General features: G+C 40.5%; 2 protein-coding genes across 4 annotated transcripts; both read right to left on the minus strand.

The window, feature by feature from the left end:
- Positions 1-29,503: 29,503 nt before the first annotated feature.
- Positions 29,504-66,158, minus strand: nucks1a (nuclear casein kinase and cyclin-dependent kinase substrate 1a). 2 transcript variants are annotated; one of them, XM_048553164.2, is made up of 8 exons: positions 65,714-66,158; positions 63,750-63,793; positions 56,091-56,196; positions 55,514-55,596; positions 54,214-54,357; positions 42,804-42,956; positions 33,879-34,034; positions 29,504-31,408 (listed from the first exon to the last, which is right to left on the minus strand). In XM_048553164.2, exons 1-8 carry the CDS (start codon positions 65,728-65,730, stop codon positions 31,179-31,181), a joined length of 933 nt encoding a protein of 310 aa, XP_048409121.1. In that variant the 5' UTR covers positions 65,731-66,158; the 3' UTR covers positions 29,504-31,178. The 2 variants fall into 2 exon arrangements, with proteins under 2 accessions (XP_048409121.1, XP_048409120.1); XM_048553163.2 differs by having other exon boundaries at positions 42,804-42,959; positions 65,714-66,156.
- A 19,398-nt stretch (positions 66,159-85,556) lies between these two features.
- On the minus strand, positions 85,557-101,239 carry LOC125462990 (ras-related protein Rab-7L1-like). 2 transcript variants are annotated; one of them, XM_048553570.2, is made up of 5 exons: positions 100,854-101,239; positions 93,801-93,872; positions 92,428-92,609; positions 88,326-88,447; positions 85,557-87,891 (listed from the first exon to the last, which is right to left on the minus strand). In XM_048553570.2, exons 1-5 carry the CDS (start codon positions 100,972-100,974, stop codon positions 87,768-87,770), a joined length of 621 nt encoding a protein of 206 aa, XP_048409527.1. In that variant the 5' UTR covers positions 100,975-101,239; the 3' UTR covers positions 85,557-87,767. The 2 variants fall into 2 exon arrangements, with proteins under 2 accessions (XP_048409527.1, XP_059509335.1); XM_059653352.1 differs by lacking the exon at positions 93,801-93,872.
- Positions 101,240-102,743: the final 1,504 nt, after the last annotated feature.

Consider the following 102,743-nt stretch of genomic DNA (forward strand, 5'->3'; position numbering starts at 1 on the left):
CTCCAGCATCTGCAGTTCCCATCATCTCTGGTTATCATATAATAAATTTTTATACAAACTTAAGATCATGCAGTGGAAAGGATCGCTTCCTTTCTCTGCATTTTCTTTTTGACATTTCTAGGCCCCTGTAGGGCTGAGCGCTCAAGAAACTCCAAGAATAACATGAACGCCTGTCCCTCTGTGCACTCGCCAGTATCCAGATTGTAAGAGCTCGAAGTCCTAGGCATCTCCAACACCATCATATCCAATATCTTGGGCACCAGTCATGCCAGTTCCATTCCAGTGTGGAAAACTTATATTGTTTTCCGTTCAGAGGGTGTAGGTTTCACTGGTTGCACCAGCATTTATTGACAATTCTTCATTGCCCATCCCTAATTGCCATTGAGAAGATGGTAGTGAGCTGTCTTCTTGAACCATTGCAGTCGATTTTATGTAGTGCATAGAATCCATAGAATCCCTACAGTGTGGAAGCAAGACATCGGGCCCATCAAGTCCATACAAACCCTTCAAGGAGCATCCTACACAGACCCACCTTATTCCTGTAACACTGGATTTCCCATGGCCGATCCACCAATCCAGTTGCACATCTTTGGACTGTGGGAGCAAACCAGACCACCCGGAGGAAACCAGGAGAATGTGCAAACCCCACACAGACAAGGCAGGGATCAAACCTAGGTCCCGAGTGCTGTGAGGCAGCAGTGGGGCACACAGAGCCACCGTGCTGCCCCCAAAACCCACAGAACGGAAAACAACTGCAACCACCTTCCTTTGTGCTTGGGAATGACTCACAAAGGAAGATGTTGTGGTCAGTTATTTGTGTCAAACATCTGGTGATGGGCCTGGTCTGTGATGCTCACACGCCACGAACAAATAATAAAAAATATTAGTTTAGATGGTTGTGTCTTGCCCAAGAAACTCATGTTAATGGAAAGTTGCTGAATAAATACTTAACATGCATGACTAAGGAAGAGCAATACTGGCCTCAGAGTGGCCATAATGTTTAAATGGAGATTAAAGACTGAGCCTGAAGTGATATCATGAGTATAGGTGTTATGCAATGGGTATAGTATATGAATAGGAAAGGTTTGAAAGGGTATGGACCAAGAGTAGGCAGGTGGGACTAGTTTAGTTTGGGATTATGGGCTAGTTGGACCGGAGGGTCTGTTTCCATGCTGTAGGACTCTGACTCTATGAGGGTACGACTTACTTTATTTTCTTTATCTACATTTGATTGTATGATCCCCTTCCAACCTACCCAGACTTATAAATACTTAGTTTCTGCAAGTTGAGGCCAAATATCATTTAAATGCTCAGAGAGCTCTGCAATGTTGTAAACTGTACAGTCAGAAACAGAATAAATTTACATGGAAATAACTTCTGAAGTTGTCCTTCCACGAGCTGTTTTCAGCACATAAAAGATCTTTGAATATTGTTGTGGGAGTGCAACAATGAGCAATAATGGATCAACAGTCGGACATACAACTCTGCTCAAAAAACTAAAATCTTTGCGTCCACATATGTACATAAACGCACATACATGGTCATACATTCATGTGCATGTACACACACACACTCACGCACACCCATGTGCGTGGATGTATACACACACACACACACACACACACATGCATAAATCTACTCATACACACACACATACAGATGCAGATATGAGCACATACATAGATGCACATGCATGCATTCCAAATCACTTTATAGCCAATGAAGTACTTTTAAAACATGGCCAAGATTCTGATTTGGAAAACATGGCAATTAATTCCAATACGGCAAGATCCCACAATGAGATTGTGATGGACACACCTGTTTTGATGACCTTGATTGTGAAATAAATTTTTGGGCAGGGAGATTTCCCCAGCTCTTCTTTATAATAAAGGCATAAGATCTTTTGCAACCACTGGAGGGGAACTTGGTGCCTGCGTTTATTGACTTAGCAGCCACTCGCTCAGATCTGCCTACTCAAGGTCAATTGAACTAACAGCTTTGTGATTTTGAGATGATAGAGCGCATTCTGTGAGCCAACCCTAATGCCATTTGTTCCCTCACAGTACACAAAACTCATCTTTTCAAACAAGCATATATTTTCTGTGTATGACTGTCCACGGCATCCAATTCTAGTCCCAATATTTAATCTCCATAGTTACAAATAAATTGAAAACAGAATTAACTCCTGCTCAAGAGCTCCACACTGTGGTATTAATCTGTAGCACAGGGCTTACAGTACAGTACGGGGTTAACATGTTGGTGATTAGCCAACTATTTATTAGAATGTTGATGCTCCATTCAAAATACACAACTTTATATCAAGCTAAGGAGCATTACCGAATATTGCTGAAAAGAGAAACTCCTTTTTATTTGAGATGTAGGCATCACTACTTCGGCCAATGTATATTACACATCTGGTTTAGGAGCTAAAACACAGAGAATGCTGGAGAATCTCAGCAGGTCTGGAGACAGAAACAGAGTTAATGTTTCAAGTCTAATATCACACTTCTTCAGAACAGATACAGAAGTGGAAGTCTGTCTGATGTACTAGACCTGCTTCTCCAGCATTTTCTGTGTTTGCTTTAGACTTTCAGCATCTGCAGTATTTTGCTTTTATTATGATTTACAAATAGGCACTACAGTGAACTCCAGCTGCTTTAACTGGTTTCGGTCAAGTGGTTTTCCATAATGTACTGAATCCTTGATTCCACTTTATCTGGACTCAGTCGACAACAATGCTGTCTTAGAGTCAGAGAGAACTACAGCACAGAAAAAGGCCCTTCATCCTTTCATGTCCATGCCAGTCATAAAACAACTACCTGGCTGTTCTAATCCCATTTCCCAGAAACTTTAACCTTTTAAGCCTAGGCATCTTAAGCACATCTAAATATTTCTTCAATGTTCTGAGAGTTTCTGCTTCTACTGCCGGTACAGTCAGTGAGTTCCTGTTCCCAGCACACTCTGGGGGAAAAATATTTTCCTCGTCTCCTCTAAATCTTCTGCCCTGTTCCTTAAATCTCTGACCCCTGGCCATTGATCCCTCTATCAAGGAGAAAGTTTTCTTTCTGACTGCCCTATCTATGCCCCTCATAATTTTATACATCTTAATCATGTACCCCCTCAGTCTCCTCTGCTCTAAGGAAAACAACCCAAGTCTACTCAGTCTCTCTTCATTACTGAAACTCTCCAGCCCAAGCAACATCCTGGGAAATCTTCTCTGCAGCATCTCCGGTGCTATCACATCCCTCCGATAATGTATATTCCAGAACTTCACACAACACTCTATCTGTGGCCTAACATACAGTTCCCCAGCAGAACCTCCTTGCTCTTAAACTCTATGCCTCAACTAATAAGGGTAAGTATCCCATAACCCCTTTACCTAACTGCCTTGATAACTTACGGGGCTGATATCCTTGCACAGCAATGTCCCTCTGATCCTCAGTGTTTCCCAGGGTCCTGCTTATCATCATGTATTGTCTGACCTTGTTTCTTCTGCGCAAGTGCTCCACCTCAAATTTATCCAGATTGAATTGTATTTACCATCAGTCAGCCCACTTGACCAGCCCTGCTATATCCTTTTGGAATCTAAAGCTATTCTCATCACTGTTTTTGTATTGCCTGCGAACTTACTAATCAATCCTCCTGCATTCAAATCTTAATTATTTATATAAACCATAAGCAGCAAAACTGACCCCTATGGGACCCAATCAGATACAGACATCCAGCTGGAAAAGTACCTTCAACCATCAACATCTCTGCCTGCCAATCAGCCAATTGTGGATCCAATTTGCCAAATTTCCTTTGGGTTTTAGATTTTTGGGGTTTTATTAGTACTGACTGCCCTACTTCCATATCATGCCTAGTTAATGTAGTATGTCCAGGTATATCTCTTCAGATTACCTCATACTTCCTCAGTAATCTGACAAGATTATCCCATTATCCTTTCTCATGATATGACAATACAGTGTCTCGTTGTCCCAATATTTCTGTGCTGATTAGCCAAATAGGAGGTTCGCTTTGAGAACTTTCTATCTCTCCTACTTCATTCCTCCACTGTTTTTACCATTTGTCAAACCAGCTTCTATTTAACCCTGTCCTTGCAAAGATACTGTTCAACATATTTAGGTGATATAACTGATCCTTCTTCTTACAACCAGGAGTATCCATCACTTTACTAACCCTCCTATGTATGGTCACTGAAACTTGCTTCTAGAGGTTCACCTTGCAGAGAAAACTATCAACGCTTCATTTCTAGCTTGAAGCATTCCTGCTGTTGAAAGTTGTCTGCCTATTCCTTCATTTTCACATGTTAAAGCTTTAAATGATTTTGTGCTATCTTACATGCTCCTGTGAGTCTTTGTAGAACCATGGACCTGTAACCTAGCATTGAGGACTTGTCTTTTTGTCACAAGAACCTTTCACTAATTAAATTTAATGGATCTCTAAACTCATGGCTGCAATTCAATTCAAATAGCTGAAATACTATAGGTGCATTTGGATAATTTCTGGTAGTGAACAGTAGGAAATCTTTTTTTTGTTTTAATCCTTTGGGTATTTGTGACAATTTGTCTTAATTATGGTTTTGAGCAGCTAATGATATGGTTGCAAAGTTCCATCAAATCCCCTAAGAATCTTGTGTTTTGATAGTTTTTGTATTTTTGGACTCATTCACATGAATTTCATGAACAATAATCCCCATAAACTTCCAGCATTCCAGGTGAATATGTCTCACTTTGTTACAATAAAAAAAAGCTTCTGATTTTCAGCTCTACTCTCAGTCCTAACCTTTCTGATTTGGAAAGGAGATCTTGGGGCATTCTCAGCTGTCCATTTTTTATCCTGCACACCTAGCTTCCTCTCACTCTGCAACCTTTGATCCTTTTAGAATTTATGAATGTGATGGGACAAAAGGTTTCATTTTCAGTCATGATTGTCGCCTCTCTACCATTGTAACACTTTGGTCCTCAACATGAGTTCTTATTATGCAAGGTATTGAGCTTTTAAAATTTCTCCAAGGACTCCATACATGTTTTCAACACATAGTGTTCTCATTCAATTGTCAAAATTACCTCATCATTTCAAACTCATTGGAGGTTTGCCCAGGCTATATCCTTAGATTCCAAAAACTTTCCCTTTTCGCTTCTGGCATTAACTTATATGCAGCCAAGGTATCTCTTCTTACAGGAAGAGGAAGGGTCACTGGACCCGAAACGTTAACTCTTTTTTTCTCCTCTGCAGATGCTGCCAGACCTGCTGAGATTTTCCAGCAACTTTGTTTTTGTTCCTGATTTACTGCGTCCACAGTTCTTTTGGTTCTTACCTCTTCTTACAGTATCATAAACCCCAGGAATTTGCATAGACAGTGAAGTGTAAATTTCCTGTGTTCTTCCTGCCAACTTTATTCCACATGAGCAGTGTCAATTTGGTCTTTGACCAATCACTTGTCTTGTTATTTTCTCAAAGACATATAGAATGTCTTCCACATCTCCTTCCTCAAGCTGGGCAAAAAGAAAACTGAATTCTACAGGTGAGATGAGGATTACTGCCCTTGACATCAAAACTACATTTGACAGGGTGTGGCATCAAGATGCCTTAACAAAATTAGAGCATTTGCTAATCAATGACAACTCTCTTGGAGTCATGCCTGGCACAAAGGAAGACAGTTGAGGTTGTTGGAGCTACAGGACATCTCTGCAGGACTTCCTCAGGGTCGTGTAGCTGTTCTGCATGCTTGAGATTTATCTTTGACTTAAATAATAAAACAATAATGTAATTATTTTGATTTCCCAAACACTGAATAGTCAGTCTCAGTGTTGTGGCTTCATTTTCAGTTTTGAGTCAAAGGTCGTAGGTTTGAGCCCTATTGCAGAAACCTAAGATTAAATGTTAGACTGACCAATGGAGAATAGGGAGTCCTACACTGTAACTTTTGATAAGACATTGAACCAAGCCCTCATCTGCCCTCCTAGGGGAGTGTGAAAGAATCGAGGGCATAATTTTGATGAGGAGCAGGGAAAGTCTCTGATTATCCTGGAGTCATTGATAAAATAAAAGTTAGCTTTTTATCTCAATGTTATTTGTGGGGCCTTGCTGTGGAAAGCTCATTGCTGCATTTACATTGGTGAGAAAATTAACACAACAGCGACAATGTGTGAAATGAAATTGTAAAATTGTGAATTGGTCTGTCAGCCCACGTTTCACCACTTTCGTTTGTAATCTCCTCCTTGTTAACAAATAACCAACATTTCATGAACTCTTCACCATTCAAATTTAATTCACATGGCAATATTAACGAGTGGGTCTTAAAGTTCGCTAACTGCAGCTTGAGAGAGGACTGGCAGTTCAACTTGTTTGTTGTTGTGAAGCAGGCATCGTTCATCACATGGGAATCCATCAAATAATTATATCTTTAAAAAAGTCTTAACTATGAGGTTGTGGACACACTCGCTGAGCCGGTGGGTTTGTTTGCAAACATTTTGCCACCCTCCTCGGTAACATCATCAGTGCGCCTCCAGTGAAATGTTAGTGTTCTGTCCTGCTAGTTATTTACACGTCTCAGTTTGTTGGGGTGGTTGGTATTACTTCTGGCTCTGTTTCTCAGTGGTTTGTACACAGGGTCTAATTAAGTGTGGAGTTCCAGTTGGAATACCAGGCCTCCAGGCGTTCCCTGGCGTGTCTCTGTTTGGCTTGTGCTATTATGGATGTGTTGTCCCAGTTGAATTTGTGTCCCTGTTGTCCATGTGCAGTGAGACATGTGGGAATTGGTCATGTCTCTTGGTGTCTAGTTGGTGTTTCTGTATCAATTTACTTTCGGTTTGGCCCATGTAGTATTTCTCACAATCTTTGCATAGTATTTTGCATATTACCCCAGTTTTGTATGGTGGGAAACGCTGTCCTTTCTAATCTTTGCATTACTGTTTCTGCAGTCAGCCCTGATATGGGGATCCCATTGGTGGTCCGTTGATTTGTTTGTAAATGCTGTCGTTGAAGATGAAGGGGGTTGTGAGGCATGGATCGTGTAGTTTCATGGTGCTGCCCTTATTGATGTTGTTGCTGTCCTGGGTTGCCTGCTTACTTGATTTGTCCATCAGTGTGGCAATTGCTCCTTTGGCTAGGTCAATGTTTATGGATGCAAATAGTGCTGTTACATCAAAGGATATCATCACCTCATCCTGTTCTATCCTGGTGTCGTTGATGATGTTGAGGAATTCTTGGGATGAATGGATGGAGTTGTCCACAAAGTATTTCAATTTTTATTGCAGTTCTTTGGCAATTTTATATGCTGGTGTGCCTGCTAGAGAGGAGGACCCCCGGTTTGTGTACCTTGGGGAGTCAGTACAATTGAGGTTTATTGGATGCCTCTGGCCTCATTTTATTGGTAGTCTGGCTTGCTGATGTCTCCTGACTTGGGTAATTTCTTCAAGGTCATTGTAATCCGGTTCCCTAACTATGATTGTATCAGTGATAATGGGAACTGCAGATGCTGGAGAATCTGAGATAACAAAGTGTGGAGCTGGATGAACACAGCAGGCCAAGCAGCATGCGATGTTGGGTCTATCACCATCTGTTGGTAAGCGTTGGTATCTGCTAGCTGTGCCTTAGCTTTCTTGACAGATTGGGACCTATTGAAGATTACAGCCCATGCCTTCATCTGCTGGCAATATTACAATGTTCCTATCTTTCTTGAGTCTTTCCAGGGCTTTCTTCTGTGTTGAATGTGTTGCGCTTACCTTTTTTGCTCAGTGCTGGGGCTATCGTCTGTCTGCTGGTCTGTTGTATTTCTTCCATGAGCCCGTTGTTCTTTAGTATTAATTCCAGTGCAGCCAGGAAGCCAGTCTTTATGGTATCTCTGTAGTTATGAGTCAGTTCGCGTACTAGGGTGGTCTTCTCAGTGTCTGTAAGAGGTCGGTCTGAGATGTTTTTAATCCATGAATCTGTGTTCTCCATGTCATTGATGTGGGTGATTTTGGACAGTTTTTCTTGTAAGGATGTTCTGTTAGTTGTTCTGGTCTTTTGTTGTTGTAGGCTTGTTCCAGTGTGGATGTCCATTCCTGGACGCTTGTGCTGGAGTACAGAGTTTTTTGGCACCCAATTTCCCAGTTGTATTTGTGGAGGCGATTTGGCCATTGTGGATCATAATCCTTATCATTCTGTGTTCATTCTGTTCAGCTGTCCCCCGTGCCTGTGGATTGTTGATAGATGGTTTATATTTTAAGCCGTGTGGTAGTACCTGTTTTCTGAGGCTTTTTGTGCAGGAAATGTAGTTGCACGCGGGTCGCGCTCAGCTGGATGACATTTGGTTCCCATCTGCGGGCAAGTTTGAGGGTGTTACACTGTAGGTGTTTAAAGTTTTCAAGAATATTTGTAGCTCGCATTGTTGATGAGGTTGTAGACTTGCTCGCTGAGTCAGTCTGTTTGGTTGCAAACGTTTCACCATCCTGCTAGGTAACACTGTCGGTGTGCCTCTGGTGAAGCGCCGGTGTTCTGTCCTGTTTGTTATTTATATGCCTCGGTTTTCTGGCTCACTACACACAGACACTGAGGGACACGAATTCAACTGGGACAACACATCCATAATCGCTCGAGCCAATCAGAGACATGCCAGGGAATTCCTGGAGGCCCGGTATTCCAACCAGAACTGAATCAACCAACACATTGAATTAGACCCTATGTACAAGCCACTGAGAAACAGAACTGTTAGCAATACCAAACACCCCAACAAACTGAGGCATATAAATAACAAGCAGGATAGAACACTAGTGCTTCACTGAAGGCGCACTGACAATGTTACCTAGCGGGGCGACAAAATATATTCCCAACCAAACCCACCGGCTCAGCGAGCATGTCTACACCCTCATCCACAACCTGAGCTACACATCTTCTCGGAAACTTTTAAGGTTTTAACTTGTAATGGAATGTAACTGCCACTTTACAGAAAGAAAAGTTACATTTTTAAAGAGACAAGAAGCTCCCATGGGATCATTTGAGCTTTGGATTATAGCGTAAACCATGCGATGTTGAAATAATTGATGCTTTGTACCATGGCTGTGTGTCCTATCTAATAGTGTAAATGTAAAGGCAAAAGGGACAGGACTAAAAGACAACAACTCAACATTGCACATTTAATGCTCGCAGGCAATGTTCAAGTGTCCTTCACATCCCGCCTCCTTGAGTTTAGTGCTTCAATTCAGCCAGCTTTGAAAACATTGCTGGATTATAAAACTGAAAACAAGAAATGCTGGCCATCACAGCAGGTCAGGCAGTTTCTGTGGAGAGGCAGCCAGCTAACATTTCGAGTCCACATGACTCTTCAACAGAGCTGACGTGAAGTGTGGTGGGGGCAGTATTTATGTGATCCTGTGGGAAGTGGTGGAGTACTGGGGGATGTTGATAATACACCAAAGCCTTGACTGTGGAGATTAAATTTAGAACGTGAAATTAAGTTGAACTGCTAGCTCACAGAATTATTACAGTGCAGATGGAAGTCATTCAGACTATTCTGCCTACACCAGCTCCAGTAACAAGTGGACTTAACACATTCTCCCTACCCTACACATCCTTTCTCTTCTGATAATAGTCCTTCCTTTCCAAGTGATTCAACCATACTTTCTTTTCCCTGCTTCAGCAATTATTTTAAGTGACTGAGAATGAGAGGCCAAAGATTTAACGAGTGGGAACAGTTTTTCCTACCTACTGTATCTAGGCCCCTCATGATTTTAAATGTCTCTATTAAATCTCCCCCTAGTCTCCTTTCCTCCAATGAAAACAGCCCTAATTTCTCCAATTTATCTTCTAAATTTAAATTTCCCATCCCTGCTACCTGAATCTTTTCCTCAATATTGATATTCAAGGAATGTTGACTATTTATAATCCATAAGCTGTTTTCCTGTATACAGTTCGGGTGACCAAGTACTGTAATTTAAAATCATACCTTGAACGAGCTATTAATTAGTTGAAACAGGTTGCTATTAACCAGGTATGCCTGAACAGATAATAAGCTTTTTTGTTAGGCAATAACGACATTTGATTTAAAGCACAGGATGCAGGATCTTGTGCTCTTGCTACAAGCTACCACCATTGTTCTATCTGCAAAGTTCATGATGACACTACTTCGAGGTTCATAAAGATTTTTCAGATAGTTAGCCCGATGCTATTACTGTTGTAACTCAATGAGAAATATTTTGGAACTCTGGAAATGCATACAATGCTTCACGTTTCTCGAATGTTTGCATACAGGCAGGTTTGCTCATATTGCAACTTTTCATAAATCCTGTAACACAGCTAGTCCTGCATATTAAGACTGTCACTGGAGTTATCTGACAGCAAAGCATTAAAAAAATGCACATAGATGCAAGGTTCATTTTAATAATTTCTCAAACTAAGCATTTTTCCTAATAAAGTAGCTCATCTCCTGTGTCACAGTTCAAATGTAGTGCGGGGTTGAGATATTTAAAATCTGTGAAAGATGTGTTGAAAGTTCTTTAACAGCAACAAGCTGCACTTTGGTAGTTTTTCTGACTCAAAAAGGTCACCAAGGTACTTGACATGAGTGTTGTTAGACGCATCCTGAACTATATGAGACAAGGGATCTGAAACCAAATCAATGACATAGGCTTTAAAGGTCTTAAATTAATTGAGTGATAGAGAGGCTTAGGAAGGGAATTCAGAACTTGTGGTCTAGGGGGCAGTGGTGATTAAGGCCGCTGCTTACAGGGAGCTTGAGTTTATTACTGGAAGAAATTTCAGACAGTTGGCAGTCAATTATACAGCTTTGGTTTCAGACTTTGCAGAGAGCCAAGGTTATCAAAATCAGAAAAAAACATACAGAAAATAGCTCAGATAACAAGGCGTAGAGCTGGACAAATGCAGCTAGCCAGTCCGCATCAGAGGAGCAGGAAAGCTGACGTTTCAGGTCTGGAAAACAGCTCAGTTTCTCTCGAGGGGATGGGGGAATGGGGAGCGGGTGTTGGTGAGGCAAGAAATCTTTGAGCTGTGACATCTGAAGTGTTTGGATATCACATGCATAAAGTGTATCTACACCCTATAGGGTCATAGGCATGTCAAGGTGTCACATGTTGCTTTGCTCTGGTAACAGGTTAACCTCTAACTCCGCATTCGGGTTGCAATTGAAAATGGTTGTAGACTGCAAAACGGGGCAAGAAATTAAAAACAGAGCCAAGATGCCCCCCCTCCCCACAATCCCAGGGGAGGAAAAATACAATCACACTCTATGTGTGTGAGCACATTGCTTTCCCTGGCACTGGGGTGATTTGAACTATGCTGATCTTTATTCTCTGCAACAGCCTCTCACTGCAGTCTAATACCTGTAAAACATAATTGCCTACATCTGCCTTAGGGTGGCAATTAGGAGCGCAGGCATCACATTATTCTGGTAGAACCAACCTGGAGGCTTAACTAACCAGCATATTCTTTGCTTAATTATAGCTGCAAGGTTTGTCATTTAATTGTTCCTCTGGATAAACTCATAGGATTATAACAACTTATTATAATGAATTTGAATTTTTTTTAATAATTGAGATCAACAGTTCCTCTGCTGCTGTAACAATACGCACTGTATTCAATTAATTAAGGCAAGTGGAAGAGAATTGTTGGAACTTTTCAAAAATGTGTTGAATCAGATTTTATCCCTTCCCCTCCTTCCCCATTTCTAAAGGGCAACTTTTTATTATCCTTCCATAATAGAAATTCATCAATTCTTTCAACCACAGCACTGCACATGTTAAATGTCTTCACTCATTAGGTCCACACGGCAACACTAATTGTTAGGTTAGCCTCATCAAATCTGTTGACAGACAGCAGAAAAGTGTCAAAATCCCACACTTCTGAGTGTAATTGACTGTCAGTTCAACTGTCATATCCTCAGTGATATTCACGCAAATTGGTCTTCACAATGCTTTGGGCCACTTTGGATCCTGATGTGAGTTAGTATTATGAAACAAATGTTAATTGACCATAATTACTTAAGATGCAATACTTTTGTACTCAAGTACCCAACAAACATAAGTCTCATGGGCAGGAATTGAAATGAAAAAGAAACTAGGATCTTAATTCAGTATCAACAGAGGGGAGAATAATTGTCCCCACTTCTAACTTTATGGCCAACCCTCAACTGGGTGGTCAGAAGTGGAGATGTTCATTGACGATGTACAATGTTCAACATGATTCACAATTCCTGAGATACTGAATCAGTCTATGTCCAAATGCAGCAAGACCTGGGCAATATCTGGGTTTGTGCTGACAAGTAGAGAGCAACGTTTGTTTCACACATGCACCAGGCAGTGAATATATTCCACAAGAGAGAATGTAATCATCACCAGTAAGTATTCAATGGCATGAACATCACTAAAATTCTCACTGTTTACACCCTGGGAGTACCATGGGCTAGAAACTGAATGGGATTAGCCATAAAAATACTGTGGCTACCAGAGCAGGTCAAGAGACTAAGAATCCTGCAGCGAGTAATTCATCTTCTGATTCCCCAAAGCCTGTTCATCTTCTACAAGGCATAAATCAGGAATGTATCGAAATACTCTCCATTTGTCTGCATGAGTGCAGCTCAACAACACTCAGGAAGTTTGACATCAACCAGGACAAAGCAGCCCACTTGACTGGCACTGCATCAATAACAAATATTCACTCCCTCCACCACCAAGACACACACTAACAGCAGTGTATACTATCAATACAATGCTCAGCAGAAATTCACCAAGGCTCCTGAGACAACACTTCCAAACTCATGACCATTGCCATCTAGAAGGTCAAAGGCAGCAAATACATGGGAACACCATGTTCCCTCTAAGCCACTCACCAGCTGGACTTCAAACTACATTGGCATTCCTTCAGTGTCGTTGGTCAAAATCCCAAAATTCCCTCCCTAACAGCATTGTGGGGGTACCTATACCAAATGGAGTGCCTAGGTTTAAGAAGGCAGCTTGTCATCACTTCTTGAGGGCAATAAAAGGTGATAGCCACATCCCATGAATAAATGAAAGACAAGCTGAACCAAGTGACGTGGAAAACATAAATATGCCGGGGAATGCAGAGCCAGCAATGAAGTCAGCACTAATCAGAAGGATTCCTGCGCTTGCAACCTATCTGTACTCACAGGTGACCTTTGAATATTGGTATTATTAGTTTTTACAAGATAAAATACACAAATTTTGCATGACTTGACCCTATATTGTAAATGTTTTCTCTGTAGAAAAAAAAAGTAGTGCAAAACAGAGATTAACTCAGTCTTTAGGTTTGAACATAGAAGCTGCCTACAACCAGGCTCCTGTCCCTTGGATGTTTACCTTAAGTGAGAGGTGATCTTCTTCCAACATTTATTTACTGGGCTAGTTTAAGGGATATTAATAGTCTTCAAAAATCAGTTGTAATATTACTGAATGGACAGACATTGTTATATCCCTTGTGACAATTGTAGAAAAAAAATTGCAACAATTAGCCACTTATATCATGTTAAAAGAACGAGGTTCTGGAATACACACAAAGAATAGTGAATTAGAACCTAAAATGAATTACCTTGAAACAACATTGGCCATTTCTAAACTGCTGGTTGTAACTTCTGACACTTTTCTCCAAAGCAGAAATTTCATAAGGTCACCACCTAGAAATCCAAGCAGCGAGGTCAATTACAAACCTCAAAATAGCAATTTACATGTTAAAGGTGCTGCATAAATGATGCAAGTTCTCAAAGTGCTTCACTCAGGAGTATTATAGAACAAAGTATGATATCAAATCACGTTAGGAGTCCACCAAAGACTTGGGCAGAGTGGTAGGTTTTGAAGGAGAACCTTCAGGAAGAAGACCGGTGTCTCTCGGCCTGGTGTGGGGGTCTCTCTCAGCCTGGTGTGGGGGTCTCTCAGTCCGGAGTGGGGGGGTCTCTTGGCCCGGTGTGGAGGTCTCTCAGCCCGGTGTGGAGGTCTCTTGGCCTGGATTGGGTGTCTCTTGGCCGGGTGTGGTGGCCCCTCGGCTTGGTGTGGTGGTCCCTTGGTCCGATGTGATGCTCTCTATGCCCGGTGTAGCGATCTCTGGGCCCGGTGTGGTGATCTCTAGGCCTGGTGTGGCTGTCTCGAGATCTGATGTGGCAGTCTCTTGGCCTGGTGTGAGGGTCTCTCGGCCCAGTGTGGCGGTCTCTTGGCATGACGTGCTGGTTACTTGGCCTGGTGTGGGGGTCTCTCGGCCCGGTGCGGGGATTTCTTGGTCTGGCATAGAGGTCTCTCGGCCCAGTGTGTCAGAGTCTTAGCGTGGCATGGCATTCTCTTCGCTCAGTGTGGTGGTCTCTTAGCCCAGTATGGTGGTCTCTTAGCCCAGTGTGGTGGTATCTTAGCCCGACATGGTGGTCTCTTAACCCGAAATGGTGGTCTCTTAGCCCAGTGTGGTGTCTCTTCGCCCGGTATGGTGGTCTCTTAGCCCAGTGTGGTGGTCTTGTAGCCCGACATGGTGGTCACGTGGCCCAGTGTGGTAGTCCCTTAGCCCAATGTGGTGGCCTCTTAGCCCAATATGTGGTCTCTTAGCCTGACATGGTGGTCTCTTAGCCCAGTGTGGTGGCCACTTAGCCCAATGTGGTGGTCTCTTAGCCTGACATGGCGGTCACTTGGCCCAGTGTGGTGGTCACTTAGCCCAATGTGGTGGTCTCCTAGCCTGGTTTGGTGGCCTCTTAGCTGTACATTGTAGTCTCTTGGCCTGGTGTGGTGGTCACTTAGCCTGGCAAGGTTCTCTCTTAGTCTGGCGTGGTGGTCTCTTGGCCTCATGTGGCCTCAGTGTGGACTTGAAGCCTCCAGATGAAGCTCAGCACCGTCTGGAGGCTTGGTGCTGGTGTAGATTGGCTTGGAATGACTGTTATTCTGAAATTCTATTTCTTTATTTTTCTAATTTATTCCTATGATTGGTAATGCTGGACTTTTTATTTATTTTTCTAATTTTTTTCTCCTCAGAATTAGTGCTTAAGAATCTGTACCTGGGCATCTTTGTACATAAAATGGAGGGATAAGTGGCGACTTGTAATCTTTTCACTGTGCTAATCAGTGCATGTGACAATAAATCAAATTCTATTCTATCCTAAACAAGGCAGAGGTTCAGTGACCTTAAAGTAGATATTTTAAGAAATGATTCACATCCTTTAATGTAGACATCAGTTTACTGTTAAACAAATGTATAAAGCTTTACCAAATTTAATTTCTCAATTCATAATCACTTTGAATTCCGGGAAGGCAGAATAAAGCCACTTAAAATGAATTATGTAGATTAACTCCTCAAAAATATGTTAGGGGAATGTCTGGACTTGAACGTTTTCAGGGCTCAAATCCTGGTGAGCACACACGATGCCAAATCAAAACATATGCATTCCATTGGAAACTGTCAGCCCATGGATATGGCTTCAGCATCATCTCAACACTCAGTCGGTATCCAGGCCAAGCAGCTACACAATGTTATTGTTTGTAAGTGCATTATTTACTGTTACTAAGAAGGTCACAACATTAAACTTGCTCATCTCATCTGTTACTGAAATTTCCTGCCTATTCCCAGAGGCACTTTTGTTCCGGTTGCTGTGGATTTATTATAAGAGCATGGGAAATAATCTAGAATAGGTAGAAAATATTGCTAGTTCTTTCTTTAATTGCATTGCTTCTTTTGCTATACTTTTCCTCATAAATTTCATCGCTATTAAATTTGTTGCACTTCAACCATCCTCAATTGTTTGTGTTCTTTTACTCACGTTGTTCATTCAATGTTTCTATTTCTGCATGGCATTAATATAACCAGAGTCATTCTGATCATTACTATTTCAGTAAAACTGGTGTCAAATTATTATTGGAAGGGCCTAGGCCTGAAACGCCAGCTTTTGTGCTCCTAAGATGCTGCTTGGCCTGTTGTGTTCATCCAGCTCCACACTTTGTTATCGCAGATTCTCCAGCATCTGTGTTCCCATTATCTCTGATACAATTTTAACCTCACTGCGAATCCTCTTCCAGGGATGCCTAACCTGAAGGAAATGGTCTAAGCCCGAAACGTCAGCTTTTGTGCTCCTAAGATGCTGCTTGGCCTCCTGTGTTCATCCAGCTCCACACTTTGTTGTCTCAGATTCTCCAGCATCTGCAGTTCCCATTATCTCTGTCAAACTATTGTGCAGCTTTGGCAAAACAAATAAACAATCAAAACTGCTTTCTAAGCAGTTAATATGCCCAACGGTCCTGCACAAAACATTATTGAACAAAATTTGACACCAAGGCATGGCATTCGAACAAGCTCGGTTGAAAGGTTGTGACAGGAGGATTACCTAAATTTGGACTGGTAGTGAGCTAAAGAAAATAAAGCTGAAGTCGCGAGGGAATATGGAAACAAGGCAAAATATTCTGGGCTATAGTCTACCTGTTACATAATGCAGATCATAGAATCCCTACATTGTAGAAACAGACTATTTGGCCCATTGAATCCACACCAACCCTCAGAAGCGCATCCGCCACCAACCCACCCCCCTTCCCTATCCCTATAACCCTTCAATTCCCATGGCAAATCCACACAGCCTGCATATAAGTGGACACTGGGGTGATTTTCAGCATGGCCAATCCACCCTAACCTGCACATCTTTGAACTGTGGGAGGAAACCGGAACACTGAGAGGAAATCCGCACAGATATGGGGAGAACATGCAAACTCCACGCAGACAGTCTCCTGAGGCTGGGATCAAACCCAGGTCCCTGGCACTGTGAGGTAGCATCGCTAACCACTGAGCCACCATGTCACCACTGCAAATATATTCTTCCCTTTACTGTAGCCTATTCCTTAAATGATTTCTTAGAGCAATGGATTCTAACTTCACTTATTCCCAAATTAAAGCAAACTTCTGCTTTTTGCTAAAATTTAATTAAGAGTGCAAGCAAGTGACAAGTGCAATAATTAACTTCAGAAACTTTAACTCTACCTGAAACACTTCACTTTTCCCTGTACCAAGCATTAACATTAAAGTGTGCTACTAAATTTGGATGACAAATTAGAATTTTAAACACATGGGCAGAAAAATATTTTTATAAAACAGATTTATAACAAGGTGAGTGGGGTGATTCTACAAAATGAATTCCATTATCATAATGTTCTCGTCTTCAAGGACATGTTCAATATGTCAGGTATGTGGAGATTATAACGTGCAAAATAAAAACAATGATCAACAAAGAAAATAGCACAAAAGTGTGTGAACATGCAACATCAGTTTTAGTGCAAGTACAAGGACCTGGGTCTCAGAACCCCAAGGACATATTCCTGTTCCTAAGAAACGTACCCATCTTTCTAAATTCCTTAGCAATGTATTTCATCTAGGCATATAAAAATGAACATATTTCTTTAAGATAATATTCCCCCCTACCCAACTCACATTATCAACCCTATGATTGCAGGAACTGCAGATCCTGGAGGATCTGAGATAACAAGGTGTGGATCTGGATGAACACAGCAGGCCAAGCAGCATCATAGGAGCACAAAAGCTGACGTTTCGGGCCTAGACCCTTCATCAGAAATGGGAGGGGAGAAGGGGGTTTTGAATTAAATAGGGAGAGATGAGGAGGTGAATAGAAGAGAAGATAGGTGGAGAGGAGACAGACTGGTCAAAGAGGTGGGGATGGAGCCACTAAAGGTGACTGTAGGTGGGGAGGTAGGGAGGAGATAGGTCAGCCCAGGGAGGATGGACAGGTCAAGGGGGCGGGATGAGGTTAGTAGTTAGGAAATGGGGTTGGGGCTTGAGGTGACAGGAGGGGATAGGTAGGTGGAAGTACAGATTAGACAGACAGGGAAGAGCTGGGCTGGTTTTGGTATGCGGTGGGGGGAGGGGAGATTTTGAAGCTTGTGAAGTCCACATTGATACCACTGCACTATAAGGTTCCCAAGCGGAATATGAGTTGCTGTTCCTGCGACCTGCAGGTAGCATCACTGTGGCACTGCAGGAGGCCCAGGAAGGACATGTCATCTATGAATGGGAGGGGGAGTTGAAGTGTTTCGCAACTGAGAGGTGCAGTTGTTTAGTGCGAACCGAACGTAGGTGTTCTGCAAAACGGTCCTCAAGCTTTTGCTTGGTTTCCCAGATGTAGAGGAGGCCACAATGGGAACAGCGGATGCAGTATACCACATTGGCAGATGTGCAGGTTGATGTCGAAAGTCTTCATGGGGCCTGGGATGGGGTTGAGGAGGGAGGTGTAGGGGCAGGTGTAGCACTTCCTGCGGTTGCAGGGAAAACGCCGGGTGTGGTGGGGCTGGAGGGGAGTGTGGAGTGGACAAGGGAGTACCGGAGAGAGTAGTCTCTCCGGAAGGCAGATAAGGGTGGGGAGGGAAAAATGTCTTTGGTGGTGGGGTCGCATTGCAGATGGCGGAAGCGTCGGAGGATGATGCGTTGGATTCGGTGATTGGTGGGGTGGTACGTGAGGACGATGGGGATTCTGTTTTGGTTGCTGTTGCGGGGAGGGGATGTGGGGGATGAGTTGTGGGAAATGTGGGAGTCATGGTCGAGGGCTTTCTCGGGGGGAATAGCTGCAGTCCTTGAAAAATGAGGACATCTGAGATGTACGAGAATTATCAACTTGATGAATGTCTTTTAAAAGAATGTGGGTGTTGCTGGCTCAGCCAACAATTACTTCTTGACTTAAATTGATCAACAGCAATTAAGGCTCAACCAAACTGCAGTGGCTTGGAAATTCACCTGTAAGTTGGACCAGTTAAGGATATCAGGTATCCTTTCTGAAAGGATATTTATGAACGAGGTAGGGTTTTTATGGTAAGAGACAATGGTTATATCGTCACCACAAGACCAGCTCTTTAAATTCAGATTTTTTAAAATTCAAATTTCACCATCTTCTGTGGTGGGATTCCACCCCGTGTCCCAAGCACATTTGCCTGGAGGTGAGGGGTTTCTGGATTACTAATCCAGGAACATTCTCATAAAACCACCACCTCCGACAAACAGATTTAGCATTTCATCTCAAATCAGAATGAAATTGAGGTGTTGCATTTTGGTAAGGCAAACCAGGGCAGGACTTTATACAATCTATGGCAGGGCCTTTGGGAGTGTTGCCCAACAAACAGACCTCGGAGTACAGGTGCATAGTCCCTTGAAAGTGGAATCACAGGTAGACAGATTGGTGAAGAAGGCGTTTGGTACACTTGCCTTCATTGGTCAGAACATTGAGTTAGCCATGATCAGAGGTATATGTAGAGTAGACAGCCAGAGACCTTTTCCAAAGGTGGAAGTACCTTTTACAAGGAGACATAGTTTTAAAGTGAAAGGAGGTAGATACTGGGGAGACGTCAGTGGTAGGTTCTTTACTCAGAGTGGTAGGGGCGAGGGTAGTGGAGTCGGCCTAATTAGGGGCATTTAAGTGGCCATTAGATAAGCATATGGATGATAGCATAAGGTAGGGTTGGAGGTTATATAGACCTCAGGTTTCGGGTAAAAGTTCAGCACAACATCATGGGCCGAAGGGCCTGTGCTGTGCTGTACTGTTCTATGTTCTACGTTCTGTAGGAGTTGGGACATCATGTTGCAGCTGTACAGTACATTCGTGAGGCCACTTTTAGAATACTGTATACAAGTCTGGTTGCCTTTCTATAGGAAGGATGTTGTTAAATGTGTGAGGGTGCAGAAAACATTTACAAGGATGTCGCCTGGACTGGAGGATTTGAGTGTTAGGGAGAGGCTGAATAGGCTGGGACCGTTTCCCTGGAGCGTCGGAGGTGTTGGGTAACCTTTCAGAGGTTTATAAAACCATGAGCTATAGGAATAGGATGAGTAGAAAAGGTCATTTTCCTAGGGTGGGTGTGTTCAAAATGAGCTGCTAGAGGAAGTGGTGGAGGCGAGTACAATTACAACATTATAAAAGGCATCTGGATGGGTATATGGATAGGAAGGGTTCAGAGGAATACAGACCAAATGCTGGAACATGGGATTAGGACTGATTGGGATGTCTGGTTATGTGGACGAGTTGGACTGAAGGGTCTCTTTCCATGCTGTATGACTCTAAGGCAAGTACACAATGCTTTCTGCACTAGAGCAACATTCAAATATCCACTGACATAAATTGTTAGTGAATGCATGGCATCCACATTGTAAACTGTATGTGTAAAAACTGTCCCTAGGTACATAATCCGTCCAAATACACCGTTGCTTACATAAATCATTGGTCTTTTACAGATTACATTAAACAAATAGCCTTGAATGCAAATGCATCACCGTGTTAACAAAAATGAAGGCTATTTGACACATCTCATGAAAATAAAAGTGTAAACTAAGAGTGTATTCAAATTTAGCTCAACATCACCATTAACAAAGCCACCTGGTATATCCACATCTCCCAACAAGTGTTCTCATGGACCTTGTGCCAATTAATTAGCATTAGCTACATCCCAGTCAGCAATTACAACTTATATCCAGGGATGAATCCTACAATTTATCCAATTTTCAATTTGTTCTGATCTATTCTCTTTCAGGCATTCAACACAATGTTTCTCCTTTACTGCTTTAGCAGGTCAAGTACCCCTTGTGAAAAACAGTGATTCCTTGGGATACAGGCATGTTAGCAGCTAATCAGTTTTTCTGCTGTACCAGTCATTCATAAACAGTTTGTAACTTTCACAATTAAAAGTCCAACCCTGTGAAAGTTGTTTCTTTTTTAAGCTGTAGCATCCAAATGGCAAGCCCACAGGATTTTCTTTGTAGGAACATTCCCACTCCAAGAAACACCAGTAATATTGTTGCAGAACTGTGTGAAGCAAATTTTTGGATTTAATTCAGATCTCTCAAGTCTGAAATTACTAAGCATATTTTCACACAGTGGCTAAAATCTGTGCTGCCCAGTTTCAGCCAAGTTGTATACAAGTGCTATATGTTTTTTTTGGAGTTTCTTTAAATTCATCCATTTATTTAAAACATAATTATCCCTCATTGGAAGGGATTACAGTTGTTACTTAGCTAGATATAACGTCTGATTTTATTGTTGGTTGTGACTACATATCCAGTCATAACACATTGAGTGCAGTGCTTCTTCCATCACCGCTCAAAAATAAAATATTTTGGCATTCTACTAAAGCCACATGTTTCAATTCCAGTACACACTGGGTGCATTACTGTCATATAATACTCGGTGAAATTAGGCCTATTAGTATATATTAGATGAAAGCATGCAGAAATAAACAGAATCCATTTTACACAACGTTCACAGTACATAATGAAAATGCAATTAAACCATTCTATATTTTCTGTATGTAACAGAGTAGTTGTTGGGAATTACCCAACAGCTTAATAACAGGTTTCCAACAGTTTGGATTACCTGAATCGTTCAGTATAGAATACGTACAGTGTAGAAATGGGCCATTAGCCCATCAAGCCTGTAACAACCCTCCAAAGAGCAGCCCACACAGACCCTCTCCCATCCCTGTAAGCCTGCCTATATAACCCACCTAACCAGCACATTCCTGGACACTATGGACAATTTAGCATGGCCAGACCTGCTGAGCTTCTCCAGTAATTCCCTAACCTGCACATCTCTGGGCTGTGGGAGGAAACGGGAGCACCCAGAAGAAACCCACACAGACATGGGTGGAATGTACAAACTCCACAGTGGCAGTTGCTTGACAGTGAAATTGAACCCAGGTGCCTGGTACTGTGAGACAGCAGTGCTAACCACCAAACCATGGTGCAAGCTAGTACGTTGATGCATTGAAACCAATGTGCTATTTTATATAATCTGGGTGGTACTAAAAGATCAATGTAAATATTCCTGCTAATCCAGGATTTCCCAAACTGTGGGCCATAAAATGAGATTTTGGGTCACAGCCTCAGAGAAAAGCTGTTGAGCTCAAAATGAATGCAACGTGCAATTTTTTCTTTCGCTATGGATGGGTGTGGTTTGACACATCTGTTGAGGAGGTGACTGTTACAAAAATGTGTAAAGGCATTCTTTTTAAAAGAAAAGGCCTGCAATTTAAATAATTATCTTCATGCTGAACTCGACTCCGCTCTGCCAAGGAGCAAAACTTATCCTTTAGTCCCAGGCTCACACCATGCTCGAGGTATCAAAATATTTGAAACATAGAAAGTTTGTGGAACAGGAAAGGGCAACTTGGCCCAACGTATCCGCATAATGAAATTGCATTGAGAAAAGGTTCAAAGGGAATAATGCAGGTCATTGACAGATACAAAAATGACAGAGAGCACAAGGTAAAATTTCTTTGAAAGAAAATTGGACAGCTAATTACTCCAGTATCTTTCTCCGATTGGCAACATGGAAACAATCTAGCCTTTGCAAATTAGATGGACTTGGGCTTTTCCTTCTTGTCTAGCAATTCCTGTTCAAAAGGGCTAAGTCAGTAACACTAAGGTTAAAGCTGGTTGAAATTTCATATACTGCCCATTTACTCCCCCCCCAGAAGTACAGCCAATTCTCATTATATTCTTTTTAAAAAAACTATTGCATCATAGTGAACCACACGCATAACTTGAGTTTTTTTTTGTCCCTGCTTTTCTGGAAATACAAAGATGAGAATCACCGAAATACCTGCTGTTTCAACACTTTCAGCTTGCGTTGTATTTCAACTTTAATTGAATTTTGAGATTTACTTCCATTGGCAAGTTGAATCATAATTAATGATCCATTAACTGTTAATGATGCTTCAGAGTGATATGATTTGAAAAGGAAGCGAGAAGCCCTTAGGGGATGGAGTAAGATGACCACAGACAAACACTTGATACTGAACAAGAAATATGTAGGATAACTAAAATAAAACAAAGAACTACGGATGCTGATGATCTGAAAAATATACAAAATTTGCTGGCTTCACTCAGCAGGCCTGGCAGCATCTGTGGAGAGAAAGCAGAGTTAACGTTTTGAACCCAGTGACACTTCTTCAGAAGGGTCACTGTACTCAAAAATTTAACTCTGCTTTCTCTTTGCAGAATCCCTACAGTGTGGAAACAGGCCCTTCGGCCCAACGAGTCCACACCAAACCTCAGAGCATCCAACCCAGACCTGTCCCCTTGTGAGCCACCTAATCTACACATCCCTAAACACTACAGGCAATTTAGCATGGCCAATCCACCTAACCTGCACATCTTTGAATTGTGGGAGGAAACCAGAGCACCCAGAGGAAATCCATGCAGACACAGGGAGAATGTGCAAATTCCACACAAATAGTCACCTGAGGCTGGAATCAAACCGAGGTCCCCGGTACTGTGAGTCAGCAGTGCTAACCACTGAGCCACAATGCTGCTAGATCTGCCCAACCTGCTGAGTTTCTCCAGTAATTTCTGTTTTTGTAGAATAACTAAATATATGGCTTTTGCATTTTCCATAGTTACAATGAAGTGCAACTGAATTCAACTACAGGCAACAGCTGTTTTTGATACTATCAGGATCATTACATGCAATTAAGTGGATAGTATAATTTAAACCTTGACACAGTAATGATTATCAGGAAATGAAATGTGAATTATACCATGTGGTGGAACCTATCTGAAGTTCAATTGTGTAGAAGTTCCTTGGTGAGTACTATATAGCTAATCAAATGACTTCACTTATAACAGAGGATTGCTAAACATATATTTCACAATAGCTTTATTTAGGTCAGTATTACAAGGTTTTATGTATAATACATAAGGCTACAAATGGTTCAAATGTCAGCTCTAGGTGGTGCAAAAAGCATATATACACCACATGGAAGCTAATTTCATTTAGAAGTGACAGGAATGATTTAGATACTTTTATTCAACCTGTTTGGAGACGTTCCTACATATCTCTGGTGCAGGTAGGACTTGAACCCAGTTCAATTGCACCACAACTGCCCCTCACAGAAATGTGTTTCTTTCAATTTAACCTATTTTTCTAATCAACCTGTTTAGAAATGTTATTATACCCTTCTGAAGCAGTTGGACTTAAACCCAGACCTCCTGTCTCAGAGGTAAAGACATTACCACTGCACCACAGGAGCATATCAGGTAAAATGTTTTTGAAGGCTGTAATAAGCAAATGCTTAAACGACTTTCAACTGATCGGGGGTGATTGATCCTCAATTAGAATAGAAGAAAATAAAAGTTTGCAAGTGAAAGGCAAAAAGCTGAGAAATAAAAAGCTGCAACTTAAACATCCACAGGCAGCTTCACCTGGCAAGTTCATCTGATTTAATTTGATTTTGATTTCATTGTCATGTGTACCAAAATATAGTGAAAAGCTTTGTTTATGAGCGGTTCAGGCAGATCACAGCAAGCAAAGGATCAAAAAGACTTTGAGGCATACAGGTTACATTTTTTGAGGCTAGAATCCATTCAACAGTCTGTTAATGGCTGGAAAGAAGCTGTTCCTGAACCTGCGCATGCATGTATTCAGGCTTCTGTATCTTCTGCCTGACAGAAAAGATTGTAGGAGAGCATCACCAGGGTGCGATGGGTCTTGGATGATGTTGGCACCTTTCCTCAGCAGCAGGCCCCATAAGTAGAGTCCATGGATGGAAAGTTGGTTCCCGTGATGGTGTGGGCTGTGCACGCCACCTTCTGTAGTTTCTTACAGTCCTGGGCAGAGCAGTTGCCGTACCAGGCTGTTATGCACTGGACAGTATGCTTTCGATGGTGTATCAGTAGAAGTTGGAGAGGGACCTTAAAGACATGCATCTTGGATCTGGCAACCATGCTAAAACCTCTGCATTAGTGGCTGGAGTGTGGCCATGGAAACCGACTCCAGAACGTGTGGAGGTTTAGTGGAAGGTGAGCAATTCTTGGCAAGGTTGAAAGTGTTAACTCATTTTGACCTGGAGCTACCCACTATAGTGTGATGGTTCACTTTATGGGATTGGAGCTATACCATCACACATCTTATTGAATGGAAAGGCCCATCGCATTCTCATTGAGGTCACTGCCAAAGTCAGTGGAGAATTATACCTAAGTCATAAAAGAAGAGATAGTAAGATCTGCCGATGCTGGAGTCAGAGATAACAAAGTGTGGAGCTGAAGGAACACACTAGGCCAGGCAGCGGATTGGGCATCATTTTCGGCATTAAGAAGTTCATTCACTTCTTTTATGGCAGGCAATTTGCGGAGCTGTCAGACCACAAGACGCTAGCCTCCATTTTTGGTCCATATACGGGGATACTTCCAATGATGGCAGCACTCTTGCAGAGATGGGCACTGGCTCTGTCAGCCTACTTGTATGATATTAGATACCGACAGACAGGGAAGTGTAGCAAAGTAGGTGCCTTGTCAAGTCTGCTACCCTACTGGGACCCAAAAAATATATACTTCTCCCAGGAAGACAGGTACCGGTGTCAGCAAATCAAGTAAGGAATTCAGGGAGCACCTGGAATATCATGGAGTCAGGCATGTGAGATCAGCTCCATATCACGCAGTGACAAATGGCCAGATGGAAAGATTTGTACAAACCCTGAAGAGACGGTTCACTAGGCAGTGAATCAACAACTGTCTCAGCATCCACTGTAACATGTCAAACGCAATTACCCAGTGCTTGCCAACACCCTTAATGTCCAACTGCCAGCGAAGAACCATGGTTAACTTACTGTAGTAAGAAAACTTAAGAAAGCTGATGGAGCGAAATCAAGAAGGACAAAAGGCTATAAAGGGCAGGAGCATCAAAGTTGAGGATCGTCCCAAAAATAAGAAACTGTCTTGGCCAAAAATTACACATCTGGGGACAAACGGATTCAAGTGATATTGGTGCCTTGACCAGGACGGTTGTTGTACGTGATACAGACTAGAAATGAGTTGATCTCCAGGAAACTCAAAGCTGGTCACCATACCTCATCAACAGGGAGACGTCCCTCAAAATTCAGTCAGAATGTATTGTAACAATTGAGTCACGTGTCTCCAAGCCAGGGTTGGTCATACCCAGGGAGGAGGCAGCAACTGTGTCATAGGGCAAAGACAGCCGATCAAAGACAGGCACATCTGCTGAGTGGCAGGACCTTCCGAAACTCCAGCAGACCATGCCAGAAAAGGCTCCAGGGAATGGTCTGCTAGAAATGGCCCGAGAGACTCACCAGATTGATGCAGACTCGGAAGAACGGTCCTGGCCCAAAATTTCAGCTTTCTTGCTCCTCTAATGCTGTGTTCCTCCAGCTCCACACTGTGTTATCCAACTTCAGCAGTTCTTACTGTCTTTAGGAAAGGGATGGTTTGCATGGGGCAGGAAGCAGGAGTAGTTACTCCTTAGGTTTCTTTTAAATCTTTCTCTGCTCGCCTTAAAAATATGCCTCCTAGTTTTTAATTCCCCTACCCTGGAGAAAATACCCTTGCTCTTCACTTTATCTATGCCCCTGGTGATTTTACAAATCTCTAAGGTCACCCCTCAACATCCAATGCTCCAGTGAAAGAAGTCCCAGCCTTTCTAGTCTACCCTTACAACTCAAACTCTTCAGATTAGATTCTTCTTATAGCATGGTGACCAAAACTGTACATAGTTCTCCAAGATTATCACGTAAAATTAAAATACATGGGATCGGTGTCATGTGCTGAAATGCATACAGAACTAGTTGGCAGACAGGAAATAAAGACTAGGAATAAATGGATGTTTTTCCAAGTCGTAGCCAGGTATTGCAGGGCTCACAGCTGGGACCTGTGCTATCCACAACATGAATGATTATGATGAGGGAACTAAATGTCATACCAAGTTAGCAAATGATACAACGCTGAAACAAGAGGTGGATTCTGAAGAAGGGTCACTGGATTTGAAGCATTCACTTTCTCTCTGCAGATACTGCCAGACCTGCTCCTGAGATGCTGTTGGGCCTGCTGTGTTCATCCAGCTTCACACTTTGTTATCTTGGATTCTCCAGCATTCGCAGTTCCATTATCACTGAGCCTCTCCAGAAATTTGTTTTTATTTCAGGATAATGCAGAGATGATTTAGTATGATTTAGGCAAGTGGGGAAAATTCATGGCAGATCAAGTATATTTTGGATAAATGCATTTTGGTAGCAAACAACAGGAAGCCTGATTAGTATCTGAAAGGCAATAGATTGGGAAAAGGAATTGTGCAATGAAACTCAAGCATCCTTGTACATCAGTTACTGAAATTAAGCATGCAGGTGCAGCATGCAGTGGAGAAGGTAAATGGTATATTGCTCTACATAGCAAGAGGATTAGAATACAGGATCAGGGACGTGTTGCTGCAATTATACAGGAAGACCACACCTAGTGTATTGTGAACAACTTTGGTGTCCTTATTTGAGGAAGAATGTTATATAGAGAACGCAACAAAGATTCACCAAACTGTTTCCTAGAATAGCAAAACTGGCGACAAATGTGAAGGTGCCAACTTTGGCGTGGGGTGGATAAGATCAGAAATCACATGACACCTGTGTGCAGGGTACAATCTCACCAAGATCATTCTTACTCCTCCACTTGTTGCCTTCAAACAACCACCAAACCCTAAATAGGCCATAGCTCATAGCAAACTACCCAAACTTCAAGACAACACTGACCACAACACCACACAATCCTGACATGGCAACCTCTGCAAAATGTGTTAGATCATTGATTACGGGCACTACCATTATACACGGGAACATCACCCACCACGTACATGGCAGGTAGTCCTGAGACTCGGTCAACGTTGCCTCTCATACACTGTAAGGAAGGATGCCCTGAGGCACGGTGTATCAGCGTTACCATGCAGACACTATGATAAGGGATGAATGGACCCCATGCAACCATTGCCAGTCAGGAATGTTCCTACACACCTGGGGAACACTTCAGCAGTCAAGGACATTCAGCCTACGATCTTCGGGTAAACACCTTCCATGACACAAAACAACGCTGAATCACTGAGCAGAAACTAATAGCCAAGTTCTGTACTCACGAAGACACCAACAAACATGATCTTGGGCCTCATGTTGCACTAGGTGACCCCACCCCACTGCTCTATAAAATCTTCCTTACGGTTCTTCCTCACACTATTGGCTTTATAAATTGTTACGATCCCTTCACCTCAACTAATTTGTACAGTTTTGGATTACTTACTCTCGTGATAGGTATAAGTCACATATTGTTATTCCAGCATTTAGTTTGTCGCCAGCACCTTATTGTTAATTTTTTGTAATTATCTCTCTGCCTCACTTAATCAGATTATAGGTCATCCTTTCACTTGTTATTCAGCTGCTGCCATTTTATTGTCTGACATTTTTGATCACCTGCAGACTTATTATTCAATACTCCACTCACCATTTGGAAGGTCTTATCGCTTTATGCTTCTCTTAACTGATGAAGGGGCTATACTCCGGAAGCTTGTGATTGCAAGCAAACCTGTTGTCATCTGATTGCTGACACGACGAGAGACTGTGTTGGATTGCATAAGCATTGGAATTTAGAATGAAGCACAATATCATTGAAAACTATAAACTTCTAACAGGGCAAGACAGAGCAAATGCAGGAATTGTGTTCCCAATGACCAGGGAGGCACAATCGAAGGAAATGGGGCAGGCAAATTAGGAGCAAGCAGATGTTTCTTTAGCAGAAGAGTGGTGAGCCTGTGGAATTCTCTGCAACAGAAGACAGCTGACACCAAAATATTGAATAATCGCACTAGATGGCAGAGCAGGCTTGAAAGACCAAATTGCTTCCTGCTCCTATTTTCTATTTTAAAAATCTATAAAACAATGAAAGAGTTATCACCATCTGGCATGCTAGATTAGAAATTCTTTCTTTAAATAACAAAAAAAATAGGTTGCCCAGTCAAAGCTAACTGCATAACTCCCCTCAGTTATAAGTATTTTAATCTTCCACATAATACAGCATGTATAGGAACATGTTTAAAGCTGGAAACAATTATGATCTCTGAAGGAGAAATAAGGGTAGGGTGGAAGAAATGAATATCTTATACTGTGCAAACACACACAGCATTAAAAGAGATGACATAGGTTTACAAAATCAGTCAGTGTTCAAACATTCTTGCTTAATTCTTATAGTAGGGTCGGTTGACTTTGGGGGTCTGCAAAATGCATGAATGTATGGAGGGCACTGCGGTCAACAGCAAGAAAATGAGTGGCAGTCAGAGGCAAGCTCAGTGAGCTGACAGTAGAATTCAACTGCTGTATGTGCAGCACACAGTCAGTTTCCTCGCCAACCAGGAAAACCTCAAAAGATATCTTCCAAACTACAGCAACGGACACATCCATGTAACGGTTACCTACGTATAGCCAGATTCTGAAAAGCATTATTAATATATTTTGTGTGTGCAGCTCTTTCATATTATTTGGTATAATTTAGACAAGAATCCATGATTACCAAACCATTCTAAGAAAAGGTAAAGGTATCCTTCAACTTAAAAAGTTTGAGAATCATCGTTACAGGTAATAGGTTTGAGCAAGAGTAAAGATTTCTAAACCGGCAGCAGTTCACAAGTGCAATGCTCCAAATATAACAATGTTTCAAATATCTTTTCACTCCCTGCAATTTTATTAATCCCTTTCACAACCCCCAAAAGAATTGATTAGAGAAACTATTTTACACCAGCAGACATTTAATGTTCTGTAGCGAAAATAAAAACCAAAGAAATTGAAAGCCCACGTGAAATTGAATGTTAACATCATAAGAACTGCCTGTACAGGATTTTTTTTTGTAAGTTACAAAGAAATGGCTGCATTAACAAAATGCTGATACAGATAAACAATTGCGCAGTTTAAGATTCAATCACATTCATTTTTAAACATTTCAATCTGCAAAAAAAAAAATACAATTCAGTTCACAAGATCAGACCAGGCGACTCAAGTGATTTTTGGTGGTGTGCAGTCTTCTTTTTCTGGTTTCTTTTTGTTTTCAGTATTATATCTTTGAAGTCTTGAAGATACAAATGGCAATTATAATTTTGTGATTGCTTTTCAGAATTAGAGCATCTCATTATTACTCACTTACTAGGAACTGCTTGACCATACTGTTTTAGATACATTCATTGCTTGTAAAGCAAAATTGCCCATTTAAGAGAACCAGTTAGATTTGAACTATAAAAGATTGTTTCCTTCTAGGTCCTGAAATGTTTTATTTAAATCTAGGCAGACACAAAAAAGTTTAAGACCTCTTTAAAAATATAATATTCAGGTTTTCTTAAAAAATCTCGTAACACTAAAATAATTGAAAAAGTAACTAAATAAATTTCAACAGTTGGACTGAAATGGACTGTGCACCACTCATTTGTGACTGCTTGATATTTAGCTAAACTGAAAAGATGCAACAGGGTTTACACCTTCAATTAATTGGATGGAATCGGTTAAAGATCACGATGTTCATCATACTTACTCATGATTTGCTTGTGAAAAACTACAATGTTATGAGATAATTTTAGAAACTTAGATCATATACTAGGAGTCAGAAGGCAATCAATGAGTTAAGCATTGTTGTAAATGGCAGATGCCTTTCATTAGGTCACCAGAATACACATTTACTTTTAAGTTTACAATTCAAAAATGGTTGTAAGCAAAATCTACACCTATGTTTAAAATGAAGCTACATCTAAATTTCTAGGTCATTTGGCTACATGTATGTACAGCACCTACATTTTACAAGGTTCAGCTGTTGTTATATTTACAGGAGCTTTTGATCTTGTTCTCAGTTTAAAAAAAAATTCGCTGTCAAATGTTTCAAAGAAATAAATCCACTTGAAGGACAGATAGTACGATGGGAGACTAAGAAAATGATGTATAGCTAACTTTTAGCTAGAGTTCAAAGGGTGAATAGTCTGCTTGTTATATAAATGTACTTGTACAAGTCTGCATCTAGTTTGTCCTCTTTGCAGCTAATGCAAAGATGTTGCAACTTAGCTTCTGAATAAGATCAGTGTGCTAAAGAGCTCGCCTTCATTGAATATACTTTAGGAATATTTATGCGGCAAAAAATATTTCTGCAGCAACGCCTAATTTTCAGAACTTCACATAATGTTGCCACTGCCAAAAAAAAAAGACTGGGTTTGCAGTTCCTACTTTTGAAAAGATCAAAGCAACTCCTGTAAAATGCCAAGCTAATTTTAAATGATTTGATTCTATTAGTAGTGTCTGCAGGACACAAAAAGGGAGAGTCTCTGAAAAGAAAAACACACAAGTCTTGTGTCTAAACCTTGTGAACCAAGCTGTCAGTGAAGTCATTTTCTATCCCTACTTATATAAAAAAATATCCCCTTGCATTGTTCAGTCATCCCCAGAATTAACTTCCTCTTCCTCTTCCTCCTCCTCCTCCTCCTCTTCCTCTTCCTCATCTTCTGGCTCTTCCTCATTCGTTTCTGGTGGAGGACTCTTCTCCTTCTTTGACTCTTTAGCAGGACTTTCAGGTGGTTGCCCTTTAGAAGGTGGTGACGCTTTTGTGGTGGCAACTCGCCCCTTTCCTTTGCCTTTTACCGGACTAGGAGTTGCAGGGGTGACTTAAAAAGGAAAAAGCAGACAAAGCAGATAAATTGTATACCTCAGAACTGTACTATGACAAATCATATTTAAGGCTGCTAAGAGGACCACTTCAAAACAAGTCACAACTCAAAAACACGAAAATATTTCAAGATAAATCTTACAGGATTTAAAATAAGAGGAAAGAAACATGTAAATACAACTTAAAGAGATCATAACAGGAACACTGCATTAAGACACATGAGCAGTTAGTTTTATTTTTCAAATACAGAAAAAATTTTGTTAGATATAGAAAGCAGCATACTGGGCACTGAAGGATCATAAAATCAGCACCAAAGCTGAGCAAGTATTAAATATTCAATCATCTATGAGTATTTTTTATTTTTAGAATTCCAAGCATGGAAACAGGCCATTCGGCCCAACATGTCAACACAGACTGTCCTAAGAGCATCCCACCAAAAATCATCCCCCTATTGAACTGAACCCACATCCCTAGTGCCGAGAGGCAGCAGTGCTGATCACTGCACCGCCCCAGTTTTCTTTATTCACTCGTGGGATGTGGGAGTTGCTGGTTGGGCTAATATTTATTGCCCTTTGCTAGTTGCCCTTTGGAAATTAGTGGTGAGCTTCCTTAATAAGTAGTCAAATGATGCTAACATTTGGAAACAACGAACTAGTACTAAATTGATGAGACGTTGCATAGAAACACAGAACTGGATGTGAGTTTGCTCGCTGAGCTGGAAGGTTAGTTTTCAGACGTTTCGTCACCATTCTAGGTAACATCATCAGTGAGCCTCTGACGAAGCTACCTAGAATGGTGACGAAACATCTGAAAACTAACCTTCCAGCTCAGCGAGCAAACTCACATCCAGAACCTCAACCTAAGCTACAAATCTTCTCAAAACTCGCAAACACAGAACTGTTACAAGGTTGATATTTTAATGTCAAACTACCTTCAACAAGGAAGTACAACCATACTTGCAGTAAATGATTTGTTGAAGATGTTTCCCACTTGTTAAAAGAAGAAGTATGACAAAAAAAACAAAGTATGGAGCTCAGTGATACAAAACCAACTCAGCAAAGCAATGCAAAGGCACTGGTTCAATCCGTTAAATGTCTCAGCATAGCTACATAGAACTATAAGACGCTGAACAAAATAATAATTCCTTTCTGGGAGGTGGAAGCACGCAGCTGCAGTAACTGTTGCAGTAGACATTCCAAGACAATAAGCTTGAGCTTTTAATATAAAACATCACAGCAGACCAATTTATACCGCAACCTAAATAATGGGCAAAAACTCAAAATTACAATGGCTACCAGCAGCCTATGAATCGTCAGCTCAGTTTCTTCACACAGCTTGAAATCCATCCTGTGATCAAATCTTACCATTGAGGTGGAACAATTTCACTTTCATTGATGTATTTATTCAGAAATCACTGTGTTCTGTGCTACCTACACTCACCAATCAATGTACAGGTTGGATTCCTAAAGTTCCACATGGCACATAAATCTTTTAGGCAACTTTGCAAATAGGCCCTGAGCCATCTACTCACTGCGCAAGCTCAATGCTGAGATAAGCATATGAAATCTAACCTAGCTTGCTAATGGCCATCCTGGTTAATCATCACAAGCTAAATTTGAAAAAAAAAGTGTGATGTTCACTAGCTTTGTCCGCAGTTTACCTCAAATTATCATTGAAGATGGCGGTGTCTCAGAAATGTGAGGGGTTTCAGTGCTGGTATGAAGCCAGTTATGTAGGAGCATACCCCAACAACTGGCAGATCTTATCAATCATGTTCCAATGATAATTAGCATGCTGCCCACTGCAGTTAACAGACTCAACCAGCCTCAGAATAAAACATTCACAATTAGATGTGATTTGGCTACTGGGCATAATGTATTAAATAATCCAGACTGTGCAGAGAATTACACCAGAACTCAATTCAGGAAAATCAGTTGGGCTTGTAGTGTGAAGCATGTATGCATGTTAAAAGCTACATATATTAATATATAGGATCCTGTTTTACATTGGCAAAGTTTGTAGAAATGTTGCAACTTTTTCATAAAAAGTTAGAGATTGCAAATCTCTCCTGCAGCACACATCACCCTGATTGATCAGTTAGCTTGCCTGATCTCAGAATAAAGGTTGATAAAAACACAGAAAATGCTGGAGAATTCAGCAGATCTGGTAGCACTTGGCCAGGCTGAAACAAGAGTTGATGTTTGAGTCCAGTATGACTGTTCAAAACTTTAGCCACACTTAGTGAATTTCTCCAGCATTGCTGTTTGTTTCAAATTTATAGCAACTGCAATATTTTGCTTCTAATAATAATTCACAGTTAATGGTTCCTGCTGCAATGTAATACCTACAATAGCTGTATAAATTGGTTTCTCAAGTCTGTTTCTTCCATTCTAGTCCAGATGAATGCAAGAGGAAAAAGCTTCAAATTATTTCCTTTTAGCAATGTTGAAGTTCTGCACACAGCTTACCTGTGGCGCTAAGCCTGGGTTTGGGCGTCTTCTTTTCTTTTTTCTCAGGTACTGTTTTAGTCTTCCGTCCCTTTTTGCTTTTCTTCAAAGAGCTCTCATAGTCGCTGTCATCATCATCTTCCACATAAAAGTCTGCATCACTTCCAGAATCCCCTTCTAGAATAATAGTGAAGAATTGTGAAATGCGGCCATAAAAGTATTAATCCTTTTTCACACTGGTCACCACAAATACTACCCAAAATGTTATTAAAATCCTAAACTTTAAATGTTTCTAAGAACATTTTGGCCTTCACGAAATCTGCCCTGTTACTGATTAAGCACACGCAGCTGCTATTATGTTACTGGAGGCTGGAGCAGTTACAGTGCTTTACTGGAAACTCAGACATATGAATTCAAGGACTGGCATGACAAGTTGAGAACTGGAAAGCTGGTTATGTTATGACCATTATTACATAAAACTCTGGAAAAGAACCTGCCACTGCTACCTGGTCTACTTGACGAAGTTGCTTTTGGCTATTAAACAGGAACTTCTAAAGCTTGATAAAGGCAGGTTATTCGTGAGTAAAGAGATGGTGGGGCAGTGGGAGGCCTTTTAAAAGGAGATTACGACAGTTCAGAAACAATATGTTCCTGTTAGTGTGAAGGGCAAGGCTGGTAGGTGTTAGGAATGCTGGTTGACTAGAGAAATTGAGGCACTGGTCAAGAAAAAGAGGGCGACATGTCAGGTATAGACAGCTGGGATTGAGCAAATCCTCAGACGAGAATCCCTAGGACAATAGGAATATACTTAAGAGGGAAATCAGGAGGGCATAAAGGGGACATGCAATAGCTTTGGCAAACAGAGTAAAAGGAGAATCCGAAGAGATTCTATAAGTACATTCAAGGTTAAAAAATAATTACTGAGGAAAGCATAGGGCCCCTTAAGGATCAATGCGGCCATCTATGGGTGGCAGCACAGGAGATGGGCGAAATATAAAACAATATGTTGTCAACATTTACAGTAGAGGAATCGAAACTTTGGAACTTGGGGAAATACATAGTGATGTCTTAAAAAGAGATCATAATACAGAAAATGAGGTGCTGGAAGTCTTAAAATGCATAAAGGGAGATAAACTCCCAAGGCCAGATCAGGTGTTTTCCTGAACTTTGTGGGAAGCGATTGTTGGGCCCCATGCTGACTTATTTGTCCCACTGACAGCTATGGCTGAGGTGCCGAAGACCAGTGGGTGGCTAATGTTGTGCTATTACTTAAGAAAGGCTGTAAGGAAAAGCCAGAGAACCATAGACCAGACAGCCTTACGTTAGCAAGATAGTAGGAACTGCCAATGCTGGAGAACTCTAGATAACATGGTGTGAAGGTGGATGAATACAGCGGGCCAAGCAGCAAAAGAAGAGGAGCAGGAAAGCTTGATTTTTCGGGTCGGGATCCTTCTTCAGAAATGGTGGAGGGGAAGGGGATTCTGAAATAAATAGGGAAACAGGGGGAGGCGGATAGGTGGATAAACGAGAAGATAGGGCGAGAGGAGATAGACAGGGGTTAGAGCCAGTGAAGGTGAATGTTGGTGGGGAGTTAGCGGGGGATAGGTCAGTCCAGGGAGGATGGACAGGTTGGGGGGGGGAGGGGGAGAGAATGTGGAGAGTGGATGGGCGTGGAGCTTGAGGTGGGAGGAATGGTTAGGGAGGCGGGGACTAGCTGGGCTGGATTTGGCATGTGGTCGGGGGAGGGGAGATTTTGAAGCTTGTGAAATCCACATTGCAGCCCAAGGGTATCAACGTGGATTTCACAAGCTTCAGAATCTCCCCTCCCGCAACCACATGCCAAAACAAGCCCAGCTAGTCCCCACCTCCCTAACCATTCCCCCCACCTCAAGCCCCACACCCTTCCTCTACCCACTAACCACATCCTGCCCCCTGGACTGACCTATCCCCCACTAACTCCCCACCTAAATACCTACATTCACCTTCACTGGCTCTAACCCTGCCTGTTTGACCTGTCTGTCTCCTCTCACCCTATCTTCTCGTTTATCCGCCTTCCCGTTTCCCTATTTATTTCAGAATCCCCTTCCCCTCCCCTCTTTCTGAAGATGGATCCCGAACCGAAACATCAAGCTTTCCTGCTCCTTGGCCCACTGTGTTCATCCAGCTTCACAGTGTTATCTCAGCCCTACGTGTGTGGTGGATAAGTTATTGCATGAATTCACATGCATTCGGAAAAGCAAGGACTGATTAAGTACAGTCAACATGGCTTTGTACATGGGGCACTCTCACTAACTTGACGGGTTTTTTTTAAAAAGGAGGTGGCTAAGGATGATGAATGTAGAGTGGGAGAGACTGAGACATCAGCAAAGTGTTTGACAATGTTCCATACGGTAGCCTGGTTAGTAAGATCAGATCACATGGGATCCACGGAAAGGTAATCAAATGGATACAAAATTGGCTTCAAGGTAGGGGACAGAGTGGTGGTGGAGGTTTGCTTTTTGGACTGGAGGCCTGTAACCAGCAGTACGCTACAAGGGTCAGTGCTGGGTCCACTGTTTTTCGTCATTTACGTAAACAACTTGTAAGTGAATATAGGAGGTATGTTTAGTAAGTTTGCAGATGACAGTGAAATAGATGGTATAGTGAACAGTGAAGAAGATTACCTCATAGTAAAGCTGGACTTTGGGCAGGTGAATGGCAGATGACGTTTAATTTAGATAAATGCGAGGTGTTGCATTATGGTAAGGGAAATCAAAAGAATAGGACTCACATAATTAAAGATAGGAATCCAGGGAATGTTGCCAAACAAAGAGACTTGGAGTGCAGGTCCATAGTTCCTTGAAAGTGGAGTCACAGGTCGACAGGGGAATGAAGTCAGCTCCTGGCATGCTTGCCTTCATTGGTCAGATCATTAAGTATAGGAGTTTAACATCACGTTGTGGTTGTATAGGACATCGGTGAGGCCGCTTTTAGAATACTGTGCACTGTTGTGGTCACCCTTCCTTAGGAAGGACATTGTTAAACGTGAAAGAGTTCAGAAAATATTTAGAAGGATTTTGCCAGGACTGGAGGGTTTGAGTTATCGGGAGAGGCTGAATGGGCTAGGGCATTTTTCCTTGCAGCGTCAGATGCTGAGGAGTGATATTATTGAGGTTTATGGATTGGAATGGATACAGTGAATACCCAAATGTCTTTTTCCTAGATGGAAGAGTCCAGAACACTAGGGAATAGGTTTAAGGTGAGGGGGAGAGATTTAAAAGAGGACCTGAGGGGTAAATTTTTTTTTAAAAATGCAGTAGATGGTGCATGTATGGAACAACTGCCATAGAAAGTGGTGGAGGCGAGTACAATTACAACATTTAAAAGGGATCTGGATGGGTACATGAATGGAAAGGGTTTAGTGGGATATGGGCAAAATGCTGGCAAATGGAAGTAGGTCGGATTGGGATGGTCAGTGTAGACGAGTTGGATCGAAGGGTCTGTTTCAGGGCTGTATGACTATGCCTCAGTTGAGGAACCATTGCTGATTAAAATAAACTTTAATTTAACACCATCCAGATGAAAATGTTACTGCAAGTTTCCTATATTTGCCAATAAATCCATGAATAAAAGAACCCTAACATTTGGGGAAAAAAACCATTAGTTAGCTTCCAGTATTACAGTACACCCTGGAACTTTTCTCATACCTCTGTATAAATCAAATATCTCCCTTTAAGAGGAATAAAAACGTATTCACTCATCTGAGTCACTACTTAATCGTAAAATTATTCTAATTAAATAATCCAATTAAAAATACTCTTCTCACATGATACCTCATAATTAAGCCTCACATTTCAGCTAACATTCCAGTAAATCTGTGGAGCTTCTATGCCTTTATATCTTTCTTAGATAAAAATGTTTGAACATCCTTAGTAAAGTAAGTGTTTTGCTACTCATGTTTACACGTTTCATGAAGTCAAGAAGAGATTTTAAAAAGTGTTCCGAACTCTTGCTTCCAACCAGATGCACTACTTTCAAGTGGGAATCTTCTGCTGCCACTGAGCAAATTAAGGATTATAGTGATTCAAGCAAAACAAAAAGCTAGATGTTAATTTCTCATAATTGCTTGTAAACATGATGGACATTTTCATCTTTGGGAAATTATAAAAACTGTTGCCTTTGAAAGAAGTACAACAATGGAATCCAGTCAGACATATTCAGCAAAAGTACAACTTGTGTGATTCTGAAAGGAAGAATAAATCACATTTATTTTCGCTATCTCTAGTTGTGTCATCAGGATTACTTGACTTCATCTGTAGTTAGTAGTTTATTTGGACTGCAGTTATGTGGTTTCAAATGTGCCCTCCTTTACTGTTACAGCAAAAAAAATTGCACACTTCTTACAATTAAATCACAATAAGCTCTCCGGTCTCAAATCATGCACACAGGAATGAATTATCAAAATTATGTTAAATTTTCATTATGTTTACCAAGTTTAAAACAAAAATTTCTCTAGTCAGCTCACCATAATAATCAAGGACTAATAAGCTTGATGAACACATGATGGCTGGAAAGTGATATTAACAATATGGTGTGCTTACAAGTAAGCAACTAGAATTAGTGAAACTTAGACAGCTATTAACCCAAGTCTTAATGCCTTCCAATTAAACCAACAGCAGTACTTACCTCACTTGGAGCAAACAGTGCTGCTCACAAAAGCTCGGACACCAACTAACATTAGTTTGTCGTGCAGCTTTCCCTGACTTGCTTGTGATACTATATTCAGCCACTGAGAAATATTTAGGAAGCAGAAAATAGTGTACAGTATTTCTATTCTCCAGGTAGTTTAACCATTCCATGGGCAGAACTGGCACCCGAGTATGTGTCTTGTGGCAGTGTCAGAAGACCATTTATTGAGGTTGATTGCTACATAACTACACAGCATAACTTACTTCCACAATGGATTCTGAAATCAGCAAGGCAGTATATAGGATTACAGACAATTAAAGCCACAAGTTTCAATTTCTATTTAAATGGAATATCTCTTTTCACCATCCCCGGCACCCCACTTACACATCAAGCAAATTAAACATGAATTTACCAACAAACTTAAGCCCACAACTACATCATTCATTCAAAATTTTGGTCCCAATTATCTACAGTTGCACATCAGGGCTGTACAATTGTGCCAACCTGCTACTGAAGAAATATAAATGTTTTCATACAAAAATAACATGGTTTCAAATTGACAACAAATATATGACGCAGACACCTATTCATTTCAATGAGGATGCCAGCAGTAAAACAGAGTAAGCCAGAGTATCAGATGATGTAACAAATTTTATTCTTTTCCACACTACTCCAAGTCATCTTGGAATGGCAAGGAAAAGCAGTCATGGGTGGAAGTCATCAATATGCCCCCAAAGAGTTGGCTCGCCGCAAGAACAACAAATCAGAGAACGTTGTTGTCAAGGGTGATTCTACTCTGCGTACTGACCGAACGAATCAGGTGGCTGTGGGTGACGTGGCAAACGTTTCCTACAGTGCATCAAGGAACTGCTCGTTACAGCAGTACATTACAGAATCTTCCCAGGAACAGGTTATTTTAGATCTAGTAATGTGCTATAAGGTGGATTAATAAGAGATCTTGTAGTTCAGGATTAGAACATAGAACATTACAGCACAGTACAGGCCCTTCGGCCCTCAATGTTGTGCCGACCTGTCATACCGATCTCAAGCCCATCTAACCTACACTATTCCATGCACGTCCATATGCTTGTCCAATGACGACTTAAATGTACCTAAAGTTGGCGAATCTACTACCATTGCAGGCAAAGCGTTCCATTCCCTTACTACTCTGAGTAAAGAAACTACCTCTGACATCTGTCCTATATCTTTCACCCCTCAAATTAAAGCTATGCCCCCTCGTGCTCGCTGTCACGATCCGAGGAAAAAGGCTCTCCCTATCCACCCTATCTAACCCTCTGATTATTTTATATGTTTCAATTAAGTCACCTCTCAAACTTCTTCTCTCTAATGAAAACAGCCTCAAGTCCCTCAGCCTCTCCTCGTAAGACCTTCCCTCCAGACCAGGCAACATCCTAGTAAATTTCCTCTGCACCCTTTCCAAAGCTTCCACATCCTAACCCATTGGAATCTTCCTAGATTCTTTAGGAGTAGCAAACACAACACGGTAGAATTTCAAATTAAGTTTAATGGAGAGCAACTCAGGTTTCAAATCTGTGTCATCGACTTAAATAAGGGTAACTAAGGGGGTATGAAGAAAGAGAATGTATGCTGGGAAAACAGGCTAAGGGGAAAGTCAGTGGATGAGCAGCAGCAAACACTTATGCAGATATTTCTTAATGCTCAGCAAAAATGAACTCCAGTCAAAAAGGACTAAATGAGAAGGGTGAACCACCCATGGTTAACAAAAGTGGTTATGGTAAGTATCCAAATCAAAAACTAAGGCATTCAAAGCTGCAAGGGCTAGCAGCAGGCCAGAGGATTGGGATCTTACTTTTGTTTTGGAACCTACAGTGGATGACTAAAAAGTTAATAAAGATAAGGGAGAAAAATCAATTACAAACATAAGTTGGCAAGAAAAATAAAAACAAAAACAAAACAGCAAGAGTTTCTATGTGTATATTTAAAACAAAAAAAGTACTATAACTATGTGAGGATACAACTGTGGAACTGATAATGGGGAAAAGGGAAGTGGTAAATAATTTAAATCAGTATTTTCCATTGGTCTTCATGGTAGAGGACACAATAAACATTGAAAAAAATATAGATAAACAAGGTGCCAATAGGAGGAAAGATCTTGTAAGATTCTCCACACAAGGGTGGGTGGGGGAATGAATTTGACAATCTAATGGCACAAAAGGCAGACAGGTTGCCATGGCCAGATGGCTGGCATCCAAGTGTCTTAAAGGAAGTGGCTACAGAGATAGAGATGCCATTGGTCAACATACTGATGAACTCACTTGATTCTGGGAAGATTCCAATGGGTTAGAAAACTGTTAATGTGATAGCCCAGTTTCAGAAGGGAAAGAGACAGAAGCAGGACACTATAGGACTTCTGGCCTAACATCTATTATTGGGAAAGTGCTACACCCATTATTAAGAAATAGCAGGTCATTCAGAAATGCTGAACACAATCAGACAGAGTCAACAGTTTTACGAAAGGGAAATTATGTTTGTCAAATTTATAACCATTGTACGGGAATATAAAACGCAGAGTGATAAAAGGTAACTGCTAGATGAAGCGTATTTGAAGTTTCAGAAGGCATTCGATAAAGGTGCTACATAAAAGTTACTGCACAAGAGAGGAGCTCATGACAACAAAATAATGGATTGAGAACTGATTAATACACATGACAGAGTCAGGATTAACTGGTCTCTCCCAGGCTGGAAAGATGTGACTTGTGGAATGCCACATCAATCAGTCCTAGAACATAAATTATTTTCTATGTTCATGACTTGGAGGAGGGGAAAGAGTGTGCTGTAGCTAAATTTGTTCACTACAATATAAACTTCCGACTCTTTCTGTACAATGAGGTAGAGAACCTGCAACAGGTTGAGTGAGTGAACAAAAGTTTGCAGATGTGAGTTTACCGTAGGAAAGGCCATCCACTTTGATAATAAGAATAAAAAGGCACACTATTATTTAATTAGAGAGAGACTCCAATAAAGTTCAGTGCAGAGGGGCCTGGGTGCTCTTACAGAAGAAACACAGAACATTAGCATTCAAATATGTCAAGCAATTAAAGTAGCAAGTAGAATTTGGCCTTTATTGCTAGGAGTTGGGAGTTTAAAAGCAGGGAATTCTTGTCACAACTGCACAGAGACTGGGAAGGGTGCAACTCAAGTACTGTATACCATATGTAAAAACTGAAATTGGACTACTGAAATTGGAAGCTGTTCAAAATAGATTCACCAGGCTGATTCTTGGGAATGACTTATCAAGAACAGCTAGACAGGTTATGCTTTTATTCACAGCATTTAGAATGATTGAAACATACAAAATTCTGAGGGGGCTTGACAGGGTATCTTTCTTAAAGTAAAAGTAAAAGGGGGTAAGTTTAAAAGGAGACATGAGGCAAGTTTTATTTACAGACAGTGGTAAGTGCCTGCAGTGCGCTGCCAGAAGAGGTATTACAGGTAGATACGACAGCAACGTTTAAGTGGCATCTTGACAGATCATATGAATTGGCAGAGAATGGAGGGATACAGAACATGTGGAGGCAGAAGGGCATATATTAGCACAATCTTGGTGGGGGCGAAGGGCCTGTACCTACGCTGTACTGTTTTTTGTGCTCTTCATTCTAGATATTGAGATGATGTTTTCACTAGTAGGGGAAATCTCAAACTAAGGGGTATGTTCACAGAATTAAGGGACAGTCAAGTATGAAGTAATTTCTTCATCCACAGAGTAATAAATGTCTAGACTCTTTTACTCCCAAGGGTTACGGAATGCTACATTAAAATATTTAAAAAGAGTAGACAGACAAGATTTTTGAAATATCAACTATGCAGAACTAACATGAAGCAGCAGGTGAAATCTGAAGCAAATCAGCATAAACTTGTTGAATGGCTGCATTACCTGCTCCTATGTTATATTTCTTATGTTTTTATCTTCCCTTCCATTGCACGTAGTACTTACTTCTAAGAGTACTTATGAAACCAAGTGTCCAAGGCAAATATTTTTTAAACCCATGAACAAGGGTATGGCTAAGCTCATCTTACTCCCACTCACACCTACACACAGGCTAATGTTTCCTCCAGGCACTGAACGACCATGGTCAGCTATCACAACAGAGATCATGGATGTCCTAGTCTGGGTCACATAGCACTGACCCTCATACTTCAAATCACCACTACAGAACAGTAATAAAAATCTTCCCATTAAAATAAAGGGATATATAAATAATCACTGAAGCCTTGAGGATAGATCAATTCACTCACTTTCCTGAACAGCTTCTTCGTCATCTTCATGCTCTTCTTCACTTCCTCCGTCATCCAGCAGGATTTCTCTCTGTTTGCTTGCAGCTTTGGATGCAGCTTGCCTTTTCTGACGACCATCTTTGTGGCCTTTTTCATCTTCACTTTCATCATCTCCTGCTAAATGATGCAAATAGACACTGGACTTAATATTAAAATTACTTAAATCCACAGTGCTTATACCAGCAGAAATTAGATACTTGCAATGTTTACAATGCTAACACCTTCTGAAGCGAGAGCCATGATGGTAATCCCTTTCAAACCCTGTAGGAATGCTTGATATAGGGCATAGAAAACAAAATCTCAATTCAACTGGGAGTGCAACTCAAGCTGGTTTACACAGGACAAGCAGAGTGAAAGCACCTTGTCTCGGCAGGCAACAATATTCTACATCAGCTGGTGTTCACAAGTATGACAACCTTCCTTCCAAAGACACTGTTTTTTGCACCATATGGCGATTTACATATGATAAACAGCATTGTAAAGATCATTCAGCCCAAACTGTTCATGCTCTGGGTTATCAGGACCATCGGGAGCTTCTGTTTTTCCGTTTTTAACATCACCAATAGCCTCATCGCTACAATACGTTCGGTGGTAGGTAGCTGTTTGAACCCATACATTTTAAGCACTATTAACACTACAAAGACGTCATCAGTAATGAAATTACCAAGTACAAACAAATTCACGATTCTGATAGTCTCAAGGTGGTGCATCCATCATACTGTACTGACGCCTACACACATTAACATTGATGGGTCAACTGCATATAAGAAATAATTTTATGACTTTCTGTGGCCAAAATAAACAAAACATTTTCAGGGTTATAATAATTAATTATCTTGCCAGTCCTTAATATCCTTTATCCTATTTCAGTCAATCAAGATATTGTTCTGAACTTAGAACAAAAAAAGTACAATGGAAAGAGAGGATCAGTTGGGCATTAAATGAATAATGAATCTTTTTCCTAATACCCAAAGTAATGACATTTTTTAAAAATTCATAATATCCACTTCAAAATTCTCTTGTATAGCTTTTCCAAACCACTTAACAAAAATCACCAAAATAAAACAATACACTGTTCTGAGGACACAGAAAGACTCCATTCTTGATCAACTCTATGGTCCTGATACATGTGTTCCATCATCGTTTTGAAGAATGAAAACAAATTCCATCATGTAGATTTTGGCAAAGGTTGACAGAAAGAGAAAATATTTTCCCGAGGTTAATGGGCTTTGATATTGACTTTTACTTGACAGCGCACTCAACAGAGTACCCCAGATTTCCGTATCAGTTTACTCATCTGTCTATATTTGCCTAGCTCTTATTCAAAATTCAACAAAAATAATTTTCCAGCGACAAACAAGTGTTCTGTCACCATGTTCATTAGTAGTGGGAATCTATGAGCCCTGTTGACTTAAAACAAATGTGATTTAAAACTTGAAAGACGTTCTGGTTAGGTTTGAGTTCAGAAAAAAACAAAACCACAAAGCATGTAGTAGCTTTCCAAATAGGTGGAACGACAGTGCAAAAACAAACAGGGAAGTAACAAAGAACAAAATATTGATTTGCTGGAAACCGTGTTATATAAAAATTCTCAGTAAAGTGGCTCTCATCAGCTAAGCAAAATCAAGAATGTAAGATACATAGGGACTTAATCTCTGCAAAGTATTAGGTTTCAAAAATCAGTTATATAAATCATAAAACTGAAGAGGGTCAATTACCAGAAAACATTTAAAAAAAAAACTTTACTCATTTAAACAATCACAAATTCATCCAAAATGCCACTTCATGTAAGTGGGTTAAGATAAAGAGCAGGAACATCTTTAGTTGAAATGAAGTGGTCTTCGTTGGATTTGTCCCTTTAACGTCAGTGCACAGAAGAGTTCTAGCTAAGCAGATAATGTGGTAGATTACAGGCTATTAGTTTTAAAATGTGCTGCTCTCTTCAATGCATGTTCTCCTCCCTGGGAGTGGAAACCAGGTCATGGATTTTATTCTGTAAGTGTTGCAGGGGACTAAGTAACGGACAATAGAAAATTTGAATATTGATGATATCACTAAGATCCTCTGACCAGTAGCGTTCTTCAGCAATAGGACTTCAAAATTAGATGCTAGAGGATAAATATGTATTTTAAAATGGCAAGAATTTAAATGAAGCTTACATGTATAAATGGCCTCCTTTTGCAAAGAAAGCGTTTAAATACGAAGCCAATTGAACGTATTCTCCATACAGTTAAGTTTACTGGTGAACAAGACAGTACAGCAGAGTTAACAGCACATGCATGAACAAAATTATTTTATTTCATTCATTATAGTGCATATATATGCAGATCATTTCAAAGGAAAGAGCGCAAGTAAATAATGGATACAAAAAAGCAACTAAGGTATGGCATGGTTTCTGCGGTTAGCAAGATTGTGAATAGAAGCCACAATTTTCAAATCATGAAATCATTGAGTTAAACTTTTATTACACAATGAGCTGAATGGATTATTTTCACTTTGAACCAGAACTAAAGTAGAGTACATAAGTTCCCTATAAAAGGAAAAATACTTCTTTAAATGAAGAAAATTATTAAACGTTTTGGGACCAAACAGCAGTGAAGTTGGATGAGAAAGCTCACATTCAAGAAAACATCATTGCTGACATGAGGGATGAATTTTGTATTGTTAAATTGTCAGGAGAATTATGCACAATCCAAAGTTGTAAAAGAAATGATCAAATAAGAAAGGCTTATAGACAGAGAAAATGAAAATTCAAATGAAAACACTGCTGATACAGGAAAGCTTAGCTATTGAACAGCAGAGCAGAGCATGTGCAAAACCAAATGATTCTATTTCATTCTGTAAATGAAACCCATCATTATCTTTTAGGTCTTTAGTATATTTTGTTTGAGGTATCAGTCACCTCACACTTTGCAACAGAGCAGAAATAGGGTACAAACATGCAAATAAATGAGAACTTATATTTACACCAGAGTTTTGACAAACTTGTTGGGAACTATTTAAGCATGTTACTAATACAGTGGATAAAGGGCAATTAATGTATTAAATAAAAATGCTTCACAGGGGCATAAAATTAAATAAAATGCCACATGAGGACAACTAAAAACCAGGTTCTCACAGGAGCAAAGTAAGGTAGAGGCTGAGAGCTGTATGGAAGTCATTCCAGAAACTATGGCTGAGAATGCTGAGTGATTGCCACTAATGATGGGGCAATTAAAATTGGAGATGTGCAAAGAGAGGTCAGAATTAAAGTTCGCAGATATTCTGGAAGGGAGGTAGTTGTTGTTGCACAGCTACAGGAATTTACAAAGAAGTGGAGGGATGAAGTGCTTGGTTTCGAAATCAAAGATGAGAATGAGAAGATCAAGATGTTATTCCATCGGGGGCCAATATACGTCAGAAAAGACAGACATGGTGCTAATTAGGACATGAAACAATCCAAAATTTTGTTAGCTGATGTTTATGAAGGATGCAAACTTACGAGGTCAATTAGGACTGTGTTAGAACAGCCGAAATCTACAAGTAGACCAGAGACATGATTGAGGGCTTCAGCAGCAGGGGTAAAAATCAGTCAACATTACGTGGATGGAAATGGGCAGTCAGTGTGAATGTGTGGTTGGAAGCTCAATTCAAGAACACCATAGAACAGTACAGCACAGTATAAGCCCTTCAGCCCACGATGCTGTGCTCACCTATTATCCTACTGAAATCAATCTACCCTGCATACCCTACATTTTACTATCTTCTATGTGCCTATCCAAGAGCCGTTTAAAAGCCGCTGAAGTATCTGGCTCCACTACCACTGATTGTGAACTGTGTGGTACAGTCTCAGTGTTGTCAGAGACAAACAAACAGAGTAAAAGTTAGGGAATCGGGTTTTGAGTGGGAACTGAAAACAATGGACGTCGGTGCTCTCAATATTTAAATTGGAGAAAATTTCAGCTCAGTCAGCATCAATGCTGAATATGGGGTTGATGGCGAAAGTGAAGGAGTCAAGAAAGGGTGAGAGAGACACAGGTGGAGGTCAAATATCAATGTTGAGGTTTCTGAGGGGCATGTAGGTAAGAAAGAATGGGATCATGGGTAAATCCTAAAGTAACAGTGACATTGGAAGATGTGTAAATGTACATGATATCCTGAACTATTGGTAGCCAAAGTGACTAGTCAAAAGCAGTCCAACAAGCTGGATGACGACAATGCGACTGAGGAAGATAGTGTAATCAACTGTGTCTAGTCTTCCAAAATTCTCTAGTTTTGAATCAGGTTTTGCCAATAAGGTGCAAATATCAACCCACTATTCAAGGGAGCAAGAGAAAGAACAGCACTACATCAGTCGTGGGGAAAATACTAGAACCTATGATAAAACAGTCAAAATTGGGAAATGGATAATAATTGTCTGATCAAACAGTCAGCATGATGGGAAACTGGATGTGACAAACTTGTTGTGAAACGTTTGAACATGTTATAAATGGAATGGATAAAGTACAATCGATGGACATAGTTCATTTCCAGAGAGCTTTTGATAAGGTCCCAAAATTAGTTGATTAGCAAAATTAAAACACATGGTATAGGAGGCAATGTACTATCATCACTTGGCTAACAGACAGAATATCGTGGGGATGAACAGGTTATTCTCAAACTAGCATGAATGGCGGGGTATCACAAGGGTCAGTGTTTCGGCTGCAGACATTCAAAACAGGCATTAATGATTCAGATGTTGGGATTAATAGAGCTCGTGGCACAACAGTAGTATCCCTACCTCTGAGCAGGAGGCCCTGCTGCACAGGTGTGTCGTAACTTCTCTCTCTGAATAGGCTTGAAAGGCTGAATGGACTACTCTTACATCAAAGGCTGCAGGCACAGCGAGGAAGGGCAGTTTATGTTTATTGAAGTCACAAAGGATGTCATTACCCAAATAAAAACTTCAGCAGTGAACTTTAGAAGCCATTCTGGAGGGATTAAGCAAAACGTCCAGGTAATTTGGATATCAATTTCAGAGATGACAACATGTTTATAGGAGTTTGGGTAGGATAATGAGGGCAGAGATTGGATGCTAGTTTGCATGTATGAAGATTTTCAAATGTTGTGGCAGGACGATGAAGGTGGATTTAAAAAGTGATGGACACATATGAAGAAAGAAAGTCTTTAAATATAGACAAACAGAAGGTGAAGGTCGGTCTCACAGACAAGGCGAAGTCAGAGTTGTTCTGAGGCAAGATGGGAGAGAATCTAGAGAAAGATGTAAATTTAATTCTAAGCCAGAGAACTCTAACACCACATCACATTAAAAGCATTTCAACTAATGATTTTTCATGTAAATAGCATCTTAGGGGTGAGATAACAACTAACTGTATACTGCTTGCTCAGTTAATGGGATTCCACCAATACTTGATGTTATTACACTTTACTATTTACGATCAACAAATGCCACCACCATTACTGGTTCAAATTCATTTAACAGCATGCACACATTTTACTAACAATTTGGCTGAACAATCAGGTACACAGGCAGACAACTAATTTGCAAAGGAGGACCAATAAAATTGCCCAAAAGTTGAAGAATGGATGGGCAAAGAACTTTTAAAAGTAAGGTTGTACAGGTACAGTACCTCAAATCCGGCAACCTCGGAGCCGAGGCCGTGTCGGATTTTGGATGTTGTCTGATTTCAAGTGAACTGGTTCAGGTCAAACCAATTCAGATAGGATCAAGAGTCATTATGAGCATGAGACAGAGCAGCACGCAAAGCCAATAACTAGTCTGGAGCCACGCCACGCCAGTGCAGTGCCTAGCTTAAATTGTTCAGGTAAATTATTCCTTAAAATATTTTATTGAATCAAAATTGAAGGACAAAATGTCCAGTTTAAGGAAGACTCCGTTTTTGTTTTTGGACAGCCGACTTTGAGACACTGTACCTGTATTTAAAACATCCACGTGGCGGACATTTGTACTGTTTCATTTTCTTTCCTCGCCAATAAGCTAATAATTTCCGGTCTCCATCCTCTAAAATCATCCAATCAGAAAGTATGGAACCATCAGTGATTGCTTCTTCCCAAGATAATGTACAGGGAATCTCTTTGGTCCTTGATGCTAAGCAGGAAGAATCTAAACTCAAAAAATAATGGTGCACATCATCAAATGGATAAATATGCCCAACAAAATCGAGCATTTAACAACCACTCCCCAACATTATGTCTGAAAGTGCACTCTAGAACTCTTACTTCCTAACTGGTGAGATGATAAGGACATCAACACATTCTGAAACCAGAAGATATACCACTCTGGACACACCCACCCGATCTTGTCATCATGGTGAGTGAAACCCAAACTAAAAATTACTGAAAATTACCTGTCAGCTTTCACAACCTGACCAGAGAAAAACAAAAAATCAGAGAGACAGAGATGGGGATATGAAGCGCAGGTTAAACTGTTGTTAACAACAAAACAAAAATGTTTGTAGAAGTTGTCCAATCAAAAAGGAAAAGAACAGGATTGACAGAATTTTGAACTCTAAAGAAATTAGTTTCCAAGTTGGACTTTGCTAGTGGATGACAGGTTTGGTATACAAGAAAAGGGAGAACAATTTTCAAAAGACATCAGAAGACCTGATCTGGTGCAGCACAGTGAAACAGAAGAGGTGTCTGCTGCAAAGCTGGGACTAACTATTGCTGCATGTGACGTATTGTAAAAGATTTTATATCACCTATTCAGAGTTAGTTAGCCAATGCAAAAATTTCATTTTATTCAACAAATTGGTTGTTTGTCAATGTTTGTCGTATGTTGATTTTAGTTTGATTGAAAGTGAAAGTCTTAAAATAAAATGAAACTTTGTCCCATGATTTATTTCATCAGCTTGTAGGAAATGCACCTTTGTTAAAAAAAATTTGTGCTGTGGAATCAAAAGAGGATGTTTCTGTACATTTCTTAGCTCTTGCTTTATATAATAGTGAAAAGCCAGGAATGAGTCACCAGTTTTATTCTCAATCATAGCTGACCACGAAGGTCAGTAGCTAAACTTTTTTGTCCATATAAACTATGGCCATAATGCCAGCTAAGGTATTTTTCCTTACCATAGAGGAGACTGAGGAATGACTTAATTGCACGTAAAAAACGATAAGGGGCCTACTTACAGCAGTACGGACAAAACATGCTTCCCATGAGAAAGGGGTTAATTAGCAGGGGGCTGGTGTGAGGATTAGAAGGGACATGACAAGGAATCTTTTCACACAGAGGATAACAAGTATCTGGAACTTGGTGCCTGAGTTGGAGGTGGAAGCAAAAACTCGAGTTAGTTTTAGAGAGGTACTGGCATCTCCACCTAAAGATATAGCCTGAAGAGCTAAAGATCAGATGTTGGATTAGAAGGTGTGATTACAATGGGCAACTAGTCTTTATCCCCAAGAGGAGCACCTCTCTTGGGCAATAATGTTTTACCATATCTATAGTCCATATGGGCCCAGCAACTAAATTCATAAACCCTGGGTCAGAAAAGAAAAAAATTCTGTCAAGCTCCTGTTCCTCAAATGTTTAAGTCAATTCTTACCGGCAGAAATTAATGCAGCTGAGGAAAGCATTGCGTACAACAATACCCACAGGAGTACTTTGCTACAAAGGTTTGAACGAGTGGAGTTATAGCCTGGTTAGGATGTCAACATTTTCAGGTGGTGAGGAGTGTAAAGGAAATTAGTGAAGAATGGAGACAGATGGAAAAGAAAAACCAAGTGTAAATAATCTACACTTTTTATAAATACTGCCATTTCTAAAGATAAGAATGTTTACTGTACGCACATAATGAAAATGAATGAAGACATTTCTTATTTACTTTGTAAATGAGCAAGTCCATTCTAGCTTGTCTGAACAGCAGTAGCACATCTCTGCACTCCTTCATATTCTTGGTTTTAATCTCTATCTGCACAGAAGTCCACTAAGTGTTGGCCACAGTGTATTAGGAATTGAGTGATGTTAGTTTTAATTTCCAATTTACTACAAGTTTAATTTGAAGTAATATTTCAGCTTTACCTGTTCCACAAACTAGACCATCACACAAACCCTGTAGGTTCTTTTGTTCCCTCCCTTGAAAGCTGAAAATTCATAATATTTTCTATTCTTTCCTCATAACCGTTTCCAGTCGTCAATAATCTATCCAGCAGTTCATCCTTACACTGACACCAGGGTCTGAACGAGTCTCCCGTGTCTTGCACTAAGAATTAGACAATATTGGAAGTCTGGTCAGAGATCTGTCCAGTTTCAGCAAGCTGACATATGAAGTTGCTCAGAAATAAAATCAGAAAGCTGTGTACTCACTATATTAGGTATTGTACCCCATTCCTATGCCTATACGTCTATTCCTAAGAAGGATATTTGACAATTCACTAATTCACATTTCATTGCACTGTGAACCTTCAAAGTCAAAAAAATGTAGTGCAGCCCAAGAAAGCAAGGACCAACAAGTGATAAAATGTCCCAAATCAATGTTCAGTCAGGTCTGTCGGATTTGGAATATTGTCACAAGAATCATATTAAAATTTCCTCAAGAGAACTGTGATCAAAATGGTACACTTAGACCAATCACGATAACTACTGTCCAATTAGTAATTGGCATAATTAATAGTTCAAAAACAGTTACTAGCCAATTCATAGTAAAGGTAATTGAAAAAAATTAACAATGGTTTCTGGATTCAACCCAGCAACAACCACAAGAGAACTTTCTGCACCTGATATCATTTTGCTCAGGTGTCAAAGAAGCTTCCAATGTTTAAGACAGCATTTAATTCAAATAAATAATTTGTAGGATCACATGTATTAAGTTTGTAAGTCACGCTGTAACTGCACATTTGTGTATTGGTAGATTCCTGTAAATCAATGGCTATATCTAGCCATTTGAAAATGCTCAAATTGAAACTTTGAAAAAGATTAGCATATGCCAGAAGATATTTAAAAATGGGATTAACACTAGGAACTAGTGTTGATAATAAATACTGATGATAAATACTACCCTGATGTCGTCCCAGGTATCACTTCTTTTAAAACAAAAAAAAGCCTTTACAGAATTTAAAAAAAAATTAAAACTCAAATCAAAGTAGCTGCTTCACAAAGTGAGGAAAAAGCAGAAAATAAGATAATACCTTTGCTTCCTAACACTGGTAATGCTCACATGAAGTCAATCAAAAAAAGTGCTTCCATAGTTTTTAGAAGACCCAAAATTAACTTTAAAAAATGGTACGTATGCTAGAATGTGAATGCACTTCTGGAAAATTCCAGATTCAATACTTTATTTGCAGTGTGTTAATTAATCCCAATCAATAGCAGCACTGGTTTTGGTTCCATGGGCTTGGAAGCTTAGGGGAAAATTAAAATGAAACTAGAGTAAAGCTCTATTTGAGTCTCTATTAACCATTACTAGAGATTGCACACATGTATAACACAGTGCAGTCTGATGCTGCCATCAGCCGATGTGCTTAAAGCCCAGCTTGAAACACTTATCTCAGCGAATGGTTTTTCAGCTAACATATTGGCACCAGTGGACCGTACCCAGCACAAGACACCAACTGCAGAGTGGGAGGGCATAGAAAGATAAAATTGAGGGGCAATGGGATAAAATGGGGAGGAAGAGAGAACACTAAAACTGGAAGATACATACCTGGGACACATCTATAGGTAAGTACTTACCATACGGGAGTACTTACTATAATGACCTTCTTTAAAACAGAAGTTGTTTGGAGACTGGAGTTATCCTTTAAGCAGCAATTCCGGGAACCCAGAAAGAAGAAAAAAATGCCGCATTGCCAAAAATTATTATACACACAAAAGTTGAGTATAAATGATTTTTGTCATTTGACTAATTTCTTTGAAAATATTATATTTGCTTACAATTACTCTTGGGCACCTGTCCTGGAAATCACGCACAGAGCTCGGTTCTAACCAACACCTTTGGAAACTTGATTATATTCCCACCCAATAGCTTATAAAAAGTCTGAACAAGTACAGTAAAACAAGACCAATGATGCAATTTTCAAAGCTTTCTCATAAGTCAATGAACGGCAAACTGACATGAGTGTCTCGGATATGCCCCTAAATACAGCCAAGTGTTCCTCTGCATGTCTTAAATGTTGTGCAATTACTGTGAACTACTAGTTATAAAACAGGTAGCTCTGTGCAGCAGAGCAAAGCATGGTGACACTCCTGTGCACACAATTCCACAATACACACAGGACGCCTGCTCAACAGTGGCACTTAAAATTCTATGCTTGAGTCAGCCAAAAAAAGGTTGTTCTCAAATTGCTGCCAGTTGAAAGAAGCACTGACCAGGACTGTGGGAGCTCAACTCTAACTGTTTCAGGGTTATAGCCAGAACAAGAGAAAAATCATCAGACAAGACACCAATCACAGGCAATAAACATTTTTCTTTAGAAAGGATTTATTCATTTGTTAAGCCTTATGACAGCTTACATGCAGATCACTTTATAGTAACGTATACGTGGAACTCTTCACCATTGCAAGCCACCAGCCCCTACACCCACAAACAACCTGAAACTCCAGATCTATGTTATGGTATCAGAGATCAGATTCCAAATGTGGGAGCGCTGAGAGATGTAAAGATACCTTGTCCTAATGTTTGTCCACTGATTCCTGGATAAATATGGATTCAGGACAAAAGATAATGTTAAAAAACTTTGCTGTGGTGATCAGCACAGGTTTTTGACTCCTGCATACAGAAGGAAGGGGTAATGGGCAAAATGTGAAAGGATAAGAACAGAAAATTAAAATCAGGGAAACTGTAGTGTTGACAGTTTTAAAACTGATCTTGAATTGCAGAATTAAACATGCAGCATCATTGAGCCTCAAAGACCATGCAGATCCCAGGTCTCATCTCTGAATCTGCATGGAATTTACTGACTGTGGTTAGTATCCTAGGACTAGGACAAAAGAAATCAAAGGGCTTCTGCTTGATGTCTGAATAGGAAGCATTTACTAGCAGGTTCACGGCGAGGTAAGGACAGGATTTATAACAAATTTGAGTCAAGCTCTCACCTAACAAATTTGCTCACGTATAAGGCTGTAATTTTCTATAATAGGCTTCCATCTGCAATATAAGTGAACAGAACTATAAATCCAGACATCGTGAAAAGTGCCCTTTCACCAAAACACTGTGCAGTTTCTTAGCTCAAACTGCACTTCACAAGAATCAAGTGATAGCATTCCACATTAACCCACCTGTAGCCTTTGCCCTGGATTTTTGGGATCCTTTCCCTTTGTGGCCTTTGTTCTTCCCTCCTGTCATTTTTTCATCGGAGTTCTCAGACATCACTACTAATTTCAATCTCTTCATAATAACCCATTTTCTCCCAAGCTTAAACAGGAGATGTAACTTACCTTCAGCTGCTTTCCTCGGCTTTTTGGGAATCCGTTTCTCTTTCTTCTCTGCTTTAGTCTTTTTTCCTTTTTTGCCCTTTTTCTTTGAAGTTTCATAATCACTATCACCATGGTCGAAATCTTCTTCGCTACCCATGTCTTCATCTGAAATTAAATTATAAAACATTCTCATGAAAAGTAAACTGGACCGCTAATGTTTTCATAAAATGTATCTCCAGGCACATCATGCCAGACTGGCAGAAAAACACCTCATCAAGTAATCCTCAAACAGAAACTAAGGCAACGCCTAAGTAGGTGGAGTAGAGGAAGGCAAAAGTAGAGGCAAATAATTGTAGAACTCATTCTGTCCTGCAGCTACAGATCCACCAAATACATGCGACTGGAACAATTTAATAATGTCAACTGCAGTGGCAGAAATTAATTACTTTAAACAAATTCTAAATTAGAACATATCTGGCCAACTGACTTGCATGTATATGAACTGAAATGAAATCTTTACTTGGTGACTGGAAAGTGAAATACTACTCCCCAATGTTGGCGGCATTTCAACACACCATTTCTGAAACCTCTATCCTGTGCTGCCAACAGGAACGAATCAAGAAGGGAAAGTAGATCTCTGTGCTATTTATTGACTGTTACGTGATTGAAAGATACACTACTACTACTTGTCAGTTCAAAGTCACGTTATATTGTTCATGCACTGGGCAAATTGCAAGACCCATCCTCACTCAAGGCTTGAAAATAGTTTGAGAAACACACAAAACAAAAGAAGTATCCGCAGACACAATTAATCATCCACAAAGATAAAGTTGAGTTGTCGACTGAGATGTAAAAAGAAAAGCAATGAAGGTGTGAGAGAAAAAAGTTAAACTATTAACATGGAAACACTGCCTCTGAAATGTTCCTTCACTTGACTCCAAAATTTAAAATTCACCAGATGAAAGCATCATACTTTGTTTAAGCTATTGTCAATTTCTTTGCTTTTTAAAAAATTATTTTTCTTCCAAGTTTCTTCAGCCTGTTTGCTATAAACCAGCAGCTAAGGCTGACTGTATACCTTAGTGGGGAGGAAAACGTTGTTCCATTATTTGAACAGGAGTGTTCCATACGCCAAAGACTTTATACTACAAAGTCGCATCATCAGCTGATTGAATTTTGAACAACATGTAGGCAAGTTTGCTTCCAGGAACAATCAAAAACCTGGAAATGCAGAGCTACGAGACATACAGCTACACTTACATTAGGTTGCTTCCTTCGGTCTGACTTTTAACCTGTACCATACAGTTTAATGTAAACCCACCAGGTGAATGGGATGCCTCCTTCTTGGATAGGGCAATGGCAGCTTTCAGGTCCTTCTCATACAGCTTGTCGTCTGATTCCTCACTGCCAAATAAATGAAAATTCATGTTACGAGGCGTACATACAGATTTCACCGATAACTATGAATAGCTACAATATCAGAGTTGAAGATAGGAATTCAAGTATTGCGCCAACAAATCCTTAACGCACCCATGAATAAAAGTTCCATACTGCAAATAAAATTAATTCTGGTTAATGACATCCATCTATTCAACATATAGTTTTGTTTTTGGCCATGAAAGATCTAGGGAGGACAAGCTACGCATCAGCCAAGGACTGGCTTGCTGGAGACGAATATAGGTACGTCTCAGAGATGAATCAACACGTTTACAATAGCACTTTCGTCCTGTAGCAAGAAATCACAAACTACAGTTTAGCACCTTCTACTTCTGAAACTAAACTGAAGCTAATATTCTACACCAAGCAATGCACCCACACAAATCAATCCCTTAGAAATTAACAAAATGTAAAAGGTTACACAAAAACTTGGACACTGAAGGAGTTGTAACAAATATTACCTTTCATCTCTTGCATTTTTTGCAGGCTTTCGTTTGTTTTTGCTTTCTCTGGGAGATGCTCGTGCTCTCTTAGCAGGAGGGGGTGAATCTCTTCCATATGCTTCATCTGCAAATAGAGATTCTGATTAATTCACTACTTTTCCAACTCTCTACATCTACAAACAGAATGATGCAATTTACCAAACTGGGGAAGAAGGTAAAAATCCTATTAGACAAGGCCATGAGAGAACATCCAGAAAGGAAGTGTACTCCAAAGCTTCACATCTAATTATTTGCTACCCAAAACATTTATGACTATGCTACAGAACCTAAAGATGATATATAATACATCTGTCAAGATGTAGCATTTTGGAAATTTGTGCAAGCCGCGACAAACTATCAAAAGGCTGCACATCACGTAAGTATAAGATAAAGAAAATGAGTTATTTGCCATATCGGCAAGATCTTGGTCTTGGAAATTTCAAGTGTCTAACGCAGCGTGGAGGTAAAATTTGCTACAAGTCAATGTCAGTCTCACAGGAATTGCAGAAAACACTCAAATTATCAGAAAAATACAAAAAAAGTGAATAGGAATGAGAAGATGTGAAAGAAAAAATAACTTAAAAAAGGTGAGAAACAAATTGCCAGAAAATTCAAAACTGGGTTGAATCAAAAATGATTAGTTTTTAGTAATCCATCATCATGTGAAAAAAATCAAACCACAGTAAGACGAGCCCAAAATCAGTCCAAGGATGGTTTAATTTTTTACGACCCTATTGCTATTTAATAAAATAGGTTACAATTACAAGCAAGGATTAATAATTATGTTAGCCTGGATGCTGTTGGTCAATTTTCACTTTTGAAAAATTATTCTTCCCTTAATGGTACCAAATGATACTAGGGTATCATTTCATAGTGTGCAAAACTCCTTGTAAACTCAATGACGACATCTTGCCCTTAAATGACCCACATAACACACACAAAAATGTAATAGGATACTCGTAAGAACAAAGAATCCAGGCAATACTGCCCTCTTTATTTATGGACTGGCAATGAACTACTGCCTCTTTCAGCACAACTTGGTAGAGGTCAACTTAACTCAGCAAAATTCAAACCGAGAATCTGACAAATGAATAACAGCACCCATCTGAACTTTTGCAGTGGGAATAAGGAGATTAACTGCAATCACCTTTATGGAGCAAGTCAAACTGCAAGTTTGAGTGTACACAGAAAATGTCACTTATACTCAGCAGATCAGTCAGCATACATGGGGAAAGCAGAATTAACTTTTCAGATTGATGAACCTTCACCGGAGTCAGTTCTGATAAGGGGGCGGGAGGAAGCAACTTTACATGCCAACTGTCTCTCTCCATAGATGTGGCCTGCCCAGAATACTTTTGGTATATTTTGCTTTGTCAGTTTCCAGCAGTGCCTGTATTTTCTTTCTGTTGGCATTGTAGTAATTTCTCATGTCTGCATGCGCACAGTAAAATTTCCAGAAGCTGTCCAGTTTATCTGCTTTGTAAATGCAGATTTAAAGGACATGTAGAATGCGAAGATATTTGGTATATCCACTACGCTTGCAACAAGTTAGGGCAGGTACAAGTGACATTTTGCAGTGGCATTTCTTAATTACAAAACCACCTCAGAAGATGAAAATTTAAATTTTACAATTGTGCAGGCTCGTTGCTTCAGAATCTAATTAGAGATTCTTAAAAAAAAGGTTTTATTTAAAAAATGTTTCTGTTTCCACCTTTCTTCTTTACTTTTTATATGAATGGTTTTGGTGATATTAATTTTGGTTAGTCTTAAGACCTCCTGGTTTTGACTGTGCACGTAAGGTGAAGATTCTTGCCTGTTCTCTATCTCTCCTGAGAGAGTTGTGTGTTGAATTTAATGCTCTGGAAAGAACGTCTAAAAAATTTTAAGCCATTGCTCAAAAGCCCACAAAGAGAGTCTGTGGGCAGCCGAAAAGACAATGAACAATGATTCTGTGCCAGTGACCGCAATATCTAGGCCCCTTATGTACCACTGTAATGAGCCGCTTGTGCAACTCAGAATTAAAAATTGGAATGAAACACAAGATAACAAAATGTTTTCAGAGGTGAAAATCAATCCAAGGCCTGAAGTGTATCACTGCTTTGAGTCAGTTTTGCACTGGATCATTCATTATCACATGAAAAAAAAACTTACCAGAAGAAATTTAGTTGCACTGCACCAATCAAGCTGGATAATAATAAAGTAGATCAAAATAAGCACGTCTTATCCGAACAGAAATTTTCAAACATACGTCACAACTCAAAACCACCACATAGATCAGTCCAACATTTCATTTTATATAAATAAACATGTTCAACTCAGCTCGTAAAATGTTAAACTGAAAAAGTGGGTTTGTTTAGATCATTACCAATCCTGTCTTGTCAACATAAATTTGGACAGGTTTGCCATTAATCTTCATTCTACTTAGCCTGATTGCACTTCATTGAAATCTAGTCAACTAGGATCACCACACTGTAGAGACTGCTCAAACACACAGAACAATTATGATCATAATAGGCCGAGAAGACCCTAAAATAAGAAAGGTGTCATAGGATTACCACTAGCTATAAAGACTGCAGTCAGTGAATACAAAAGGTCCATGGTAGTAAGAGTAGTATCATCAGACATTTATAGGTTAAAGCCATACAATCTTGAGTGCATTAGTATCTGACATCTAAATGTTTGGTGTCTGAAGTATAACATTTCAGCACAGTAGTAAAGGAGTACTACATTGTCCTGTGCTATTTTCTCAGATAAACTATTTGGATGTTAAGTAAACAAAAAGCCCCATTTTTTTGTTGGACTCAACCTTCATTTGTCTGTAGACCTGCTTTCTATTCCTCAAGTTTTCATAACGCTTTTGTTGTCTTGTCTTAATTTGCTTGTGGGATGTGAGCATCACTGGCTGGCCAGCATTTACCATCCATTTGCAGTTACCCTTGGAGGTGGTGAGCTGTGTTCTTAAACGCTGCAGTCCATGTGCTGCAAGTAACCTCACAACGCCCTTAGGAGAGGGAATTCCAGGATTCTGAACAAGCAATACTGAAGGAATGGCAATTATTTCCAGGTCAGGATGGTGAGTGACTTGGAAGGTAATTTACAGGTGGGACACAGCCCTTGACCTTCTAGGTGGAAGCGGTCATGGGTTTGGTGATTTTCTGTAATGCATCTTGGAGACAGTACATACTGCTGCAATAGATCATCAGATGGAGTGGATGCGTGCCAATCAGGTGGGCCGCTTTGTCCTGAATCATGTCAAACTTCTTGAGTGTTGTTAGGCCTGCACTCATCCAGGCAACTATTCCATCACACTCCTGATTTGTGTGTTGTAGTTAGTGGGCAGCTTTTGAGGAGTCAGGAGGTGACAGTATTCAAGTACACTCTGCCCTTGCAATTTAGCAGCTCCTGGCCATTCTCATTGTAGGTTTTTCTATCTGGAAACTTTAGACTGGTACAAACCACAGGTGTAGTTGACGATGGTTTTAAGGGAAGACAAGCCCACTGTAGTCCGTCTTCATTCAGCAACACTAAGTTGGCTGTCAGGCACTGAATGAGAAGGCCTTTACAAGGTCCTCAACTCTAATCACATTACTAGGCCGAAGAAGATAAGCAACGGTTTGTCTAATAGTCATCAGTTTTGGTGTTGACATTCTAGCAATCCTTTGTTCAAACAATGACAGATTTGCATTTCCAAGAATAAGACTGATTGCAAGAAAAATACAGTAGAGTTTTAATGGTGGTTAATAGATGCAAAATATTACATGGGCTGTTTGGTGATGGTGGAAGCAGAAAAATGCTCAGTTGTGTGTTACAGCACTTTAGGATATAGAAAGAAAAACAAAAAAACTGAGACTATCAATCGCAGTAACTACGAAAGGTATGCCCCTGTGGTCACTGCTGAGATTTTCCAAAGTCTCCTCCCAATGGCTTGAGAGCTCCTTCTGAAATCTTAATGAGGATTTCATCCATTAAGAGGCACAGTGGAGGTTTTAACAGCAAGACAAATTCAAGACCATGCAAACAGCAGTAGCAACCTCTATATATGGTCTTCTTCAACTCCAAAAAAGCAGCACTGGACTCTCAACTGGGAGGGATTACGATCAATCTCCTTAAATCTATCACCATTCTCCGCATGCTGCATAATAACATGCAAGCTATGATCCCCATAACAACCAGCTCATTGTCTAAAAGTCTGCAATGTAAAATTATAGAATCTCTGCAGTGTGGAAGCAGGCCGTTTGGCCACCGAGTCCACACTGAACCTCTGAGCTGCCCACCCCATAACTCTGTATTTCCAATGGCTAACCAACCTAGCCTATGCATCTATGGACACTATGAGCAATTTAGCATGGCCAATCCACCTGAACTGTACATCTCTGGACTATGGGAGGAAACCAGAGCCCCCAGGGGAAACTCATACAGACACGGGAAGTACGTGCAAGCTCCACACAGTCACCCGAGGGTGGAATCAAACCTGGGTCCCTGGTGCTGTGAGGCAGCAGTGCTAACCACTGAGCCACCGTGCCACCCACATGGGTATCAGAGAGGCAGTCAAATTACAACAGACACCACAAATCCTTGAGAGATCAGCAACACCTTCACAAAATCCTGCAAATTCAGTGGTATGATAAATGCTCCAACGTCAGTGTTCCTTCTCTGGTCAACATCCCTCGCACAGGAGCATTGTTGTCAATCAGCTCTGCTGGGCAGGCCACATCTTCTGTGTGACTGATGTGAAACTTGCAAAACAGTTCTGCACTTTGAGCTTTGTCCCAGCGAGCTGTTAACAAGAGGGTGGAGAAAAGGCTTCAAGGGCAATCTTAAAGGTCTTCCTGAAAAAGCACAACATCACCAGTGTTTCACAGGAATTTCTCCCCGAAGATTACTCAAACTGAAGAAGCTTCAATGAAGCTGCCACCTTTATGAGCATATCCAACAGGCACAGGTGGAGGCTGAATTCAAAGAGCGATAGTGTGCAAAAATCCAAGCACCCCAACCACCCACCTTTTCAAACACAGGCTGCCCCACTTTTGGCTAGGTACACATATCCAGCTTTTCATGTTTGTCACTTCAGGATCCACAACACGATTGGGAGAAAATCGTCAAAATCAAAGATCATGCGAAGAATTCTCTTGCTGTTCCCTGAAGGGTGGCATAGCATGGCCAACATCTAAAGCTCAATGAACAACACACTTTCATCCTTTAGATGTTTTTTGTACCTTGCAATAGTGGTAATGCCCAGTTCTTCAAAACATCCAGCAGATGCAATCAGCTTATATAAATGCCCGAATAAACTGATGCTTATAATAAATGACATGGGAATTGCACACTGCAGAAATTTAAACTTCCAGAATTTGTCAACAGAGTTTGTGGTAAAGATGAACAGAAACTTCTTGCCTCACCACAAAAATTATGACACATTACTGCCTTTTTAAAACCTATGCTTTACTCAATTACTACAAAATCAACATATCATTGCACAAACTATGTTCTTCAACCTTCAATTGCCAACATTTAAGCTAATTTAAAAATTCTTCTTTTCAGAAATACCTGCTAAAACGCCAATGTGGGCCATTTTTGACATTGTCTGTGGAGTGTAAAAGTTATGAAATACAAACCAGACAGCGCCAGATTTGACTCTGTATTTGTGCTTAATTTCAGCAGGAGAGTTGACATGATGGCTCAATGATTAGCATTGCTGCCTCACAGCTCCAGTGACCCAGGTTCAAATCCAGTTTTGGGCAACTGTCTGTGTGGAGTTGGCACATCCTACATGCATCTGCGTGAGTTTCCTCCCACAGTCCAAAGATGTGCAGGTTAGGTGGACTGGCCATGCTACATTGTCCCATAGTGTTAAGGGATGTGGAGATTATAGGGGCACGGGTCAGTGTAAACTTGTTGGGCCAAAGGGCCTGTTTCCACACTGTAGGGTTTCTATGGTCTTCTACGATCTAATGCCTGCCCTGGAAAAACATAAATACACCTGGGAATTTTGTGCTTACCCTTGACAGGTCAAATCAAGTTTGTCTTGCCCACAAAACCTTATTCCTCCTAAACTGCTGACCATTCAACTTTTCCTCCAGGGTCCTATTACAAGATAGACATCCATTTTCTGTTCTAACATGCAGTTTCGTTCATGTTCAAATCCACAATTAATCATTATTCTTCTCATAAACCCCACTTTTGACAAATAACTGCAAGCTTGCATTTCATCTTCAACCTCTAAAAACTTCTGAAGGTACTTTTGGTTCCCAAGTTCATCACCATATTTCCTGAAACTCTGCAACTGAATCCCTCAGATCAGATTTTAAATTCTGCTAATTTGATCTTAAGGTTACAAAAGATATCTTATGTGTGACTATGGTAAACTACTCCTACAGATGCTCCTCAAATTTTCTGCAGCCACTAATGACCACATCATCCTCATTTAATGCCCCTTCTCCTTCATCCAGATGATTTGGGCTGTCCTCATCCAATTCCACTGTTCTCCGACTAAAATTTGAACAATAACAATCTACAATGGCTTCTCTTCTCATGCCTACATTATTGCTCTGGCATTCTCCAAGAATCTATGCCTAGCCTAAAGCCATTTCTCATTGCATGCTGACCCTTAACAGCATCAAAAACTGAATATCAGGTTCCACGCATACGGTGACAACATCCACCAGAACTTTACCACCATCTTTCTCTACTGTCTAATCTATCTTAGGTTTTATTTGATTTCAAGAACTATTAGCATAAACATACCAACTAAATATCAGGGAAACCAAAGCCACCATTGTTGAACCCACTTCAAGCTAGGTTTCTTTACCACCAATTCCAGGCTTTGGCCTGTCAACCCTGAAGGCAAATCAGATCGTGTACTACCTTGTTGTTATATCTGGCCAAGAGATGAACATCTAATCACATGGCTGCTTCATGCAGACCACCTACTTCAACACCTGCAGCTTCTGCATGTGCTCTTCTATTCACAACCATGCCTTTATAACTGCTAGATTGGTCTATACAAATGCTATTCTGTCTACCTTCCCACTTTTCACCTTCCTTAAGCTCAAGTCCATCTGAAAGGCTGCTGCTCATACACAGAACCATTAAAAGATACAATATGAATTAGGGGCATTAAGGAATCAGGAGTTTTAAAAAAATTCACAAGACAGGTGCCAAGTCCTGTTCATCCATTAAAAGTCTGGTGATGTCTCAACTTTGCAAATTTCACCATTGTTTCAAAATCCATCCATTGCTGCACCCTTTCACTTTCACCAAAGAATTTGGAGGTCTAATTCAGTCTTGTGTATCCCTGTTTTATTTGTTCCATTACTGGTGACTGTGCCTTAAGTAAAAGGCTCAATTATCTACCCAAACCTCTCCATCTCTCTCTCTCCTTCATCAAGACTCTTCAAGCGTTTGGTCGGTATTTCTTAATGTCAAAGTTTGTTTGATAATGCTTCTGTGAAGCTCTTTGGCACTACCACTTTAAATAAGAAGCTGCTAAATAAATGCAAGTACTTGTTTGGGAAGTTGGTGCCTAGGGGGTAGAGTGTGACATGAAAAAATACAATTAAAAAAACTCTTGAAACCAGTAATTTATAAAGTCACAAGACAAGCCACTTAAAATTACCTGATGTCATGTATAGTACATACCATCAGAGTCTTCAAACTGTGAGTAGTCAATGACCTTCCTATTCCTGAGAAAAACAGAAAATAGTTAATTTTGTATTATAATGTTCTTGTGAAGTCCCATAAGATGTCCTATTACTTTAGGAGATGGGAAACAAATTAGTTTTAAAACGGTAAATGCATGCTTCCACACTAAGCGATTCACGTACATTCACACAAGAATACTGAAGAAACTTAGCAGGTCAGGCAGTATCGGTGGAAAGAAACAAAGATACGGTATGACTTCTTCAGTCCTGAAGAGACATGATGGAATTTCTGAAGAATGATGTAAGCCCAACATGTCAGCTTTCCTGCTCAGCCTGCTGTGTTCATCTAGCTCTACACCTTGTTATGACACAAAACATTTATTGTTTGTCTCTCCATGGATGTTGCGAGGCTTGCAGAGTTTCTCCAACATTTTGCTCTTAATCAAAAGTATAAAAAAGTGTGGTGAAATAAAGTTTAAAGTTAAAAATTTTGAAGGCATGATCATTGCTCAAGTGCCACTACTTCAATGACAATGAATAATAATGATACATCTATACAAAAATTTGGCATCCTCATACTTCCTAGCTTTCTGCTGCACAGTAATACTTGCATTCTTGTAGGATTAGGAAGGGATGGTGATGGGAATTAGTATCAGGGTGAAGAGCAGGATTAAAGCACTTCCAGATCAAGTCTAAAATCCTCTTGAAGAAGTCTTTCTATTCACACATTGAATTCTAAAAGGTCTTGTCATTAGCATTGTCCAAAAATAGGACCTACAAGGACGAATGCAAAAGAAAACACTAGATGATAGATCAGAATAAAAAGTCAGCCAGATGATCTCATTCAAACATTAACTCTATTGCATTCACCTTAAGTGCTGCCAGATATGTGGGCTAGTTTCCAGTATTTTCTCTTGTTATTTACGCAAAATGATTTTCAGCAAAAATTAAAATGATTGTTAGATTTTAATGAATATGGATGTCGAGAAGGAAAGCAACATTTTCCATTTGCATTCTAAACAGTTCCGAAACTGAATGGATCTAGAACTATGGCTGCTATCCTTTCTGTTAAAATATACCTGCTCATTTCCAGTCATACAACTTGAGCTGAAAGGGTCACTACAACCAGAAATGCACATTTAAATGACTTAAAACAAAAAAGTTTGCCATGATAGCTCCTCAGGTACCTTGTTAAGTGCACGAGATAATGGGATCACTTGAAAGACCTAAGTTTCCTATTTACTTCACAATCAGAACAACTTATTTGGAATGCAGCCACAGCGTGAGCCCACTTGTTCCCTCAACTTCCCAGAAACCACATGTCTTTTACAGGACACAATTCAAAATGGAGATCCAGATGTTGACTTTGCTGAATAAATCTTAGATGGAATTAAACGAGTTTTAAAAAAAGGAACCGCACACGTGCCTTTAAAAGCATACTCCGTAACGCGTATGCAAATACGTTTCGTATACACCAAGGTATACATCATATTAGTGTAAAACATGGAATCCCTTAAATTAATCTGAACGATTCAATGCACAGGATAGATAAAAGGCAATAATTTAAATCGGATTTCAAAATTCAGCTGTTGTACTACAACGCGAGGACGAACGGTAGTATATTATAGTAATAGATAAGGGGGCGGGGTGTCATAAGGGACGGGAAAGGGGGCCACTTTATGGTTTTAATCCAGGGATCAAAATGAACGCTATAAAAATATTTTTTAAGAAGGTCAAGGTAAAGACAAACATGCACATTTTCAATGTATATTTTAAACAAAACACGGACAAAAATAAAACGATGGTAGGAAGCGAAAAGGAGCAAATAAATGACAGGAAGGTCGCCCTTGGAAGCGTAGACACACTTTAAGAAATGAATTCCTGGGCGATCTTTCAAGAAAAGACAAATTCGGACCGAGTCCCAACACCCCCACCTTGAATGTAAATGCTGCACATACGAACCTGACAGGTCTCGACATCTCTTCGGCGGGAACCAGGGGGTTTTCGAGGAATAAAACCAGAGAATATATTTCTCTCCCGTTTTCTCTTCAAATCAATCGTAACAGATATTAAAAAAACAAGAAAAGAGAGAAAAAAAAATCCGCAGGCCTCAGGCTTCAGCGCACGGGCGGACAACCAATTACAAACCCCCTCCCCCTTTCTTATAATGTATGTGTGTATATATTTTTTTAAATGTTTAAAAAAAACGAAAATGAGTGGAAACAAAATTGCGCTTTTTGCAAAACCAAAAGCCCAGCGCCTGAACCCGTTGCTGTTATGACTTGTTGTTTGAAACAGACCTGTATTTAAAGACAGGGAGTAAATATGACTGAATTCCCTCAGTAAATGGACAACTAGGAGATAAAAGAGCAAAATACTTCCAGGGCAACCTAACTCGCTGCGCACCCCCCCCCCCCAACTAAACATAGTCCCGCCCCTTCCCCTCCTACCCATTGGCCGGCCCACGGCCAGCCGCGCTGTCATTGGCCCGTTTGAAAATCAACCCACCTGTCGATTGGACAGAAGGCCTGCCCATCGGGAGCCGTTGGTGGTAAGGGGCGGGGCAGGCAAACACGTTCGGTTGCAGCTCCACCGCGCCAGCGAATGCCGATATTTCATATCGGTAGATTCGAAGGGGAAACGTGCCAAGAGAGCCGACAAATCCAGGGAGAAATCGCCTGTGAAATTTTTACTGCGGTGGGGATTGTGTTCGTGCAGTCTGTTATGCTTCTTTAGAAAAAAAATGGTTAAGCGGTAATGTATTCAAGTTGGGAGGCTTGCGATTTCGCGGCGACAGATTCGACACGCCTACCTGCCGGGGGAGGAGGGGGGGAGACATATTATGCTACTTAGAAATTTTTAAAAATGATTATTTTCGTAGGTTCCTCGATTGAGTTTCACGAAAATACACCCTCTCCCCGCAGAGGTAAATTTTATGAAATATTTGTCGTTTTCTCCCCTTCGGTTTCACGGCAGCCCCACCGAAATTTGGCGGCAAAAACCCTGCAGTCGCCATCTTGATGCAGAAGCGCAGAAGTGTTACTGCGCAGGATAAGACCATTCTGCCCATCATGACCACAGCAGCCCTTCATTATCTCATGATTCACGCCCCTTCTCCCCCCAACGAGCGTATACACACTGTTTCCATCCAATTAATTGTCCAGTGCCCTCTTGAATACCTCATTGAACCCACGTCCACCATAGTTTGTGAATTCCATACTTGCTGGTTTGAAGACTTTTCTTAAATTTCTTTCCCCCCCCCCGCCCAGCATCACTGCTTCTTTTGCTTATCACCTTTAAATGTATATTCTTTTGTTCCTTTTACACACAGGAACAGTTATCTTCCCCCCCGCCCGCCCGCCTCCATCCAGCCCACTCATGAGCTTGGATGCTTTTGTCAAATCTCCTCTTAGGCACCTGCTCTCGAAGAAGAGCAGTCCTAACTGCTACAATCGAACCTGAAGTGAAGTTTCTCATCCCTAGAATCATTCTTGTAAACTACTTCTCCACATTGCCCGATGAGCTCATAACCATATACAACACTGGTTGAGGTCTAACAATTGTGTTACACAGGTTGAATACCACCTCTTTCTTAACAGGGCATAGAACACAAGAATAAAGCCAAGGATAATGGTATATTTCACTACTTGTCTATCTACCACTAATTATCCTGCCACTTTTAATTATAATGTGGTAAGGAAAAGCCAGGGAACTGCAACCTGGTGAGCCTGACAGTGATGGTGGACAAATTGTTAGAGGGAATCTAGAGGGACAGGATTTACACATATTTGGAAAGGCATGGATTGATTAGAGATGGTCGATAGGGGGTTGTAGACTTGCTCACTGCGATAGTGTGTTTCATTATAGATGTTTTGTCACCTTGCTAGGTAACACTGGCAGCGCACCTCTGCTGAAGCATTAGTGTTCTGTTCCACTTGTTATTTATATGCCTCGGTTTGCTGGGGTGGTTGGTATTACTTCTGGTTCTGTGTTTCAGTGGATATTGGGTCCAGTTCAATGTGTTTGTTGATGGAGTTCCAGTTGGAATGCCAGGCCTCCAGGAATTCCTTAGCCTGTCTCTGTTTGGCTCATGCTATTATGGATGTGTTGTCCCAGTCAAATTTGTGCCCTTCTTTGTCTGTCTGTATTGAGAATTGGTTCTCCTCCCCTCCCCCTCCTCACCAAAACCTGTAAAACAGAGCTGCATCAGGACATTATTCAAATGAGTCACAACACACTACAACAATCCAGAATTGCGCAAAGCAGGACAGAAGCACAGTTTTTGAAAGGAATGGATACCCAAAAAGCACAATCCGCCATTACCTCTGCAACAGACCACAACAAAATGACACAACATGGCCAGACACACTAGTTACCCCACCATACAGTGTCATATCAGAAATGACTGGAAGATTACTCAGACCTCTAGATATCAGGGTAGCCCACAACCAACAACTACCGAAAAAACAAAGGATCCCATACCCACGACCAATGAAACCAAAGTAATATACAAAATACCATGCAAGGACTGTGAAAAACATTACATAGGCCACAATGAAAGAAAACTGACAACAAGGATACATGATAACAAAGTGTGGAGCTGGATGAACACAACAGGCCAAGCAGCATCTCAGGAGCACAAAAGCTGACAGCTCTCTGATGAAGGGTCTAGGCCCGAAACGTCAGCTTTTGTGCTCCTGAGATGCTGCTGGGCCTGCTGTGTTCATCCAGCTTCGCACTTTATTATCTTGGATTCTCCAGCATCTGCAGTTCCCATTATCACTGATACAAGGATACATGAACCCAGATAGCTACCAAGAGACACGACTAATTCTCACTGGTTTCAATACACATGGACTAAGGAGGACACAAATTCAACTAGGACAACACATCCATAATAACAGCCAAACAGACAAGCCAGGGAATTCCCGGAGGTTTGGCATTCCAACCGGAACTCCATCAAATAACACATTGAATGGGGATAACAACGTGTAGAGCTGGATGAACACGGCAGGCCAAGCAGCATTAAAGGAGCAGGAAAGCTGACGTTTCGGGCCTGGACCCTTCTCCAGAAACATTGAACTGGACATGTTTTACAAACCACTGAAAAAAAAACAGAACCGGAAGTAATGCCAACCACCCCAGCAAACCAAGGCATTTAAATAACAAGGGGGACAAAACACCAATGCTTCAGCAGAGATGCACTGATGATATTACCTATCGGGGGATGAAATGTCTGCAACCAAACACACCAGCTCAGTGAGCAAGTCTACCACCTTATCCACACCCAAGCCACAAGTCTTCTTAAAAACTTTATAGTCAACATGGCTTTGTGCATTGGAAAATTATATCTCACTAACTTGAGTTCTTTAGAGTAACAGAGGATTGATGAGGGCAGAGCAATTAACGTGATCTATATAAACTTAAGTAAGGCATTTGAGAATGTTCCTCATGGGAGACTGACAAGATTAAATCACATGGAATACAGTAAGAACTCACCATTTGGATACAGAATCCACTTGAAGGTAGGAGTCAGAGTGGTGGTGGAGGAGGATTGCTTTTCAGACCGGAGGCCTGTGACCATTGGTGTGTCACAAGTAGTGGTGCTGGGTCCACTGCTTTTCGTAATTTAAATGATTTGGTTGTGAACATATGAGGCATGGTTGGTAAGTCGGAAGATGATACCAATGTTGGAGGTAGTGGACAGCAAAAGGTACCTTAGAGTACAAATGAATCTTGATCAGGTGGGTCAATGGGCCGAGGAGTGGCAGATGGAGTTTAATTTAGATAAATGTAAGGTGCTGCAGTTTGGAAAGGCAAATCAGGGCAGAACTTGTATGCTTAATGGTAAGGTCCTGGGGAGTGTTACTGAACAAAGAGACCTTGGACTGTAGGTGTATAATTCCTTGAAAGTTGAGTTGTAGGTAGGTAGGATAGCATTGGCAGCTTTTGGTGTGCTTAACTTTATTGGTCAGTGCATTGGTTATGGGAGTTGGGAGGCTATGTTACGGTTGAGCAGGACTTGGTTAGGCCACTATTAGAATACTGCTGCAATTCTGGACTCCCTGCTATAGAACAGATGTTGTGAAACTTGAAGGAGTTCAGAAAAGATTTAAGGATGTTGCCAGGGTGGAGAGCTTGAGGTATAGGAAGAGGCTGGGGCTGTGGGGTTGTTGACTTGGCTTGTTTTCGTTCAGATGTTTCATCACCATGCTAGGTGACATCATCACTGGAACCTCTGATGAAGCAAAGGTATTCTACTCTGCTTGGAATTTATACTGTTTGGTCCGTTATGGTGAGTAGTGTCATTTCTGGTTTTGATCTGTATGGGTTTGTACATGGGGTCTAATTCCATGTTTGTTGATTGCCCTATGGGTGGACAACCATGCCCCTCAGGAATGCCCGTGGATGCCTATGTTTGGCTTGGGCTACTATGGTTAACTTGTCCAAGTTATGCTGATGACATTCATTGTCTGAATGTACCGATATTAAGGAGAGTTCATAGTGTCATTTTGCTGCTAGTTGATGTTCATGTATTCTGATGGCTAGTTTCCTTTCTGTCTGTCCGATGTAATGTTTGCGGCACTTGTTGCATGGCATTTTGTAAACCACTTTGGTTTTGCATGTTGTGGGAATGCTGGGGCTATTTTTCCTGGAGCATCAAAAGTTGAGGGGAGACTTTATAGAGGTTTGCAAAATCATGAGGGACATGGATAGGATGAACTGACAAGGTCTTTTTCCTGGGATGAAGGAGTCTAAAACTAGAGAGGGCATAGGGTTAAGGTGAGAAGGGAAAGATTTAGAAAGGGCAACTTTTTAAAAAAAAATGCAGACGGTCGTGCATGTTTGGAAAGAGCTGCCAAAGGAAGTGGATGAGGCTGGTACAATTACAGCATTTAAAAGGCATCTGAAATACGTATCTGAATAGGAAGAGTTTGAGAGATGGTAACTGGGACTAGATTAACTTCACATATCTGGTCAGCACAGCGGAGTTAGCCTGAGAGGTCTGTTTCCATGAAGTACAGCCCTATGACTTAATTACATATAGACCCAAGATAATAAAATGTGAGGCTGGATGAACACAGCAGGCCAAGCAGCATCTCAGGAGCACAAAAGCTGACGTTTCGGGCCTAGACCCTTCATCAGAGAGGGGGATGGGGTGAGGGTTCTGGAATAATTAGGGAGAGAGAGGGAGGTGGACCGAAGATGGAGAGAAAAGAAGATAGGTGGAGAGAGTATAGGTGGGGAGGTAGGGAGGGGATAGGTCAGTCCAGGGAAGACGGACAGGTCAAGGAGGTGGGATGAGGTTAGTAGGTAGATGGGGGTGCAGCTTGGGGTGGGAGGAAGGGATGGGTGAGAGGAAGAACAGGTTAGGGAGGCAGAGACAGGTTGGACTGGTTTTGGGATGCAGTGGGTGGAGGGGAAGAGCTGGGCTGGTTGTGTGGTGCAGTGGGGGCAGGGGACGAACTGGGCTGGTTTAGGGATGCAGTTGGGGAAGGGGAGATTTTGAAACTGGTGAAGTCCACATTGATACCATTAGGCTGCAGGGTTCCCAGGCAGAATATGAGTTGCTGTTCCTGCAACCTTCGGGTGGCATCATTGTGGCACTGCAGGAGGCCCATGATGGACATGTCATCTAAAGAATGGGAGGGGGAGTGGAAATGGTTTGCGACTGGGAGGTGCAGTTGTTTGTTGCGAACTGAGCGGAGGTGTTCTGCAAAGCGGTCTCCAAGCCTCCGCTTGGTTTCCCCAATGTAGAGGAAGCCACACCGGGTACAGTGGACGCAGTATACCACATTGGCAGATGTGCAGGTGAACCTCTGCTTAATGTGGAATGTCATCTTGGGGCCTGGGATAGGGGTGAGGGAGGAGGTGTGGGGGCAAGTGTAGCATTTCCTGCGGTTGCAGGGGAAGGTGCCGGGTGTGGTGGGATGAGAGGGCAGTGTAGAGCGAACAAGGGAGTCACGGAGAGAGTGGTCTCTCTGGAAAGCAGACAGGGGTGGGGATGGAAAATTGTCTTGGGTGGTGGGATCGGATTGTAGATGGCGGAAGTGTCGGAGGATGATGCGTTGTATCCGGAGTTTGGTGGGGTGGTGTGTGAGAACGAGGGGGATCCTCTTTGGGCGGTTATGGCGGGTGCGGGGTGTGAGGGATGTGTTGCGGGAAACTCCAATTCCCTGGCCCCCAACACCTCATCTTCACCATGGACGTCCAGTCCCTATACACCTGTATTCCGCATGCAGATGGCCTCAAGGCCCTCCACTTCTTCCTGTCCCGCAGGCCCGACCAGTCCCCCTCCACCGACACCCTCATCCGCCTAGCCAAACTCGTCCTCACCCTGAACAACTTCTCTTTTGACTCCTCCCACTTCCTACAGACTAAGGGGGTGGCCATGGGCCCCAGCTATGCCTGCCTCTTTGTAGGTTACGTGGAACAGTCCCTCTTCCGCACCTACACAGGCCCCAAACCCCACCTCTTCCTCCGGTACATTGATCACTGTATCGGCGCCGCCTCTTGCTCCCCAGAGGAGCTCGAACCGTTCATCCACTTCAACACCTTCCACCCCAACGTTCAGTTCACCTGGGCCATCTCCAGCACATCCCTCACCTTCCTGGACCTCAGTCTCCATCCCAGGCAACCAGCTTGTAACTGATGTCCATTTCAAGCCCACCGACTCCCACAGCTACCTAGAATACACCTCCTCCCACCCACCCTCCTGCAAAAATTCCATCCCCTATTCCCAATTCCTCCGCCTCCGCTGCATCTGCTCCCACGATAAGACATTCCACTCCCGCACATCCCAGATGTCCAAGTTCTTCAAGGACCGCAACTTTCCCCCCCACAGTGATCGAGAGCGCCCTTGACTGCGTCTCCCGCATTTCCCGCAACACATCCTTCACACCCCGCCCCCGCCACAACTGCCCAAAGAGGATCCCCCTCGTTCTCACACACCACCCCACCAACCTCCGGATACAACACATCATCCTCCGACACTTCCGCCATCTACAATCCGACCCCACCACCCAAGACATTTTTCCATCCCCACCCCTGTCTGCTTTCCGGAGAGACCACTCTCTCCGCGACTCCCTTGTTCACTCCACACTGCCCTCTCACCCCACCACACCCGGCACCTTCCCCTGCAACCGCAGGAAATGCTACACTTGCCCCCACACCTCCTCCCTCACCCCTATCCCAGGCCCCAAGATGACATTCCACATTAAGCAGAGGTTCACCTGCACATCTGCCAATGTGGTATACTGCGTCCACTGTACCCGGTGTGGCATCCTCTACATTGGGGAAACCAAGCGGAGGCTTGGAGACCGCTTTGCAGAACACCTCCGCTCAGTTCGCAACAAACAACTGCACCTCCCAGTCGCAAACCATTTCCACTCCCCCTCCCATTCTCTAGATGACATGTCCATCATGGGCCTCCTGCAGTGCCACAATGATGCCACCCGAAGGTTGCAGGAACAGCAACTCATATTCCGCCTGGGAACCCTGCAGCCTAATGGTATCAATGTGGACTTCACCAGTTTCAAAATCTCCCCTTCCCCAACTGCATCCCTAAACCAGCCCAGTTCGTCCCCTGCCCCCACTGCACCACACAACCAGCCCAGCTCTTCCCCTCCACCCACTGCATCCCAAAACCAGTCCAACCTGTCTCTGCCTCCCTAACCTGTTCTTCCTTTCACCCATCCCTTCCTCCCACCCCAAGCCGCACCCCCATCTACCTACTAACCTCATCCCACCTCCTTGACCTGTCCGTCTTCCCTGGACTGACCTATCCCCTCCCTACCTCCCCACCTATACTCTCTCCACCTATCTTCTTTTCTCTCCATCTTCGGTCCGCCTCCCCCTCTCTCCCTATTTATTCCAGAACCCTCACCCCCATCCCCCTCTCTGATGAAGGGTATAGGCCCGAAACGTCAGCTTTTGTGCTCCTGAGATGCTGCTTGGCCTGCTGTGTTCATCCAGCCTCACATTTTATTATCTTGGTTTCGCCAGCATCTGCAGTTCCTATTATCTCTGATACACATAGACCCATGTTTCTTTGCTTCTGTAGCATCTCACTTCTCTGTATTGAAACCTATCTGCCTACTCCAACTTGTCTAATGTTCCTCTGGAGTTAGAGTGTCTTCAGTTCGAGATTCTTCCGAGTTTTTTTTTGTGTCATCTGCAAATTTTGAAATTGTCTCCCACACCAAAACTTTAGATCATTTATGAGGGAAACTCCAGTAATAACACCTTCAACTTGACAAAATATCCATTGAACATAACTATTTCCTGTCACTGAGCTGATTTTGGATCCACTTTGCTCCTGACTCTCTTACTCCATGATCTATAACTCTGCTCAAGTCTGTGATACTGTGTTGAATATGACAATGTTGGAGCAATCCAGATCCCCAACCTGCATCGTATTTCCAGAAAATAACGTTGCTTGTTTGAACAGCCAGTGCAAACAGAAGGCCAGACTCCCCTGTCATTGAAAGAATCACACAAGATTCAAAACAATCTGGTCCTCTTTCCATAGATGCTTCCAGCTGAGTTTCTCAAATATTTTTTGTTCTTGTTTCAGATTTCCAGCATCAGTAGTATTTTGTTTTTTTGCGGAAATAAAAACCCCTTAGCATTATTTGGAAATATAGTAGGGGTATTTTTAACATGTCCCATCCAATATTTATCCTTCAAATCAACATCACAAAAACAATTTGTCACTTTGCCATTGCATGTATATTGGTTATCACACATCCTAAATAATAAGTGGTTATCAACAAATGAAGTATTGCATTGGCTGACAGTGGAAAGCACTATAAAAATGCAAAGCTTTCTTTTTAGTATTGATCGTTGGGATAAGAGAGGGGGTTTATGATTCTGGCAAATTCATGTTCCTCATTGAAATATACCTCTTTCTAAATGCAAAGGCTGATCAGGAGAAAATAAAACAAGTGGCACATGGGACACAGTTAATAGTTTGAACTATTGTTGATTTAACCCCTTTTAAAAGAAGTTCTCATTTGTGAAATTTCTGAACATCACTGATATCATTTTTGGCTGTCACAAAGCTGAGTTTATTTATTAGTAAAACAGAATACATGAAAAGGAGTTTGAAACGTCCAGGGTATTATGATATGCATTGAAAGCTTTAAAAAGAACAATCTGTTCAACATCTGGATACATGTTTCAGCTTTCTAATCAGATTGTCAAAATTGGAAAGTCTCCGATCAGGAATCAATATTTTTGTAGGAAAATTAGAAGCATTTTATGTTGATATACCAAAGGTTTAAAGTAGCAGCATAAACCTACGTCAAGTGATCCCCAACTCTGTCACAATTGCTCTTCACAGTAAGCAAAAATACTTTAAACAAACATGTACCATTAAATCTTAGACTGACCACAGACCAAAGCTTTAAGACCATCCACAATTCATAATTAAGGAAACAAATCCACTCAATCTCATGAAGAAATTGTTGCAGATCAGATACCTGTTCAAATGTCAATGTATAGATAATATACACTAATCTGATCTTGCTATAAAACAGTTGGTAACTAAAACCTGACAAGTTTTAAAGAGTGTTTAAATACATTGAAATATTTTAAAAGCTAGATAGAGTTTTTGAATATCAGGGATTGAAGGCTACAGTGAGCATGCTGGAGAGAGTTGAGCCTGAGTCAGATCAGCCATGATTTTGTTGAATAGCAGGGCAGGTTTGTACTCATGTCCTACATTTGCCAAATTAATCTATTACAAAAAAATAAAATTTACATTACCTCAAAGCTAAACATTTATCATTAAAGCACAATGCCATGGCTTGAAATTGCATGAAAACAATAGGAAATATAAAAGGTGAATCAGTAGAGTTCCAAACAAGTTTCCAGAAAAAAAATTGATTCGTGGATTAGAACACAGAGACATTTGTGAAATGGCCCCTATCACCAATCAGGTCATGAGTCTACTATTAGGGACCAACCTTAAGACCACATCGTTTTCTGCTGTTTCCAACCAGTCAGAAAAACGATTTGAGACACCCAGGAGTTGAAATATTTTATATTCTTTACAATGTCAAGGTAGGACTGCAAGTTGTCAATACAGATTATTTGTTTGCCTTCGGAATATATCCCCTACGGATCAGACTAATCTTCCTTTACTTCTCCACTGCCTAACTTCACAGTCTAGTCCAAAGATGTGCAAGTTAGATGAATTGGTCATACTAATTGCCATATCGTGTCCAGAGGTGTGGAGGCCAGGTAGATTAGCTATGATAAATACAAGGTCACAGGTATAGGGTAGGGGTTTGGGTGGGCTGCTCTTTGGAAGGTCAGTATAGACTCGATGGACTGAACGGCCTCTTTCTGCACAGTAAGGATTCTGTGAATATACAAAACGACTAAAGTGATCTACAACATACCCAAGATTTGCACAATTCGAAATCTGGGTTTTCAGATGCATTGAGTAGATAATAATTGCCAAAACAGAATCTCAGTTAATGTAAATTACACAAATATACCAAGTAAAGTACATTTTCATTTAACAAATCCCATGTTGCTCCACATCAAAAACTTGAATGGATTTATCCATTTTTCTTCCACAAATTAAGCCATAAACGCCTCTGTCTGACTTGTAGATGAGGTGCAAAATTTAACCGTATCCCCCAAAATACTACCATACCAAATGTAACAACTACAAAGACTGCATATATTAATCAATATACTCCATTGTACCGGAGATATTGTCAGCAAAAACCTGTGATATACACACACAGCAGCTTTAATACATTTCCTACTTAGTCTTTAAAGTGGTAGCAGTTATAATACTATCAGTTTTAAAATAGCTATGGAAAAGATAAGTCTTCCATAAAAGTTAAAGTTCTTAATTGGAATGAGACAAATTTTAAGAGTATGAAACAAGAACTTTCAAAAGTTGATTGGAATAGACTGCAGGTAAAAGGGATGATTGACAGGTGGGAAGTTTTCAAAAGTTTGATAACGGGAGTTCAGAGTCAGTGTTCCTGTTAGAGTGAAAGACAAGGCTAGTAAGATTAGGGAACAATGGTTAAATAAAGATATTGTGGTTGTAGTCAAGAATTTTAAAAAAATCTTGTATTATTAGATGCAGGCAACTGGGATCAACTGAATCTCTTCAAGGAGTATAAACAATGTAGGGACATTCTTAAGGAAATCAGGAAGACAAAAGGGGGATTATGAAATAGCCTTGGCAGATGAAGCTAAAAGAAGATCCAAAAAAATTCTATAAATACATTAAGAACCAGAGATCAACTGCAGAGAGTAGGTCCCTTTAAAAGATCAGCGGATGCTGGTGTTGAATCTCAGGTGGTGGTGAAGTATTAAAGTGAATATTTTGCATCAGTTTTTTAACTATTAAGACAAATGGAGACTACAAAACAAGTATTGATGTTTTGAAAATAGTTCACATCACAAAAGAGGAAGTTTTGAAAGTCTTAGAAAATATAATCGTTGATAAATCTACAGGACCTGATCTAGTGTATCCTAGGAACATTATGGGAAGTTAGGGAGGAAATTGCAGGGCCCCTAGCAAAATATTTGTATCTGTAAGTGAGAGTGAAGTACTGGAGGATGGCTAATGTTGTGCCGTTGTTGAAGGCTGTAAGAAACCTGGAAACCATAGACTGCTGAGTGAGTAAGTTGTTGGAGGTGACTCTGAAAGGTAGGATTTATGCACATTTGGAGAGGCAAGGATTGGTTAGGGATAGTTAGCATGGTTGTGTGAAAGGAAAATTGTGTCTCACTAACTTGATTGAGTTTTCTCAGGAAGTAACCGAAAATATTGATGAGGGAAGGGTGGTAGACGTTGTTTACTTGGACATTAGTAAAACATTTGACCAGGTTTTACATGTTGCACTAATTAATGAAAAGTTGGATCACATGGGATCCAGGGTGAACTTGCCAATTGGCTACATAAATTTTCTTTACAGTAGGGTACAGAGGGTGATGGTGGAGGATTATTCTTCACACTGAAGGCCGGTGACTGGCGGTATTCTACAGGAAATGATATTGGTCCACTTCAGTTTGTCATGTGTGTAAATAACTTAGATGCAAAATATATGATGCGTGGTTAGTAAGTTTGCAGATGACACCAAAATTCATGTTTTAGTGGAAAGTGAAGGTTATCTAAGATTACAAAAAAAGATCTTGATCTATTGGGTCTTTAGGCAGAGGATTGGCAGTGGAGTTTAATTTGGATAAATAAGGGGTGTTGCATTTTGGAAATACAAAACAAGAGAGAGATCTAGGGGTTCAGGTACATAATTATTTTATGTATGTGTGTCATAAGTAGACAGAGTGGGTAAAACAGCATTTAGCATGCTTGCCTTCATTGCTCAGTCCTTTGGGTTTAGGCATTGGGACATGTTGAGGTTGTATAGAACTTTCTGGAGTACTATGTGCAGTTCTGGTTTCCCTGATACAGGAAGGACATTATTAAAAACTGAAGAGCGTTCAGAAATGATTTGCCAGGACATGGCTGGGAATTGGAGGATTTGAGATACAAAAATACACTGGAAAGGCTGAGATGTTTTTGACTGGAGAATAGGAGGTTGAGGGTGACCTTATTGAGGGTTACAAAATCATGAGGGGCATCAATAACGAAGGTCTTTTCCCTAGGGTGAAGCAATTCAAAATTAGGGGTTATATTTTTATTTTTTAAAAAGGTGAGGTAAGTGCAGGCAGGTGGGACTAGTTTAGTTTGGGAACATGGGCAGTGTGGACTATTTGGACTGAAAGATCTCAGATTCCATGCTATGCAACTCACTGGCAACAACTAATGCTGCTTCATTGGAGTGTAATCACGACAGAGTCAAAGTAGGGCCAAAGCCATGGAGTTGAGAGTTTGGGGTAGTTACATAGATGTGGAAGAGCAAGGTCACACAGGGGAATTGAACAATAGGGTAACATTAATTTAGAAGCATTCAGGAAGTGAAAGTCAAAATCAGAGAGTACTGTATTACACACAAATAGGATGGCGCAAATTCAGAGTTACGTAGTGAGTCCCAGTTAAGTTTAAGTTCATGACGTGTGGTAGATGAAGAGGCTGGGCAAAGCAGCATTGCAACAGTTCAATTGAGATTGCAAGAATACTGATGAAACCTTCACCTGTAGGAGGAATGAAGCAAAAGTTGAAAGTGACAGACTACACATGCCATTGTTGTTGATGTAAATCCTATGCGCCTGGACTGCACAATGAAACTCAAAAACATTGAGCAGTTTAGAAAAATCAATTCCTCAAAGTAAACCTAAACCTGCTTTACTAGTCACAAGCCACTCGCAATTCATTGAAAATAAAATTCAAAAATTTGACAGTTAAGGGTGTTAGTAATCTGCTTTAAATATTCTCACTAATTATTGCCCTGTTATTGAAGATCATCACATTGTACTTGCCCCATTTTCTGCTTCAATACAGAGCTTCAAGGACATTAGGCAATTTGGATTTTAGCAACTGACTCAATCATGTTCTTGTGACTAGAGGCATCATCACATCTCAGTTATCAGAGACGCACTTTCTTTAATAAGGAATATAATTCTGAGTTCGTATTGTTGCATACTAGAAATTGTGTTGAAGAGAGGCAGACTTAGTTGTTATTTGTTCCTTGATTTTATGACAAAGTCTGGGACTTGTAGGGGATGTAAGTTTGAAGACTTTTGGCCCAGCTGGAATGTCAAGGGAACTTTAGTTATCCGTTTAAGATTGGTGAATTGTTTTCTATGAAACTTTACTAACTAAAAAATGTCCTTTAGGGAGGGAAACTGCCATCCTTACCGGGTCTGGCCTACACATGACTCCAGACCCACAGTAGTGTGGTTGACTCTGAACTGCCGTCTGGACAATAAATGCTGCCTAGCCAGTGATGTTCTCACTTTACTATTGAATAAAAACAAACCAACCCAATTTATGTCCTTCCAAGATATTTCTTGTACTGGCACAAACTGCTCCTGTGGTTGGTATAGAAAGGCACCATTTCCAAAACATAAAATTCGAGGTAAAAATGCACTAGATTAAACTAGAAGTAAATCACAAACTGAACAGCAAGTTCGGGATTAGCATATGTGTTTTCTGCAATCACGTTCTCCATTTTAAAATTACTTAATATGGGCTTCATTTAGTGTCAGTGTCAATGTGAAATTCACTTTTTCCACAATAGGTGTTTAAACCAAGTGGATCTAATGTGGCATACAGAACATAAACATAGCAAAAAAGGTCATCCAACAGTTTTATACAGATAAAGTGTATATAGTGCAAATTCTCAGCACAAGTCAAGAATCTATTACTGGAATCTTCCACATCTGCAAGCAGGATTTAAATTCTTTCAAAAAAAAAAAGCAGAGAAAGGTCAGAGGGAAGAATTCAAGTAAATCATATGGCATTCAAAGTTTTGTAAAGATCTGAGACTCGGATTGTGGGGGAGGATGTTGACTTGCTTGCCAAGCTGGCTTGTTTTCATTCAGATGTCTCGTCACAATACTAGGTGACATCAGTGGAGCCTCTGATGAAGCAGTGTTATACTACTCCATTTGGGCCGTTATGGTGAGTAGTCTCATTTCTGGTTTTGACCATCAACTAGCAGCAAAACGGCATGATGAACTCTACGCTCAGACAACTGGGACAAGGTAACCATAGTAATCCAAGCCAAATGTAGACACGCATAGGAATTCCAAGAGGCATGGTTCTCCAACCATAATGCAATCAATAAACAGAATTGGACCCCATGTACAAACCTATACAGATCAAAACCAGAAATGACACTACTCACCATAACGGACCCAACCGTATAAATTCCATGCGGAGTAGAATAACACTGCTTCAGAGGCTTCACTGATGTCGTCACCTAGTGTGGTGATGAAAAGCCTGAATGCAAACAAGCCAGCTAGGCAAGCAAGTCAACATCCTCAAATCATGTGGCCTGTTGAGCTTGCTCCATTATTTAGTATGATCATGGGTGATCTTGGGGTACTGCACCTCATATCCCCTTATTTCCTGTTGAGTTTGCAAACCACATCTGGATAGGTGATGGAGGATCTGCAGCACAAAGATATAAAAATAAAGATTAATTATATTTAAGTAATATTTGCATGCCACCAAACCAAATAAACTGTCAAACATTTTTTTTTACATTAACAAAAACATGATTGACTGGTGTTGAGCCAGATTTTTAAAAATGGGGTGAAACAGTTTGGAGGAGATGGATTGAAAAAGAAAAACCTCTCTGATGAAGGGTCTAGGCCCGAAACGTCAGCTTTTGTGCTCCCGAGATGCTGCTTGGCCTGCTGTGTTCATCCAGCCTCACATTTTATTATCTTGGAATTCTCCAGCATCTGCAGTTCCCATTATCTTTGAAAATAAATGTCATTTTTTTCCCCCTCGTTCAATTTCTTACCATATTCCATTTGAAACCTGGATCAATAGCCTATACAAAACATTTCCAGCGTTTTTCAGTTCAGCTCACATTATATTGCAACTGAAATTGTTTAATTATTTCCATTCTTGACCGTTCAGGAGCAGGGCTTAGTGGTTAGTACTGCTGCCTCACAGCAGCAAGGACCCAGGTTTGATTCCATCCTCAGTTGACTGTGCACACTTCATACATTCTCTGCATAGGTTCTCTCTAGGTGCTCCAGTTGCCTCCCACTGTCCAAAGTGGTGCAGGCTAGGTAGATTAGCCACCTGAAAATGTTAAGTTTCAAGGTTAGGACGGGTGTAGATCTGATTGGGATGCTCTTTGGAAGGTCAGTGTGAAGTTGATGGGCTGAATGGCCTGCTTCCACACAGTGTAGGGAAGCAGTGATGGAATTAGAAACCTCAGGTGCAGGATACAATCCTACAAACTCAAAAGGCATTATCAACTCAGACGTTCAAATTCATACAGGACAGAGATACAGGGGAAAATTTTCGTTTTCAAACATGGAACCCTTACTGCTGCAAAGCAACACTAGAAACTGAACCTGGAATCAAAAGGGAGATTAGTTACACAGAAAACTGAAATGTAATGCAAGAATCAACATTCACACCCCATTTAGTGAGCATTACTGCACGTGTTGTGTTTGTACCTTGGGTCTTTCCCACCAATAAAACTGGCATTTTATACCCACCTAATATCAGACTGTCAACAAGCTATTAGATACCCAGTACCCATGATTGGGTAGAACATGAACAAGTACTCCAATGCTTTATGTTGGAGTCTTCATTTATATACCAAATGTTTTATTGATACTTTGTCAGAATTAATATAGAGCTACCAGTTGCTCATGAAGCTGGGATGCTTTCTATATTAAGTGCACCAAGACCAAAAAACTCTTCAAATTACAAGTATGACACCTAACCAAATCCCAACGTACGTCTCAGTTGACACACTAGGCTCACAGATCCAAAAGACTTCTATTAGAGAACAATAGTAAGTTTTAGTTGAATCAACAGGAAAGAGCCACTTATTTTAAATACACCATGTAATTGTTACAAATAAAGGAAGTAGAGGGATACAGATTAGGTTTGCAATTATTTAGCAAACCTGCAAGTCTGGATGTGGACACTGAAGGCAGATGTGCCAATGATCCACAAACTTCAGAAGTCTCCATTAATGGCAGAAAAGGAAGCAAAGTGGGTGAGGTAAAAGACCTACTGGCATTAATCAATAGATTATATCCAGGTCTCTGGATTAACAATGTTTAGAAGACCTGCAGATGGCACAATTTTAATCTGGAATTAAAATTCAGTTCAGAGTCTAAATGCGATCATGAATCTATTGTTGAGTGGAGGTAGATTATAGGGGAGACGTCAGAGGTAGGGACGTGGAATACATTGCCAGAGAGGGTAGTGGAGTCTGACTCATTTAGGGCATTTAAGCGGCTACTAGGCAGGCATATAGATGTTAAAATTGGGGTGGAGGTTAGATAGATCTTAGGTTTAGAGTAAAGGTTTGGCACAACATAGTGGGCCAAAGCACCTCTACTGTGTAAAATTGTGTTCTGCTGATTGTCAGAAACACTGATCTGGTTCTGCTGTCCTTAGCGGTCTGGTCTATGTGCAGGACTCCAGACCCACAGCTGTGGTTGACACTTAATTTTAGGGATGGACAATGAATGCTGGCCTAGCCAATTAGCCTTACCATTATCCCATGAAAGAATAAAAAAGTGCGTTAGATTTATAAAAGCATGAAAAAGATTAAAATTTGCAGAATTTGAAAACTTGTAATGGCAAGCATTGTAAAAATTGTTTTGTTAAATTGATCCCCTACAATTTGCCTACTGACTGTAAACAGGTCCACTGGATGCCATTTTCCCAGCCCTGCATTCGCCCTGGAACATGTGGACGATGACACCTGCTCAGACTATAGCTCTGCCTTCAACACCATTATCACCTCAAGACTGACCAAAATTCAGTCCGAGGTCTTAGCTCCACCCTCTGCAACTGGATCCTCAGCTTCCCAACCCATAGACTGCAGTGAAGGTTGCCAAATGCACCTCCTTCACACTAACACTCCATACTTCAACCCCCAACCCCATTGCATTCTCAGCTTCCTACTGTACTCTACATACACCATGACTGTGCAGCAAAATTCTAAACAAATGCTATCTACAAGTTTACTGAGGACACCATGGTAGGATGGATATCAAACAATTACAAGCAGAAGGGAGGGGGGCTTGGTGCAATAACAACCTGTCAAATGTGAGCAAAAAGAACATTTTGTTCTGAAGTCCACAAGGAGACCACACCCCCATCTGCATCAGTGAAATAGATGTTAACAGGGTTGAGCTCAATAAGTTCCTGGTAGTGACAATAATAAATCACCTGTCCTGGACTTACCACGTAGATGTGACGGTCGAGGAAGTCAGAACACTTTTTCTTGCAGCTCAAGAAATTTGGCATGTCTCAAAAAAAAGGACACTCCTCAGCTTTTATAGAAACCATTCTGTTGTGTGCACAGACTGGTACAACTGTTCTGCCTGGGATTGAGAGAAACCGCATTGGGTTGTGCACACAGCCCAGGCCATCATAGAAGCCAACTTCCGTCTATGCACTCCATTTGCACCTCTCATTTCTGCAGAAAAGGCTGCTAACATTAAAGACCCATCTCACTCTGATAATGCTCCCCAAAAGAGTCTTCCATCATCTGGGTGGTAGAAGATTGAACATACCAATAGGTTCAACAGCTTCTTCGCTGCTATTAGATTGATGAATAGACTAACTTCAACTAACATTGATCTTGCTTTGTGCAAAGCCTATGTAGTACAACTTGTATATGTCACCATCCAAATTTTTTCCCCCCCACCCATGACTACCTGTACTGCTTGCAAATGAAACTTTTCACTGTACTTCGATAGGTACGTGACAATAAAACAAAAAGAAAACACTACGTAAACATCGAGTAACTTAAATCAATTGTCTGTGAATTGCCTGCCACTATTCCCATGGAAACTTTTCAGGTGCATTTTAGCTGGCCATGTCTAACCTTTAGAAAGGGACGTTAAAAAATGTGGATTTCATTCAGGTTTATCCTAGATTTCTAAAAGTAGCAGAGTAAACAAAAGTTGGGATGTCTCCCTCAATTGCCATGGAATCCAGAAGAGAATTTATATATCACCTTACTTCTTGAAGGCATCCTAAAAGAACTTCACAACCAAGTTTCTTTTGGACTCTAGTCACCTTCATAGCAAACACGCACAGCAGAATCTGAAACAATTAATCAGAAGTGGTAACAGTGTCTGAAGAAGAAATGACAAAATTAAAGTGTGTGTTCAAGGTCACTTGGCATCCATCCATTGCCTCAAGTATTCACACCCACCATTACGTAGTTTATACCATCCACAACATCCTAGGTGTTTTCAAAAGCAACTTCCAAGTGAACAAACTTCCAAGCCTGGAAGAACCACAGCAAACATGGGAACAGCATTACCTGCTAAAACTTTCTGATGTTACACCATCACCTTGGACTTGAAAAGGTGGTCGTTACTGGGTCAGAAATCCCCTACGCTAAAATAAAACCTGAATTAAATTGCACCTATTATAGCCACATGACACCTCAACTTTATGCTCATTGAGATGCTTTTGAAGAGTAGTCACTAGTGTTGGAACACAAGTAGCAATTTGCACACAGCAACTACCCATAACTACCAGTTCTGATGAGAACTTCTCTACTTCAAAAAATAGAGGATCTTGAACAGAGAATTCCAAAAATCGATATTTTCAGCTAAAAAAAATACTTAGAGGGAGCCTCCCTCTAACTGGCTCATCTGAAAGGCTGATACATTTTAAAAAAAAGGAGCTCGTACAAAGGCTCCAGCCATTCTGGAAAAATGGCTTGCCACTATCTAGAGAGCAATTAGGAGGGTCAACCAAATACTGGCCTTGCCAGAGACATAATTACAGATAATTAAATAAAAAGTCAATTCATCACTCCCATTATATTTCATCACTCCCATTATATTGCACTACAATAGCAGCCTAGCTGTCAGACTTGCTTAGGGGCAGAAGTGGGGTACTTGAGCCCAAGGCTTCAATTCTAGATTCAACACCACTCAAGAGCTGGTAAAATGGATAAACATTTTCCAAAATAATTACTACATATAAGGTAGCAAGCAAAATGCAGCTGAATTCTCATTTCCCCACTATCCTTTGGACCCTGCAGCATGGAAGAAACATCTTGTAGCATTGTCCCAATTTCTTTCATGTACATTAATTTTTAATCCTCTTAATTATTGGAGATTTGGAAATAGATTTTTGCTATGGTCCAAAAGCAAAAACATTCAACATTTACCCCACAAAAATCAGAACACTTAATTAAAAAAAGAATAAATTCTTTATTGCATATATATTACATATTTCAAATAAAAAGGATGCAAAAACCACAACTGTACAAGTGCATGACAACATGAAATTCACTTGACTGATTTATAATGGCACCAGAATGAGGAAGTCAAAGGATTACATTCTTAGTCACTAACATAAGCATGCAGTTTGAGGTTTAAAAAAAAATGACAACACACTGCAAGATTGAAACATTTCAAAAAGTCAGTCGTAGAATTATAGTCCTGAGATCATCTATTGGAATCACAGGTTGCATTATACAGTAAATACCTAGTGAAAGGAGAGCTGAGTGCTCAAGCAGTTCAACTCAAGTTGTATCCAGAAACTGGGTTTTACTTCTAGAAATTAGATAGGAAGGAGGCGACAAATAGTGCTGGGAATTTACTAATTTAAAAAAGTGTATCACGTGTATGATATTTTCTTTTAGCTGCTGGCACATTATTCAGATTGTACACTGAAGGAAATACTGTGTAATGCATGCATAATACAGCTGTAATATCAGTTCTACCTGGTATTCCACAGATTGTAGATTAACAAGTTTGGTACATTCATTCTCATCCCAAAAACAAAAAACCCAAAACAGGTATGCATCATTTTAACTGGAATTTGTGCTCAAAGCCAATCCGTGATTTATAATCTGGAAATTCACATTTCATCATTCAAAAGAAAAATCAGCCTTAAAGCTACTATAAAAATGTTTAATTATTCACAACTAATTCATAAAGCTTTTGTTTTTACAGCATTTACTAGAAGGTACAGAAAGTGTTTACAGGTGATCAAAGATTTCTACATAATTAAATTACACCAGTCTGGAGATTTCTGGACACAATAAAAAGCATAATATTGTATTCAACTTTAGTGTAATTTGAGGCTAAAAGTTTCTAGAAAGTGTCATTTGGCAGAAGACCTGGATGCTCACTGTGGCTGTGTAAGGGAGGAAATTTAAACATTAGGAACAAATCATTGTGGATTCATAAAAACAGAAAATGAAAAAGGATTGCGAAAAATAAAAACATTGCTCAAAGGCAAAACCTTTCCTAATCTGTTAGTTTACTTGAAAGAATTTGGATTTTTGTTTCAAATAGTCAAAAAACCTGACTCCAGGTTTTGCAGATTTTTCCAAACTGGTACCAAGCCAAGGAACTACAGCACGCAAAATAACTCCATGCGGTTTATACAGATGGAACGTGAATTGATGCCACAGATTTCAGTACATGATTAGTTGTTCACTTAAGAGTTGCACATAGGTGATTTTAAAGGCCAATAATGATTTTTAAAATACTACTGGACTAGAGGAGTTTGATTGAAGCAATATTTAAATTCATAAAACAAAGTGAATTGCAGAAATCTTCAACAGATATGTTTAGTTACAAAAAAAAAAGCTAAACTCCCATAAGCTTGGATGTCTTGTCATCTAAAGGCAATTAGGTATTTGATGCTTTCCAGAAACGAGCTCTATAAGTGGATTTACTGCCACACTTGGTTAGGTTGTGGTAATAAAACATGCAAGAACGTGCTTTAAATCAAATTGTTTTAGACTTCCTAGGATTTAATCAAATTTCTATTTCTATGGAGAAATGCTTGCAATATCTAATCTGATTTATTACTTTTAATGCAAAAAAAAAGAAGTGTCACAGCACCTTTAGAACAGCGAAAGTATTGCACAGAATGTAATACTGAACAAACCAGAAAAGCAAGAACAGAGGCACTGGCACATGTAAACATATGTTATGACATGAACAGTTCATCACTACCAAAACAAAATCATGGAGCAGTTTACACTTTTCCCTGTGACCTTTGATCATACTCCGAAAGGAACGGTTTACTAGTTTATAATACTGAAAGTCAACCTTACTCGATGTAAACCAAGTTTGTCATAGTCCATACCTTTAACAATTTTTATTGGTAATAAAGTAACAAGTTGTATTTCTGTTCCTACATCAAGGAATGAGGAACTGAATTTCTCGTAGAATTTGAGCACTAGCCAATGTAAAAACTTCTGATCAAAAATCATACCCATTTAATATTTAAAAATGTAGTTAACTTACATGGATGAGATTCATAATAGTCCAATGTTCAGAACTCCTCCAGAATTTGTCTGGTGAAAAAAACCTAATTAAACTTAATTCATTAGAAGACATGGAGATCATACAAAATTCACATCAGTGTTGCATTCTAATTTTTTTAACAGCATGCTGAATTCCAATGACGTTCACTTTTTGACATTTCTTTCAATTGAATGTAATCCCCTTGGTTTTGGTTTGTAGGTCCCAGACTAGGCTTTGACATCAACTGCTCCACTAATACTCTGAAAAACAAAGCAAGTTATTTTTTAAATGTTAAAATCTCATGTCCAGAATACTAAAAAAATTCTAAGTTGATTACAACAAAAACTTGTTTCACTACATATACAAAGAGAATGTGCTCTACTCAGGGTTGTGAATCTTTGGAAATCCCCCAGAGGACTGAGGAAGCTTAATGAGTGTATGTTTGAAAGGTAGAGATTGATGGATTTCTGATTACCAATGGGATAGAGGGTTAGGAGACTGAGTAGTTGGCACTGAAAAGTTTGATAAACCAAAAATTGTAATGTATTGCAGGACAGGTTTGTCAGGCTGAATGGTCTACTTCTGCTCCGGTGACTGCTCAAAAGCAGCAAAGTGTAATATTTAGTATTTCTTGCAAGCTACCTAGTAAATGAAAAAATTAAACTAAATTCTTTTGAATTATTCCATAACATACCTCATGGCTTGAGCAACATTCTTGTTTTCTTTCACTGAAGTTTCAACCCAACCAACAAAGTGGTTTTCTTTACTGAAGAGATCAATCTCACTTCTGCTGATTGCCCATTCTGACAGATCACACTATTTGTGGGGTGGACGGGTGGAGAGAAAAAAAATTGGTAAGCATGGGGGGAAAAAAAAATCCTTCTTTCAAAATACAAAAAGCATTATCCAAACAAAGCTCCCTTTTAGGTAGTAAAGCAAATAGTACCAATTTTCTAAACTAAAAATGACAAATTGCATACATATTCAGATTTTTTTCATAAATTCTTTCAGACTTCAGAGGGTGAAGTTTTAAAAATATTTAATTTGTTGTTTGCAGGTGAAGGAAACAGTTTTAAGTGGTTTGAAAATTCAGTCATAAAACTAAGATCAATTCAACTCTTCCTTCCCATCCAAATGTTGGCAGAAATCAGCATTACTGCACAAGTGAAAAATAGAATGTTTGTAATATCTGCATTCATTTAACCATGCTGCAAACTTTTCTTGCAGTTCAGATGATGATATTTAAAAATGCTGTTTCATGGTGTTAGTTTCACACAAAAAAAGCAGCACCACCTGGTGGTTCCTTAGTGCAAAATTCACTTTTTGCAATTCAATACCAACATTTCTTTCTCAAATTCAAGCTCCCATGGATCACTTACCTGCATGGCAAAGAGGTTTGAGACTGGCTGTCATTGCCCTGTTGCAGTGCAAGAGGAAGGGTAACTCCTTTTTTCTTGATTTGATAGCAGTTATGAAGGTTAGCAATTTTCTATATGCCCATCTTTGCTCGATTATCAGGGAATGCTAAACTTTCAGTACAGGACAGAGGTGTCCTCCAATAATATTGAGCTGTTATGCTAGTCAATATATACAGAGAACCAGGGAAACCGTGTATGCAAAACAAACAAAGATACCAAAAATAAAACTGGCTGAGTAAAGCCACCCTATCACAAAAGACTTAGCAGAACTATTGAAGAACAAAATGGGCAAAAGTTGTCCAACAGTTAAAACAGGAGTTGCTGGAAATGCTCAGGCTGGCAGCAACTTTGAAGAAAAATATCAGAATTAATGTTTCAGAACCCTAGGACCCTTCCTTCAGGTTCTGATTTGTTCCAGATTTACATCATCCACAGTTCTTTTGGTTTGTGTTTATTTTGGTAATGTTTATTTCAAATGATTATAATATTAGGCAGGAACTGAAGAATGTAGACTGGAGGTAGATGTTTGAGGGCAAATCAACATATGGTATGTGGGAAGCTTCCAAATGTAAGTTGCTGGGACCTCAGGACCAGCATGTTCCTTTAAGGATGAAGGATAAGTATGGCAAGTTTAAGGAACCTTGGATAACGAGATATTGTGAGCCTAATCAAAGAGAAAAAAAAGCATTTATCAAGGCTGGAATACAATGAAAGTCAAAAGAAACTTAAGGCATCAGGAGGGCTAAAATGGGTCATTTAAAAAAAAAAATCCACTGGCCAACAGGATTAAGAGGGTTGGCCCATTCAGACAGGGAAGGGAATGTGTGTGGAGCCAGAGGAAACAGGTGAGGTATTATGAGTACTTTGCGTCAGTATTCACCATAGAGAAGGACTTGTTGGATGATGCATCTGGGGAAAGGTGTGTAGATATTTTGGGTCATGTTGAGATTAAAAGGATGGTGGTATTGAGGGTCTTGAAAAAAAAACATTAAAAGGTAGACAAGTGCCCAGGGCCTGATGAGATCTACTCCACAACAGAGGCAAGGGAAGAAATTGCTGGGGCCGAGGGAAATCTTTCTATCCGTACTGGCTACAGGGGAGGTTCTAGAGTATTGGAGCATAAACAAAGGAACAACATTGGCTAAGAAGAGTGGCAGGGATAATCCAGCTAATTTCAGGCTGGTGAGCTTTACTCAGTGGTAGGGAAATTATTGAAGAGGTTTCTTCAGGACAGGATTTACTCCCACCTAGAAATCAAAGGGTGTATTAGCAAGATGCAACATGGTTTTGTGAAGGGGTGATTGTGTCTCACTAACTTGGTTGAGTTTTTTTTAAGTGATGAAGATGATCGAGGAGGTAGGGCAGTGGATGTTGTCGACATGAACTTCAGCAAGGCCTTTGATAAGGTCCCTCATGGCAGGCTGATTTAGAAGATGAAGTCACACAGGGTCAGAGGTGAACTTGCAAGATGAATTAAAAAAAGAATTGGCTCGGTCACAGAAGACAACAGGTAGCCATGGAAGGGTGCGTTTCTGAATAGAGGGCTGTGACTAGTGGCATTTCTCAGGGATCAATGTTGAGCAGTGGCAGATGGAGCTTGATCTGGAAAAATGAGAGGTTATGCATTTTGGGAGGTCTAATCCAGATGGAAAATATACAGTAAGTGGTAGAACCCTTAAGACTACTGATAAGCAGAGGGATCTGGGTGTACAGGGACACAGGTCATTGAAAGTGGCAAAACATGGTATATGGCATGCTTGCTTTCATCAGCCAGGGAACTGAGTTTAAAAATTGGCAGGTAATGTTGCAGCTTAAGAGAACCTTAGTTAGGCCACATTTGGAATATCGTGTTCAATTATGGTCACCACACGACCAGAAGGATGTGGTGGCTTTAGAGGAAAAGATTTACCAGGATGTTGCCTGGTATGGTGGGCATTAGCTATGAGGGGTTGGAGAAACCTGGGTTGTTCTCAGTGGAACAATGGAGGTTAAGGGACAAACTGATAAAGGCCTACAAAATTATGACAGATTGGATAGTCAGAAGAGTCAGTTACTGGGGGCCATGGTTTTAAAAAGGTGATGTATGAGGCAAGATTTCCCCCCCCCCCGACTTTTATACACAGAGGGTGGTGGGAGCCTGGAACTCTCTGCCAGGGAAGAGAGTGGAAGCAGATACTATAGTGACTTTTAAAACGACATCTTGACAAATATATGAACAGGATGGGAACAGAGGAATATGGTCCCGGGAAGGGTAGGGGGTTTTAAGTTGTGATGGGCGCATGTCTGTGCAGGCTTGGAGGGCCAAAGGGCCTGTTCCTGTACTGTAAATTTTTTTTGTTCTATAATTATAACAGGAGTCAAGTTTGCACATTAGTGGAGCTTTGTAGCAGTTCAAATTCTCTATTCACACCTGGAAGCAACCCACCAAAAGAAAGCTGCAAGCAACTGTACAAGCAGATTGACCACATACAAATGCTTATGAATAAAGTAAGCTGCTGGGTTCAGGAATAGGAGATGAAATTTAATGTTATGCCTCATAAGGCATATCAGAAACAACTGTTTGGTGTACACCGAAGAAAAAAAAATTTGAACACTTTTGGGACTTGGCAACGAAAGCTACTAGAGACTTAAGGGATCCAGAACAAATCTTTAATATCTGAAAACTGAATAGTCAACAGTATTTTAATTTTTTGGGACTGGAAAAATGCTCAAAAAATTTTAAAAATTTGAACACAAATTTCCTTCTTCGTTTGAGTTCAAAGATACATTATGTAACAGAAGTTTAGATCGGTAATTCTCAGTCTAAGTAAAGGATTTAAGGGGACATGTTATTTAAGTTACAGTACACACCCCATGTCATGTCTATTTAACATTATGGAGAACAAGTTGATAAGCCAACAACTTTAAATAGTTAAGTACCAGAGGTTCTTCCCATACCAATGTGCAGATGTTTAAAAATATCAATATTAAGATATAATGGAGATACACAAGTTCCAAATCCCTTTAGAACCCGATTGTGACACATAACCATGATCGCATTCTGCAAAAAAAAAAGAGGAGAGAAGAATACTAGTCATGGAGAAAACAGTCTCAATCTTATTTCTTGGAATCGTCTGCTCTTCTCCATTAGTTTTTAAATAGTTACTAAATGAAGTGGGGAGACTTTAAGAAGAAAGCAATGTTAGGGCATAATGCCCAAATCATATTTTTTGGTCATATTTATAAATTCCATAATGTTTGAATGCAAGAACAATATCCATTGCTTCTATCCACTCATCCAAAAGTGCCACAGTTACATAAAGGTTAGAAGCTATCCATTACAAACAGATAAAGAAACAAGTCGTAGAACACAAATGCTGCAAAGCAATTTTGATTCACCTTGTTTGCCAAAAGAATACATGGCACAGGGCTTCCATCCACCAAAGCAACTTTGCTATCCAAATCATGCTTCCATTTGAGGCAATTCCGGAAGGTTGTTGTATTTGTCACATCAAACATAACAATGCATGCTCCAGCATCTCTGTAATATAGTCTGGTCATGGAAGTGAAGCGCTCTTGGCCTACAAATGAAGAAAAATTAATAATTTATTCATAAAAAGGAGGGTGCTGACTGACACAGTCCTTTCACTTATGGAAGACTGGTAATCTTTTTCTAGTAAAAATTCAAGTGACAAAAATTGAACGGAGATGTGAAGAGGAAAAAGGATGCAGTAAAACCTGCTGACTCAAAAACAAGAGATTTGGTCAGAGTCAGGGGAGTTTGTCACTCCTGTTTCCATAAAAAAAGGTAGATATTTTCAAAATCAACTCACTTACATGTGTTTTTAAATACAATATTGGGGACACTTTGTCTTTGACTATAAGGCATAAAGCAGAACATTCTGCTGTCAAAAGTAATCCATCACCCAAGAACAATATTAAATTTAATCACTATCATATTTGTTGGAAATCTCTACACCAGATGACTATGGGAGCTCATTGAGTATAAGTGTACAGGTTGATAATTGCTTGGTCAGTTGTGTCAGACGTTACAGGGCTTGTGTGGAAAAAAGGTACTGAAGTTTCCAGTCAACTACAAATCATTGATTAGCACAGCAGGCTTGATGGGCTGGATGACCCATTCCTGTTCCCAATTCCAAGAAAAAAAGTTAATACATGTACCTTTACTGTTTGGTTAGAAATGAAATAACTTTGAAGAGTAGTAGTAGTAATTATTTTCAATTTGATTGGGTCTTACCATGTCAGTCTATTCTCAGTATGAAATTGATTCAGTGCAAGTAAAGAAGTGATCCTGTTCCCAGAATTTCCCAGAGTAATACCATGTGTGCAACTGATGTACATTTTCTTTGTCAAACACATCTTCCTAACAATTTCCAAGATCTAAAACTTGACAGTTGTCAGAAAATTATTGCCTTGTCAACTCCAATATCGTTTTGAAGATTATTTCAACTGTAGTCAAATGTTTCTTTCCCAACTGTGACAAACTTGAGCAGCTCACCTTGGTGAATTATTGCCATGATTTAAAATGGTACCACATCTGTGCAGAAAAAAGGTCCAGGTGGTAGGTGACAATGTGTTGTACTATTTTTGCCCCCCCTAAAGCAGCTCACTATATATTTAGTTGTACTAACATTTCAATCAATCATTGATCTAGTCAAGACAAATATAGACTTGTATTCTTTAAAGAATACAAGGATAGACTTTGTTGTAAACTTCTCTGATTGAATGTGAACGAAGAAACAAGCATTTACCAGCAATATCCCAAAGCTGGAGTCGAACAGTCTCCGAGTCAGACCACTGTATAATCTTCAACGCAAAGTCCACTGAAAGTAATGAGAAAGATATAGCGACAACATTCGGGATAGAAAACAATCTTAAAGCATTTAATTTAGCAAAGATCCAGTTATGGTCAGAGATAGCATGTGTCACTGATCCGGATTTTGTTATTGGCAACGATGGTAAAAAAAACCACACAAAGTCAGCAATTGCCATCATCACTTCCTTAAAACTGACAGCAGCTATAAAGCCTGCTCTTATGCAAAGTGATGCAGAAATCCAGGTTTTACTATTAGTGATTTTGCATTCTTCAAGTAACTTGTTGAAATCCCCAGAGCATAACATTCAAATAGGGAACTGATGAAAACTTTCACTTTATCATGGTACTCTTGCTATGAAATAAAAATGTAACTTTTTTAAAAATTAAGGGTGACTTGTTATACAAAGGCACCACTGCCTTTTTAAAATGCTTGAGCAAGTCTATACAGGAGGTCCTGTCGTCTGGTGGGTAGTGCACCTGCCTCTGAACCTAGAATTTCTGGATCAAAGATTCCCCCATCTTCCACATGAATCCCAGTGTGCACTTCAACATCTAGTTCACCAACTGCAAGAGTTTAAAAATTAAAAGGAGGTATTTACTTCTTGATTTGCCACTTGTGAGAATACTTCAATTGATTTGTGACTTCCCTGCTAACTGATATGCTTGCGTGGGATGCCTGGTAACCCCCCCCCCCCCCCCCAACATGATAGATTTAAATTCCCATCAGGAATGAGGAAATCCACAAGAGCGCAAACTCAGCATAGGCTGCTCATCTCTAAAGTCAAGGGCACCACTGCTATGCTGCTGACTTTAGTCCAGCCCATTCTCCAAAAATAATGACCCAAGTGAAAGACCTCTGCTTCAGGTCCATCAATAAATACAAAGTTGGCGATACAGGACATAGTGTTTTTCTACTTTGGAAAATATCTTACTTTAGTTCCACAGAGGTAAAATAGACCACTTCTGTTTTACCCCATCAGGATGGGGTAGCACCTCGTGTGAAACAGCCCATGTAGAACTGACAAATTCTAAACACTTTTCATTTTAAATGTCCATAATTGACAACCATTTGATACTAACAGTACTGTGCGTAAACATGAAGTGAGCAATTACTGTAGCTCAGTGGTTAGCACTGCTGCCTCACAGCACCAGGAACCCAGATTCAATTCCAACATTAGGCAGTCTGTGTGGAGTTTGCACATTCTCCCCAGGTCTGCATGGATTTCCTCCGGGTGCTCCAATTTCCTCCCACAGTCCAAAGACGTGCAGGTTAGGTGGATTGACCATGCTAAATTACCCATGTTCAGGGATTTGTAGATTAGGTGGGTTAAAGGGGGATGGGGTTGGGTGGGATGTCTGAGGGTTGGTTTGGATTTGTTGGGGCGAAGAGCCTGTTTCCACACGGTAGGGAAGCTATGATTCTATGAATTATGTAGTACGGAAAAATGAACAGACCTGACAAGAAAGTCCCAGTCTATTATATTTGACTCACTTCATTAGAAAAGAAATCTTTAGACAATTAATGCTATGTCATATTCACAAAAAAATGATTATGCCCATAAGTAAAGTTATGTAATAGAATCATTGAGTCAGATGTACAGCATGGGAAAACAGACCCTTTCGGTCTAACTTGTCTGCAGTCATCCCAGTCTGACTTAGTCCCATTTATCAGCATTCAGCCCACATCCTATTACGAGGGAGAGTCAATTGATCAGAGACATCAACTCTGATTTCTCTCCACAGATGCTGCCACACCTGCTGAGCTTTTCCAGCAGTTTCTAATAGTGTCTCCTTCTAAACACCTCCGACTCATAATCCACCCAGATGCGTTATAAAGGCAGTTATTGTATCCACCTCCCCTTCCGCTAGCAGCTCTTTAAAATCTCTTTCTCCTCCCACTAAGCCATACCCTCTGGTTTTCCACTCCCTTACCCTGTAGGGGTGGGATCTTGGCTATTCATCCGATCCATGCCCCTCATGATTTTATAAACCTCTACGATATCAAATACTGCACAAACAAAAATGCAAGGAGGAAAGGGCAAGTGCTTCCACAGCAGTTTTCCAACCTCAGGGCAATCTAAAGCAGTTTACAATGAATGAAATCCATCTAAAAGTGTGGTGCAGGTTGTGTAGGCAGCCACAGAGCCAAGACCCATAAATTGCCAAACAAAATTTAATCTGTTGTACAATTGGTTTAAGCGATTTGTCCTATTCTAGGAGGAATCTTGGGCAAAACTAAAGGCCTGCCTAACGTATTAAGAACCACAGTCTCTGCAACAAGGTGTGGAGCTGGATGAAGGGTCTGGGCCCGAAACATCAGCTTTCCTGCTCCTAAGATGCTGCTTGGCCTGCTGCATTCATCCAGCTCTACACCTTGTTATCTCAGATTCTCCAGCATCTGCAATTCCTATTATCTCAGTTCCTGCAGCAAGTTTACTTGTGTTGCACTAAAGGATCAGTCTAGATTATTTGCTCAATTCAGAACGGTACCTGAACCATCAAAATCTGGGTCTAAGGTGTGATGATGCTATCACTTTAGAAAGGCTATTTTGTCCAAAAAGAGTTTGTAAGGCTGAGGCACTGAAGTGGCGATTGAAGACAACTTAACATGGTGCTTTTGGGGAATGTGCTTTTTAAAGGAAAGTTGGAATGGAAGCAGCCTGCGTACGGCCAGCTATCACAGAGCAGACTTTCTAGCTTTAAGCTTCATCAGCAGAAACTGTTTGGGGTCTCAAAACAGCTTTAGTGATTGATTCCTAGCTGCTATTGTCTGAACCTTCTTTTGATGTTACTCTTCTTGGATTAGAATGGCATGTAAAAATCTGTCTACATTTGCCTTTTGGCTAACAGATGTTTATGGGACCTTAATTTATTGGAACAGTCAATTAATAATAGGTATTCTATTTTGCAGTCAGTTAATTTTTTCAATAGCTGAGTTATTCTAACTTACTCTGGTTTTGATCTGTATGGGTTTGTACATAGCGTCCAATTCTATATGTTTGTTGATTTGCATTACCATGCCTCTAGGAATACCCATGCATGTCTATGTTTGGCTTGGGTTATGATGCTTACTTGTTCCAGTTAAACTGATGGCCTTCATTGTCCGAGTGCGCCGATACTAAGGAGAGCTCACTGTGCTGTTTTGCTGCTAGTTGATGTTCATGTATTCTGATGGCTAGTTTCCTTCTTGCATGTCCAATGTAATGTTTGTGGTACTTGTTGCACAGTATGTTGTAAACCATGTTGATTCTGCATGTTGTGGGAATGGCATCTTTAATCCTTGAGAGTGTTTGCTGTAGATGGCTGTGGGCCACCATGATTCCTAGTGGGTCTAGAAGTCTTGTCATCAGTTCCGATATGTTCTTCGTGTACGCGTAGAGGCATGGTTCTCAACCATAATGCAATCAAACACACAGGATCCAAATTTTAATGTACAAACAGACACACAGATCAAAACCAGAAATGATGCCACTCACCGCAACAGACAAAACAGTATAAATTCCAAGTGGAGTAGAATAACATCGCTTCACTGATGCCGTTATTTAGCATGGTGACAAAGTGTCTCAATGAGAACAAGCCAGATCGGTGAGCAAGTCAACAACCTTACCCACAACCCAAGGTACAGATCTTTGCTAAAACTTTGAATCTTAATATTTTGAGGGGGTTTGGTCCATAACAAATGCAAGAGGTGCAATTAGCCAAGGTAATTGGTGAAATACTGAAATTAATGACTGAACACCCCATCGTACTTCTGACACTAACTCCACTTTGAAGTGTAGATATCATATGCATTTCCACAAAGGAAATAATATTTGAGGCTCAACTTTAATCTTCAGCATATGAAGAAAACAAGTCACCCGCTCAGCACAGAACAGAACAGAACAGGTCAACAGGATCGTGCTGATCCGGAAGCCTGCTTATTTTTCTTTCCATTTAAAAAAAGGAAGCTATAGTTTCCATCTCTATTTTAATTCAGTTCAATGCCCATGTTTTACTCAGGCATTCTTTCATTCTCATGAGGGGAATTAAAAGTTGGCAGATGTATCCATTATGTAACCTTAAGTGCCTTATTGGATGTGAGAGAGAGAGAGAGAGAGAGGCAGGTCAATTTTAAAAACACAGCCCATGTGCAGTAATTTTTTCTAAAAACAAACAAGCGGTGGCAATTACTGCTGCATTCTCAAAAAAAAAGAACAAATATTATTAAGCTACCACATTGAGTTAAGGCTGACCGTGTTTATTCAGTTTTAAATACTCTTGTTAAAAATGACATGCTACTGCGCTTTTGATACAACCAGAACTACTACAGTTTCTGGGGAAAAATAAAGAGGTCTACAGGTCATTAGTCAAGCACAAGGATAAAACCTTGTCAACCACAAACGAATTACAAAACCATGGTTTGTTAAGAGTTAATCTAAAGCTTCTTACAAAATAGGATTACTCTATTATTATGAAATTGTCAACTTGAGATTTGATTGTGCAGCACATATGCTTTTAAATTAACCCACCAGTCTTTCCAATCAATTCAACTGCTTCTCCAAATTGCAAATCTCATCTTTTCAGTTATCAGACATGATAATTTTGTGAAACTGTCTGTCAACCACATCCTCAAATGCAATTTAAGAATTTGGTCTGATTTCACTTCCAATCTCCAACTTTAGTTGTATTAAGCAGTTTTTAAAAAATAAATATATACCTGTTGGAGAATTATGACCCTTATAACAAACAAAATAATTAGTCTTTATGGGGTCAATATTTTGCTTAACTTCTGTCAATTAAAGCTTCTCTTTCACCCATTTGCCCTGAAAAAAAGTCAAATCTTAATCTTCAAAACCATTTCTTCATACATAGCTCTGCCCATATTGTGTAAAAGTGCAATGTGTCATTAGCAACTTAATTCAGCTCACAAACACTCAGCTGAAACATTGCTCACATTCCTACAAAAACCTCCAACTAGTCACACAGACAAGTAATTTCCACCTCAGAGTTACACACTTGGTATATTGCACTACAATAGATTTCCTTGGTAGAGAACAGCCGCTTACTCATAGGTTGAGTAGTTTGCCGTTCAATCTGGACCGCTCATGGTTAAAATACTTTATTATTCTAGCACAGTTTAAATTTGTAAAGAATTCAGAACAAGTTGCTTTTAACTCATACAGTACAATAAAGATACACAGCAATCAATATACTGATCACAAAGCCATGCTCTTATTTTTGACAGAAAGGAGTGCAGGTTAACAATAAGAACAGACTGGGCACTTCAGGTTCTAAAACTAAAAACAGAAAACCCAAGGAAAAGGTTAGTTTGCAAAGCAGAAATTTGCATGCAACCTCTTTAGAAGCAGTGGTCTCACTTGTCCTTTTATCATGTCTGTGGACTTTCACTTCAGGAACTTTTCTAAATTATTTTATTATAAACTGAAATATTAAGTGGTTTATTTGTAATCAATCTTATGAAACTACAATTATAAAAGCTCAAGATTTGCAAGATGATGGGTTTGTTCAAACCCCTTGGCTCAGCTGAGAACAGGAATAAGAAAAAAAGAGAGGCAAGCAGAGAAAGGGAATCATTTATCAAATCCCAAGTCAAGGTACAAGAAAAGAAGTGGGAAATTGTTTAAAAAAACACAATTTCATTGATATCTGAAAATTATTTTCTTTTGTTAATGTAGACATTAAAGTGATTTTTTTAAGTGTTCCAACTGCACTTTAAAACTTCTATGCACCTAATTTAAAGCTGACTGTCTTTAAAAAGGACAGTAAATTATATATTCTAATTAGCTAAGTAATATCACGACTAGCTCAAGGTTCAAAATGAGCACTAGTATAATTAAGTTAAAAACAATTTCCACTCACAGGAAGGCCAACAACCTGAGAAGAGATTTAGAAATTGCATTTGTGTTATCATAGTCTGGAATGCACTGTTTAAAACAGAAGGCAGGATTAGATTAATGGTAACAAATAAAAGGAAATTGAAAGCAAGCAAAAGTTACAGGGAAAGGAGTAGTGTTATCTCTCTAAATTTGATTGTCTGTGCTTATTGGACTATGGACTGAATAATTTTGTTCTGCATTACATTATATAATCATACTGGTACTGAAAGTTACCAAGTTTCAGAAGAAGAAGAAACTTGTTATCCTCCTACTCGGCACCTTTAAAAAAGGCCTAAAAACAGTTATAGAAAGAAGCAAAGGCATTAAACTAGGAGAGAAGCAAAACTGAAAGTACCTGTGAAATTCAGGGGGAATGACTGCATCTAGGACAATAAATTTCTGTTCTGTCAGGTGTATTAAAATTGATGTTTCAAGTTCAGTGACTGTCAGAACTGAAAACAGCTGGGAAATAGTGGCAGTTCCACTGGTTTTTGTTTGGGGGTGGTGAAGTGGGGAGTTGGAAGAAAGCACAGACCTCATAAATGTGAGGGTGCCCAGAAAGAGAGCAACATTCAAAGAAGAGTAACAACAGTGGAGAACTTTACCAATTTGCTAAGTTAGTTATGATGCTATTTTGTTCTCTAATTGAGAGAAAGTCATGAAACAAGAACAGAAACTACTGGGAGAAACTCAGCAGGTCTGGCAGCATCTGGGGAGAGAGACAGTAAAGTTTCCAGTCCAGCGACCCTTCAGAATTCATATTGGACCTGAAAAGGTCAAGTGCTTCTGAGGCCACCAGGCGCTAAGACCCGCTGAGTTTCTCCGGATAATACATCTGTTTTTATTTCAACTTTGCAGCAACCGCAGTACTTCTCTATGGTTTTGTTTTTCACTCCAATTCCTGCCAGGGCTATTTTAAAAATCTTCCACACCCCCCCAAAAAATACCACCAACTCTGGCTGGTGCAACTTTCAAGTCATAACAACAAGTTTGGAAGTTGTACAACTCATCCCTCCACCTTATTGCAGCAAACAACAAAAAGTGTGTGTCTCTCTCTCACACACACACACACACACACACACACACACACACACACACACACACACACTTACCTCCCACGGTGGATTTGTAGTTCTTACTGAAGCTGTCGTTAGCATAACGCTGCACCAGGGAGGTCTTACCCACCGTGCAGTCCCCAATGACCAGCACCTTGAACAGGTAGTCATTCGCCATACTGCAGAGAGAACACTGACTGAATGAGGGAAGATGCAGCAACTGGAGCTCGTCATAAACATCCTCCCTGAGGCCCTGGAGACAACATCCCCTCCCCTTTTTTTTTAAAAAAAGCACCACCCCACTTAATTTACCGTCCTTACACCCCGGGTGGTGTAAGGAGGGGCGGGGGAGAATGAACAGCGTCGCGATGCCCTCGTTAAGTTTGTTTTTTGTTTCACGGGACGCGCTGTAAATTTTCCGCCCGCATCCAGGACGCGGTCACGTGGACCCAGACGCCGGCGGTGCACTCTGGGAACCGTAGTTCGCCGCTCGCCGGGCGGAAGTGCCACGCCCGCTCCGATCCCACGGCGGAAGGACTACAACTCCCGAAATGCACCGCTCTGGGCGTGTTTAGAGCCGGGAGAGAAGCTGGACCGAAGGGTCTGTTATGGTACCGTGCCACTCTATGACTTTTGTACGGCGAGTCCAGTTGAGTTTCTGGCCAGTGGTAATCCAGGATGTTGATAGTAGGAAGTGCGGTGACGGTAACATCCTTGAATGTCAAGGAGTGGTGTTCAGATGGCCTCTTAATAGAGATGGTCATTGTCTGGTATTTATGTAGCATGAACTTGCCACTTTTCAGTCCAAGCCTGGTCATTGCCTGGATGGCATTTGAAAATGGACTGCTTTGGTATCTGAGGTCTCACGAATGGTGCTGAACATTGTGCAGTCATCAGTGTACATCCCCAACTTCTGACCTCATGATGGAGGGAGGGCTATAAATGAAGTATCTGAAGATAGTTGGGCCTAGGTCACTAGTCTGAAGAACTTCTGCAGAGATGTTCTAGAGTTGAGCTGACTAACCTCCAATAATCACAACCATCTTCCTCTATGCCAGGTATGACTCCAACCAACAGAGAGTTTGCCTCCTGACACCCATTGATTGTAGTTTTGCTAGGGTTCCTTGACGTCAAGGGTTATCACTCACCTCTGGAATTCAGCCCTAACAGTAAAAAATCTGCTCATATGTAACTGTGTGAAATGTTTTTGATAAAACTACCGTAAAGCACTTTGGAACATTTTATTATTTTAAAGGTGATGAATAAGTGCACATTACTTTTTTCCTATCCTATTAAGTCTTATCATTCTAAAATATGTCCATCACAGCATCTCTTAGCCTTCTTTCCTCTAGAAAAATGAATTCCAATCTGATCAGCATTTCTTTCAGTTTCAGTTATCTAAAATGTGATGAAAATTCATCTTATTTGAAAACCTGCATTCTAAAAAAGAATAATCATGTATAACTTTGATTTGTATTTCTATATTGTGTACCAAAAGGAGTCATGGTTTTAGTTCCATTTTAGATTTGTTTGAAATGACACGGAGGTATTTGAAGTTTGTTAATGTAGGCATTTTTAATGAGGGTATGTAGTCTTGCAGTTGAACTTAAGGTATAATAGGAAATTATTAGGAAAAATGGTCAGGAAAGAAAAAACACTGCAGTTCCCTAGTGTCAAGAGTCAATTATCACAGAATGACACACCATCTGGAAGGTCAGGGTGTATGCAGGTTCAGTTAGAGAGAAAAGGTGGTGTTAATTTAGCAATCTCCAAAACAGTCCTGAATTGTGCAAGAGAAAGCAGCCAGAAAGTCAAAGCGTTTGTGTCTGTAGATACAAGACAGTGGAAGCTGAAGTGCTAAGCTTAAAGACAAGGCAGAAAACTGCTGGGAGATGAGGATATGTGTTTGCTTTAAAGTATTTATGTCAGTAAGAGGAAACCTCCAGA

Source organism: Stegostoma tigrinum, chromosome 21 (assembly GCF_030684315.1).
Source record: "Stegostoma tigrinum isolate sSteTig4 chromosome 21, sSteTig4.hap1, whole genome shotgun sequence".
In the NCBI taxonomy this organism is placed as follows: domain Eukaryota; kingdom Metazoa; phylum Chordata; class Chondrichthyes; order Orectolobiformes; family Stegostomatidae; genus Stegostoma; species Stegostoma tigrinum.

What these genes read in the sequence shown, in the direction of transcription:
- nucks1a (XM_048553163.2), bottom strand. An exon ending in CGAAGAAGCTGTTCAGGAAA is followed by an intron (nt 34,035 to 42,803) that starts GTGAGTGAATTG and finishes CTATTATTCTAG; the next exon opens with AAGGGGATTCTGGAAGTGAT. An exon ending in ACCCAGGCTTAGCGCCACAG is followed by an intron (nt 31,409 to 33,878) that starts GTAAGCTGTGTG and finishes TTCCTTTTTAAG; the next exon opens with TCACCCCTGCAACTCCTAGT.
- LOC125462990 (XM_048553570.2), bottom strand. Translation starts at nt 100,974, where the DNA reads ATGGCGAATGACTACCTGTTCAAGGTGCTGGTCATTGGGGACTGCACG. An exon ending in GTATTCTTTTGGCAAACAAG is followed by an intron (nt 88,448 to 92,427) that starts GTGAATCAAAAT and finishes CCCCACAAATAG; the next exon opens with TGTGATCTGTCAGAATGGGC. An exon ending in AATGTTGCTCAAGCCATGAG is followed by an intron (nt 87,892 to 88,325) that starts GTATGTTATGGA and finishes TTTGTTTTTCAG; the next exon opens with AGTATTAGTGGAGCAGTTGA.